Source organism: Pristiophorus japonicus, chromosome 2 (genome assembly GCF_044704955.1).
Source record: "Pristiophorus japonicus isolate sPriJap1 chromosome 2, sPriJap1.hap1, whole genome shotgun sequence".
In the NCBI taxonomy this organism is placed as follows: domain Eukaryota; kingdom Metazoa; phylum Chordata; class Chondrichthyes; family Pristiophoridae; genus Pristiophorus; species Pristiophorus japonicus.
In genome coordinates, this window is record NC_091978.1 from 259,804,151 (window position 1) to 259,948,329 (window position 144,179).

General features: G+C 46.4%; 2 protein-coding genes and 1 pseudogene across 3 annotated transcripts in view; 2 read left to right on the forward strand and 1 right to left on the reverse strand.

The window, feature by feature from the left end:
* The first annotated feature begins 5,893 nt into the window (after positions 1-5,893).
* On the forward strand, positions 5,894-85,563 carry LOC139230102 (tRNA methyltransferase 10 homolog A-like; annotated as a pseudogene).
* An 11,093-nt stretch (positions 85,564-96,656) lies between these two features.
* Positions 96,657-135,427, reverse strand: LOC139245784 (uncharacterized). Of its 2 annotated transcripts, XM_070871291.1 has the most exons (3): positions 135,251-135,427; positions 134,819-134,900; positions 96,657-100,383 (listed from the first exon to the last, which is right to left on the reverse strand). In XM_070871291.1, the coding sequence occupies exon 3, from the start codon at positions 99,019-99,021 to the stop codon at positions 98,083-98,085; it is 939 nt and encodes a 312-aa protein (XP_070727392.1). In that variant the 5' UTR covers positions 99,022-100,383; positions 134,819-134,900; positions 135,251-135,427; the 3' UTR covers positions 96,657-98,082. The 2 variants fall into 2 exon arrangements, with proteins under 2 accessions (XP_070727392.1, XP_070727400.1); XM_070871299.1 differs by lacking the exon at positions 134,819-134,900.
* The window catches only part of LOC139245775 (serine protease HTRA3-like), a 44,258-nt gene continuing 35,187 nt past the window's right edge, over positions 135,109-144,179 (forward strand). The window contains exons 1-3 of the mRNA XM_070871285.1: positions 135,109-135,746; positions 140,641-140,740; positions 142,699-142,924. Of these exons, the coding sequence (XP_070727386.1) occupies positions 135,305-135,746; positions 140,641-140,740; positions 142,699-142,924 (768 nt within the window). The 5' untranslated portion in view covers positions 135,109-135,304. The remainder of the gene's footprint in view (positions 135,747-140,640; positions 140,741-142,698; positions 142,925-144,179) is intronic.

Here is a 144,179-nt window from a genome sequence, read left to right on the forward strand (position 1 = left end):
ATTCTAAATTCACCTGAATCCGACTGCAAGGGATTTGCGTTTGCCTTCATTAATCTTTTACTCTTCACATATCTATAGAAGCTTTTGCAGTAAGTTTTTATGATCCCGGCAAACTTCTTCTCCTACTCTATTTTCCCCCTCTTAATTGAACCCTTTGTCCTCCTCTGCTGAATTCTAAATTTCTCCCAGTCCTCAGGTTTGTTGCTTTTTTTGGCCAATTTATATGCCTCTTCCTTGGATTTAACACGATCCTTAAATTCCCTTGTTAGCCATGGTTGAGCCACCTTTCCCGTTTTATTTTTACTCCAGACAGGGATGTACAATTGTTGAAGTTCATCTATGTGATCTTTAAATGTTTGCCATTGCCTATCCACCGTCAACCCTTTAAGTATAATTTGCCAGTCTATCTTAGCCAAATCACGTCCCATACTGTCAAAATTACCTTTCTTTAAGTTCAGGACTCTAGTCTCTGAATTAACTGTGTCTTTCTCCATCTTAATGAAGAATTCTACCATATTATGGTCACACTTCCCCAAGGGGCCTCGCACAACAAGATTGTTAATTAGTCCTTTCTCATTACACATCACCCAGTCTAGGATGGCCAACTACCTAGTTGGTTCCTCAATATATTGGTCTGGAAAACCATCCCTAATACACTCCAGGAAATCCTCCTCCACCGCATTGCTACCAGTTTGGTTTGCCCAATCAATATGTAGATTAAAGTCACCCATGATAACTGCTGTACCTTTATTGCATGCATCCCTAATTTCTTGTTTGATGCTGTCCCCAACCTTACTGCTACTGTTTGGTGGTCTGTACACAACTCCCACTATCGTTTTCTGCCCCTTAGTATTCCGTAGCTCCACCCATACCGATTCCACATCATCCAAGCTAATGGCCTTTCTTACTATTGCATTAATTTCCTCTTTAACCAGCAATGCCACCCCGCCTCCTTTTCCTTTCTGTCTATCCTTCCTAAATGTTGAGTTCCCAGCCTTGGTCACCCTGGAGCCATGTCTCTGTGATGCCAATTACATCATACCCGTTAACTGCTATCTGCGCAGTTAATTCATCCACCTTATTCCAATACTCCTCGCATTGAGGCACAGAGCCTTCAGGCTTGTCTTTCTAACACACTTTGCCCCTTTAGAATTTTGCTGTAATGTGGCCCTTTTTGCTTTTTACCTTGGGTTTCTCTGCCCTCCACTTTTACTTTTCTTCTTTCTATCTTTTGCTTCTACCCCCATTCTACTTCCCTCTGTCTCCCTCCATAGGTTCCCATCCCCCTGCCATATTAGTTTAACTCTTCCCCAACAGTACTAGCAAACACTCCCCCACGGACATTGGTTCCGGTCCTGCCTAGGTGCAGACTGTCCGGTTTGTGCTGGTCCCACCTCCCCCAGAACCAGTTCCAATGTCCCAGGAATATGAATCCCTCCCTTCTGCACCACTCCTCAAGCCACATATTCATCTGAGCTATCCTGTGATTCCTACTCTGACTAGCACATGGCACTGTTAGCAATCATGAGATTACTACTTTTGAGGTCCTACTTTTTAATTTAGCTCCTAGCTAAATTCGTCCTGTAGGAGCTCATCCCATTTTTTACCTATATCATTGGTACTGATATGCACCACGACAACTGGCTGTTCACCCTCCCTTTTCAGAATGCCCTGCACCCGCTCCGAGACATCCTTGACCCTTGCACCCGGGAGGCAACATACCATCCTGGAGTCTCGGTTGTGGCCACAGAAACGTCTATCTATTCCCCTTACAATTGAATCCCCTATCACTATAGTTCTCCCACTCTTTTTCCTGCCCTCCTGTGCAGCAGAGCCACCCATGGTGCCATGAATTTGGCTGCTGCTGCCCTCCCCTGATGAGTCATCCCCCTCAACAGTACCCAAAACGGTGTATCTGTTTTGCAGGGGGATGACCGCAGGGGACCCCTGCATTACTCTCCTTGCACTGTTCTTCCTGTTGGTCATCCATTCCCTTTCTGGCTGTGTACCCTTTACCTGCAGTAAGACCAACTCATTAAACGTGCTACTCACGTCATTCTCAGCATCGTGAATGCTCCAGAGTGAATCCACCCGCAGCTCCAGGGCCGTAATACAGTCCGTCAGGAGCTGCAGGCAGATGCACTTCCCGCACACGTAGTCGTCAGGGACACCGGAAGTGGCCCTGACTTCCCACATAGTACAGGAGGAGCATAACACGTTGTCCGAGCTCTCCTGCCATGACTTAACCCTTAGATATACTTAAATTGGCAACAACAATGCTAAAGGTTACTTACTGATATAGAAAAGAAAAAGAAAAACTACTTACCAATCACCAGCGAATCACTTACCCCCTTGGCTGTGATGTCACCTTTCGATTTCTTTCTACTTCTTTTTTGCCTTCTCACCAATGCTGCTCGATCTCCCACTACCTCTCCGAACGACGCTGGGCCTTTATAGGCCTCCCCACGCTCGCCTCACCAATGCTGCTCGATCTCCCACTACCTCTCCGAACGACGCTGGGCCTTTATAGGCCTCCCCACGCTCGACTCACCAATGCTGCTCGATCTCCCACTGCCTCTCCGAACGACGCTGGGCCTTTATAGGCCTCCCCACGCTCGCCTCACCGACGCTGCTCGATCTCCCGCCCAGTGAAAAGCTGATCAACCCACCCACACTCACATTTGTACTGAGACGATCGACAAGGGAGCGTGAAGCCAAGATCGTCTCACCTTGTAAATAAATGTACTGTTGACTTCACGGGGGCATGATGTTTTGTATTTAACCCTTTGTAACCTGCATGACACCTGACCACCAGAGGGCCCATATGTTGGAGTCCCAAGGGATCTCAGCATTCCCTTGGGAGCACAGTATATAAGCAGGTCACCCACGAGGTACTTACACTCTGGAATCTTATTAAAGAAGCTAATGTCACACTTGCTCATTACACACCGTAATCAGCCTCACCCTTCATTATGAGAATAACAATCTTATTGAAACATATAAGATAATGAGGGGGCTCAACAAGGTGGATGCAGAGAGGATATTTCCACTCATAAACTAAAACTAGGGAACATAATCTCAGAATAAGGGGCATCCCATTTAAAGCTAAGATGAGGAGGAATTTCTTCTCTCAGAGCTTTGTAAATCTATGGAATTATCTGCCCCAGAGAGCTGTGGAGGCTGGGTCATTGAATATATTTAAGGTGGAGATAGACAGATTTTTGAGCGATAATGAAATAAAGGGTTATGGGGAGCAGGCAGGGAAATGGAACAGAGTCCATGATCAGATCAGCCATGATCTTATTAAATAGCAGAGCAAGCTTGAAGGGCCAGGTGGCCTACTTCTGCTCCGATTTCACGTTCTTATGTTCTTTTATGTTCTCACACACCCACACCCACTCTCAAACATCCACACCCACTCTCAAACACCCACACCCACTCTCACACACCCACACCGACCCTCACACACCCACACCCACTCTCAATCTCACACACCCACACCCTCTCTCACACACCCACACAGACTCTCACACACCCACACCGACCCTCACACACCCACACCCACTCTCAATCTCACACACCCACACCCTCTCTCACACACCCACACAGACTCTCACACACCCACACCGACCCTCACACACCCACACCCACTCTCACACACCCACACCCACTCTCACACACCCACACCGACCCTCACACACCCACACCGACCCTCACACACCCACACCAACCCTCACACACCAACCCTCACACACCCACACCGACCCTCACGCACTCACTACCCACACACACCCACACACATCCACAGGGGTTCCTGAAACTGCTCCCCCTCCCCCAGGGCTCTTGAACCCCTGATGGTTTGACAGTTTAACAGTCACCCCACCATTTGAAAACGAACATTCCAAAGGGGTGGAGCAACGGAACTCATGGATTGTCCATGTCATCAGCGCTGTTGCTGTGGAAACAAAAGGGATAAACAGAACCTTCTCTCCCCCTCCCCACTCCTCTCACACTCTCTCCTCCCCTCCCCTTCCACCCCTTCCCTTCCGACCCTCCTCTTCCCTTCCTCCCCTCCCCTCCCTCCCTACTACCATCATCTACCCATCATCCACATCCCCTCCCTCCCTTCCACTCCCTCCCGTTCCCTCTTTCCTTCCCCTCCCTCCAGTCACCCTCCCCCTCCACATCCCCTCCCTCTGCAACCCCTTTCCTTCTGCTTCCCTCCCCTCCCTGCTCACCATTCTCCCCTCCCCTCCATCCTATCCCTTCAACTCCCCTTCCTTCCCTCCCCTCCCCTCACCTCCCTCCCCTCCCCAACCCCTCCCCTACATCTTACCCATTCCACTCCCCTTCCTCCCCTCCCCTCCCTCAACTCCCCTCCCTCCCCTCTCCTCCCTCTAACCCCTTCCCCTCCCCTTCCTCTCCCCTCCCCTTCCCCTCCCAGCCCTCCCCCTCTCCTATTTCCCCTTCCCTACCCCTCCCCTCCTTCCCTTCCCTCCCTCCCCTTCCCCTCCCCTTCCCTTTCCTTCCCTCCCTCCCCTTCCCCGCCCCTCCCAACTACACCTCCCCTTCCCTCCCTCCCCTCCCACCTACCATCCCCTCCCGCCCCGCCCTCACCTTTTCCTCCCCTTCCCCTCCCCTCCTCTCCCTTCCTACTCTCTTCCACTCCCTCCCCCTCCCTTCCTCTACCCCCTCCCCGTTCCTTCACTTCATCTCCCCTCCTTCCCCTCCATCCTCTCCCCTCCCCTCCCCTCCCTCATTTCCCTCCCCTCCCCTCTCCCTTCCCTCATTTCCCCCTCCATACACCTCCCCTTCCTTCCCCCTCTCTCTCTCCCCTCCCTCCCCTCCCCCTCCCCTCCACGTCCCACCTTTCCCACCCCTCTTGTCCCCTGCCCTCCTCCTCCCTTCCTCCTCCTCCCCCTCTGCTCCCCCCGCCTCTGCATCCCCACCCCTCACCGCCCTTTGCTCCCCTTCCCTCCCACTTCCCTCCTCCCCTCCGCTCCCCTCCCCTTTCTCTGCCCTCCTTCCCTCCCCTCCCACCTACCATCCCCTCACTCTCAGCCCTCACCTTCTCCTCCCTTCCCCTCCCTGCTCCTTCCCTCCCCTCCCCTCCTCTCCTCTTCCTCTCCCTCCCCTTCCCCTCCCCTCCTTCCGTCCTCTTCCCATCCCCTCCCCTGCCCCCTCCCTGTTCCTTCACTTCACCTCCCCTCCCCTTTCCCTTCCCCTTCCCTCCCTCCCCTCCCCTCCCCTTCCCTCATTACCCCCTCCCTCCCCCTCCCCTTCCCTCATTACCCCCTCCCTCCCCCTCCCCTTCTCCCTACCTCTCCCTTTCCCCTCCCTCCCCTTCTTTCCCACCCCTCCATCCCCTCCCTTACCCTCCCCTTCCTCCCCTCCCCTCCCTCTGCATCTCCACCCCTCACCTCCATTTCCTCCCCTTCCCTTCCGCTTCCCTCCTCCCCTCCTCTCCCTCCCCTCCCCTCCCTTCCCTTGTCTTTCTCATCTCTCTTCCCTCCCATACCCCCATTCCCCTCCCCTAATCCCTTCCCTTTCCTTCCTCTTTTCTTCCTCTTTCCTCCCTCTTTCTTTCCTTTTTCTCTCCTTCCCTCTTTCCTCCTCCCTTCCCCCGCCTGTTCTCCCATTCACTTACTCTATTAATGTTCCTTTGCAGCTTGTTTGCTGCCTTATTGATTAGGGGCTGTGTTAAAAATAACTATGGGGAAAGAGGGAATGATTATTTTTTGAAGATTATAGAAATTTACTGGCAAAACTACTGAATAATGTTTACCAATGTCGCAACATTGCAGTAAATGTGATTTTGTTTCATTTTAAATAAAAATTCCAAAATTTATATAACTTAATCCAGAAACAGATTTTCCCCCCAGATTTTGATGTCATGGTGTCGTGTATTGTTTCAAAAGCCCAGGTTACCATGGCATGTGAGGCATACGGAAAAGGGAAAGAACCTCCAGCAGCCTTTGCCAAAGATAGGGATCCAAGCGAGAAAGGACTGGAACAGCATGGAATCAGCGAGATCAAACCCGTGGATGAGAAAGATCAACTGAAGGAGAAGAATTGGAATATTGGGAGAACCGAGCCCATATCCTAAAGACAGATGAAGAGGTTAACGAGGGAGAAACAGTGGCAGGACCAAAGACAGCAATGCAAGTAAGTGTTGGGAGCAAGTTATGGTGCAAGTATCTCACCACTTTAATTTCTCACCACTTTAATTTCTCTAGTGCCCACAGATTTACGGGGAATCAATAAGTCCAAATCCATTGATTCTTCTGGGATTTTTATCGGTGTTTAGAAATAAAAAAAGATAAAATAAGACTTGCATTTGTATAGCGCTTTTCATGACTTTAAGATGACCCAATGAGCTTTACAACTGATGGGGTACTTTTTGAAGTGTCGTCACTGTTGTAATGTAGGAAATGCAACAGCCAATTTGTGCACAGCAAGCTCTCGCCAACAGTAATGTGATAATGACCAGATAATCCGTTTTAGTCATGTTGGTTGAGGGATAAATATTTGTCAGGACACTGGGGATAACTTGCCAACTCTTCTTTGAATGGTGCCGTAGATTCATTTAGATCCACGTGAGAGAGCAGACGGGGGCTTGGTTTTACATCCCATCCGAAAGACACACCTCTGACAGTGCAGCACTCCCTGCATTGCAGTGTCAGCCTAGATTTTTGTGCCCAAGTCTCTGGAATGGGACTCAGAGACAAGACTGCTACCAACTGAGCCACGGCTGCCACTTGTGGATCGAATTTTGCGATTTCCGCCCATTTTTCTGTGAAAACTCTAATCTATATCCTCAATTTTCTGTCTCTTTCTAATATTCTAAGGTAGACACCTCCCACTCCATGGGGGAACAATGGAGGCAACAGCCTCTATATCTACCACCAGTACACCTCTTTTCAGCCAAGGTGTGGAACCAAAAGTACACCACTGAATGTACTTGGACCACTAAAAATTACATACTAATGCCTCCTGCATAATGAAGTTATTCAAATGCTGGGAGAAGCTGTAACTGTTAGTCCTAAACTATAAAAACACGGAATATTTTTCAATTAGAACTCATTTTAAACAATGCCCCGGATTTTGGGATCAGCGGCGAACGAATGGAGCTCGGCGTTCATTACATGTTCACTTGCCCACAGACTTTCTATGGGCTTTTGCACTGGAACTTGCTGGGATTTGAAATCCAAAACAGTGTGGCACCCTCTACAGGATATCTGGGACCTGGCAAGCAACGGTGTGTCTCTTTAACTCATCAGATTGAAGAACTCTGACCGAGGCATGTAGAGTCTGAATCAGGAAGTGTAAGTTAGAACAGTTAATTCAATGCCAAATCATTTGCAGGAAAAATGAAGGGATTAAGAGGGAAAGAGACAAAGAAAATGTTTTAATCTCTAACATTAATTAAAAGCTGAAGAAATGAGACTCCACACTTGTAAAAGTTAATTTTCAGGATCAGAGAGGTTGTTTGGCAATAATTAAGACTGATCACGCCATTAAAAATTCACTTATACTTTAATAGACAAGCCCAAACTTTTTCTGTCGTCTTTAGTGGGTATCGATCATGCAAGGATTGATCAGTTTACCATTCCCATTCCCCAATCTTTCTGCTTTCCATTTTTAGTAGACCCTCATTATTGCACACGCACATAATAAACATTTTGGAGACTTCAATGCAGTGCTTTATGTAATATATTGACAGGAAAATGTAACAATTCATGACAAACCTCAAGGGCTTGAATTATCTGGAGATTCTACCACATTCCAGGAGATGCTTAATTAAAATTGAGGCCATTTATTAAAATATCTGCATGGATACATTGAATGATCAGAAGTAGTCATACCTTCTTTCACTCATTAACAGAACAATTAAAATTCCAAATGAATTACTTTCAGCTTAAAAGTAGACAAGAACAACAAACTCAGAGCAAGGATGGGAATAAAGAGTTTGCCAGGAAATGCTTGAAGAGAGATGTCGCTGAAAGTAATATTCACATAGTACAGGATTGCAGCTTTGATAGTTTAATTGTGTTGAAGGTGAGGAAGAGTGAAAGTTTCACGGTAGTTACATAGAACTACATAGAATTTACAGCACAAAACAGGCCATTCATTCCATCAGGTCTATGCTGGTGTTTATGCTCCAAACAAGCCTCCTCCCATCCTACTTCATTCACCCTATCTGCATATCCTTCTATTCCTTTCTCCCATATATACTTATCTAGCTTCCCCTTAAAGGCATCTATGCTATTCGCTTCAACTACTCCCTGGGTCTAGTGAGTTCCGCTTTCTGACCACTAATACAAAAGCAAAATACTGCGGATGCTGGAATCTGGATTAAAACCGAAAATGCTGGAAATCTCAGCAGGTCAGGCAGCATCTGTGAAGAGGAAGCAGAGTTAACGTTTCGAGTCGATGACCCTTCGTCAAAATTGGAGAGTGTATGAAGAGAACAGATTCTTAACAAGCACTGAAGGGGGGAGAGGAAAAAAGAACAAAAGGGAAGGTCTGTGATAGGTTGGAAGACAGGAGAGATTAGAGAGACAAAAGGGATGTTGGCCCAAATTTAAATGGTAATGCCAGGAGTTAGAAAAACATTTGTCAAGATAGGGTGTAAATGGTAGGATAATGACCAACTGCCATTAGAGACAAGGAGAAAAAAAAGAAAGAAATGGGCTCTGAGGAGAGCGGGGGGTTGGGAGTAGAAAGGGAGCCAAAGGTTGGCAGCAGTTATGCTCTGAAATTTTTGAACTTGATGTTGAGTCCAGAAGGCTGTAAAGTGCCTAAATGAAAGATGAGGTGCTATTCTTCGAGCTTGCATTGAGCTTCGCTGAAACAGTGTAGGAGAACGAGGTCAGAGTGGAAATAGAGTGAGCTCAGGGTCACACTTGCGGACTGAACGGAGGTGCTCCACAAAGCAGTCATCCAATCTATGCTTGGTCTCCCCAATATAGAGGAGACCACATCGTGAGCAGCGAATATAGTACACTAAATTGAAAGAAACATAGAAACATGGAAAATAGGTGCAAGAGTAGGTCATTCGGCCCTTCGAGCCTGCACCACCATTCAATAAGATCATGGCTGATCATTCCCTCAGTACCCCTTTCCTGCTTTCTCTCCATACCCCTTGATCCTTTTAGCTGTAAGGGCCATATCTAACACCCTTTTGAATATATCCATTGTGACTGGCATCAACAACTCGATGCGGCAGGAAATTCCACAGGTTAACAACTCTCTGAGTGAAGAAGTTTCTCCTCATCTCAGTCCTAAATGGCCTACCTCTTATCCTAAGACTATGTCCCCTGGTTCTGGACTTCCCCAACATCGGGAACATTCTTCCCGCATCTAACCTGTCCAGTCCCGTCAGAATCTTATATGTTTCTTTGGGATCCCCTCTCATCCTTTTAAACTCCAGTGAATAAAGGCCCAGTTGATCCAGTCTCTCCTCGTATGACAGCCCAGCCATCCCTGGAATCAGTCTGGTGAACCTTCGCTGCACTCCCTCAATAGCAAGAACGTCCTTCCTCAGACTTGGAGACCAAAACTGAACACAATATTCCAGGTGAGGCCTCACCAAGGCCCTGTACAACTGCATTAAGACCTCCCTGCTCCTATATTCAAATCCCCAAGTTATGAAGGCCAACATACCATTTGCCTTCTTTACCGCCTGCTGTACCTGCGTGCCAATTTCAGTGACTGATGAACCATGACACCCAGGTCTCATTGCACCTCCCCTTTTCCTAATCTGCCGCCATTCAAATAATATTCTGCCTTCGTGTTTTTGCCCCCAAAATGGATAACCTCACATTTATCCACATTATACTGCATCTGCCATGCATTTGCCCACTCACCGAACCTGTCCAAGTCACCCTGCAGCCTCTAGCGTCCTCTTCACAGCTCACACCGCCACCCAGTTTAGTGTCATCCGCAAACTTGGAGATATTACACTCTATTCCTTCATCCAAATTGTTAATGTATATTGTAAAGAGCTGGGGTCCCAGCACTGAGCCCTGCGGCACCCCACTAGTCACTGCCTGCCATTCTGAAAAGGACCCGTTTATCCTGACCCTCTGCTTCCTGTCTGCCAACCAGTTCTCTATCCACGCCAGTACATTACCCCCAATACCATCCGCTTTGATTTTGCACACCAATTTCTTGTACGGGATGAGCTGAGGCAAGGGCAGAGATGGGCGATGTTACGGAGATGGAAATAAGCGGTCTTAGTTATGCTGCGGATATGTGGTCGTAAGCTAATTTCAGGGTCAATTGTGACACCAAGGTTGCGAACAGCCTGGTTCAGCCTCAGACTGAAGTTGGGGACAGGGATGGAGTCAGTGACCTGGGAACGGAGTTTGTGGAGGGGCCCGAAAATAATATCTTCGATCTTCCCTAAATTCAACTGGAGAAAATGTCTGCTCATCCAGAACTGGATGTCGGACAAGCAGTCTGACAATTTAGAGACCATGGAGGGATTGAGAGAAGAGGTATTAAGGTAGAGCTGGGTGTCATCAGCATACATGTGGAAACTGACGCTGTGTTTTCATATGATATCGCCAAGGGGAAACATGTAAATGAGAAATAGGAGGGGGCCAAGGATAGCTCCTTGGAGGACACCAGAGGTAACGATGCGGGATCAGAAAGAGAAGCCGATGCAGATGATTGGCTACGGTTTGATAGTAAAGAATGGAACCAGGCAAGTGCAGCCCCACCGAGCTGGATGACGGTGGAGAGGCATTGGAGAAGGATAGATTGCTCAACTGTGTCAAATGCTGTCATCAAGTCAAGAAGGACGAGGAAGGATAGTTTGCCTTTGTCACAGTCAGAAAGGATGTCATTTGTGACTTTGATGAGAGCCGTTCCGGATTGGAGGGATTCAAACATGGAATTGTGGGAAAGATGGGCATGGATTTGGGAGGCGACAACACGTTCAAGTACTCATTATAGTTCTTACATAGTCAGTATCGGTGTTTACATTTCTACAAAAGGTTTCTTGCAGTCAGTATCGTTTCTATTGTGTTGGGGTTTCTCTTCTGATTACAGTTTGTGTGATTTTACATTTCCACAAAAGGTTTCTTACAGTCAGTATTGCTTCTATTGTATTGGGCTTTCTCTACAGATTAACATTAATTATTTTAAACAGAAGTCTCCAGGAGTTCTTACATATTACAGGAAGACAGTATTTACAGCTTTTGTGTTTTACATTAAGCATTGAACTCACGCATCAGCTGAGAATGTTCCTCAATAGCATGGGGACACATCATGGTGTCTCCGTATGTATTGCATCTTTCTAACCTTGTCCCCACCATAAAACCTCCTAAATTTACTGCGTATCGAGAGATTCCATGATACTTTACATAATTTTCACTTCGCAACACTCCTATATTTTCTATCCGATGGTCCCATGGGAAATTACTGGCAAATATAACACCAATTCCAGTATAGTCAGATTACTTCTGCTACAATCGGCTTGGACAGGATATATCTGAATTAGACCTCGGAGCTAACACACTGTGACGTTATTACAGTATTTCATTAATGCTTTGAGGTGTTCGTTAGTTACCCACGGAGGAATTTTACCATTTTGGATACGTTCGAGATTCTCTCCGGCGTGCTCTACCAACCAGGATCCATACATTATGCAAACGTCATTTCTGGCGGCTTCATTCAAAATAGCCCTATCCTCTTTGACCAATTCATTAATTGTCTTAGCGTGCCTTCCGAGACCTTCCACAATTTTCTGCAAATGGACGGTCATAATTTTATCTTCCCCTAACTGGGCATTCTAGTTGTCATTAGTGCCCTTGAGTATCTCCTTGAGTTTAGTATTTAAGTTCCCGATTCCTCCCACCAGGGCAGCCAAATCCAGACTATTCACCAATGATGTCCCAGTATTAAACACAGTGGCCACATCATTGATTAACCCCCTTTTTTGTCTACTTTTAAAACCACCCGTGTCAACGTTTTTTACTGTAAGTACTATCCTGGTGTTCACTTTCGTGGCTAAAGAACCCACGTGGCTGTCTGTCTACCAACGCTTGTTTCAACAGCCTAGTGTAGAACACCCTGGTCTTGAAGCTACACCACTCCAGTAATCCTAATTGTAAAGTTCAACCTCACGGGTATCACCTCATGATGTACGTCATGGTACAAAACTTTTTGTGTGGGGATGAGGACTAATCTGTTCTTAGACCCCGGAATGAGAGAAGGACATTTATCCTCTCGCCTAAGCTTGGGCGGTACGGTGGGTTTGATCTTCTTAACCTTGATTAATTGAAACCATTCCAACCTTAATTCCCCCGCAGTATTAATTATCCCACTAGCTGTTAGGGTTCTGTTTGTGATTGTGTACCAAGTATGGTTCCATTTCCCCGTGGCAGCCCAAACATATGATGACCATCCCCATTTAGAACAATTAGCTGTCATCTTTAACCAGTATTTTGCAAGGTCTTCCATTGAGTATCTCATATCCGCACCACAATCGGCTCTCGCTCCTGTGGTTTCCTGCGTGGGGTCTATGCAGGTAAAAATGGTTCTCTCCCCTTTTGACCACCAGCAATGGTTCCAGCATACCTTGGAATGTGTAAAGTTATGCATGACCGTAGGACTGATCCCTTTCTTGGGTATCCCCTCTAAAGTGCCATTACGTCACTGCATCCACTGAGCCCAAGGGTGCCCCTCCCCAGGCTCTTCACAGACCAAACATACTGGGTCTCCGTCCGAGACTTTATAGTTGGTCACTGATAACTGTCCTGGGCATGAATTTTGGCATCCATCCTTGATTCTCTCAAACTTTATTATTTTTTTTGTTCTCTCTTTCCAATGGAGGTTCAGTTCCTATCCCTTTTGTCCTGTTATGCGGGAACCTTCTAAAGAAGTGTAATGTATAGAATGATTCAAAAGACTCGTTACTGTAAACTCACTCAGGTGCAAACCTGGTTCAACTTTATTCGCGCCCAAAGTGCGCACATGACTGGTACTCGCTCTTATATACCAGGACCCGTGCACACGCGCATATAGCCCGATGACCTCCAACAGTGGCGCCCCCTGGTGTCTAGTGACCCCACGCATCAATACATAACAACAAGATCTTAGTATCAGTCTCTTTACAAATTGAGACGGTCTGGGGCTTTTCGCTCACGAGTTGATTGTCTCAGTTCAACTCCAGTTCTGGGCGAGCGTTCTGAGTCAGTTATGACTGGAGGCTGAGTAACCAATCTGATGGGAATGGTAATGACCCTATCAGAGACTGAAAGTCCAGATTCAGTAATGATAGCATGGTTGGTTGGTCACTGACTCTATCTTCCTCAACTGGTTCCGGTTCATCCGTGTGCCACAGTTTTATCTGATCAACATGTTTCCTGCATGTTTGCCCATTCTTGAGCATGACAATAAACACTCTGTTACCCTCCTTGGCTGTAACAGTACCAGCGATCCACTTTGGACCTTGACCATAATTCAGCACATGAACTGGATCATTGACAAAGATGTCACATGACACAACAGCACGATCATGATACCATTGCTGATTTTGACGTCAGTTTTCAACATGATCATTCAAATCAGGATGGACAAGAGAAAGCTTGGTCTTGAGACTTCTCTTCATCAGTAGTTCAGCAGGGAAGGCCCCGGTAAGCGTGTGAGGTCTTGTCCTGTAACGAAGCAAAATACATGACAAACAAGTCTGCAGTGAAGCTTGAGTCACACATTTCATGCTTTGCTTGATCATTTGAACCACACGCTCTGCTTGACCATTAGATGCAGGTTTCACTGGAGCAGACCTTACATGTCTGATACCATTGAGTTTCATAAACTCCTGAAACTCAAGACTTGTGAAGCAAGATCCGTTATCGCTCACAACAATGTCAGGCAAACCATGAGTAGCAAACATGATACGAAGGCTCTCAATAGTAGGTGTGGACATACTGGATGACATAATAATACTCTATCCACTTTAAATATGCATCCACCACAACAAAAAACATCTTTCCCAGGAAAGGGCCCGCAAACTCGAATTGTATCCGCGACCATGGTTTAGATAGCCGTGACCAAAGACTCAGCGGATGCAAGTATTGCACTGATGCACACATGATTCCAGATCAGAGTCAATTCCAGGCCATCAAACATGAGCCCTGCAATGGCTTTCATCATGACGATACCATGATGAGTGCAATGTAGTTCACGTACAAATTTTTCGCTGCCTTTCTTAGGCATAACAACACGATTGCCCAACAGTAGACAATTTGACTGAATGGATAGTTCATCTTTGCGACGGTTGTAAGGTTTGGTCTCATCACACAATTCCATAGGTATTGCAGGCCAATCACCACTGAGGACACAACATTTCACAACTGATAACATAGGATCATAGCTGGTCCAGATCCTCATTTGTTGAGCAGTGACAAGAGTTCCTTCACTCTAAAAAACATCCATTACTAACAGTAGATCTGCAGGTTGAGGCGTTTCCACTTCAGCTGTGGTCAGCGGCAGACGACTCAGTGCATTGGCACAATTCTCAGTGCCAGGTCTATTATGAATAACATAATCATAGGCAATGTCAACGCCCACCTCTGGATATGGGATGATGCATTGGTATTAATACCTTTGTTTTCATAAAACAATGAAATGAGTGGCTTGTGATCTGTTTCGAGTTCAAAACAAAGACCAAACAGGTACTGATGCACCTTTTTGACTCCATACACACAGGCCAAAGCCTCCTTTTCAACCATGCTGTAAGTTCTTTCCGACCTTGACAAACTTTTCGAAGCATATGCAACAGGTTGTAGCTTACCCGACTCATTTGCTTGTTGGAGTACACAGCCAACCTCAGATGATGAAGCATCACAAGCCAATACAAGACGCGTACACGGATCATAGCGAACAATCAGCTTGTTCGAACAAAACAGATTCTTGGCTTTCTCAAAAGCTCTATCTTGAGATAGACCCCAGACCCAGTTGTCGCCTTTTCTGAGCAGCATGTGCAGTGGCTGTAAAAAAAGTACTCAATCTGTCACGAAGGAAGACACAAATAACCTTTTGGAGGTACTAGAGGACCGAGGGTCTAGTTAGAAGGAGGAACTGAAGGATATCCTTATTAGGCGGTAAATTGTGTTGGGGAAATTAATAGGATTGAAGGCTGATAAATCCCCGCGGCCTGATTGTCTGCATCCTAGAGTACTTAGGGAAGTAGCCCTAGAAATAGTGGATGCATTGGTGATCATTTTCCAACAGTGCATCGACTGGAGCAGTTCCTATGGACTGGAGGGTAGCCAATTTAACACCACTTTTTAAAAAAGGAGGGAGAGAGAAAACAGGTAATTATAGACTGGTTAGCCTGACATCAGTAGTGGGGAAAATGTTGGAATCAATTATTAAGGATGAAATAGCAACGCATTTGCAGAGCAGTGACAGAATCGGTCCAAGTCAGCATGAATTTATGAAAGGGAAATAATGCTTGACAAATCTTCTGGAATTTTTTGAGGATGTAACTAGTAGAGTAGACAAGGGAGAACTAGTGGATGTGGTGTATTTGGACTTTCAAAAGGCCTTTGATAAGGTCCCACTAAAGAGATTGGTGTGCAAAATCAAAGCACATGGTATTGGGGGTAATGTACTAACATGAATAGAGAATTGGTTGTCAGACAAGAAGCAGAGAGTCGAGATAAACGGGTCCTTTTCGGAATGGGAGGCAGTGACTAGCGGAGCACCGCAGGGCTCAGTACTGGGACCCCAGCTCTTTACAATATATATTAATGATTTGGATGAAGGAATTGAGTGAAATATCTCCAAGTTTGCAGATGACACTAAACTGGGTGGCGGTGTGAGCTGCGAGGAGGATGCTAAGAGGCTGCAGGGTGATTTGGACAGGTTAGGTGAATGGGCAAATGCATGGCAGATGCAGTATAATGTGGATAAATGTGAGGTTATCCACTTTGGTGGCAAAAACACGAAGGCAGAATATTATCTGAATGGCGGAAGATTAGGAAAATGGGAGGTGCAACAAGACCTGGGTGTCATGGTACATCAGTCATTGAAAGTTGGCATGCAGGTACAGCAGACGGTGAAGGCGGCAAATGGCATGTTGGCTTTCATAGCTTGGGGATTTGAGTATAGGAGTAGGGAGGTCTTACTACAGTTATACAAGGCCTTGGTGAGGCCTCACCTGGAATATTGTGTTCAGTTTTGGTCTCCTAATCTGAGGAAGGACGTTCTTGCTACAGAGGGAGTGCAGCGAAGGTTCACCAGACTGATTCCAGGGATGGCTGGACTGATATATGAGGAGAGACTGGATCAACTAGGCCTTTATACACTGGAGTTTAGAAGAATGAGAGGGGATCTCATAGAAACGTATAAGATTCTGACGGGACGGGACAGGTTAGCGGGAAGAATGTTCCCGAGGTTGGGGAAGTCCAGAAACAGGAGACACAGTCTTAGGATAAGGGGTAGGCCATTTAGGACTGAGATGAGGAGAAACTTCTTCACGCAGAGAGTTGTTAACCTGTGGAATTCCCTGCCGCAGAGAGTTGTTGATGCCAGTTCATTGGATATATTCAAGAGGGAGTTAGATATGGCCATTACAGCTAAAGGGATCAAGAGGCATGGAGAGAAAGCAGGAAAGGGGTACTGAGGTGAATGATCAGCCATGATCTTATTGAATGGCGGTGCAGGCTCAAAGGGCCGAATGGCGTACCCCTGCACTTATTTTCTATGTTTCTATGTTTCTATGTAAGAAATTACCGAAGTAGACGAGTAGCCCAAGGAATGAATGCAGCTCCGTCACATTCTGAGGTCTGTGTGCATTTTTGATAGCCTTGGTTTTCGAATCAGTAGGCCTGATGCCATCAGCAGCAATCTTCCTCCCCAGGAATTCAACTTCAGGTGACATGAAGACACACTTCGAACATTTTAGCCTGAGTCCCACTTTGTCCAGATGATGTAGGACTTCTTCAAGATTGTTCAGATGTTCAGTAGTGTCGCAACTTGTGACCAGAATGTCATGAAACTTGACGGTTCTAGGAACAAACTTCAGTAGACTCTCCATGATCCTCTGAAATATGGCTGCAGCCGAACGGACACCTGTTGTAGACAAATAGTCCTTTATGGGTGTTGATGCAGGTGAGTTTCTTCAAAGTGTCGACAAGCTCCTGTGTTATATAGGCTAATGTCAGATCCAGTTTAGTGAACGACTTTCCACCAGCTAGCATGGCAAAAAGGTCATCAGTCTTCGGTAGCAGATACTGATCCTGTTTCGAAAATTGGTTAATTGCAACCTTGTCGTCTCCACAGATCCTGACAGTGCCATCACTCTTTAACACAGGAAGGAGAGGACTGGCCCATTCATTAAATTCAACCAGTGATATGACCCTTTCACGTTGGAGTCTGTCAGGTTCAATTTCGACCTTCTCGCTCATCAAGTATGGAACAGACTGAACTTTATGATAGGCAGGTCTTGCATCAGAATCCAGGTGAATCTGCACCTTGGCTCCAATAAAATTGCCAATGCCCGGTTCAAACAAAGAAGGAAACTTCTTCAGCACTTGAGCACACGGAGTGTCATCCACCGAGGACAATGCTTTGATATCATTCCAGTTCCACTTGATTTTCTCGAGCCAATTCCTGCCGAACAGCATTGGACCATTGCCTGGGATGATCCATAACGGTAGATCGTGAACCACACCATCATACAACACCTTGACTACTGCACTGCCAATCACCGGTATGGGTTCCTTCGTGTAAGCACGCAATTTGGCATTGACTGGACTCAGCTTAGGCTTCACAGCCTCAGTGTCCCACAGCTTGTCGAATGCCCTTTGGATCATTATCAACTGACTCGAACCCATGTCCAGCTCCATTGATACAGGCACACCATTCAGCTTCACATTAACCATTATCGGTTGGCTCTTTGTCAGGAACGAATAAAGGCTGTACACTTCCTCCTCGGGTATCTTGGGTTGCATATCCGGGCCAGCACTGGACTGGTCATCATCATCAATGTGATTAGCAGTAGCACGCTTGCTCAGTTGTGGGCACATTCGCTGAAGATGCCCCACTTTCGAACAGCCTTTACAGATATACTGTTTAAACTGACACTGATAAGGCCGATGATAGCCCCCACAACGTCAACAGGGTGAAATCGGATTCGTACCAGTTGCAGGACTTTGAGCAGCTACAGGTTTCACAAAAGCAGTCGAGTAGGCCCTGCCATAAGCAGCTCTGCCAGACAACGACACAATCTTGTTTACAGTACTTGCCGTGGAGCTCCGACTCTTCAATGATATCTGCCTTAAATTATCATTAGTTGCCATGCATGCCTGGGCAGTCGCGATGACATGGCTCAAATCCAGTGTTTCTGCAGCCAATAATTTCCGAAGGATCACATCATGGTTGATGCCTATCAGGAATAAATCTCACAGCACGTCTTCCAACATGTTTCCAAACTTACACAGCTCAGCCAGAGATATTACGTTGGCGACGAATCCCGACACATCCTGGCCCTCAGCATGAACATATGTGTAGAAGTGATAGCATGAGATGATGATCTCCTATGTTGGCTTGAGATGTTCACGCACCAGAGCATACATACTCCCATACTCTTTGTCCGTTGGACGTGCAGGCGAGAGAAGATTCTTTATGAGGCCAGAAACTTTTGGACCACAAACGGTGAGGAAAACCATCTTGCGCCGAACTGCGTGACCAGCTTCCTCCATTTTGTTGGCCACGAAATACTGATCCCGGCGGTCGATAAAATCTGCCCAATCCTCGCCATCCACGAATCTCTCCAGAATTCCAATGGTGCCCATTGTGCATGCGAAGGTTCTTAAGTTACCTCGTCGCCAAATGTAATGTATATAATGACTCGTGAGACTCGTTACAGTAAACTCACTCAGGTACAAACCTGGTTCAACTTTATTCACACCCAAAATACGCACATGACATGGTACTTGCTCTTATATACCAGGGCCCGCGCACAAGTGCGTACAGCCCGATGACCTCCAACAGTGGTGCCCCCTGCTGTCTAGTGACCCCACGCATCAATACATAACAAGAAGTAAGTTAGTATCTCTTATGTATGGAGAAAGAGTCAGACTGAACACTGGGAGCTCAAAGTAAAGTGTGACCTTAGTCTTTTATTGCAGGTCTCCAGAGTGCCTCTCCAACCTGTGAGGCCTCCTTAAATACAGCTACTCCGAAGGGATTGTGGAATCCTTTGGGACTCCAGGGGATGAGTCATCTGGTGACTGTACAGAGTAAATACAAGTTTACATATATAACAACACTCCCTGCCAAAGTCAATACTGTAACGATTTACAATGTGAGTCGATCTGGGGCCCTTCTTGCCCTGGTTGATTGTCTTGGTGTGAAAGCTGGTATTATCATTTGTTGGATCATTTGTTGGGCCCACGCTGTGCTGCTGTGCAGCTGGCCTTGTTGGGCAGCCTGGTGTGTTGGGTCCTGCTGGGCTGCGGTGGATGATGGATTCTGCTTCGTGGTCAACAGTGGTAGTGTCCAAGGTGGGTTGCTCAGGATAGTCCGTGAATCTGAGTTTGATTTGGTCCAAGTGCTTCCGGTGAATGAGTCCATTTGAAAGTTTGACCCGAAACACCCTGCTCCCCTCTTTGGCCACGACAGTGCTGGGAAGCCACTTGGGACCTTGTCCACAATTCAATACAAATATAGGATCATTGATTTCAATCTCGCGTGACACATTTGCACTATCATGGTCTGCACTTTGTTGAAGCCGCCTGCTCTCTACCTGTTCATGTAGATCAGGGTGAACTAACGAGAGTCTTGTCTTAAGTGCTCTTTTCATGAGCAGTTCAGCAGGTGGGATCCCAGTGAACGAGTGGGGTCTCGAGCGGTAGCTAAGCAGGACTCAGGATAGGCGAGTCTGCAGTGAGCCTTCAGTTACCTTCTTCAAGCCTTGCTTGATGATTTGCACTGCTCTCTCTGCCTAACCATTGAACGCTGGTTTAAACGGGGCAGATGTGACATGTTTGATCCCGTTGCGGGTCATGAATTCTTTGAACTCAGCACTGGTAAAACATGGCCCGTTGTCATTCGCCAGGACATCGGGTAAGCCTTGTGTGGCAAACATGGCCGCAGACTTTCAGTAGTGGCAGCGGACGTGCCAGCCGACATTATCTCACATTCAATCCACTTGGAGTACGTGTCTACAACCACAAGGAACATTTTACCCAAGAACGGGTCTGCATAGTCGACGTGTACCCTCGACCACGGTTTGGAGGGCCAAGACCATAAACTTAGCAGCGCCTCCCTGGGTCCATTGCTTAACTGCGAGCATGTATTACATCTGTGAATGCAGGACTCTAAGTCTGCATCGATACCGGGCCACCACACGTGGGATCTGGCTATCGCTTTCGTCATTACGATGCCTGGGTGGGTACTGTGGAGGTCATTGATGAAGGTGTCTCTACACTTCTTGGGAACCACTACTGGATTGCCCCACAGAAGGCAGTCTACCTGTATAGACATTTCATCTTTGCGCCGCTGGAACGGCTTTATCTCTTCCTGCATTTCCACTGGGACACTGGACCAGCTCCCGTAAAGCACACAGCTTTTGACAAGAGATAATAAGGGTCCTGGCTTGTCCAGGTTTTGATCTGCCGGGCAGTGACGGGTGACTGCTCACTCTCAAATGCTTCCATTACCACCCCCATGGTGGGCAATGGCAGCCTACTGAGAGCATCGGCGCAGTTTTCTGTGCCTGGCCTGTGACGGATGGCGTAGTTATATGCCGACAACGTGAGCACCCATCTCTGGATGCGGGCCGATGCGTTGGTATTTATCCCTTTACTCTTGGAAATCAGGGATATGAATGGCTTCTGGTCAGTTTCCAATACGAATTTTAGCCCAAACAGGTATTGATGCATTTTCTTTACCCCATAGACACACGCTAACGCTTCTTTCTCAATCATGCTGTAGGCTCTCCCAGCCTTAGACAGACTCCTGGATGCATAAGCAACCAGTTGCAGTTTCCCGAAATCATTAGCTTGTTGCAATACACACCCGACGCCATATGACGACGCATCACATACTAGTACCAAATGCTTACATGGATCATACAACACAGGCAATTTGTTTGAGCATAACAATTTTCTCGCTTTTACAAAGGCATTTTCTTGGCTTTTGCCCCAAACCCATTCATCCCCTTTTCGTAGTAAGACCTGCAGTGGTTCTAACAGTGTGCTGAGACCCGATAAGAAGTTACCAAAGTAGTTAAGGCGTCCCAGAAATGACCGCAGCTCCATCACGTTCTGTGACCTCGGTGCATTCTCGATTGCCTCTGTCTTGGTGTTAGTGGGCCTGATTGCCATCTGCTGCAATCTTCCTTGCCAAGAACTCCACTTCAGGCACCAGGAAAACGCACTTCGAGCGTTTTAACCTGAGCCCCACACGGTTGAGTCGATTAAATACCTTCTCCAGGTTCTGCAGATGCTTGACTGTGTTCCAACCTGTGACCAAGACGTCGTCCTGGAAGACCACGGTGTGCGGGACCGACTTCAATAAGCTTTCCATGTTTCTCTGGAATATCGCCGCCGCTGATTGAATTCTAAATGTACATCTGTTATAAATTAAAATACCTTTGTGCATGTTGATGCAGGTGAGGCCCTTCGATGATTCCTCGAGTTCCTGCGTCATGTAGGCTGAAGTCAGATCCAGCTTCATGAACGTCTTTTCTCCCACCAGCGTTGCAAAGAGGTTGTTGGTCTTTGGTAGTGGGTATTGGTCCTGCAGGGAGAAACGATTGATAGTTACTTTGTAATCGCCACAGAATATGATGGTGCCATCTCCCTTGAGGACAGGAACGATCGGGCTGGCCCACTCGTTGAACTCGATCAGTGAAATGATGCCCTCTCTTTGCAGCTAGTCTAGCTCGATCTCTACCCTTTATCTCATCATGTATGGAACTGCTCTCGCCTTGTGATGGATTGGTCTCGACCCCGAAATCAGGTGGATCTGCATTTTTGCTCCTTGGAATTTCCCGATGCCTGGTTCGGGAAAGAAATTTGTTTAAGACCTGGGCACACGAAGTGTCGTCAGCGGGCGATAGCGCTCGGATGTCGTCCCAGTTCCAGAGTATCTTTCTCAGCCAGCTCCTGCCGAGCAGCATGGGACCATCGCCCGTTACACCCAGAGCGGTAGCTTGTGCACCGCTCCATCGTAGGAGACTTTTACAGTAGCACTGCCGATTACAGGAATCAGTTCTTTCATGTAAGTTTCGTACGAATTGGTGTTAAGACTGGCCTTGAGGCCTTGTTGCACCACAATCTTTTGAAAGTCTTTTTGCCCATGATGGACTGGCTCGCGCCCGTGTCCAGTTCCACTGACACTGGAAGTCCATTTAGTTTAACATTCAGCATTATCGGGGGACAATTCGTGGTGAATGTGTGCACCCCATCTACCTCTGCCTCCTCGATCTGAGGCTCTGGTTCGTCATGATCCGCCGTGGATCTGTCCTCCTCTACAACATGGTGGTTTTCAGGTTTAACAGGATTAGCAGCTCGCCTGCACATACGCTGGAGGTGTCCCATTGTTCCATAGCCCTTGCAAACATACTCTTTGAATCGGCATGAATGGAAATGATGATCAACTCTGCAGCGCCAACAAGGTGTTAATGGCCTTGCATTCATCACCCTTGATGGTGGACTCTGAGAAAACAGCTACAGGCATGTGTGACCTGCGCTGTATGTTGCAATTCGAAAACAACAATACTTTTTTCACAGTACTTGTAGCAGCACTTGTGTGCTGAGAGATTTGATTCGTATTGTCACTGGTAGCAATGAACACCTGGGCTATCGCTATGGCCTTACTCAAGGTTGGGGTCTCTACAGTTAAATGTTTGTGAAGTATGGTTTCGTGGCCAATGCCAAGTACGAAAAAGTCTCTGAGCATGTGCTCCAAATCTCCTTCAAATTCGCAAGGTGTCTTAGCTCGGCAACATAACTCGCCACTTCCTGGCCTTCAGACCTTTTGTAGGTGTAGAACCGGTACCTTGCCATCAGAACGCTTTCCTTCGGGTTCAAATGCTCTTGGACCAGTGTGCACAAATCATCGTATGATTTCTCCATGGGTTTCAATGGAGTGAGCAGGTTTTTCATGAGGCCATACATTGGTGCCCCACAGACGGTGAGGAGGATTGTCCTTCGTTTGGCAGCATTCTCTTACCCATCTAGCTCGTTGGCCACGAAATACTGGTCGAATTGCTCCACAAAAGTTTTCCAATCATCTCCCTCTGAGAATTTCTCCAGGATGCCCACTGTTCTCTGCATCTTTGGGTTCACTATCTGTATCTCGTCGCCAGTTGTTATGCATGGAGAAAGAGTCAGACTGAACACTGTGAGCTCAAAGTAAAGTGTGACCGTAGTCTTTTATTGTAGGTCTCCAGAGTGCCTCTCCAACCTGTGAGGCCTCCTTAAATACCTGTGCTCCCAAGGGATTGTAGGATCCTTTGGACTCCAGGGGATGAGCCCTCTGCTGGCTGTACAGAGTAAATACAAGTTTACATATATAACAGTATGAGTCTCACAGGGAAGTGTGACGGCCGCCTGGATTTCTTCCCACCCTTAATGGCTCGCCACCCTCTGGCGATCTTTGACCCAAGTGAACTCTGCGTCCTGGTGCTCCTGGTGTCTATACAATGATTCCTCCCACATTCCTGAGGGGAGAGGACACACACGCAATCTGGTCTAAGTCCGGCTCCACAACCCAACAGGTCACATTACTCACTACTGTTTTCGTCGAGGCCCAGAGACCTCTCCTTTTGGCTCACAACCATTCTTTGCTTTGGATCTTCGGCCACGTCAATGCTGTCCCTGCCAGGTACAAGATTCCCCAAAACACCTTCCGTTCCATTGGTCAATCATCTGAAATTAAACAAAAATAAAACGTCTCTGTGACGGATTTCACATCCTACAGGCTGAACATACATTACTTATTTAAATTATGACGGACATTTTAGCTGTTGAGGTTTTAGTTTCCTCTTGCTTCTTCACGTTCCTGCTAGAAACAGATTAGGGAGCCTTTCCTTTGGATGTGGAGTCCTGCCCCTTTCCGCCATCACCCTGTCAGGTTATTGATTATCCAGGACTGGGTGATCTACCGGCTGGTCTCCCAGTTCCTCACAGTCCCAAACTATGGGTGGAACGCAGCCAATCATACTCATAATGGTGGCCTGTTGTCTTTTTGACCTTCCTTCTGGTCGATTCAGCTTCATCTGATTAATTTGGATCCAGTTTACCTGCTTCGGGAGCTGTACTGCATATACCATAGGGCTAACCTTGTCCACGATACTATACGGTCCTTTATACAGGGGTTCAAACACCCCCACCCTGGCATAGTTACGCACCATCACCTGGTCTCCTACATGTCATTCCTGTGATTAACTTGGGGCTAAATACAAAATGTTGGGATGATATGTTTTCCTGATGTTATGCACAGCATTAAGGTTGAGTTCCCTTAAGAGCTCCCACAATACCTTCACAAACTTGTCTCTGTTTACCTTTTTCAGCTGTTTGTGAGTAAGAGTAGGGACCGGTAAAAGGGTAGGCATGCGCATGGATTGCCCTGTTAGCAACTCGTGTGGGGAATACCCAGTCCCTTTGGATTTGTTACTCCGTATCCCCATGAGGACTAGAGGAAGCATTTCATCCCACCTCTTGAGCTGCTCTTCTAATTCTTTCGGAAGGGCTAGCTTGAGAGTCTGGTTCATTCACTCTACAATTCCGGATGACTGGGGCTTATGGGCCACATGCCATTTCCTCTCAATCCCCAACAGCTTCAGAGTAGCTTGCATCGCTTGTCCCATAAAATGGCTTCCCTGATCTGACTCCACTACTTTGGGAGCTCCCACCTGGAGCACACTTCCCTAACTAGAATCTTAGCAGTCCCTAACGTGGTTGTGGACTTGCAGGAGAATGCCTCCATCCACTAAGTGAAATTATCCACCAGGACCAGGCAAAACTTGTTACCTTTCCCGGACGTGGGCAGTGGTCCGATAAAATCTATCTGGATTCATTGACAAGGTCCTTTGGATCGGCGGGTGTGGCCTAAAGGTGCTTTCTTCCGATGAGGATCCGGATTATTAGCTGCGCAGTGCAGGCAGTTTTTATAATAATCTTCCACATCTTCCCTGAAATGGAGCCACAACGTTACCTCCCTGATCCTGTCACAAGTAAGTTCTGGTCCTGGGTAACTGCCCCAGGTCCCCTGTGCGCCAGTTGCATAATCTCCTCCTGATACATTTCCAGTACTATCCACAGGTCTCCCTTGAACTCTTTGATCTCAATATCATTAGCCACGTATGGTCCCTCGATTGGTTTGCCTTCCCTCTTGGCTTGCATGACTGCCCTTAACACCACATCTTCCTTTTGAACTGTTTTCAAATCTGGTACGAGAGGGACCCTGTTGGTTTCAGGGGCCATTGAAGCTACTAACCCTGACTGGTATGGATCCCACGGAATCCCCTGCTTTGCTCCTGTCCTAACCAGCTCATCGGCTCTCTTTCCCTTCCCACCTGGATTCAGCTTTGGAATGGGCTTTGACCTTTTGAATGTAAAATTGTTCCTTTCCCGATCCTACGATTCCCATTATAGTCGCTAACATGGGAGCGGTCACCAATGGTTTGCCATCGGCTGATGTGAACCCTTGCCTGCCCCAGATTGCCAGATATTCTGTACGGGAATTACAGGTGAACATCAAGTCCCAGCAAATCATGTAAGGAAGGGGATACTCCATTGGATGTGTGACTACATAAGTCACTGCTGCCAGCTCTGCCTGCTGGGCGCTGAGGGTGTCTGGCAATTTAATCGCCAGTTCTACCTTTATTTGTGGATCATATGTCCCGCATCCCATTTTTCGCTCCATAAAGCTAGACCTGTCTACATAAATGTCCCTTCCCTCAGGATGGATACCTGACTTGAGCCCCCCCTCAGTCTCCTATATCCCTTCCACTGTACAGGTGTGTGGTTCTCCCGGTTAATGGAGATTTGCGGCCAGTTTGGGTTCTGACATAGATCTTACCCTTAGTTCCATCCCTCCCAGTAGCAGCATCCAAGTTACTATCTGAGTACTAGATCCCATGCCTTCCTAGATTCTACCCTCTAGTAACAATCAAGTGAACAGCTATATGGGTTGGGTCCTTGTAAACACGCAAAATGTTTTACTGCCCAGAAGGTAGCAAGTAGGTGCCGTTCGCCAATCGAATAACCCTTTTCTACCTCTGGCGAAACCCTAGAAGCGTATGCTACCGGCCAAAGTTTCCCATTAGTCTCCTGCAGCAGTACCGCACTTAGCCTAGCTTCAGTTGCACCTGCTTCTAGTGAGAATTCTTTCACTGGGTCTATGGCCCCGCATGCCGGTGCCAGCTGCAGGTCTTGATTTAGCTGGGCAAAGGCTTCCTCGCATTGTTCATCCCATTCCCATTCCACCCCTTTCCTTAACAACCTTAACAAGGGTGCGGCCGTAGCCACATACCCTTCAATAAACTCTCTACAGTACCCGGTCAATCCCAAAAATGATCGAATAGCTGTGACTGATCCGGGACGTGGCAACTCTTGGACAGTTTTGCGTTTTGCCTCATCTATCCCCCGTGTCTAAGCATCATTCCCAGAAAATGGACTTCGTCACAGACTATCTGTGCCTTCTTTGAGTTTACTTTAAAACTTGCTTTAGACAATATTTCCAAGAGCTCTTTAAGCAACTCTTGATGCTCCTCCTGTGTCTCTGTGAACTGTAACAGGTCATCCACATACTGCATAAATCTAGGGGGTGTACTGAAGATAGACAAGCAATTTGCCATAAACTGATGGAATATTGAGGGCCTATTATGGAACCCTTCTGGCAAACAGGTCCACATATACTGCTGTCCCTTAAACGTAAAGGCAAACTTGTACTGGTCCTCCGGATGCACCAGTACTGACCAGAACCCATTGGAAATACCCAGAACTGTAAATACTTTGGCCGATGAGGGAATATTACTGATAAGGTTGGCCGCTGCCGATACCGTGGGTGCACAGGCTGGAATGTTCTTGTTTAAAACCCGGTAGTCGACGGTCATTCGCCACAAGTTGTCGGGCTTCTTTATTGGCCATACCGGAGAATTAACTTGGGTGGCCACTGTCCTCAATACCCTCTACTCCATAGAATCATATCAATTTACAGCACAAAAGGGGCCATTTCGGAACATCGTGTCTGTGCCGGCCGACCAAGAGCTATCCAGCCTGCTCCCACTTTCCAGCCTTTGATCCGTAGCCCTGTAGGTTACGGCACTTTAAGTGCACATCCAAATATTTTTTTTAAGTGGTGAGAGTTTCTCCCTCCACCACCCTTTCACGCAGTGAGTTTCAGAACCCCAGCACCCCCTGGGTGAAGAAATTTCCCCTCATATCTCCCCCCCAATTACTTTAAATCTATGCCCCCTGGTTGTTGACCTCTCTGCCAAGGGAAGCAGGTCCTTCTTATCCACTCTATCGAGGTCCCTCATAATTTTATACACCACAATAAGGTCTCCCCTCAGCCTCCTCTGTTCGAAATAAAAACAGATCCAGCATCTTCAATCTTTCCTCCCAGCCAAAATTCTCCAGTCCAGGCAACATTCGTGTAAATCTCCTCTGCACCCTTTCCAGTGCAATCACATCTTTCCTGTAATATGGTGACCAGAACTGCACACAGTACTCCAGCTGCAGCCTATACAGTTTTATACAGTTCAGGTATAACCTCCTTGCTCTTGTATTCTATGCCTCGACTAATACAGGCAAGTATTCCATATGCCTTCTTAACCACCTTATCTACCTGGCCTGCTACCTTTAGGAATCTGTGGTCCCTTTGTTCCTCTACACTTTTCAGTGTCATACCATTTAATATGTACTCCCTTGCCTTGTTAAACCTCCCCAAATGCATTACCTCACACTTATCCAGATTGAATTCCATTTGCCGCTGTTCCGCCCACTTGACCAGTATATTGATATCTTCCTGCAATCTGCAACTTTCTTCTTCATTATCAACCACTCAGTCTATTTTAGTGTCATCTGCAAACTTCTTAATCGTACATCCAACATTCAAGTCCAAGTCATTGATATATACCACAAAAAGCAAGGGACCCAGCACTGAGCCCTGCGGAACCCCACTGGATACAGCCTCCAAGTCACAAAAACACCCATCAACCATTACTCTTTGCTTCCTGCCTCTGAGCCAATTTTAGATCCAAGTTGCCACTTTGCCTGGATCCTATGGACTTTTACTTCCATGACCAGTCTGCCATGTGGGACCTTATCAAAAGCTTTGCTAAAATCCATATACACTACATCATATGCACTGCCCTCATTGACCCTCCTGGTTATCTCCTCGAAAAATTCAATCAAGTTAGTCAGACACCACCTTCCCTTAACAAATCCATGCTGACTGTCCTTGATTAATCCATGTCTTTCCAAATGAAGATTTATCCTGTCCCTCAGGATTTTTTCTAATCATTTTCCCACCACTGAGGTTAGGCTGACTGGCTTGTAATTACTCGGTCTATTTCTTTTTCCCTTTTTAAACAATGGTACAGCATTAGCAGTCCTCTAAGTCCACTGGTACCACACCTGTAGCCAGAGAGCACTGGAAAATGATGGTCAGCGCCTCTGCTATTTCCTCTTTTGCTTCTCTTAACAGCCTGGGATATATTTCATCCAGGCCTGGGGATTTATCCACTTTCAAAGCTGCTAAGCCCCTTAATACTTCCTCTCTCAATATGTTTATCTCGTTTAATATTTTACACTCATTCTCCCTCATTGCCCCTCTCAAAGTATTCATTAAGAATCATACCCACATCTTCTGCATCCACACACAGATTTCCTTTATGGTCTCTAATAGTTTTTTTCTCTAGTTATCCTCTTTCTCTTAATATATTCATAAAACTTCTTTGGGTTTTCCCTGATTTTACTTGCCAACATTTTTTCATGCTCTCTCTTTGCTTTTCTGATATCTTTTTTAATTGCCCCTATGTACTTCTTGCATTCCTCTAGAGTCTCTGCAGTCAGTATCTGTCATAAGCTTCCCTTTTTTCCTTTATCTTACCCTTTATGTCCCTTAACATCCAGTGGGCTCTAGATTTGTTAGCCCCACCCTTTTTTTTAAGGAAACATACTTGCTCTATACCTTCAGGATCTCCTCCTTGAATGCCTCCCACTGCTCTGACTGATTTATCATCAAGTAGCCGTTTCCAGTCCACTTTAGCCAAATCCCATCTCAGCTCAGCACAATTAGCTTTACCCCAAATGAGAACTTTTATTCCTGGTCCATCTTTGTCCTTTTCCATAACTACGCTAAATCTTATTGAATTATGATCACCAACACCAAAATGCTCTCCCATTGGTACCCTTTCCACCTTCCCCTCTTCATTCCCCAAAATCAAGTCCAGAACCGCCTCCTCCTTTGTTGGGCTTGTTACATTCTGGCTAAAGAAGTTCTCCTGAATGCATTTTAGGAATTCTGCACCCTCTATACCATTCATAGTGCTTTTTTCCCAGTTAATATTAGAGTAGTTTAAATCCCTCACTATTACAACTCTATAATTTTTGCACTTCACAGCAATTTGCCCACGTTTGTTATTCTATCTCCCTCTGACTGTTTGGGGGTCTATAGTACACTCCCCTTTTTTGTACTTCAGTTCAACCCATATGGCCTTGTTTTATGACCCCTCTAACATATCATCCCTTCTCATAGCTGTAATTGTTTCTTTAATCAATACTGTGATCCCCCCCTCCTTTTTTATCCCCCTCTTTATCCCGTATGAAAACCCTGTAACCAGGAATGTTGAGCTGCTATAACTATCCTTCTTTCAGCTATGTCTCAGTAATGGCTATAATATTGTACTCTCTCAAGTGTCTATCTGTGCTCTCAGCTCATCTGCCTTATTCCCTATACTCCTTGCATTGAAATATATACCATTTAGTGGTGCCAAACTCCCTTGCTGTCTATTTTCCAGCCCTTGTTTCCTCTTGTCTTCCAAATTCATTTTCTACTTTTCTGCTGCCCAATTCCAGCTTTGCTTCACTCCCCACTGAATCTATTCTCCGGTTCCCATCCCCCTGCCAAGCTAGTTTAAACCCTCCCCAAAAGCACTAGCAAACCCTCCCATGAGAATACTGGTCCCGGCTCTGTTGAGATGCAACCCGTCAGGCTTGTACAGGTGCCACCTCCACCAGAAACGGTCCCAATGCCTCAGGAATCTAAAGCCTTTCTGCCTGCACCATCTCTCCAGCCACACATTCATCTTTTCTATCCTCCTCTTTCTGTAATCACTAGCATGTGGCACTGGCAGTAACTCGGAGATTACTACCTTTGAAGTCCTGCTTTTTAATCTCTCTCCTAGCTCCCTAAACTCTGTCTACAGGACCTCATCCCTCTTTCTACCGATGTTATTGGTACCGATATGGACCACGACCTCTGGCTGTTCACCCTCTCCCCCCAGAGGAGGCAGACTGCGTGTTCCAAATCCTTCTTTGCCCCCTTAAGGAAAGAATACTGTTTCTGTGCACGGGACATGGGTTCACCCCTGATCTTTACTTCTACTGACCTAACTCTCCCACAATCATGTTTGTGCTTGGCAAAAACTTCCTGGGCCCTAGTAATAACTTTCTGATACTGTGCTGGAGTTTGGGCCACCAAGATCTCTAAATCGTAACTCCTAGCGGACGTGATCACCCATGCCTCTTGGTGGCACGGGGGTATGACTACTATCTTGTTGCCACCTTCTACCCCTCCCCACAGGCAATGGTTAGCCATGTCTACCGCTATCCCATAGGCCAATATCACATCTGCCCCGAGAATGCCTATGCCATCTGAATCCCATTTCTTTAACACACATTTCCATTTTGCTTGTCGAGGTCCTAGTTCAATGGTTAGAGGTTTGGATACCACCCCAATTACTGTGTTGCCCATAAATCCTCCTAAGATGTAAGGAGTCCTGCTGGACCAAGGGGATGTTATGGGAGAGGGAGAGTGTATTACCGTACTCAATGCCCCGTATTTACCAGATACCTCCCCCCCTCTTCCCCTCCACCATAATGTCCCCCAATCATCATACTTGAACAGACACCCATGCTGGGCGCAGTCATTTCATTTCTGATTTTCCTCCCCCAGGCCCTCTCCTTTCGCGGCATGGACTTTTCCATTAGAGGACTCTAATTGTTGGACCTACTGGGACAAGATCTCAATCATCTCTTGATAACTGGGGGCGCTGGGTTCCTGCCTTTCCCTTGAGTGCTCGCTCTCCCTTTAAGAAGCATACTACATTTTTTTTTAAATGTCCTGGCTTTCCGCAGTTGTAACAAGTTCCTAGGCTTTGATCCTTAAAACCTTCTTGTTCCCACCTCTTTTGAGCCCATCCCTTAACCTCATAGACCTTCCCCTTTGTCTTGGTCAGGTTTCCTACACTGGCTTTGTTTGCCTGTTGGGCTTCGAACCGCAGTGTTAACTTCCTTATCATCCCAGCTTCGGTGTTGTTGTTATTCTCGGGCTCAATGTCCGAAAGGGCTGCTTGCAAATATTGCAGTGAATGGTGTCATGTATGTAACCTCTATGTAACACCACTGCAATACTGTATATACTTAAGCAATGCATACCATGACCACAGGGGGTGAACTTGTGGGAGACACTCCTTACCTGGTCATTCAGGTATATAAAGGGAGGTCCCACATAGGGTCATCACTTCTTGGTCCTGTGAATAAAGGTTCAGGTCATAGAGTGACCTTGTCCATAGAATATGCCTCGTGTGGGTTTTGTGCCATTGCGCAAGGACATTACATTGGCAACAAGAAACGGGAATCAACGACCCACGAGAATGGCCACCGGTAGCGCAGAGGAATGGTACTGTGTTGGTGAGGACTGGGACGATTTCATTGAGAGGCTCCAGCAAAGCTTTGTCATGAAAGAATGGCTGGGAGATGCAGCGGTCGACAAGCGAAGGGCCCATCTGCCGACCAGTTGCGGACCTAAGACTTACGCGCTTATGAAGGACCTACTAGCACCCGAAAAGCCAGTGGACAAAACCTTTGAAGAGCTCAGCATACTAATCGGTGAGCACCTCAAACCAGCGAGCAGCATACACATGGCCCGACACAGATTCTATACCCACCGACGTCGTGAAGGACCGAGCATACCGGACTTCGTTGCGGACCTCTGGCGTTTGGCCAGCCTCTGTAAATTCACAGACGCCTGCAGGGGGGAGATGATAAGGGACTTCTTTATTGAGGGCATCGGTCATGCGGGGATTTTCCGAAAGTTAATTGAAACCAAGGACTTGACTTTGGAAGCGGCGGCGTTGATGGCTCAGACTTTCATGGCGGGGGAGGAAGAAACCAAAATAATATACGCGCACAATTCTGCCTCCAACGCGGCGGGGGATCAGGGAGTCAATATCATAAATGCGACTCAGAGCCCCGCAGGCAGGCAAGGGCAGTTCGACACACCCCAGGCAGCAATAGACCCCAGAGCCAATGGCAGGCTGAACGAACATTTACGCCATCACAGTGGACAATGCGGTCAAGGATGGGGCCATTGACACCTACTAACAGAGTACTCAAGAGCAGTCAAAGAGACAATCAGCGAGGAATGCCGGGTCATAGCTCCTTTGTTCACAACAATGGAAATCTCAGCTCATGCTGGAGCTGTGGGGGCAAACACTCTGCCAGGACTTGCAGGTTTCAACAATTTGTCTACAGGAATTGCAACCTCACTGGCCATTTAGCTCGAATGTGCAGGAAGCCTGTAACCAGGCTAATTTACGAGGCAGATGGACCAAAAGAGGGGATGACTCTTGGGGCAAATCAATGGAAGCTGAAGTTCAGTGGGTTCATGTGACAAACATTCACAGCTCATATACCAAAACACCACCAATGATGATGAAGGTTTTATTAAACGGCATCCCTGTACACATGGAGCTGGACATGGGGGCCAGCCAGTCACTCATGAGCGTTCAACCATTCGAAAAGCTATGGCCACTCAAAGCCAGTAGACCCAAACTAGAACGCATTGAGACACAACCACGGATGTATACCAAAGAAATCATTCCAGTACTAGGCAGTGCAATGTTGGCGGTCACACACAATGGATCAGTGAACCGGCTGCTGCTCTGGATTGTCCCGGTCAATGGTCCCGCACTGTTGGGGAGAAGCTGGTTAGCTGAGATGAACTGGAAATAGGGGGATGTGCACCCAATGTCATCTGCTGAGCGAAGTTCGTGCTCACAAGTTCTACAACAATTTGAGTCACTATTCCAACCTGGCGTTGGGACGTTCAAGGGTACCAAAGTAGTGATACACATCACCCCGGACGCCAGACGAGTGCACCACAAAGCTAGAGCGGTGCCATATGTGATGCGGGAGAAAATTGAGAGCGAATTGGACCCTTTGCTGAGAGAGGGCATCATCTCGCCCGTTGAATTCAGCGACTGGGCGAGCCCCATAGTTCCCGTCCTAAAAGAGGATGCTTCTGTCAGGATCTGTGGCGACTACAAGGCCACTATCAATTGGGTGTCTCTACAAGACCAATACCCGCTCCCAAGAGCGGAGGATCTTTTCGCCACGCTGGCAGGCGGCAAGCTGTTTACCAAGTTGGAGGGTTGCTGCAGATGGGATTTGGCCCACCGAATCCAAAACAGAGGCGATTCGATGAGCACCCAGGCCCGGCAACACATCAGAGTTGCGTTCATTTCTGGGACTGTTGAACTATTTCGGGAACTTTCTGCCAAACTTAAGCACGTTGTTGGAGCCGCTTCACGTGCTTCTGCATAGGATTGTGATTGGTTTTGGGGGTACTGTCAAGAACGGGCTTTCAATCGGGCGCGGAACCTACTTTGTTCAAATAAGTTATTGACCCTGTACGACCCCTGTAAGAAATTGGTTCTGACATGTGATGCATCGTCCTATGGGGTTGGGTGCGCGTTGCAGCAGAGTAAGGCTGAGGGCCAACTACAACCTGTGGCTTATGCTTCCAGGTCGCTCTCTCAAGCAGAACAGGGATATGGGATGGTTGAGAAGGAGGCACTCGCATGTGTCTATGGTATAAAAAAAATGCATCAGTATCTTTTTGGCAGGAGGTTCGAATTAGAAACAGACCGCAAACCGTTAACATCCCTGTTGTCAGACAGCAAGGCTGTCAATGCCAAAGTGCCAGCTCGCATACAGCGATGGGCTCTCACGCTGGCTGCTTATGACTACTCCATCTGGCACCGGCCTGGCACCGAAAATTGCGCTGCACGCTCAGCAGGCTTCCACTGGCCACCACCGAGGGGGCAGCGGAACAAAACGCTGAGATGGTCATGGCCGTTGATGCCTTTGACAGCACAGGCTCCCCCATCACAGCCCGCCAGATCAAAATCTGGACAGACAGAGATCCCCTCCTATCCTTGATTAAGAAATGTGTCCTGACTGGGGATTGGGCGCCCGCACACGGAGTATGCCCTGAGGAGGTCAGACTGTTTCACAGGATGATGGATGAGCTCTCCATCCAAGCCGACTGCCTACTATGGGACAGCCGGGTAGTCATGTCCCAGAGGGGCAGGGAAGCATTCATCAGGGAACTCCACAGCGAGCATCTAGGCATCGTGGTGATGAAGGCCATTGCCCGGTCACATGTTTGGTGGCCGGGAATTAATTCAGACCTGGAACACTGTGTTCGCAGGTGCACGACGTGTGCCCAGCTGGGTAATGCCCCCAGGGAGGCCCCGCTCAGCCCGTGGCCCTGGCCCACCAGGCCATGGTCACATATTCATGTAGACTATGCGGGCCCATTGATGGGAAAAATGATTCTCATTGTGATAGACGCGTACTCGAAATGGATTGAGTACATCATTTTGAATTTGTGCACGACATCCACCACTGTGGAGAGTCTACGTGCGGTCTTTGCAACCCACGGCTTGCCGAACATCCTTGTTAGCGATAATGGCCCATGTTTCACGAGCTACGAATTACGGGAGTTCAAGTCGGGCAATGGCATGAACCATGTCAGGACAGCACCATTCAAGCCGGCCTCCAATGGCCAGGTGGAACGTGTGGTCCAAATCATTAAACAAGGCATGCTCAGGATTCAAGGACCCTCCCTTCAATGCCGCCTAACGCGCCTCCTGCTGGCCTACAGGTCCCGACCGCACTTGCTCACGGGGGTCCCACCCGCTGAGCTACTTATGAAACGAACACTCAAAACTCGGCTGTCCCTCATTCATCCAGTCCTGTACGACATTGTTGAGGGCAAGCACCAGTCCCAAAACGAGCACCATGACCGAAATTCAAGGGGGAGATGTATGGAAATAAATTACCCCGTATTTGTCCTCAATCACGCCGTGGGGCCCAAATGGCTTGAGGGTATTGTAATAGACAAAGAGGGGAACAGGGTCATCGTGGTTAAACTTAACAATGGGCAGATATGCCGTAAGCATCTGGGCAAGTAAAAAAAAGGTTCAGCATGGACACTGAGGAACCCAAGGAAGATCATGAGATGGTGCTCACACCACCGCCAGTGAACGAGCAACAAGAACATTCAGCATCATACACAGTCCCGGCGGTCAGCCCGGATAGGCCGGAATCACCACAGGTGACAGACACTCACACCAAGACTCAACAACCAGAGCCCCAACTGCGGCGCTCCACGAGGAAAGACTTAATCTATGATCCCAATAAGACTTTGGGGGGAGGTGATGTCATGTATGTAACCTCTTTGTAACACTACTGCAATACTGTATATACTTAAGCAATGCACACCTTGACCACAGGGGGTGAACTTGTGGGAGACACTCCTTACCTGGTCATCCAGGTATATAAGGGAGGTCCCATGCAGGGTCATAAAGGTTCAGGTCATAGAGTGACCTTGTCCATAGAATGTGCCTCGTGTGGGTTTTGTGCCATTGAGCAAGGACATTACAAATGGGAGATGAGGATCCGTAGCCCATGGTTCCGCGGCTCTTCTTGCAAACCAGGCCAATCCAGTGCCCCTCCCATGGCCGCATTGTAAGTTGGCCATAACCTAGCCACGAAAGCAGCCGGATTTTCGTTAGGGTTTTGCTGGGTTACTGCCAAATCTTTAAAAGGATCTCCCCTTCCTTTCCCCATGGCCTGCATAACTCTGCTTCAGGTTATCCCAGGTTCCCCTTCCCATCTTGCTTTCTGCCAGGAGACTCGTATTATATAGAGGCTCCACAGGTGTGCAATAAGAACCTCTTCTTTTCATCATCATCCAGGTTGTTCAACCCAACCGTTTGGTCTATCTCCAGGAAATGGCCGATGGGGTCTTTGTCCCCTTCCAGCTTTGGCAAGTCGGATGCCATTTTGCTCAGATCATCGGTATTGTAGGGATGATACTTTCTCTGTATCATTGGATTCATTGGTGGAATCCGCCAATCCCGGGGATCCCCATCTTCTGCCCCGAGGGGTCGTATAATATCTCGCCTACTTCCTCTACATCTCACTGACTATGCAGTACCTTCTGCTTTTTGGGTCCCGGTCCCATGGCCAAATTATGCCCCGTTGGACACGTCATGTCATGACATGTCAGTGGACCACTGGGACGATAATGAGCATGCAGGGAACTGAGGAACTGTAACTATAATGTAGCTTAGCAGCTCAAGGGATAGACCGATAGGTGTAACATGTTGATCAGTACTCAATAAAGACTGCGACGCAAAGTGGGAACTATACTTATTGCTGTCTTGTCATTGTTTTCCAGAGTCCAACTCTGAGGAGTAGCCGGTACTGTTAACTAATTGTTCTTGCCCGCTACAAATTAATCCGGGATGAAACCATCATCCTACAAGGTCGAGGGTTAGTTTTTTGAGGAGAGAGATGATGACAGCAGATTTGAGGGAGAAGGCGACAATACCTGAGGAGAGAGAACCGTTAACAATGTCAGCTAACATGGGAGCCAGAAAAGGAAGTTGGGTGGTCAGCAGTTTGGTGGGAATAGGGTCAAGGGAGCAGGAAGTGGGCCTCACAGACAGGATGAGTTGGAAAGGTCATGAGGGGAGATCGGAGAGAAGCTGGAGAAAGATGTGAGGTCAGGGCTAGGGCAGGGGGGATCCTTAGAGGAAGTTTGGCCCGGTGTGCTAGGGGAAGGAAGGGAAGAGGCAGAGGCGGATGAACAGATGGGCTCAATCTTCGAGTTGCGGTGAGATGTAGTTTATGCACATGATTCCATGTGAGTTTTTACATTTCACTGTCCATGAGGTAGGGGAGAAGACACTGATTGGAGCTTTGATACTAAACTACTTCGATCCCCCTTTTCACAAGAGAGTAATAGCCGGTGGGTGAATCTGGGATGCGCGTATGCACTTTGTGGTGGCTGTTTACAGAATGGCACTAATGGGAGCCTGGGAACTGGTCACTTGCTTGCCCCAGTGGCCCAGGATTAGTGCGTGAGTTAGGTGGATTCTTTTTAAGTAGGTGGAGGAAGGAGGAAATGCAATGGGAATCAAAAAGTTTCACGTTTTATGACTGAAATCTGCAAAGTTGGACATTTGGGTGATGTTTCTTTAATGGGAAAGGAAAGGCTAGTGAAAGTATTTTTTTGTTTATATTACTCGCTTTTTTTGTGTAAAAGAAAATAAACACTCACCAAAAAAAGACTGACGTCTTCTTGTTGAAAAGGAGCACTTCTAAATAAAAGGTTGCCTCTGACTTTCCTTCTTCTCCTGCAGTGTTCATAATTGCAGCCCATAACCCTGTCCACACCATTTAAGGTACCACATTTTTCAAATAACCAAGTTCCTCACAGCAGTTTTAAGTGATCTTTTAAGATTGTACTCCTGGTATGGGTATAAAAAAATGAAAATCAGCCAGATAATTGACAGGAATGCACTATGCTTGCATTCTGAACGTGTTGTTTCGTCTCCTCATTCTCTTCCCTTCTTTTCCCATTATTAAATGTTTCTTGTGTGAGAATATTGTTAGAATTAACAGTAAGTGATGGGAGTTTTTAAGTGTAAAATGCAATGCGTTTTTTTCTATTTCACTGCTGAGGCCTTGATATATTTCACAATGTTAAGTGTACAAAACTAAAGTGTGTGAATAACAGTTAAAATTGCTTTTTAAAATTTGGGATGTCAAAAAGCTGTATAAACAGATTCAGAGATGTTATGCCAAAAATCGACAAGCGATACACCCTGTAAAGATGAGTCTTGACGTCCATTTTGATTTACGTATCTGGAGAACAAGAATAAATAGAACTGAAGATGGCACCATCCTCTTAAACATGACATTTCTGACCTGAAATACCAGCAGCCGTCTTTGTCAAGGACCAGTCTAGGTTCAGCTCTCTGATTCTTAAGAACTGCTGATAAAATGTATTCAATGTGGCTGATTTCCTGATCAGAGGTTCCATTTACCGCATTGCTCTTATTTTGCCTTTTAAATTGCTTAAGAGACTGAGACATTGAATTATGGTGGCCCTGTACTTAGCCGACGATTCCCTCGGTGACCCTCTGTAGGGAATTCGACTCCACTCCAATTGATAACAATCATACTTTAATTAAGAATTGTAAAACTTAACACATTAACACATTACAGTACATAAGCGATAATTTACAGAACCAAGCAGAAAGTAATCAGCCATGGAGAGAAGTTTGCCTCTTTATGTTACATGGTTGGTCTGTCCCCTTCCTCTTAAAACTGCTGTGAGAAACTTGGTTATTTGTAAAATGTAGCATCTTCAATGGTGTGGACAGGGTTATGGGCTGCAATTATGAACACTGTAGGAGAAGAAGGAAAGTCAGAGGCAACCTTTTATTTAGAAGTGTTCCTTTTCTACAAGAACAAGTGTGTTAAAAAGACAAGCCTGAAGGCCCTGTGCCTCAATGTGAGAAGTATTCGGAATAAGGTGGATGAATTAACTGCGCAGATATTAGTTAACGGATATGATGTAATTGGCATCACGGAGACATGGCTCCAGGGTGACCAAGGCTGGGAACTCAATATCCAGGGGTATTCATCATTTAGGAAGGATAGACAGAAATGAAAAGGAGGCGGGGTGGCGTTGTTGGTTAAAGAGGAAATTAATGCAATAGTAAGGAGGGACGTTAGCTTGGATGATGTGGAATCGGTATGGGTGGAGCTGCAGAATACCCAAGGGCAGAAAACGTTAGTGGGAGTTGTGTACAGACCACTAAACAGTAGTAGTGAGATTGGGGACAGCATCAAACAAGAAATAAGGGATGTGTGCAATAAAGGTACAGCAGTTATCATGGGCGACTTTAATCTACATGTTGATTGGGTGAACCAAACTGGTAGCAATGCGGTGGAGGAGGATTTCCTGGAGTGTATTAGGGATGGTTTTCCAGACCAATATGTTGAGGAACCAACTAGAGAACTGGCCATCCTCGACTGGGTGATGTGTAATGAGAAGGGACTAAGTAGCAATCTTGTTGTGCGAGGTCCCTTGGGGAAGAGTGACCATAATATGGCAGAATTCTTTATTAAGATGGAGAGTGACACAGTTAATTCAGAAACTAGGGTCTTGAACTTAAGGAAAGGTAACTTCGACAGTATGAGGCGTGAATTGGCTAAAATAGACTGGCAAATGATACTTAAAGGGTTGACGGTGGATAGGCAATGGCAGACATTTAAAGATCACATGAGTGAACTTCAACAATTGTACATCCCTGTCTGGAGTAAAATTAAAATGGGGAAGGTGGCTCAACTGTGGCTAACAAGGGAAATTAAGGATAATGTTAAATCCAAGGAAGAGGCATATAAATTGGCCAGAAAAAGCAGTAAACTTGAGGACTGGGAGAAATTTACAATTAAGCAGAGGAGGACTAAGGGTTTAATTAAGAGGGGGAAAATAGAGTACGAGAGGAAGCTTGCCGGGAACTTAAAAACTGACTGAAATGTGAAGAGAAAAAGATTAGTGAAGACAAACGTAGGGCCCTTGCAGTCGGATTCAGGTCAATTTATAATGGGGAACAAAGAAATGGCAGACCAATTGAACAAATACTTTGGTTCTGTCTTCGTGAAGGAAAACACAAATAACCTTCTGGATGTACTAGGGGACCGAGGGTCTAGTGCGAAGCAGGAACTGAAGGATATCCTTATTAGGCAGGAAATTGTGTTAGGGAAATTGATGGGATTGAAGGCCGATAAATCCCTGGGGCCTGATAGTCAGCATCCCAGAGTACTTAAGGAAGTGGCCCTAGAAATGTGGATGCATTGGTGATCATTTTCCAACAGTCTAGCGACTCTGGATCAGTTCCTAAAGACTGAAGGGGAGTTAATGTAACACCACTTTTAAAAAAAGGAGGGAGAGAGAAAACAGGTAATTATAGATCAGTTAGCCTGACATCAGTAGTGAGGAAAATGTTGGAATCAATCATTAAGGATGAAATAACAGCGCATTTGGAAAGCAGTGACAGGATCGGTCCAAGTCAGCATGGATTTATGAAAGGGAAATCATGCTTAACGAATCTTCTGGAATTTTTTGAGGATGTAACTAGCAGAGTGAACAAGGGAGAACCAGTGGATGTGGTGTATTTGGACTTTCAAAAGGCATTTGACAAGGTCCCACACAAGAGATTGGTGTGCAAAATCAAAGCACATGGTATTGGGGGTAATGTACTGACGTGGATAGAGAACTGGTTGGCAGATATGAAGCAGAGAGTGGGATAAACGGGTCCTTTTCAGAATGGCAGGCAGTGACTAGTGAGGTGCGGGAGGGCTCAGTGCTGGGACCCCAGCTCTTTACAATATACATGAATGATTTAGATGAAGGAATTGAGGGTAATATCTCCAAATTTGCAGATGACACTAAACTGGGTGGCGGTGTGAGCTGTAAGGAGGACGCTAAGAGGCTGCAGGGTAACTTGGACAGGTTAGGTGAGTGGCCAAATGCATGGCAGATGCAGTATAATGTGGATAAATCTGAGGTTATCCACTTTGGTGGCAAAAACACGAAGGCAGGATATTATCTGAATGGTGGCAGATTAGGAAAATGGGAGGTGCAACAAGACCTGGGTGTCATGGTTCATCAGTCATTGAAAGTTGGCATGCAGGTACAGCAGGCAGTGAAGAAGGCAAATGGTATGTTGGCCTTCATAGCTAGGGGATTTGAGTATAGAAGCAGGGAGGTCTTACTGCAGTTGTACAGGGCCTTGATGAGACCTCACCTGGAATATTGTGCTCAGTTTTGGTCCCCTAATCTGAGGAAGGACATTTTTGCTATTGAGGGAGTGCAGCGAAGGTTCACCAGACTGATTCCAGGGATGGCTGGACTGACATATGAGGAGAGACTGGATCAACTGGGCCTTTATACACTGGAGTTTAGAAGGATGAGAGTGGATCTCATAGAAACGTATAAAATTCTGACGGGACTGGACAGGTTAGATGCGGGAAGAATGTTCCCAATGTTGGGGAAGTTCCGAACCAGGGGACACAGTCTTAGGATAAGGGGTAGGCCATTCAGGACTGAGATGAGGAGAAACTTCTTCACTCAGAGAGTTGTTAATCTGTGGAATTCCCTGCCGCAGAGAGTTGTTGATGCCAGTTTATTGGATATATTCAAGAGGGAGTAAGATATGGCCCTTACGGCTAAAGGGATCAAGGTGTATGGAGAGAAAGCGGGAAAGGGGTACTGAGGGATTGATCAGCCATGATCTTATTGAATGGTGGTGCAGGCTTGAATGGCCGAATGGCCTACTCCTGCACCTATTTTCAATGTTTCTATGTTTCCTCTTGGATATTTGCCATCGCCTCTCACTGATGGATTCTTCTACACTAAAAAGCCTCGAGCGCTTATCCTTTGGGATGCAACGACAACTGCCGTTTCTTTGGATTTGGATCCAACATTTGCTTGATGCGGGCACGTTTTACAATTTATATTGTGTGCTCTGCTCACCATTTGAAGCATGGTGTTACAGTGGAATTTTGGTATGCTTCACATCATTTACTGCTCATGAATTGTGCAAATTCTTCTGAACAAAACTGCGGCCCATTATCAGATACAATTTCTTCATGGAGGCCATAGGAAGAAAACTAACTTCACAATTTGTCTAGTGTTTTACTTGTTATTTTCTGCAATGGAAACACCTCTATCCACTTCGAATGGCTATCAATCACAATGAACAATTGTTGTCTTTCTAGCTTAGCAATCTCTATATGTAAACTTTGCCACACCCTGGGAGACCATTTCCATGGCTGTAATGGTACTGATAGTGAGTTCTTGCTTACCGATTGACATGTTGTACACTGACTAACGATGTACTTTATGAGGCAGAAATTGATCAAAAGGCAAATTCTGCCCATTTACCGTTGAAAAGACAGCTGAGATCCTGATCATACTTTGGGTGGAAGTTTGGTCAAAAAAGAAGGAAAAAAGTGTTCGGCGTTAAAAATGGGCTTTACATGCCAATTCTGGCTGGTAGAGGGCGGTAGGTGGGATTCTGGGTGGCATAAGCAATCATGGAGAAAGTTATGGCGAGGCTGGAGTCGCGAGGGGGGAGCGCACAAAAAAAAATTTCAAAAATATTTGGACCTGATCTCGAGGATTGAGTGGCCATAATATGGTTGAATTTAAAATTCAGTTGGAGGGCAATAAAGTTGGTTCTCAAACCAATGTCCTCAGCTTAAATAAAGGAGACTACAAAGGTATGAGGGCAGAGTTGGCTAAAGTGGACTTGGAAAATAGATTAAAGTATGGGATGGTTGATGAGCAGTGGCAGACATTTAAAAAGATATTTCATAACTCGCAACAAAAATATATCCCAATGAGAAGGAAAGACTGTAGAGAAGGGACAATCATCCGTGGCTAACTAAGAAAATAAGGGTTGGTATCAAATTGAAAACGAGGGCATACAATGTAGCCAAGACTAGTGGGGGAGGCCAGAGGATTGGGAAGCTTTTAAAAGCCAGCAAAGAATGACTAAAAAAATAATAGAGAGGGAAGATAGATTATGAAAGTAAACTAGCATGAAATATAAAAACAGATAGTAAGAGTTTCTACAGGTACATAAAAAGGAAAAGAGTGGCTAAAGTAATTGTTGGTCCCGTAGAGAATGAGACTGGGGCATTAATAATGAAGAACAGGGAAATGGCAGAGACGTTGAACAATTATTTTGTATCGGTCTTCATGGTAGAAAACAATAAAAACATCCTAATAATGGATAATCAAGGGGCTACAGGGAGGGAGGAACTTAATACAATTACTATCACTAATGAAGTAGTACTCAATAAAATAATGGGACTAAAGGTGAACAAGTTCCCTGGACTTGATGGCTTACATCCTAGGGTCTTAAAAGAAGTGACTGCAGAGATAGTGGATGCATTGGTTGTAATCTACCAAAATTCCCTGGATTCTGGGGCGGTCTCAGCCGATTGGAAAACCGCAAATGTAACGCCCCTATTTAAAAAAGGAGGCAGACAAAAAGCAGGAATCTATAGACTAGTTAGCCTAACATCTGTCATTGGGAAAATGCCGGAGTCCATTATTAAGGACTCAGTAATGGAACATTTGGAAAAGCATAATTCAATCAAGCTGAGTCAGCATGGTTTTATGAAAGGGAAATCATGTTTGATAAATTTGCTGAGTTCTTTGAGAATGTAACGAGCAGGGTGGATAAGAGGGAACCAGTGGATGGAGAAACATAGAAACATAGGTGCAGGAGTAGGCCATTCGGCCCTTCGAGCCTGCACCGCCATTCAATGAGTTCATGGCTGAACATGCAACTTCAGTACCCCATTCCTGCCTTCTCGCCATACCCCTTGATCCCCCTAGTAGTAAGGACTACATCTAACTCCTTTTTGAATATATTTAGTGAATTAGCCTCAACAACTTTCTGTGGTAGAGAATTCCACAGGTTCACCACTCTCTGGGTGAAGAAGTTTCTCCTCATAAGAACATAAGAACATAAGAATTAGGAACAGGAGTAGGCCATCTAGCCCCTCGAACCTGCTCCGCCATTCAACAAGATCATGGCTGATCTGGCCGTGGACTCAGCTCCACTTACCCGCCCACTCCCCGTAACCCTTAATTCCCTTATTGGTTAAAAATCTATCTATCTGTGACATGAATACATTCAATGAGCTAGCCTCAACTGCTTCCTTGGGCAGAGAATTCCACAGATTCACAACCCTCTGGGAGAAGAAATTCCTTCTCAACTCAGTTTTAAATTGGCTCCCCCGTATTTTGAGGCTGTGCCCCCTAGTTCTAGTCTCCCCAACCAGTGGAAACAACCTCTCTGCCTCTATCTTGTCTATCCCTTTCATTATTTTAAATGTTTCTATAAGATCACCCCTCACCCTTCTGAACTCCAAGGAGTAAAGACCCAGTCTACTCAATCTATCATCATAAGGTAATCCCCTCATCTCCGGAATCAGCCTAGTGAATCGTCTCTGTACCCGCTCCAAAGCTAGTATATCCTTCCTTAAGTAAGGTGACCAAAACTGCACGCAGTACTCCAGGTGCGGCCTCACCAATACCCTGTACAGTTGCAGATGGACCTCCCTGCTTTTGTACTCCATCCCTCTCGCAATGAAGGCCAACATTCCATTCGCCTTCCTGATTACCTGCTGCACCTGCAAACTAACTTTTTGGGATTCATGCACAAGGACCAAAAAGAGTTTCATGCACAAGGACCCCCAGGTCCCACTGCACCTCAACATGTTGTAATTTCTCCCCATTCAAATAATATTCCCTTTTACTGTTTTTTTTCCCAAGGTGGATGACTTAACATTTTCCGACATTGTATTCCATCTGCCAAACCTTAGCCCATTCGCTTAACCTATCTGAATCTCTTTGCAGCCTCTCTGTGTCCTCTACACAACCCGCTTTCCCACTAACCTTTGTTTCATCTGCAAATTTTGTTACACTACACTCTGTCCCCTCTTCCACGTCATCTATGTATATTGTAAACAGTTATGGTCCCAGCACCGATCCCTGTGGCACACCACTAACCACCGATTTCCAATCCAAAAATGACCCATTTATCCCGACTCTCTGCTTTCTGTTAGCCAGTCCTATCTCAATCCTAAATGGCTTACCCCTTATCCTTCGACTGTGACCCCTGGTACTGGACTTCCCCAACACTGGGAACATTCTTGCTGCATCTAACCTGTCTAAACCCGTCAGAATTTTAAACGTTTCTATGAGATCCCCTCTCATTCTTCTGAACTCCAGTGAATACAAGCCCAGTTGATCCAGTCTTTCTTGATATGTCAGTCCCGCCATCCCGGGAATCAGTCTGGTGAACCTTCGCTGCACTCCCTCAATAGCAAGAATGTCCTTCCTCAAGTTAGGAGACCAAAACTGTACACAATACTTCAGGTGTGGCCTCACCAAGGCCCTGTACAACTGTAGTAACACCTCCCTGCCCCTGTACTCAAATCCCCTTGCTATGAAAGCCAACATGCCATTTGCTTTCTTTACCGCCTGCTGTACCTGCATGCCAACCTTCAATGACTGATGTATCATGACACCCAGGTCTCGCTGCACCTTCCCCCTTCCTAATCTGTCACCATTCAGATAATAGTCTGTCTCTCTGTTTTTACCACCAAAGTGGATAACCTCACATTTATCCACATTATACTTCATCTGCCATGCATTTGCCCACTCACCTAACCTATCCAAGTCACTCTGCAGCCTCATAGCATCCTCCTCGCAGCTCACACTGCCACCCAACTTAGTGTCATCCGCAAATTTGGAGATACTACATTTAATCCCCTCGTCTAAATCATTAATGTACAATGTAAACAGCTGGGGCCCCAGCACAAAACCTTGCGGTACCCTACTAGTCACTGCCTGCCATTCTGAAAAGTGCCTATTTACTCCTACTCTTTGCTTCCTGTCTGTCAATCAGTTCTCAATCCACGTCAGCACACTACCCCCAATCCCATGTGCTTTAACTTTGCACATTAATATCTTGTGTGGGACCTTGTCGAAAGCCTTCTGAAAGTCCAAATACACCACATCAACTGGTCCCCCCTTGTCCACTCTACTGGAAACATCCTCAAAAAATTCCAGAAGATTTGTCAAGCATGATTTCCCTTTCACAAATCCATGCTGACTTGGACCTATCATGTCACCTCTTTCCAAATGCGCTGCTATGACATCCTTAATGTGGTGTATTTCAATTTCCAGAAGGCAGTCAATAAAGTACCACATAAAAGGTTACTGCACAAGATAAAAGTTCACGGGGTTGGGGTAATATATCAGCATGGATAGAGGATTGGCTAACTAACAGAAAACAGAGAGTCGGGATAAATGGGTCATTTTCTGGTTGGCAAACAGAGAATAGAGGGGTGCCGCAGGGATCGGTGTTGAGGCCTCAACTATTTACAATCGATATTAATGACTTGGATGAAGGGATTGACTGTAATGTAGCCAAGTTTGCTGATGATACAAAGATGGGTGGGAAAGCAAATAGTGAGGAGAACACAAAAAAATCTGCAAAGGGATGTAGACAGGCTAAGTGAGTGGGCAAAAATTTGGCAGATGGAGTATAATGTGGGAAAATGTGAGGTTATCCACTTTGACAGAAAAAATAGAAAAGCAAATTATAATTTAAATGGAGAAAAATTGCAAAGTGCTGCAGTACAGAGGGACCTGGGGGTCCTTGTGCATGAAACACAGCAATAGTCAGGAAGGCAAATGGCCTTTATTGCAAGGGGGGATAGAGTATAAAAGTAGAGAAGTCCTGCTACAACTGTACAGGGTATTGGTGATGCCATAACTAGAGTACTGCGTACAATTCCAAAACTGTATCCGTATTTAAGGAAGGATATACTTGCATTGGAGGCTGTTCAGAGAAGGTTCACTAGGTTGATTCCGGAGATGAGGGGGTTGACTTATCAAGATAGGTTGAGTAGGTTGGGCCTATACACATTGTAGTTCAGAAGAATGAGAGGTGATCTTATCAAACCATATAAGAGAATGAGGGGGCTCAACCAGATGGATGCAGAGAGGATATTTTTGCTCATAGGGGAAACTAAAATTAGGGGACATAGTCTTAGAATAAGGGGCCGCCCAATTAAAACTGAGATGAGGAAGAACTTCTTCTCTCAGAGCGTTGTAAATCTATTGAATTCTCTGCCCCAGAGAGCTTTGGAGGCTGGGTCATTGAATATATTTAAGGTGTAGATAGACAGATTTTTGAGCAATAAGGGAATAAAGGGTTATGGGGAGCGGGCGGGGAAGTGGAGCTGAATCCATGATCAGATCAGCCATGATCTTATTAAATGGCGGAGCAGGCTCGAGGGGCCGGATGGCCTACTCTTGTTCCTATTTCTTCAGTTCTTATGTTCTTATGTTCTGAACTTATTTTGAATAACTACTCATGCACCCCACATGATACAATCTTTATTCAATGATAATTCATTCCTATGAAGGAAGTATGGATGAATATCTTCCTCGATACCTGGTTTGGCCAGCCATTTGCTATGTAATAATGCATCTTTGACATGTTTGGTTGCTCTACCAATCTCTTCAGCTGGCACTGGCAGTTCATCAATGTATGAAAAATAGAATACTTCTTCCCTTTTTGGTGTAACGTGATGGGGATGGCAACCTGAACATAGCATCAGTCTTACCATCTGACTTAGGTACAACAACAATTGGTGTAGCCCAATTACTTAGATCTACCTTAGAGATAATGGTCTCAATTTCCAGTCTTTTGAGTTCTTGGTCAACTTTCTCCTTGAGTGTGTATGGTACGGGAAGTGGCTTGCAGTAAAATGATCTCGCATCTTTCTGTACCCTGACACTTATCTTGAAACCTTGGATCAGATTGCCTGTTTTGCAGAACACCTTTGAATATTGTTTGATGACATCATCCTTCGATGCAATTCTCGTTTCAACACGAGAATCTCATTCCCATCTAGCTTCAGTGATTCCAACCAATTTCTACCTATTAAGGCAGGCTTCTCTTCTGCCACTACTAAGAGAGGCAAGCTCTGAAACTGATCCTTGATTTCACCGGTACGGTGATACGTCCTACCACAGGGATTTTCTCTCCTGAGTAGCCTCACAGCTTTACCTTCGATTTCTCCATTGGAAAATCACGCGACTTGTTGAGATAAAGCAATTCCGGTACTATGCTCACGGATGCACCAGTGTCGATTTTCATGGGTATCCTGGTTCACGCAATGTCTACTTGAATAATGATACTTCGCGAATTGCGAATTAGATACCCTCGTGCTCCTGATGACATGTATCTCCAGAACCTCCTCGTCCTGTTGCTTTTCTTCAATGCTATGTAGTCCCCAACGATTTCTAATTATAGCCTTCAAAGTTGGTGTACTCTTCAGTCGGCATGCCTTCGCAAGATGCCCAGTTTTCTTGCAGTAGAAAAACTCTGCCTTCACATATGGACAGTTTTGACCAATGTGTTGTCGAGGCACCGATAGCACGACTTCAACTCACTGTTAGCTTGGCCAGTTGCTGAGGCCTTGGGGCCCAACTGCCTTTTACTTTTAACCTGCAGGCGATTCACCTCGGTTGTCTGACGACTGGAAATGGCGCAAAATTCTCGGGAGTATTGGTCAGCTATGTCAATTGACATAGCTGTCTGACAAGCTAAATCAAAAGTCAAGTTAAGGGTTGTCAACAACTTTCTTCCGATTGCTTTATTTTTCATCTAACAAACAAAGCAGTCATGCAATGCTCGGTCCTGAAAGTTTCCGAAATGACAGTGAATGGATAGTTTTTTTAATGCTACAATGTACTCACTGATACCCTCGTCAGTTAACTGATTTCTTATTCCAAAACGATAACTTTCAGCAATTTCCAGGGACTCAGGACTATAGTGCTGTCTCGTTCAGTGGCGTGTCCTTTGGCTTGACGTAAACAGGTACATTTGGTTTCATACACCTCGGGGCCTGCTTCAGTCAAGAAAATAGCACGTTTTCTTTCTAAAACCACCCGGTTATGGCTTTCATCATCAGGGACTTTGACGATACTATTTGCAGTGAAAAACATTTCTAGCAGCACCACATATGCTCCAAAAGACTCTCGGTTGCAATGGAACTCACCCAAGCGCCCTAATATTCCCATAGGCACAGCCATTTGGACTCTGGCAATATCAACAGTGTGCTTCAAATTTATCTTGGATTTTTAGCTGTTCTGTAAACAAAGAACTTCTCAAAGTACCTCTGTTAATTGGCTGAATCATCCACCAACAAAAAGTTTAGCTAGGGGATCCGATTATCCTATCCTCATTCGCCAATGTGATATCTTCTTCACAACATCATAAACACACAGACTACAAATGGTTCTACAGAAAACTTGTCAGGTGACCTGGTCGCATGATCTTTTTATTATTACACTTCAGCATTTGCATAACCACAGTAGTCCACTAGGTGGAGCTCTATATTACACTTTACACACCAGAAAATGGAACTACACATCGCCAAATCCATTGAGTCGGTATTAATTCTAGTTTTCTTTTCTCACTAGATGTAATTGACCGGTCATGGTGGACAGTTGAAGAAGAATATAGATGAGAATGACAAAGGATGGGTCAAATGGAAGCTGCGAAGAAACATCACACAAAATAGTTGTCAATCTGGAAACAAGGAAATATTGTCTCAAGTTTTTAACATAGCAATGATTGACCACGTGATCAGGAGCTGTTGTTTCTGTAGAACTGTGTGTTAAGACATTGCGCTCTCTTGATACTCATGGAGCAACTATTCCAATGCTCTCCTGGGCGGCCTCCTATTTTTCCACCCTCCATAAACTTGAACTCATCCAAAACTCAGCTTCCCATATAGTTCCGTTCGCCCATCACCCCTGTGCTCGCTGATCTGATCTACATTTACCAGTCTGGTAATGCCGCGATTTTAAAATTCTCATCCTTATTTTCAAATTCCTCCATGGCCTCGCCTCTCCCTATCTCTGTAACCTCTTCCAGCCATAAAACCCTCAGAGATCACTGAGCTCCTTAAATTCTAGCCTTCTATGCATCCATGATTTTAATGGCTCACCATTGTCGACTGTGCCTTCAGCAGCCTAGACCCTCCGCACTGGAATTCCCTCCTTAAAGTTTTCCACCTCTCTACCTGTATCTCCTCCTTTTAAGATGCTCTTTAAAACCTACCTCTCATCTGTTCTAATATCTCCTTATTTGGCTCAATGTCAAAAGTTGTTTGATAATCGCTCCTGTGAAGTGCCTTGGGGCATTTTACTATATTAAAGGCACTGTATAAATGCAAGTTGTTGTTAAATTACGTATGGCAATGACATGCTTTATTGTAATTTGACTTTGTTAGGGAACAAGTGTGAGGAGCTCATGGACTTCTTTGTCTCAAATATTGAGACCATCCGATCAGCATGAATTTATGAGAGGGAAATCATGTTTGATAAATTTGCTGGTGTTCTTTGAGGATGTAACAAGCAGGATGGATAAAGGGGAACCAGTAGATGTCATGTATTTGGATTTCCAAAAAGTATTTGATAAGGTGCCACATAAAAGGTTCCTGCACAAGATATAAGCTCAAGGTGTTGGGGGTAATATATTAGCATGGATAGAGGATTGGCTAACTAACAGAAAACAGAGAGTTGGGATAAATGGGTCGTTTTCAGCTTGGCAAACTGCAACTTAGTGGGGTGCCACAGTGATCAGTGCTGTGACCTCAATTATTTTCAATTTATATCAATGACTTGGATGAAGGGATCGTGTGTAATGCAGCCAAATTTGCTGATGATACAAAGATAGGTGGGAAAGCAAGTTGTGAGGAGGATGCAAAGAATCTGCAAAGGGATATAGATAAACTAAGTGAGTGGACAAAAATTTGGCAGGTGGAGTTTAATGTGGGAAAATATGAGGTTATCCACTTTGGTAGGAAAAATAGAAAAGCAAACTATTATTTAAACGGGGAGAGATTACAAAATGCTGCAGTACAGAGGGATCTGGGGGTTCTTGTACATGAAACATAAAAAGTTAGCATGCAGGTACAGCAAGTAATTAGGAAGGCAAATGGAATGTTAGCTTTTATTGCACGGGGGATAGAGTATAAAAGTAGGGAAGTCCTGCTACAGCTGTACTGGATGTTGGTAAGGCCACACCTGGAGTACTGTGTACAGTTTTGGTCTCCTTATTTAAGGAGGAATATACTTGCATTGGAGGCAGTTCAGAAAAGGTTCACGAGGTTGATACCTGAGATGAAAGAGTTGTCAAGTGAAGAAAGGTTGAGCAGGTTGGGCCTATACTCATTGGAGTTTAGAAGAATGAGAGGTGATCTTATTGAAATGTATAAGATTCTGAGGGGGCTTGACATGGTAAATGCAGAGAGGATGTTTCCACTCGTGGGAGAATCTAGAACTAGGGAGCATAGTTTCAGAATAAGGGGTCGCCCATTTAAAATGGAGACGAGAAGGAATTTTTTCTCTCAGAGAATTGTGAATCTTTGGAATTCTCTGCCCCAGAAAGCTGCGGAGGCTGGGTCATTGAATGTATTTAAAGTGGAAATAGACAAATTTTTGAACGATAAGGGAGTCAAGGGCTATGGGGAGTGGGCGGGGAAGTGGAGTTGAGGCAAGGATCAGATCAGCCATGCTCTTATTGAATGGTGGAGCAGGCATGAGGGACCAAATAGCCTACTCCTGCTTCTGTTTCTTGTAGAATCGCAGAAGTTTACAGCATGGAAGGTCATTTCAGCCCATCGTGTCCGTGCCAGCCAACAAGAGGCTATCCAGCCTAATCCCACTTTCCAGCTCTAGGTCCGTGACCCTGCAGGTTACGGCAATTCAAGTGCCCATCCAAGTACTTTTTAAATGTGGTGAGGGTTTCTGCCTCTACTATCCTTTCAGGCAGTGAGTTCCAGACTCCCATAACCCTCTGTGTAAAGAGATTTCCCCTCAAACCCCCTCTAAACCTTCCACCAATTACTATAAATTTATACCCCCTGCTTGTTGACCCCACTGCTAAGGGAAATAGGCCCTTTCTATCCACTATGTCTAGGTCCCTCATAACTTTATACACCTCAATGTGGTCTCCCCTCAGCCTCCTCTGCTCCAAGGAAAACAAACCCAGTCTATTCAATCTGTCCTCAAAACTAACATTCTCCACTCCTGGCAACATCCTCGTAATTCTCCTCTGTACCCTCTTCAGTGCAATCACGTCCTTCCTGTAATGTGGTGACCAGAACTGCATGCCGTACTCCAGCTGTGGCCTAACCAGTGTTTTATACAGTTAAAGCATAACCCCCTGCTCTTGTAATCTATGCCTCAGCTAATAAAGGCAAGCATTCCGTCCCTGGTTTCCGCCCCTGCTACAGAACCAAAACAGCTCTCATCAAAGTCACAAATTACATCTTTTGTGACTGTGACAAAGGTAAACTATCTTTCCTCGACCTGTCTGCAACCTTTAACACAGATGGCCATTCCATCCTCCTCTAATGCCTCTCCACCATCGTCCAGCTGGGGTGGGACTGCACTCACCTGGTTCTATTCTTATCTATCTAATCATAGTCAGAAAATCACCTGCAACGGCTTCTCTTCCCACTCCCGCATCATTACCTCTGGTGTCCCCCAAGAAACTATCCTTGGCCCCTTCCTATTTCTCATCTATATGCTGCCCCTTGGTGATATAATTCGAAAACAGAGAGTTAGTTTCCACATGTCACATTCCCCAGCTCTACCCCTCCACCACTTCTTTCAACCTCTCCATGTCTCTAAATTGTCAGACTGCTTGTCCGACATCCAGTACTAGATGAGCAGAAATTTCTCCAATTAAATACTGGGAAGACCAAAGCCATTGTCTTTGGTCCCCGCCACAAACTCCGTTCCCGAGTCACTGACTCCATCCCTCTCCCTAGCAACTACCTGAGGCTAAACCAGACTGTTCGCAACCTAGACATCATATTTGACTCTGAAATGATCTTCTGGCTATATATCTGTGGCATAACTAAAACTGCCTATTTCCACCTTCATAACATTGCCCGCCTCCGCCTCTACCTCAGCTCATCTGCTGCTGAAACCCTCATCCATGCCTTTGTTACCACTAGACTTGACTACTGCAATGCACTCCTGGCTGGCCTACCACATTCTACCCTACGTAAAGTTGAGATCATCCAAAACTCGGCAGTCCGTGTCCTAACTTGCACGAAGTTCCGATCACCCATCACCCCTGTGTTCACTGACCTACATTGGCTCCTGGTTAAGCAACGTCTCGATTTCAAAATTCACATCCTGGTTTACAAATTCCTCCATGGCCTCGCCCCTCCCTATCTCTGTAATCTTCAGCCTCACAACCCCACAAGATATCTGCGCTCCTCAAATTCTGTCCTCTGATTATAACTGCTCAACCATTAGTGGCCATGCCTTCTGTTGCCTGGGCCCTAAGCTCTGAAACTCCCTCCCTAAACCTCTCAGGCTCTCTACCTCTCTTTCCTCTTCTAAGATGCTCCTTAAAACCTACCTCTTTGACCAAGCTTTTGGTCATCTGCTGTAATTTCTACTTATGTGGCTCGGTGTCAAATTTATTTGTTTTGTCTTCACACTGCTGTGAAGCGCCTTGAGACGTTTTACTATGTTAAAGGCATTATATAAATAAAATATGTTGTCGTTGTTGTTTTTGAATCAATATTACCTCCGTGAAGTAATGAAGAAGGAAGACCTGGTTTATTGTGTCTGTATGCACTCTAGTAATGACTCCACGAGGCAAGGTATTGTACTTGAACCTTAGTCCATTTATTACAGCTCCTGAGTGAGGGTACAGCATGGTGAGCTCCCTTTTATACCTGGTTACCTGTCGTGTACAGGTGACCCCTAGGTCTCCACCAGTTGCACCCTCTGGTGGTACAAGGATAGTGTATACAGTGTGATAGTACATCCAGTAATCTTATGTAACTGTACATTGAGTGTACAGGAAGTATATTTATATTATACATACACAACATCACTCTCCCCTAAGTCTTGTACCACTGGCCTTTGCATTGTGTGCTCTTGCCCTAGCCCAAAGCCCTTGCAACTTGTCTATGCTTTGGCTTGGCTCTCTCCCTGTTGACCCCCCAAGTCCTTATTGCCACAACATTGGGAAATGGTCAGCAGTGGACGGTTCAAGGTTGCAGTGGGGGTTGAGTGGGTTCTGGGTGTGATCCATGTGCGTCCATGGCTACATACATCCATTTCACCGCCCCCCCCCCCTCACCCCCCATACATAGACCATGTGTGTGGCTCAACACCTGCATGTGCATACATGTACAGAAAGAAAGAACAAAAAAAACATAGGATTAATTACATCATGGTTTGGTTTCTGCAGTAGTGGAACAAGTACATTTTACAGGTAAAGTACATACGTGGTATCACAATCTTGCCCCTGGGTTGTGTAGGTGCAGGTGGGTGAGGATGCTAGTTCCAGAGTGACCCGACTGTGTCCAAGTTGTCTGATGGCGGCGCTGCACCCCCTGCCAGCTGGGTGGGCCCGGATCACTCACCTGGCTGAGTTTCAGGGCCTTTGCCATTGCCCAGTGGTGGGCAGAGCCATAGGAATGTGTGGCCTCCCTGTCCCCCTTTGAGGGCAGTGGTGTCTCCCTACTGCCCTTCAGTGATAGTGGGAGCCTGGTCATCCCAGATCCCATTGGGAGAGCTGGATGGTGCTAGCCTCTTGCTCCCAGTACTGGCCCTAGTGGCCAGAGAGGTGGAGCCGATCAGAGGCAGGGTACCGGTCATGGTGCCCTTTGCCGTCCGCTGATCGCTGGCCCTGCAGCTGGTATGCTCACTCTGTGTGTGGCCATGCTCCCTGGGGCATCACATTGGTCCCGGAGGCGCAGGCTATGTGATCAGGTAGCCCGCTGGACCTTGGTGCTTCCGACGGAAGGTTGCCCTTGGTTTTGTCGGCGTACATGTAGAACCCGGCATCACACATCATTACTTCATTTACTGTCATAATTCATTGGTTTCGACCGCAATCACCCGACTTAACATGGTTAGTTACATTTACATACTTGCATTTGTCAATTACATCGCTTACATGTGTATCACTGGCATCGCTGTATAAAGGGTGGAACTGTCCCTTTAATTGTGATGGGTTGCCGGTCTCCTTTAAGAGGGCCTTGCAATCTTTACCCCAATCCGGTTCGCTGCCCGGCATCACGTGTTGTTCTATCAATGCTGCTCCTCGTGGTCTGGCCATCGCCATCTTTACTTCAGGCACTTCACCTCGTGATGCAGGCGCCATCTTCTTTCTCTCCACGAGGTAAGCTGTGGTGATCCTTTTTCCCCAGGTTCTGCCACGGAAGCAGGGAAGTTGCCTTCCGTGCCAATTTTCTTCCTCCGGAGTCCTGCCACTGGAGCCTGGAAGGTAAGGTCGGGTTGTTTCTGCTGGATCATCTCGCTGTTGGGTTGAGCGGCCTGTGTCGTCTCCACACAGTCGAGTTGAGTGGCTGGTTTCTCAGGGGTTGTGCTGGATCCAAATTCGGGGCCGTGTAGGACATCGATCAACGGAGGCTGGAGATTTTCCCTGCTCCAATGGATCTTTTTCATTCATCTTCTTCCTAGCAGCGTTGGACCATCACCAGCAATGATCCACAAAGGTAACTTGTGCATCGTGCCGTCATGGGACACCTGGACATCCACGCTGCTGATGACTGGGATGATGTCGTTTGTGTAGGTGAGCAGCTTGGATAATTTTAGGTCATTCGATTGGATTGTCCCAAAGTTTCTCAAAGGCCGCCTGATTCATCAGTGATTGGCTCGCCCCTGTGTCTACCTCCAACGTGGCTGGAACATCGTTGATTTTGACTTCCATTTTCAACGGGGAACTCTCGGTGATGCAGGTAAACACTCCGTATACCTCATCGTGGGGCTGAGCTGCCTCATGGACTCTCTCTTCATCGTCACTGGAGTCCAGATGATCGGCCAACTCTTCATCGACTTGGTGAGTACGATTTCTCTTGCACATTCGCTGGAGGTGGCCCTTTGTGTTACAGTCTTTGCAAGTATAGTCTTTGTAGCGGCACTGATGGGCCCTGTGGTTTCCTCCACAGCGCCAGCATGGGGTTCGCCGGTTGGCCCAATGTGGCGGACTCAGGGTTGCGGGACTCGGGGTTCTGTTCTCTCTCCCCTGAGAGAGACTGCTTGCAGCAGCTTTGCTTCCAAACGGCGCCAGTCGGTTCACAGTACTTGCGGGTTAGAGTCCTGGGGTGAGTCATCTGCTTGGAATCTCAGGCCAAGACCATGAACGCCTGGCTCACGTTAACTGCCTTCTGCAGGGTGACCATGGTGTCCGCAGAGAGCAGCTTGTGGAGAAGGCCCTCGTGGCCGATTCCAATAACGAAGATGTCCCACAGCGCTTCGGTGAGGTGGTCACCAAAATCACACGATGCAGCCAATCGTCTGAGGTCTGCAGCATACTTTGCAATTTCTTGGCCTTCGGGCCGCTGATGGGTGTAGAACTGGTGTCTGGCTGTGAGGATGCTCTCTTTAGGTTTGAGCTGTTCCTGTATCATCATTACGAGCTCTGCATATGTTTTGGTTGTTGTCTTCTCTGGGGCTAGCAAGTCCCTGACGAGGCCATAGACAGTGGGCCCACAACTGCTGAGCAGGATAGCTCTGCGCTTATCAGCCAGAGAGGTCGGGTTGTCTTCCGCCAGGTTGTTCGCAATGAAAAAGTGTTCGAGCCTTTCCACAAAGGCCTCTCAATCTTCCCCATCGGCGAATTATTGAAACGTACCAAGGTTAGCCATTTTCGCGTGGAAATTCGTAATCTCGTCACCAGTTATTGTGTCTATAAGCACTCTAGTAATGACTCCACAAGGCAAGGTATTGTACTTGAACTGTGGTGACCTTAGTCCATTCATTACAACTCCTGAGTGAGGGTACAGCATGGTTTATACCTGGTTACCTGTCGTGTACAGGTGACTCCTAGGTCTCCACCAGTTGTACCCTCTGGTAGTACAAACATTGTGTATACAGTGTGAAGCTACATCCAATAGTCTTATGTAACTGTACATTGAGTGTACAGGGAGTATACTTGTATTATACATACACAACATGGTTTACCTCACCTCTGATTCTCCTATGGCACTGAATGAGCTGGATGCAACAAAAGCTTACATCATAGGTGGCTTGGTGGATCATAATCACCACAAAGTACTCTGCACGTCTTGTACACTATCATTCGGTGATTAGAGGTAACTGAGAGATTGCAGCCATGTACAATCCTTTAATGGTACAATATAAATTCAAGTTGTTGTTGAAGATTGCTCAATACAGCTGCAGTCCCGCAAAAACAAAATTTAAGCGCTTTGAAAAAATGGATTCAACATTATTTATCCTGACTTTTCCATGGCTGCTATTTCAGGGTCTAATGTACAATAACGCACTGGAGTTGGGAATCGCACACGCCCAGCTTCCTCTTGAAAACTATGTGAAAATGGATAGTCACAATGTATTGACTAAATTATGGTAAATACTATAATGAGGCGAGTTTTCTCCTGTGATAAGGACATGTTGTTTGACTGCAATTTTTAATATACAGCTCGTGTGCTTCGAGAAGTTGATCTGCAATAATTTGTTTGAATGACATGGTACAAATAAAGTGGCCTCTTTATAAATTAGTTTTATTTGCAAAATGAGACCGATGCAACATTTTAAGTGCTCTGGAAGCTGTTGTGCAGAAGACTCAAGTTCAACACAGTATGTTGCTCATCATTTCACATTTTTTAATCTAGTTAAGGGAGTAAAAAAATACTTGACATGAAAATATTGAAACAAATTTTCTTCCAAAAATACAAATAGAGACATAGGGGACAATTTTGATTAAGGCCTCCACCCGCCCAAGTGTCGCCTAAAGAACTGCCGATGGGCGCCGAGGTACCAGATGGTACTCTGGGTGGGATATTCATCGCCGAGGTCCCTCGTACGCCACCAATCTGGGCGGCATCGGGTGGGAGGTCTCATTCTCGGCGGCAGAGGCACTTGCCGCCCAACTGCCACCAAGGATGGAGTCAGGCCCACGGGGGGGGGGGGGTCAAAGACCTGAAAAAAAAATCAACAATAAAAAATAAAAAAACTATCGGAAGAGCTTCAGGGGACCCATCCAGGTATGTTGCTGTGGAAATTTTTCTTTCTAAATGTTCACTAACCTTTTTTTCAGGTTCTTCATACCATCGGGGACAGACCAGCATCCTTGCAGTGGTCCACCCCGGTTCAGGCGTCGACTCCTGCCGACTCCCGCCTGCATCAATATGGGAGCTCAGCAGGTGGAAGGTCAGTTGCGCCACTCAGCCATCCGCTGATGTCAGCGGGCAGTTTCCGGCGGCTCTCCCCTCCTGTCCGCTCCAGGCCACCTCAAAAGTGGCACTGGGCGGATCTGCAAGAGCAATATCGGCAGCAGTGGGCGGCTGTCGGTGGCAGCGGGCAGTGAGTTGATGAATTTCAGCTCCATAGAGTACAAAATCAAGAATGTTATGCTAAACCTTTAAAAATCACTGGTTAGGCCTCAGCTGGAGTATTGTGTCCAATTCTGGGCACCACATGTTCAGAAGGATCCTAAGGCCTTAGAGTGGGTGGAGAGGAGATTGACTAGAATGGTACCAGAGATGAGGGACTTGTTACGTGGAAAGACTAGAGAAGCTGGAATTGATCTTCTTGGAACAGGGACGGTTAATGGAGGTGTAGGGGTAAAAGGAAGGCTTCTCTCCCTCACGGCGGGATACCTGATATAGATAATCAACACCTCACCCTTCGCCCTCTGTATAACGACCACGGAAGTAAACAAACAAAACCTGAGTTTAACTGGCTTCATTTCGAGGCAATGCAAGGGAAGGTTCAGTCGTGGAACCTTCAAAATACATGAGGTTTTGAGTATAATTTATACAGGCTTTGGAGAGGAGCTACCCTCCTACAAAATCATCGATAGGTCTATTGCTGTCAGCGGAGTTACATTGATTTGTCAACTCTTATCAGACTGGCTCTGAGTGGTATATGCAACTGTCCATCTCCCATCATTGTGTTGTTCCATTATTTGCCCTCTGCCACAGTCTGCATGTTGCCTAAAGTAACTGTTCTCAAAATATTGGCTGTCTTATCTCTTCCTCAGAGACTTCTAATCAAAATTGTAACTGCTGACCTGTATGTGTTATTAAGGTTAAGGATACAGTTTTAATGCGTTATAAGTGTGCTATACCTACATAAGCAAATGTTACATGCATAGGCAATTCCTCAGACCTAATACTGATTTGTTCACCACCTTCAGCATTGTGTTCTGACCACCTATTTGTCTGCTCTTTAGCCTGCTACAATTTATATCCCTTGTAGGAGGATTTAACAGAGGCATTCAAAATCACGAAGGGTTTTGATAGAGTAAATAAGGAGAAACTTGCAGAAGGGTCAGTAACCAAAGGACACAGATTTAAGCTAATTAAAAAAAGATGAGAATTTTTTTATGCAGTGAGTTGTTATCTGGAATGCACTCCCCGAAAGGGCGGTGAAATCAGAATCAGAAATAACATTCAAAAGTGAATTGCATAAATACTTGAAGGGGAGAAAATTGTTATTATAATGTGGAAAGAGCCGAGGGAGACTGGTACTAATTGGGCAGCTCTTTCAAAGAGCCGGCACAAACACAATGGGCCGAATTGCATCCTTCTGTGCTGTAAAATTCTCTAACTAATTAAAGTCAGGTATCGCATTGTAGCACCAAGGTAAGGTGAAGGAGTGGTGAGATACAGGTCTGATTTGTTGAGTCAGTGATAAGAATATAAGAAATAGGAGCTGGAGTAGGCCATTTGGCTCTTTGAGTCTACTCCATCATTCATCAAGATCATGGCTGATCTTCTACCTCAATTCCACCTTCCGGCCACTATCCCCATATCCCTTAATTCTCTTTGGTCCCAAAAATGTATCAACCTCTGTCTTGAATATACTCAACGACTAAGCACCTCTGGGGTAGAGAATTCCAAAGATTCACAACCCTTTGAGTGAAGAAATTTCTCCCCATCTCAGTCCTAAATTATTCTGTGACTGTGATCTCGTGTTCTAGATTCCAGAGCTAGGGGAAACATTGGCCGGAATCTTCCCAGTCCTGCGAGTGTGGGTTTGGAGGCGGGCCCACTGTCAAAATGGCCCTGATTGACAGCTGGTCAGGATCCCACTCTGAACCCGCCTCCATGTGAGTTTCCCAGCTGTCAGATCTGCGTTCAGATAGCAGACCTGACAGCAAGCGGCAGGACAGGTAATTAACATCATTAAAAGGTACTTAAATGCTTGTTAAGAAGCTTAAAAGCAGGCACTTACAATTTTATCAATCATTTGACAGCTTTGCCGTCCCTCGGGTTTCACACCAGATAAGTGGAGTTAGTTTCTCAGTGACTCTCCATTGCTTTGCCTAGTTGACAGCTGCAGATGTGGTATAAAAGTGACCATTTCTCAGCTATTCACTTTCCAATGTCAAAAGCTCAAGCCTTCAGTATTTGGAAGAGACTTTTGAGCTGTATGCACTTTGGAAGTGTTTGCAGTGAACTCTCTATTCACTTTCACCTCCTTGGAGCAACCTCTCTCACTATTGACAGATCGCTTCTGTCATCTCAATCTCACCTGCCATCTATTCCAGCAGCATCAGTGCCCTTGAAAAAAATCTCACCTTTGTCCTTAGAATCCCACCACGATGAGCCCCAGCACCAACATCACTAAACACACCAGCATCACTACCAACAACACCAACCTTCCCCGTAATCACCTGATGCTGCACAGGACAAAGGGCATCAGCACCTGACCACATTGCTGCCCGGGTGGCCAGTGATGGCCTCACCATGGCCACTTTTCCTTCACTTCACGCTGTACTGCCACGTGATGCGCCAGGTTGGTGCCACCCCACACCAGCTCCATAAAGCATCCCTGCAATGCCCAAGCCATTCTTGTCACACTCATCATCCAAAACGGAAGCGATGCAGAGAGCACCCAGACCCCATAACACGATGGAGCTGCGTTCGTTCCTGGGGCTCCTGAACTATTTTGGTAACTTTCTTCCCAAATTGAGCACGCTGCTAGAGCCGCTACATGTGCTCCTACGCAAAGGTCGCGAATGGGTCTGGGGGGTCAGCCAGGAAAGGGCTTTTGATAGAGCACGCAATTTGTTGTGCTCCAACAATCTGTTAATGCTATATGACCCATGTAAGAAACTTGTTTTAATGTGCGATGCGTCGTTCTATGGGGTCGGGTGTGTGTTGCAGCATGTTAATGCCAAGGGTCAATTACAGCTGGTAGCTTATGCCTCCAGAAGTCTGTCCCAGGCAGAAAGGGGCTACGGGATGGTAGAAAAGGAAGCACCTGCATGTGTATATGCAGTAAAAAAAATGCACCAGTACCTGTTTGGCAGGAAATTTGAGCTGGAGACAGATCAAACCCCTAATGTCCCTTTTGGCCGACAACAAGGCCATAAATGCAAATGTGTCGACGCGCATACAGAGGTGGGCACTCACGTTAGCCGCCTATGACTATACAATTCGGCACAGATTGGGCACTGAAAGCTGCGCCGATGCACTCAGCAGGCTCCCACTATCCACCACCGAGTAGGCAACTGAGCATGCTGCTAAGATGGTCATTGCTATTGAAGCTTTCAAAATCGAAGGCTCACCCGTGACAGCCCGTCAGATCAAAGTCTGGACAAATAGAGACCCGCTACTGTCTTTAGTCATGCACTTGGCAGAAAAAATCAAAGAGCAAGTTATTATTTAAATGGAGAAAAATTGCAAAGTGCTGCAGTACAGCGGGATCTGGAGGTACTTGTGCATGAAACACAGAAGGTTAGTATGCAGGTACAGCAAGTGATCAGGAAGGCCAATGGAATCTTTATTGCAAAGGGATGAAATATAAAAGCAGGGAAGTCTTGCTACAGTTGCACAGGGCATTGGTGAGGCCACACCTGGAATATTGTGTGTAGTTTTGGTTTCCATATTTACGAAAGGATGTAATTGCTTTGGAGGCAGTTCAGAGAAGGTTCACAAGGTTGATTGTGGCTTGACTTACGAGGAAAAGTTGAGTAGGTTGTGCACTACTCATTGGAATTCAGAAGAATGAGAGATGATCTTATCAAGATGTATAAGATTATGAGGGGGCTTGACATGGTGGATGCAGAGAGGATGTTTCCACTGATAGGGGAGACTAGAACTAGAGGGCATAATCTTAGAATAAGGGGTCGCCCATTTAAAACAGAGATGTGGAGAAATGTCTTCTCAGAGGATTGTGGATCTGTGGAATTCGCTGCCTCAGAGAGCTATGGAAGCTGGGACACAGAATACATTTAAAACAGAAATAGACAGTTTTTTAAAAAAATTAGGGAATAAGGGGTTATGGAGAGCGGGCAGGGAAGTGAACCAGAGTCCATGATCGGATCAGCCATGATCGTATTAAATGACGGAGCAGGCTCGAGGGGCAGTATGGCCTACTCCTGCTCCTATTTCTTATGTTCTTATGTTCTTATGGAGTGGTGCAGATGTCCTTAAGCTCTGTGGGTGTAGCCAGGGTAACGATGGACACACTGAAGTGCTGAGGCACAAATAAAGCATTTCCCCTTTGTAAAATAGATCACTATAGTGAGACTTGGGACAACAGACTGAAATCTCAATATATGAAACAATCTGAAATTTTTATTCCTTTTTAGCATCTGTAGATTTTTTCCACTTCTACAATGCCGGTGCCGCTGCAATCCCGGGCCGAAAGGCCCGCCCCCCTCCGCACCTATCTCAGGCCAAAAGACCCCCACACCGGCCGCACCTATCCTGGGCCGAAAAGACCCCGCACCGGCCCGCTACCATCCTGGGCCGAAAGGACCCCGCACCAGCCCGCACCTCTCTTGAGCTGAAAGGCCCCTGCACTTATCCCGGGCCGAAAGGACCCTACACCAGTCTGCACCTATCCCGGGTTGAAAGGCCCCCGCACCTATCCCGGGCCAAAAGGACCCTGCACCGGCCCACTGCCATTCCGGGTCAAAAGGCCCCCTGGCACGCCCCCCCACTCCTCCCCACCCCCCGCCCCATGCCATGTCTTCAGCTCAGCTGAAACAATGGCGTCTTCTATCCGCCGATTTTCTCTTCTCTGCCTTTCCTTAAGTGTAGATAAGGTTTTTCAGAAGAGTGCAATGCGCCGTTTTAGAAAAAAACTGTACTTGGCCAAACTCGCTTAGATGGCCAGAAATGGCATACCCGGCAGGTTCCGCCCAGTGACGTAAAATAATCGGAACTAAAAAAATTGGATGTACCTACTTAGAATGGCGGTGAAACTTTGCACATTTTAGTCTGCTCCAAAAAAAACAGCTCTGAATGGTGGCGAAAATTCAGCCCTGGGTCTGTGCCAATTAACCCTTTCACTCAAGTTCTGAGAGATTTGACTTGAGCCTTACTAGTGACAGTGATTATATTTTATTCAGTGTAAGCAAGACTTGATACATTACAGTGTTTGAGAAGTAGCTAACAAGGCATAATCAAGTGTTAGAAACATAGAAACATAGAAAATAGGTGCAGGAGTAGGCCATTCGGCCCTTCTAGCCTGCACCGCCATTCAATGAGTTCATGGCTGAACATTCAACTTCAGTACCCCATTCCTGCTTTCTCACCATACCCCTTGATCCCCCTAGCAGTAAGGACTTCATCTAACTCCTTTTTGAATATATTTAGTGAATTGACCTCAACAACTTTCTGTGGTAGAGAATTCCACAGGTTCACCACTCTCTGGGTGAAGAAGTTCCTCCGCATCTCGGTCCTAAATGGCTTACCCCTTATCCTTAGACTGTGACCCCTGGTTCTGGACTTCCCCAACATTGGGAACATTCTTCCTGCATCTAACCTGTCTAACCCCGTCAGAATTTTATATGTTTCTATGAGGTCCCCTCTCATTCTTCTGAACTCCAGTGAATACAAGCCCAGTTGATCCAGTCTTTCTTGATAGGTCAGTCCCGCCATCCCGGGAATCAGTCTGGTGAACCTTCGCTGCACTCCCTCAATAGCAAGAATGTCCTTCCTCAGGTTAGGAGACCAAAACTGTACACAATACTCCAGGTGTGGCCTCACCAATGCCCTGTACAACTGTAGCAACACCTCCCTGCCCCTGTACTCAAATCCCCTTGCTATGAAGGCCAACATGCCATTTGCTTTAATAACCGCCTGCTGCACCTGCATGCCAACCTTCAATGACTGATGTACCATGACACCCAGGTCTCTTTGCACCTCCCCTTTTCCTAATCTGTCACCATTCAGATAATAGTCTGTCTCTCTGTTTTTACCACCAAAGTGGATAACCTCACATTTATCCACATTATACTTCATCTGCCATGCATTTGCCCACTCACCTAACCTATCCAAGTCGCTCTGCAGCCTCACAGCATCCTCCTCGCAGCTCACACTGCCACCCAACTTAGTGTCATCCGCAAATTTGGAGATACTACATTTAATCCCCTCATCTAAATCATTAATGTACAGTGTAAACAGCTGGGGCCCCAGCACAGAACCTTGCGGTACCCCACTAGTCACTGCCTGCCATTCTGAAAAGTACCCATTTACTCCTACTCTTTGCTTCCTGTCTGACAACCAGTTCTCAATCCATGTCAGTACACTACCCCCAATCCCATGTGCTCTAACTTTGCACATCAATCTCTTGTGTGGGACCTTGTCGAACGCCTTCTGAAAGTCCAAATATACCACATCAACTGGTTCTCCCTTATCCACTCTACTGGAAACATCCTCAAAAAATTCCAGAAGATTTGTCAAGCATGATTTCCCTTTCACAAATCCATGCTGACTTGGACCTATCATGTCACCTCTTTCCAAATGCACTGCTATGACATCCTTAATAATTGATTCCATCATTTTACCCACTACCGATGTCAGGCTGACCGGTCTATAATTCCCTGTTTTCTCTCTCCCTCCTTTTTTAAAAAGTGGGGTTACATTGGCTACCCTCCACTCCATAGGAACTGATCCAGAGTCAATGGAATGTTGGAAAATGACTGTCAACGCATCCACTATTTCCAAGGCCACCTCCTTAAGTACTCTGGGATGCAGTCCATCAGGCCCTGGGGATTTATCGGCCTTCAATCCCATCAATTTCCCCAACACAATTTCCCGGCTAATAAGGATTTCCCTCAGTTCCTCCTCCTTACTAGACCCCCCGACCCCTTTTATAACCGGAAGGTTGTTCGTGTCCTCCTTCGTGAATACCGAACCAAAGTACTTGTTCAATTGGTCCGCCATTTCTTTGTTCCCCGTTATGACTTCCCCTGATTCTGACTGCAGGGGACCTACGTTTGTCTTTACTAACCTTTTTCTCTTTACATATCTATAGAAACTTTTGCAATCCGTCTTAATGTTCCCTGCAAGCTTCTTCTCATACTCCATTTTCCCTGCCCTAATCAAACCCTTTGTCCTCCTCTGCGTTATCCCATGGGCAGAAATGTTGCGAACTCCACGAGCAAACCCGTGTAATCCCTGCACCAGTCCGTCCCTCCTGGCCCATCTGTGGATAGTCCCAAGCTTTTCAGTCAAATACCTGTATGACCCTTATGTCGAAGAGACCTTATACCCCTTCTTCACAGTAAAGTCCATGTGGACCTGTTAACCCAATCATGGACTTGCACCTGAATTTCACTTCCCAATTACAGCAATGCCACATATTCACTGATCCCACCTACCCCTGTCAGGTCATCACCCTCATCACCCCCTTCCTCTCTTGACACCATCTGTGTTGCACTCCCTAACAGTGTCTAATTCAAATGAGACATGAGTGGTCTAATTTGATTAACTTCTATTCTCAGCTGTTTTAAAACCAGCAATGTGAGGTATTATTCTTTCATAACGAGAGTAAATACATTCACAGTGTTTATGTGTATTGTCATGTGGAGCATCTTCAAAATCAAAACAAATTCAAATTTGGTGTTGTTGAAATTGGGCTATAACGGAAAACAGGCTGTGTGATAATTATTTTACTCTATTCTCTAGCTAATGAGCACTGCATATCCTAAGAGCTAGCTAGCTAGGTGCTGCTCTTCAATTCAAAATGAACATGTTTGTCCTGACTTGCTTCTTAAATTCAGATTACTTTTGTTTTGGCTCTTTACACATCATACTTATACAGAATGCTTGCCTTTATTGGCCGAGGCATAGAATATAAGAGCAGGGTGGTTGTGCTTAAATTGTATAATACTTTGGTTAGGCCACAGCTGGAGTACTGCGTGCAGTTCTGGTCGCCATATTATAGGAAGGACGTGATTGCACTAGAGAGGGTACAGAGGAGATTTACTAGGATGCTGCCTGGAATGGAGAATCTTAGTTATGAAGACAGATTGGATAGGCTGGAACAGAGGAGGTTGAGAGCTCATTGAGGTGTACAAAATATTGAGGGGCCTGGACATAGTGGATAGTAAGGGTCTATTTCCAGTGGTGGAGGGGTCTATAATGAGGGGGCATAGTTTTAAGGTGGTTGGTGGAAGATTTAGAGGGGATTTGAGGGCGGGCTTCTTTACGCAGAGGGTTGTGGGGATCTGGAACTCGTGGCCTGGAAGAGTGGTGGATGCAGAAATCCTGACCACTTTTAAGAAATGGTTGGATGGGCACTTAAAGTGTAGTAACCTGCAGGGTTACGGACCTAATTTGTATTCGACTGGATGACCTTTTGTTGGATGGCACAGATATAATAGTAAGTACTGCAGGGAATAGAATACGGCCAGCGTGATCTCCTGGGCTAGTTTCGATTGCCTGGCTGGGTCAGAGAGGAATTTTCCCAGATTTTTTCTCCCTAAAGTGGCCTGGGTTTTTATTTGGATTTTGCCTCTCCCAGGAGATCAAGTGGCTCCGGTTGGGGTGGTGTGTAGAATGTTTCAGTATAAGGCATGTCACAGTTGTGTGAGGCAGACTGGTTGGGCTGGGTGCTCTTTGCCTTTCCGTCATAGGTTTATATGTCACCTTTAGGGCTGCTGACAACGGCCCGTGCGGCTCTTTGTCGGCTGGCGTGGACACGATGGACCGAAATGGCCTTCTTTTGTGCTGTAAATTTCTATGTTTCTATGAGTGCTTCTTCTGTCAAAGCATATAAAGTCTGAGTATTGGGGATTTATCTCAAATATACTTTGAAAAAATATATAATTGTGGGTGAGTAAAATAATTTAAAATTACATCAACATATTCTACCAATACTTTCATATATACTTTGACAGGAGGGAAATTATTTTAGTGTGTTGGCATTTCCTAAAGGGAGCAGTGTGTTAATTGTACCAATATTATCAATACAATCCTTTACATACATCAACAGACAAAGATGACTCTACAGCAAAACTGCAACATTTTATTAATTCCATCCAGGTCTTGCTGCATGCAGGCATGGACTGCTTCATTATTTGAGGAGTTGCGAATGTAACTGAACACTGTGCATTCATTAGCGAACATCCCCACTTTTGAACTTATGACGGAGGGAAGGGCGGGATAATGAAGCAGCTGAAGGTAGTTGGGCCTAGGACGCTGCCCTGAGGAACTCCTGTAACGATGTCCTGGGGTTGAGCTGATTGGCTTCCAACAGCCATAATCATCTTCCTTTGTGCTAGGTATGACTCCAGCCAGTTGAGAGTTTTCCCCCGGATTCGCATTGACTTCAGTGTTACTAGGGCTCCTTGATGCCATATTCTGTTAAATGCTGCCTTGATATCAAGGGCAGTTACCCTAACCTCACCTCTGTAATTCAGCTCTTTTGTCCATGTTTGACCCAAGGTTGTAATGAGTCTGAAGCCGAATGGTTTTGGTAGAACTCAAACTGAGCATTGGTGAGCAAGTTATTGGTGAGTCAGTGCTGCTTGATAGCACTGTCGACAACACCTTCCATCTCTTTGCTCATGATTGAGGGTAGATTGATGGGGCTGTAATTGACAGGATTGGATTTATCTTGCTTTTTATGGACAGGACATACATGGGCAGTTTTCCACATTGTCACTTTGATGCCAGTGTTCCAGCTGTACTGGAACAGCTTGGCTAGGGGCGTAGCTAATTCTGGAGCACAAGTCTTCAGCACGACAGCCAGGATATTATCGGGGCCAACAGCCTTTACTGTATCTACTGTGCTCAGCCATTTTTTGATACCACATGGAGTGAATCAAATTAGCTGAAGACTGGCTTCACTGATGGTGAGGACCTCAGGAGGAGGCTGAGATGGATTGTCCACTCGGCACTTCTGGCTGAAGATTGTGCAAATGCTTCAGCCTTGTCGTTTACACTCACATGCTGGGCTCTGCCATCATTAAGGATGGAGATATTCATAGAGCCTCCTCCTCCCATTAGTTGTTTAATTATCCACTACCATTCATGACATGATGTGACAGGACTGCAGAGCTTTGATCTGATCAATTGGTTGTGGGATTTCGTGTCTCTGTCTATAACATGCTACTTTCGCTGTTTAGCATGCATGTATTGTAGCTTCCCTAGGTTGGCACCTCATTTCTAGGCCTTCATTCACTAATGAGAAAAGCAGAATCATCAACAGCTGCCATCTGAAAAAAAATGGGGACCGAGGTTATGATCTATTTTTCAGATGGCAGCTGTTTATGATTCTGCTGTTCCCATTTACACCTCTTCTAGACCCATCTTTTTTTTCTTTTCTTGTCCCATTAACATTTCTTTTTGCTTTGTACAATCATACCTTGCTATTTCAACTCTCCTGCCTTCCACTCCATCACAGACCTTCCCTTTTGTTCTTTCCTTCCATTCACTCATTCCCTGCCTCTGCACTTACTTAAATCCTGTAATATCTCTAACTTTTTCCAGTTCTGATGAAAGGTCATCGGCCAGAAACGTTAACTCTGTTTCTCTGTTTCATAGATGCTGCCTGGCCTGCTGAGTATTTCCAGCATTTTCTGTATTTATTTCTGTCATGTATGTACTTTTGGGATCACTAGTCACGAGATGGCGTCACTGTTGGAGGCCATTGGGCTGCACGTACGTGTGTGCAGCCCAAGTATAAAAGGCCAGCCATTTTGTATAGGAGTCACTTTGGGCCTCAATAAAGCAGAGCCAAGGTCATACCTCTTGGAGTTAAACAGTACTCAGTCTAACAGTTATTGCAAACACAACATTTGGCGACGAGGCAACAAGAACCTTTGCATGCAAAAATTAGCACAATTGGATTGTTGGAGCGATTTGTGGAAGGAGAAGATTGGGCAGACTTTGTGAGCCATTTGAGCCAGTTCTTCGTGGCCAACAAAATGGAGGAGGTCGGCGACGCAGATCGGCACCGGGCGATGTTCCTCACAGTTTGCGGTCCAAAAATTTATGGTCTGATAAAGAATCTACTCCTGCCTGTGAGTCCAACAGAGACGATGTATGAAGAATTGTGTACACTGGTACAGGACCACCTTAAGCCAGACGAAGGCATCATCATCTCGAGATACAGATTTTACACGCCTGTCCGCTCAGAGGGCCAGAATGCGGCAGAATTCATTGCCCACCTGAGACGTCTAGTGGGACCGTGTAAGTTTGGGCTGTGTTGGCAGACATGCTGCGGGACTTCTTTGTAATTGGCACCAAACACGAGGTGATCCTGCGTAAACTACTGGCGGTGGAGACGTTGGACTTGAACAGGGCCATCACGATCGCTCAGTCATGCATGACGACGGATAGAAGTCTAAAGCAGATATCAGTGAAAAATCAAAACTCGGCAAGTACTGTAAATATGATTGATTCGGATTTCGGCAGAGTGGCACATGGCAGGGCCTATCCGACTGCGTACGTGAAACCTGTGGCTGCCCAAAGTCCACCAGCGGGAATGCATCCGATTTCTCCGTGTTGGCATTGTGGGGGAAATCACCAGCAGCAGCAGTGCCAATTTAAGCAATATAGTTGCAAAGGCTGTCTGAGAGTGGGGCATCTCCAGTGCAAGTGTCCGTAGATGAGCAAGTGTGCTGCGACACACCACATGGAGGATGATGGTCAGACTAGCGCAGATCCGGATATGCAATCCGAGTTACCAGAGGAGGAAGTGTATGGACTGTACTCGTTCCTAACTAGGAGCAAACCGATAATGATCAACGTGAAATTTAATGGGGTGCCGGAATCGATGGATACTAAGGCTGTGAGGCCCAGGCTGAGTACAGTCAATGTCAAGTTGTACACGTACACCAAAGATCTCTCAATGGTGTTTGGCAGTGCCACAATTAAAGTGTCGTATGACGGTGCGGTTCACGAGTTACCACTATAGATTGTCCCAGGCAATGGCCCAACGCTGTTCGGCAGGAATTGGCTTGATAAAATCAGGTGCGATTGGAACGACATCAAGGCGTTGTCATCGGAGAAAGATACATGTGCCCAAGTACTGAGCAAGTTCCCCTCGTTGTTTGAACCAGGCATCGGCAACTTCACAGGAGTCAAGGTGCAGATCCACCTGCACTCGGATGAAAGCTCGGGCAGTTTCATAAAGCTCGGGCAGTTTGCAACTATATTGCTTAAATTGGCACTGCTGCTGCTGGTGATTTCCCCCACAATGCCAACACGGAGAAATCGGATGCATTCCCGCTGGTGGACTTTGGGCAGCCACAGGTTTCACGTACGCAGTTTCATAAAGCTCGGGCAGTTCCATATATGATAAGAGAGAAGTTCGAAATCGAACTGGACAGACTCCAGTGTGAAGGGATCATATCACAGGTTGAATTTAATAAATGGGCCAGCTCCATTGTTCCTGTGCTGAAAAGTGATGGCACAGTCAGAATCTGTGGAGACTACAAGGCTACGATCAACAGGGTTTCGAAACAGGATCAGTACCCATTATCGAAGGCTAATGATTTGTTTGCAACGCTAGCCGGGGGGGAAGTCGTTCACCAAACTGGACTTGACGTCAGCCTACATGACACAGGAGCTGGTCGAGACGTCGAAGAGAGGCGACAACTGGGTGTAGGGTGCGTCTCAAAACAGAGCTTTTGAGAAAGCCACTAATCTGCTTTGCTCTAACAAGCTGCTGGTACATTATGACCCATGTAAACGTTTAGTATTGGTCTGTGATGCTTCATCATATGGATTGATTGCGTACTCCAACAAGCTAATAAGTCGGGTAAACTTCAACCAGTCGTGTATGCTTCAAAAAGTTTGTCTAAAGTGGAAAGAGCCTACAGCGTGGTAGAGAAAGAAGCACTAGCCTGTGTGTATGGGGTTAAAAAGATGCATCAGTACCTGTTTAGTCTTCGATTTGAACTGGAGACAGATCACAAGTTGCTCATTTCACTGTTCTCTGAAAACAAAGGTAACAATACCAATGCTTCATCCGACATCCAGAGGTGGGCGCTGACATTATCTGCTTATGATTGGTTATGTCATTCACCATAGACCTGGCACCGAGAATTGTGCCGATGCTTTGCATCGTCTGCCGTTGCCCACACCGGAGGTGGAAACGCCACAACCGGCGGACCTATTGTTAGTTATGAATGCTTTTGAGAGTGAAGGAAGCCCTGTCATGGCTCAACAAGTTAAGATCTGGATCAGCCAGGACCCGATTTTATCGGTGGTGAAGAGTTGCATCCTCAAAGGTGATTGGTCTCCATATCCAAGCAAATGTGTGAGGAGACCAAACCTTACATTCGTCGCAAAGACGAACTGTCTATTCAGTCGGATTGTATACTGTGGGGCAATCATGTTGTTATGCCCAAGAAAGGGAGAGAGAAATTTGTACGTGAGCTACATAGCACACATCCCGACATTGTAATGATGAAAGCCATCGCCAGATCTCATGTATGGTGGCCGGGAGTTGACTCTGAGCTGGAATCATGTGTACATCAGTGCAACACTTGCATGCAGCTCAGCAAAGCACCAGTGGAATTGACGCTGAGTCTGTGGTCGTGGCCGTCCAAACCATGATCCAGGGGATCCACATAGACTTTGCAGGTCCCTTCCTGGGGAAGATGTTTTTAGTTGTGGTGGATGCATATTCGAAGTGGATAGAGTGTATAATCATGTCATCCAGCACATCCACAGCTACCATTGAGAATCTCAGTGTCATGTTCACGACACATGGTCTGCCTGACATTGTTGTTAGCGACAACGGATCGTGCTTCACCAGTCAGGAGTTTCAAGAGTTCATGAAACTCAATGGTAGCAAACATGCAGGGTCAGCACCGTTCAAACCTGCATCCAACGGACAAGCAGAACGTGCTGTCCAAGTCATAAAGCAGAGTATGAAGCGAGTAACCCAAGGGTCACTGCAGACCGCCTGTCATGCATACTGCTTAGTTACAGGACAAGACCACACATGCTTACCGGGGTCTCGCCTGCTGAACTAATGATGAAGAGAGGTCTTAAGACCAAGCTATCTCTTGTAGACCTTGACTTGAATAATCATGTTGAATATAAAAGACAAAGTCAGCAAGGGTATCACGATCGCGCAGCCATGTCACGCGATATTTCTGTAAATGATCCTGTATATGTTCTGAATTATGGTCAGGGTCCCAAGTGGATCACTGGTACTGTCATGGCCAAGGAGGGCAACAGAATATTTATTGTCAAGCTCAAAAATGGACAAACATGCAGGAAACATATGGTTCAGACAAAGCTGTGGCACATAGACGAACCGGAACAGTTGGAGGAAGAGACAATCGATGACCAACCAACCTACCCCCAGTCATCAGAGGACTCAGTGGTCATCGGTGAATCGGGACTTTCAATCACTGACATGTTCAATGAAAATGGACTTTCAATCCCTGACATGGCCATTGCCACTCCCACCAGGTCAGCCACCCAGCCACCAGTCACAACAGACTCTGAACACTCACCCAAGGCTGGAGTTGAACTGAGACAGTCAACTCGGGAGCATAAAACACCAGACCGTCTCAATTTGTAAAAGACTGTAAATATCTCAGGAGCGGGGTATTGTCATGTATGTACTTTTGGTATCACTAGCCACTAGATGGCGGCACTGTTGGAGGCCATGTGCAGCCCAAGTATAAAAGGCCAGCCATCTTGTATACTAGTCACTTTGGACCTCAATAAAGCAGAGCCAAGGTCATAACTCTTGGAGTTAAACAGTGCCCAGTCTAACAGTTATTGCATACACAACAATTTCAGATTTACAGCATCTGCAATATTTTGCTTTTGGAGAAGAAAACTCAGTCCTTTCTCCTGATGTAGAGACCACCTGTGACCTCCCAGATGCAGCAATGAACGACAAACTGGGAGATGTTAGTTATGTCTCCTGCTGCAGACTGGAAGGATCCACTGGCAGAGAAATTGAGGGCCACGGTGACCTTGACTGCCACTTGGAGATCCGTGATTGACCTACTCTCAGTCTGCAGGCCTGGTTGCAGTAGGTGGCAGAGTTCCGCGACCACCACTTTGGTGAAGCAAAGCCTCCAAATACACTGTTCCCGCTTAAGTGGATATAAGAGAAGTGCGTTCGGAAGGCCCTAGGCCAGGTTAAGGCCTCCTGTTGAGAGCTCCCCTGGCCCTCCTCCTCCCTCTGTGCGCATCTTCTCAGCTTCTTCGCTGTCTCCACTCCCTCTCCCTGAGATACTCGTGTGTGAGAGAAACTGCCACTAGAGCTGCAGAACTGTGAGTAAGTGTTGTGAGCAGAAGCTTTTAAATAAGAATGAAGGTGTAGTCCACTTACAACAACACTCCGTGTTACCTGAGAACCTTGAAAGAAGTTTATAAAGCTGCTGGAGTTGCAGAAAGTTGCACAGAGCCAATCAAACTGGACAAACATGCCAGTTGCAAGTTGTTGCTGATGATCCCTTTAAATACTGTTGCTGGAACCTCCTTCCTGGTTCTCAACACTTGCTCAGCTCATCGCACTTAAGTCCTGCTGGTAAGTGGAGCGGTGAAGTCAAAACCCGCAGACCGGGCATCAGTAAAGTGTTGCACACTCACTGATGTCACAATCTGTCTAATGTATATACTCCCACCGAGTGCAGACATTGGCAGCGCTGCCGGCTATCTGAAAATGGTGGCCACCACAGGACTTGTGGAAGAGTGGTGGCCGCCATTCTTTTGCCCAAATATGGCGGTAACGGGTGGCACTAAACCCCTGAATCTCTAGGCCTGAGAGTTTGCACCATTTGGCTTGAATTAAATGAGCAGGTGGGAAGGGGTGAAATTAGAGACAAGGGTATGGAGTTTTTGGCAGCAGACAGATAAAATTGCTTAGGTCATTCCAATGTTCAGTGGAGGAAGTTTTGGGTCATCCATAACTTAATGTCGGACAAATACAGAGATAGAATCATAGAATGTTACAGCACATAATTAGTTCACTTGGTAAGTCTATGCCGTTTTTTTTCTCCATATGAGCCACCTCGGCTAATGCTACTCTTCTGCTTGCTTCCTCTACCCATTGATACTCATTTTTTTTAAGTAGAATTCCCTTTTAAAAGAATTTGTGGACTGAACAACAGTTTGTGACAGAGAATTCCAAATTATTTCCATTTGTGATTATCTTACAACTGTCTCGTTGACAAGTGGAAATAAGCTAAGGCTATTTATATTATCATCACTCTTTTCATAATCTTGAAGATCTTTATCAGGTCACCCTAATCTTTTCAACTCCAGGGAAAAACTCCAATTTCACATATCTTTCTTTATAAGTGCACTCCTTCATCCCTGGCCTAGTTAGTCTAAGCTGTACCTTTCGAGTGCTTTTTTATTATCCTTTCTATAATTCGGCGCCCAAAACTGCACAGAATATTCCAACTGTAGCCTTGTATAAGTTCAACATTACCTTCTCGATTTTGTATTCTATGCCTCTAACTATAAAACCAAGGATTTTTATCCCATTTTTATGGCTTTATTTCTTTGTGTTGCTGTGTTTAGCGACCTGTGTATTTGCACGCCAAGGTCCTTATGTTCTTTTACTCCATATAAATCTTACAATTTCAGATGCATTTCCGTTCCGCATTCTTGCATCTAAATTATTCTGGAGTACCAGAAGGTTTTGCCGCAGAATGGGTACAGTATTGCCTGAGATGGTCACTCCAGATCTGGCTTTGGATGACCAAGTGCATTTGAGCCTGTGGCCTCAGACCTGAAGGAGTGCAGGTGGGAACGGGAAGAACAATGAGAATGGGAGGTTGTGAGTAACTGGGTGTAGATGACGGCATTAAATACAGAGCTAAGGGAACTGTTGAGTAAGGCAGTGTCGGGTCAGGGCAAGAAGGTGCTGCCAAGTTTCAGGTCACAACTGACCAATACTGTCCCTGCACATGTACAAACTCGATGCTTCATGTAGCTGCAGGTGTCCTTACAACAGATGGCACAGCCAGGCTGCTGCCCCTCTGCTGATCCTGAGAAGGCAAGTTCCCACAGGTGCATGAAGAAATGGTTGATGGCATTTTGTCAGCCACATGGTTCTTCATCATCCTGGTGTGCTTTGCAGGGTATAGCATACAGTTTCACATGATGTTATTATGATCTTCTGAAGAATCTTCCAGAATAACGGTTAATCAGGCATCCACATCTTATAGTGATTCAACTGATAGCACAGCCATCTTTAGGACAAGCATCCCCCACCAGCACAACCAGGTATGTTACCGCTCTTTGCAGATACAGAGTTGTGTATGCCGGTGGGAAGTCACAGAGCACCTCGGGCAGTCTGAACTGCCTGGCATCCCTCTGCTTCTCATCTTCACCCTCCAAACAGGTCAGTTCAGAGGATCTCTGTTAGCACACCCTCCGGTGCCAATAAATGGAGTTTGTGGCAAAAAGTAAATAAATAATAACAACTGGCACAAAGGCTCATGAAAGCTTAAATGCTATGTGGGGGAAAAAATAACAATGTAAGATGGGTCTTGCCTGTAAAATACGTAGATAGTTCAAAGGCTCTCCCACCTACAGGTCTGTACAAGGCCTGCTCACCAGGTTTCCTTTGGCAATCTGGGACTCAGTATCCAGCATATCAACAGGCTAGAAAATGGCTGCAGTGCCCTTCCATCCCACTGTTTACATATGTTAATGAAGCTCTCACCTGCTTCAGATGGAAACTTCAGACCGAACCAGAAGATTCACAATGCCCAAAATCAGTGGCAATCTGGCAGCACTGATTTCCGCTGTATTTCCCAGCCTGTACTGCCCCTATAATGATCCATACGGCATTAAGATAAAAATTGGCCCCTTTTAGTCAGATGGGTAATTTAGTCCTAAATTATAAATCTTCTGAGGCAGTCTCTTGGGAGTCGAGGATAACTTATGGATTATAAATTATGGATCTTTGAGTTGAATTGCACTAGAGAGTGATCTAGTGCATTGTGGCACTCTGGACCCAATATTGACAAGGGCGGGTTGCTTGTCGGGAGGTGGGGGGAAGCGGTGCAGAGTTGCGGAGGGGAGTTTTAGCTCCACAGCATGCAAACTTCTTCTTTGCCACGATTCATGTTTGGAAGTCACTCTGATTGACAGACTTGGCTTCCCGTCGGATGGGGAACACTCCAGAGCAGGCCGCAGACACAGATAGGGAGCCTGCAGCTGCTCCTGGGAGTGTGGAGGGAGGTCCGATCCCCGACCCCGAGGGAGGAGATTTACCCCCTTGTTCCACCTCCGTTAAATTTGAGATTTTAAAGTTTTAACATCTCGCCTGACACCAACCCACCCGTTTTTGGGGTTAAAATTCACCCTTCTGTCTCTAATCAGAAATCTTTTAGGAGCTGATCACTATTGTTAAAAAAAGTACCACAAATGAACATTAGTTGATCAGGATTGAACAATAAAGTGCCACTTATAAGTATCCAATGTCCCAATTGTTTTTATTTCTAGGGTTGCCTGCTGTTTTCTTAATCTATCTGCAAAATGAACTGGTCCAGCATTGTCCTGATTGTAGAAAAAAATGTCACATACATTTTCCAATAAAATTTTGTTTCACATTTAATACTTTGAATACATTTTGTAGTGTCCTTACACACTACTATAAATTCACACGAGGCACATTCTGCAGACAAGGTCACTCTGTGACCCAAACCTTTATTCACAGTACCAAGAAGTGATGACCCTGCGTGGGACCTCCCTTTATATACCTGGATGACCAGGTGAGGAGTGTCTCCCACAAGTTCACCCCCTGTGGTCAAGGTGTGCATTTCTTAGGTGTATACAGTATGCAGTGTTGTTACATGAAGGTTACAGTTACATGAAGGTTACATACATGACATCACCTCCCCCCCAACGTCTTATGGGGTCAGAAATTAAGTCATTCAGGCAGTCGACACTCTCGCGTGGAGCGCCGCAGTTGGGGCTCTGGTTGTTGAGCCTTGGCATGCGTCTGTCACCTGTGGTGATTCCGGCTTGTCCGGGCTGGCTGCAGGGAATGTGCATGCTGCTGAAAGTTCTTGTTGTTCGTTCACTGGCGGTGGTGTGGGCAACATCTCATGATCTTCCTCAGGTTCCTCAGTGTCCATGCTGAACCTTTTTTTTACTTGGTCCAGATGCTTGCGGCATATCTGTCCTTTGTTAAGTCTGACCACTATGACCCTATTCCCCTCTTTGCCAATTACAGTACCCTCGAGCCACTTGGGCCCCAAAGCGTGATTAAGAACAAATACAGGGTCATCGATTTCTATACATCTCCCCTTTGAGTTACGGTCATGGCACTCATTTTAGAACTGGCGCTTGCCCTCAACAATGTCTGACAGGACTGGATGAATGAGGGACAGCCGAGTTTTAAGTGTACGTTTCATGAGTAGTTCCGCGGGTGGGACTCCCGTGAGCGAATGCGGTCGGGACCTATAGGCCAGCATGAGGCACGATAGGTGGCATTGAAGGGAGGATACTTGAATCCGGAGCATGCCCTGTTTTATGATTTGGACCGCACATTCCGCCTAGCCATTGGAAGCCGGCTTGAACGGTGCTATCCTGACATGTTTAATGCCATTACCCGACGTGAACTCCCGGAATTGATAGCTAGTGAAACACGGGCCGTTGTCGCTAACCAGGATGTCCGGCAAGCCGTGGATCGCAAAGACCGCACGCAGACTCTCCACAGTGGTGGATGTCGTGCACGAATTCAATATGATGCACTCAATCCATTTTGAGTACGCACCAACAACAATGAGGAACATTTTTCCCATGAACGGGCCCGCATAGTCTATGTGAATACGTGACCATGGCCTGGTGGGCCAGGGCCACAGGCTGAGTGAGGTCTCCCTGGGGGCATTGCCCAGCTGGGCACATGTCGTACACCTGTGAACACAGTGTTCCAGGTCTGAGTCAATTCCCGGCCATCATACATGTGACCGGGCAATGGTCTTCATTAGCACGATGCCTGGGTGCTCGCTGTGGAGTTCCCTGATGAATGCTTCCCTTCTCTTCTGGGGCATGACTATCCGGCTGCCCCATAGTAGGCAATCGGCTTGGATGGAGAGCTCATCCATCCATCTGTGAAACGGTCTGACCTCCTCAGGGCATGCTCCGTGTGCGGGTGCCCAATCCCCAGTCAGGACACATTTCTTAATCAAGTATAGGAGGGGATCTCTGTTGGTCCAGATTTTGATCTGGCGGGCTGTGATGGGGGAGCCTGCGCTGTCAAAGGCATCAACAGCCATGACCATCTCATCACTTTGCTCCGCTGCCCCCTCAGTGGTGGCCAGTCAGCGCAATTTCCGGTGCCTGGCTGGTGTCGTATGGTGTAGTCATACGCAGCCAGCATGAGAGCACATCACTGTATGTGAGCTGACGCATTGACATTGACAGCTTTGCTGTCTGACAACAGGGATGTTAATGGCTTGTGGTCCGTTTCTAACTCGAACCTTCTGCCAAAAAGGTACATTTTGTCACCCCATAGACACATGCGAGTGCTTCCTTTTCAACCATCCCATATCCCCTTTCTGCTTGGGAGAGCGACCTGGAGGCATAAGCCACAGGTTGGAGTTAGCCCTCATCATTACTCTGCTGCAACATGCACCCAACCCCATAGGATGATGCATCACATGTCAAAATCAATTTCTTACATGGGTTGTACAGGGTCAACAGCTTATTAAAACAAAGCAGGTTCTGCGCCCGATTGAAAGCCCGTTCCTGACAGTCCTCCCAAAACCAATCGCAACCCTTATGCAGGAGCACATGTAGCAGCTCCAACAATGTGCTTAAGTTCGGCAAAAAGTTCCCGAAATAGTTCAAATGTCCCAGAAATGAACGCAACTCTGATGTGTTGCCAGGCCTGGGTGCACGATGAATTGCCTCAGTTTTTGATTCGGTAGGCCCAAAAACCCGACCTCTGGGGCCAAAAATACACATATGGACTTCTTTAGTCGCAGGCCTACCTGGTCCAGTCGGCGTAGCACCTCCTCCAGGTTGTGGAGGTGTTCCTCGGTGTCTCGACCCGTGATAAGGATGTTGCTCTGAAACACGATTGTTCCGGGGATGGATTTGAGCAGGCTTTCCATGTTCCTTTGAAAGATAACGGCCGCTGATTGAATGCCAAATGGACATCTGTTGTAGACAAACCGCCCCTTGTGCGTGGTGATGATGGTCAGTAGCTTGGATTCTTCGGCCAATTCCTGGGTCATGTAGGCTGAAGTGAGGTCCAACTTGGTGAACAGCTTGCCGCCTGCCAGCGTGGCAAAAAGATCCCCCGCTGTCGGAAGCAGGTATTGGTCTTGTAGTGACACTCGGTTGATAGTAGCCTTGTAGTCGCCACAGATCCTGACCGAGCCATCCGTTTTTAGGACAGGGACGATGGGGCTTGCCCAGTCGCTGAATTCAACAGGCGAAATTATATCCTCTCTTAGCAACCTGTCCAACTCACTCTCAATTTTCTCCCGGATCACATACGGCACAGCTCTGGCTTTGTGGTGCACTGGTCTGGCATCCGGGGTGATGCGTATCACTACATTGGTACCTTTGAAAGTCCCGACACCTGGTTGAAATAGTGACTCAAAATTCTGTAGGACCTGTGAGCATGAACTTCGCTCCACAGATGAAATGGCGTGCACATCCCCCCATTTCCAGTTCATCTCGGCTAGCCAGCTCCTTCCCAAAAGCGCGGGACCATTTCCCGGGACAATCCAGAGTGGCAGCCGGTTCTCTGATCCATTATGTGTGACCACCAACATTGCACTGCCGAGCACTGGGATGATCTCTTTGGTGTACGTCCGTAATTGCGTCTCAATGCGTTCTAGTTTGGGTCTGCTAGCCACAGTTTCTCGAATTGTTGGACACTCATAAGTGACTGACTGGCCCCTGTGTCCAGCTCCATGCATACCGGGATGCCGTTTAATAGGACTTTCATCATCATAGGTGGCGTTTTGGTATATGAGCTGTGGATGTTTGCCACATGAACCTGCTGAACTTCAACGTCCATTGCTTTGTCCCAAGCATCAACCTCTTCTGGTTCATCTGCTCGTAAATTAGCCTTGCTGTGGGCTTCCTGCACATTCTGGCTAAATGTGCACTGAAGTTACAATTTCTACAGATAAATTGTTGAAACCTACAGGTTTTTGCAGCATGTCTGCCCCCGCACCTCCAGCATTCCTCTCTGATTGTTTCTTTGATTACTCTTGAGCACTCTGTTAGTGGGTATCAATGGCCCCATCCCGGGATGCATTGTCCACTGTGATGGTGTAAATGTCCGTTCAACCTGCCATTGTCTCTGTTGAGGACCCACTCTAGAGTCTGTTGCTGCCTGGGTGGTGTCGAATTGCCCTTGCCTGCCTGCGGGGTTCTGAGTCGTGTTTACAATGTTAACTCCCTGATCTATCGCCACGTTGAAGCAGAGTTGCACGCGTATATTATCTTGGTTTCCTCCTCCCCCACCATGAAGGTCTGAGCCATCAACGCCGCCGCTTCCAAGGTCAAGTCCTTGGTCTCAATTTGCTTTCTGAAAATCCCGGCATGACCAATGCTCTCAATGAAGAAATCCCTTAACATCTCCCCCCTGCAGGCGTCTGTGAACTTACAGAGGCTGGCTAAGCGCCGAAGGTCTGCAACAAAGTACGGTATGCTCTGTCCTTCCCGAAGTCAGTGTATATAGAATCGGTGTCGGGCCATGTGTATACTGCTCGCTGGTTTGAGGTGCTCACCGATCAGGTTGCTGAACTCTTCAAAGGTTTTGTCCGCCGGCTTCTCGGGTGCGAGCAGGTCTTTCATTAGCGCGTACGTCTTAGGTCCACAGCTGGTCAGTAGATGCGCCCTTCGCTTGTCAGCCGCTGCATCTCCCAGCCAGTCCTTCGTGACAAAGCTCTGCTGGAGCCTCTCAACGAAATCGTCCCAGTCCTCACCAACACAGTACCGTTCCTCTGTGCTACGGGTGGCCATTCTCGTGAGTCGTCGATTCCCGTTTTTCGCCGCCAAATGTAGTGTCCTTACACACTACTATAAATTCACACGAGGCACATTCTGCAGACAAGGTCACTCTGTGACCCGAACCTTTATTCACAGGACCAAGAAGTGATGACCCTGTGTGGGACTTTCCTTTATATACCTGGATGACCAGATGACGAGTGTCTCCCACAAGTTCACCCCCTGTGGTCAAGGTGTGCATTTCTTAGGTGTATACAGTATGCAGTGTTGTTACATGAAGGTTACAGTTACATGAAGGTTACATACATGACACATTTCATGGGTGGAGCATTTTGGACAGCAGTGTAGAAGTAATGATAGCTCCAGTAGTATGTCCCTGAAATGTGGGTTAAAAGTTGGAATGCCTAAAGTACACGCTTCTTACTTCTGTAACTTAGTTCACCAGATCTCTATTGGCACATCCAGCTTTCTACTTCTATAGATTACATTCCACTTCCTAAGTACATTAAAAGGAAGCTATAAAACTGTCCAACAAAACCATATAGCCGTATTTGCTGTAACGTGATGGCTCGGCAATTTGTAGTTCCAACGCACTGTACCCAGAACTGATAGGACGTAGCTGTAACTAAGTTCAATGTTGTTCCTGCAATCAGGGGAAGGTGTTGAATGAACCTAAGAACATAAGAAGCAGGAGAAGGCCATTTGGCCCCTCGAGCCTGCTCCGCCATTCAATAAGATCATGGCTGATCTGATCATGGACTCAGCTCCACTTCCCTGCCCACTTCCCATAACCCTTTATTCCCTTATTGCTCAAAAATCTGTCTATCTCCGCCTTAAATATATTCAATGACCCAGCCTCCACAGCTCTCTGGGGCAAAGAATTCCATAGATTTACAACCCTCCGAGAGAAGAAACTTCTCCTCATTTCAGTTTTAAATGGGCGGCCCCTTATTCTGAAACTATATCCCCTAGTTTTAGTTTCCCGATTAGTGGAAATATCCTTTCTACATCCACCTTGTCGAGCCCCCTCATTATCTTATATGTTTCAATAAGATCACCTTTCATTCTTCTGAATTCCAATGTTTAGAGGCCCAACCTACTCAACCTATCTTCATAAGTCAACCCCCTCATCTCCGGAATCAACCTAGTGAACCTTCTCTGAACAGCCTCCAATGCAAGTATAGCCTTCCTTAAATACGGAGACCAAAACTGTATGCAGTACACTAGGTGTGGCCTCACCAATACCCTGTACAGTTGTAGCAGGACTTCTCTACTTTTATACTCTATCCCCCTTGCAATAAAGGCCAACATTCCATTTGCCCTCCTGATTACTTGCTGTATCTGCATACTAACTTTTTGTGTTTCATGCACAAGGACCCCCAGGTCCCTCTGCACTGCAGCACTTTGCAATTTTTCTCCATTTACATTATAATTTGCTTTTCTATTATTTCTGCCAAAGTGGATAACCTCACATTTTCCCACATTATACTCTATCTGCCAAATTTTTGGGCACTCACTTAGCCTGTCTCTATCCCTTTGCAGATGTTTTGTGTCCTCCTCACAATTTGCTTTCCCATCCATCTTTGTATCATCAGCAAACTTGGCTATATTACACTCGGTCCCTTCATCTATGTCATTAATATAGATTGTAAATAGTTGAGGACCCATCACTGATCCCTGCGGCACCCCACTAGTCACTGTTTGCCAATTGGAAAATGACCTATTTATCCCGGCTCTCTGTTTTCTGTTAGTTAGCCAATCCTCTAACCATGCTAATATATTACCCCCAACCCAGTGAGATTTTATCTTGTGTATCTCTTTTCCACAGGGATGGAGAGAACAGTGCTAACTTTTGTTCATTCTTATGCACTACTTATTAGCTAGCTGTAGTGTCAGTGGTAGAAGTCTGTGAGAAATTCACTTGTTTACCCCATGATTTGGAAGAGGGATTGCAGCACAAAGGCGACTAAAAAGGAACAGGGGGAGGAATAAAAATGAGCATGTAAAATAAAAACCATTACATCTTGTATTATGCCCATCTTTTGTCTTACTAATTTCCCTGTAAAACATCTTGGGAGAAATTTCCCATGAATTAAGCACAGCAAAATCGTAAACACTTATAATGAATGTGTTTATGGCTTAGCTGCATAAAGCACAGACAGGATTTTTTCCTCCCTTAGAAGCAACTTTAAAAAAAAATTATTTTCTTTTTATAGCACTAACAACCATGAGAAACAGGTTTAAATGTTTAAATGTACTATCCACAAAAATATGGTAAAAATGCCCAAAATAAACTAAAAGTAATCCTCAACTGGAGGCGGCAATGAATGCCCTTCATTCACTGAAACCACTTTTTTCTAATACTGGTATATTGCGTGGTCCACCAATAACTGTCAATATTGGTGCAAACCATAACATTCTGACCTGACACTAACTGGAAGTTACAGAGCTGAATTTCACATTCCCTGCATTATAAACAAGGGAAAATTCCACATACATAACTAGTCCTCTCTCAGCACTGTGTAGAACTTACCTTTGCAATAATAGAAATGGGAGTGAAGTGAAGGGCAAAGACATTTCTGATTAGTTTTACCGAACTGATCAGATGCTGAATTTATGGTTAATAACTATTGTTAATATTAGACTTTATACAAATTGTACTATGTGTGACTTATAATGAGATGTTCAACAAATTACAGTAATCAGTATTGATAAAATCAATTGCAGTAATCCTTCATTTCTAAAGATGCTTCCAAGAAGCTCAACTTTCTCTTTCATTTTAAACACTTCTTTACCCCCTCTTGCCTTTAAGTCTATAGAAAATAAAAGTTAAATCAAGCCTTTCACATAACTCCTATAACTGGGAGCCACTTCTAGTACTTTTCTTGCTCTCATGTACAGGATACAAATAGATGTTTATTTTCAGAAAGGCGATCCCTCCCTCAACCACCAACTTTTCTCTCTTTTGCAACTTTTCCTTTACCAATATGCCTCTAGTCAATGCTCTTCTGAGCTTTTCTCTCATTCAAATATGCCTATTTGCATACTCTTCTCCTCCCTACATCCCCACTTTTTAAAAATCAAGGTAATTTTCTAAGTACACGAACATGACTTATCAGTTGCCAATGCATATAGGCCTAGAAATCCCAGTCGGCTGCTTCCCGCGGGCGATTGACTGAAATAGGGAAAAAAGATGCGCACTTACCTGAACCTGCTGCGCCCATGAGAGATCCCAGTCCTGAGGCCTCCACTGACTACGCATCGGAGCGTGTGCATGTTGGGGCGTCCGTAGAGCTGGAGCTGCAGTCACATGGCTCTGGGCAGCCAATCCAGATAAAGTATTTTCTCATTCATAATAATGGGAACTCCGTAAGTTAGAGTTGCCATTATTATGATTGAGAAACCCCCCAAACACCCAAAACACTAGTAAAAAATAGAAAAAATACACCACATATTAAACATTACATTTAAATTTAAGTTATTTATGTCTTATGAAAAAAAAATATTTTTCCTATTTTTTTTTAAAGTTTTTAAAATTATGGTTTAAAATAAACTTAGCATAGTGGGGAGGGTTTTTAACACTAACATGTGTTTTTTTTAATTTAATTTAATTTGTTTTTGTGTGCTTTAAAACACTTACATCGGTAAAAGTAGGCTATGCGTCTGCTTTTATCAGGCGCAAGTGTTTTCAGGACATTTGCTGGGCAAGATATGGGTAAATACCGCAATCTTGCCCATGCAAATGTCCTCGCTCCCGAGATTTGGAGGATCTGCCAAGTTGGAGCTTGACAGATCGGAAAAGCCCGTTTACAGCACACGCGCATTGTGCGCTGAAAACCGGTTTTGCGACGCCTTCCCGGGTCTGTACACACTCCGTATGGAACCGAGGAGGCCGCGATTTCTGGGCCATTATAAAATTGTGGGCACATTGCCTACTGTTTTCAGTTCATTTATTTCAGTGATTTCAATGTACTGAAAAGCACGAGCAGTGATTTTTCAGTATGCATTGGTGGGGGGCTGTTGCAGCCTATGCAGATTGAGCATCCGAATTCCGAAATTCCAAAATTTGAAATGTTCCAGAATCTGGAAACCGGGCTGATCCATGGCGGGGTCATCCAGAATCCAGAAAATGTTCTGAAATCTGGACATTTTTTTAAACCGATTATCGCTGCGAGTTAGGCCTAGGGAGGGGAAAAAAAATCCCCCCCAAAATTCCCAGAAACAAAAAATCTAAATTCACAAATCATTCACTACTAAACCGCTGAAAAAGAATTAAAAAAATAAAAACTTTAACATACCTTTTTTGCAGGTCTTCAACGCAGGTTTTTCCCGGCCGCTGACCCTGGCCCACAGCCGACGCTACCGAATCCGGAACCGCCGACCCCTGACCCTCCGCCGACGCTGCCGAACCCTCTGATGCTGACCTTCCGCCGACCCTCTGCCCCCCCCCTCCGCCGACCCCCCTCTCTGCCGCTGCCCCCTCCGCCACCACCACCCCCCCATTCACTGTCGCTCACCCCCTTACTTTGGCCCAGGCATTTCCGGATTCGAGACGTCGTAAAGAAGTTCCAAAGTCCGGAAATACCCGAACTTCGGCCCGGGCATTTCCGGATTCGGGACGTTGGAAAGACGTTCCGAAATCCGGAAATACCTGAAATCCAGAATGGCTTCGATCCCGAGGTTTCCGGATTCGGACGCCCTACCTGTACTTGGAAAATTTAGTCCAAGACTCATCTTAGAGTTTCTTACTCCAACTCATTATTTCCTAGAATCTGAAAACCATGGAAATTCTTGCCTCCCTCAATCTTTCCCATCCCTTACAATCGTCAGCCGAGTTTGGCATTTTCTGATCAATATTTCTTGATTTCCCTTGTTTTCTCTTTTACATTTTCTAAACTTGGTGGTATCCTTCTGTTTAGCTTGGTTTCACAGTGATTAAAAAACTTTCAGAAGGTCAAACCATTCTGCAATGTTATTCAGCAACCAATGATTTTCTTTTGAAATAGGCATACAATTACCGCAACATCATCTCTTCTCAGCTTCAGAGGCAGCTTATGAAACTTAATGAATGACAAAAGCTGGTTTATCAATTTTGCATTTATCCATGGAAAAGTAGGTTCATAGAAACCATTCCAATCACATTTTATAGTATAAGAGACATCAGGATTTGAAAAAAAAAAATTTTCTTGTTCAAAAGTAAAAGATTGCGGATGCTGGAAATCTGAAATAAAAACAGAAAATGCTGGAAATATTCTGCAGGTCAGGCAGCATCTGTAGACAGAGAAACTAATATGTCCTTACTATACAGTACAAATGCACATGAGGACCATACTGGAGAGAAGGTCACTCTGTGACCAGTAACCTTTATTAGCCAGCACTGAAGTGGAGAAGATGGGTGGATCTTCCCATTTTATACCTGAAAGTCCAGGTTAGGAGTGTCTCCCACAAGTTCACCACCCAGTGGTCAGTGTTCTCACGGTGTACAACTTAGGTCACTTTATACATGGGTTACAATGACAGTTGAATACATGACATCACCTCCCCACCAAAGTCTTATTGGGATCACAGGTTGAGTCTCTCTGGTGGTTTACACTCCCTTGTAGAGCTCCTGAGTTGCGGCTCCGGTTGTTGGGCACTGGCCTGAGTGTCTGCTGTTTGCGGTGCCTCAGGCCTGTCCAGACTGCCCACAGTGACTGGGCACTCCTCCACTTGGTTCCGGTGTTCAGTCACCTGCGGTGGAATGAACTCTACATCATGTTCTTCCTCTGCTTCTTCTATGGGGTTGCTGAACCTCCTTTTTGTTTGATCCACGTGTTTGCGGCAGATTTGTCCAATGGTAAGTTTAACTACCAGAATCCTATTCCCCTCTTTGGCAATCACAGTGCCTGCGAGCTATTTGGGCCCTGCAGCGTAGTTGAGGACAAAGACAGGGTCATTGACATCAATACATCGCGCCCTCGCATTCCCGTCATGGTAGTCACATTGTGACTGGCGCCTGCTCTCAACAATTTATTTCATGGTGGGATGTATAAGGGATAACCTGGTTTTAAGCGTCCTTTTCATTAGCAGCTTTGCGGGTGGAACCCCTGTGAGCGAGTGTGGTTGGGATCTATTGGCCAACAGGAGGCATGATAAACGGCTTTGTAGGGAATCCCCTTGTATTCTGAGCATCCCCTGTTTGATTATCTGCACTGCTCATTCTGCCTGGCTGTTTGAGGCCGGCTTGAATGGTGCCATTCTGACATGGTTGATACCATTTCCTGCCATGAAGTCCTGGAATTCAATGCTTGTAAAGCATGGGCTATTGTCGCTGACCAAGACGTCCGGTAGACCATGGGTGGTGAACATTATCCATAGAATTGAGAATGTCACACTCCATCCATTTGGAGTAGGCGTCTACTACAACCAAAAACATTTTTCCCATGAAAGGACCTGCGTAGTCCACATGGATGCGTGACCATGTCTTGTCGGGCCAGAACCAGGGGCTAAGGGGGGCTTCCCTGGGCGCATTGCCCAGCTGGGCACATGTGTTGCACCTGCGAACACAAAGTTCCGGGTCTGCATCTATCCGTGGCCACCAAACGTGTGACCTGGCAATTTCCTTCATCATGACAATGCCCGGGTGCTCATTGTGGAGTTCTTGGATGAACGCCTCTCTGCCCATCTGGGGCATGACTACTCGGTTTCCCCATAGTAGGCAATCGGCCTGAATCGAGAGTTCATCCTTGTGTCTGTGAAATGGTTTAAATTCCTCAGGGCAAGCCCCGTGCGTGGCTGCCCTGTCCCCATTCAGGACATATTTCTTGACTAAAGACAGTAGCGGGTCTCTATTTGTCCAGACTTTGACCTGACGGGCTGTCACAGGTGAGCCTTCGCTTTCGAAAGCTTCAACAGCCATGACCATCTCAGCAGCATGCTCGGTTGCCGCCTCGGTGGTGGCTAGTGGGAGCCTGCTGAGTGCATCGGCGCAATTTTCAGTGCCTAGTCTGTGCCGAATTGTATAGTCATAGGTGGCTAACGTGAATGCCCACCTCTGTATGCGGGCCAACGCATTTGCATTTATGGCCTTGTTGTTGGCCAAAAGGGACGTTAGGGGTTTGTGATCTGTTTCCAGCTCAAATTTCCTGCCAAACAGGTACTGGTGCATTTTTTTTACTGCATATACACATGCAAATGCTTCCTTTTCTACCATCCCGTAGCCCCTTTCTGCCTGGGACAGACTTCTGGAGGCATAAGCTACCGGCTATAACTGACGCTTGGCATTAACATGCTGCAACACACACTCGACCCCATAGGACGACGCATCGCACGTTAAAACAAGTTTCTTACATGGGTCATATAGCGTTAACAGATTGTTGGAGCATAACAAATTGCGTGCTCTATCAAAAGCCCTTTCCTGGCTGTCCCCCCAGACCCATTCGCGACCTTTCCGTAGGAGCACGTGTAGCGGTTCTAACAGCGTGTTCAATTTGTGAAGAAAGTTACCAAAATAGTTCAGTAGCCCCAGGAATGAACGCAGCTCCGTCGTGTTACGGGGTCTGGGTGCTCTCTGGATCGTTTCCGTTTTGGACGCAGTAGGTCTGATCCCGTCTGCAGCTACCCTCATCCCTAGGAATTCTACTTCTGGAGCTAGGAAGATGCACTTCACACCTTTTTCAGTCACAGATCTACCCGGTCCAGTCTGCGTAGCACCTCCTCCAGGTTGTGGAGGTGTTTTTCAGTATCGCATCCCGTGATGAGGATGTCGTCTTGAAAAACCACCGTCCTTGGAATCGATTTGAGGAGACTTTCCATGTTTCATTGAAAGATCGCGGCGGCCGAGCGAATCCCGAACGAACATCTGTTGTACTCAAACAACACCTTGTGTGTCGTGATGGTGGTCAGCTTCTTCGACTCACTCACCAGCTCCTGGGTCATGTAAGCTGAGGTCAGGTCCAATTTTGAAAACATTTTGCCACCGGATAGCGTCGCAAAGATGTCCTCCGCTCTCAGTAGTGGGTACTGGTCTTGGAGCGAGACCTGATTGATGGTGGTTTTGTAATCACCACATATCCTGACCGACCCATCCGCCTTGAGCACCGGCACAATCGGGCTCGCCCAGTCACTGAATTCGACTGGCGAAATGATGCCTTCCCTCAGCAGGTGATCCAATTCGCTTTCTATCTTTTCCCGCATCACATACGGCACCGCTCTGGCTTTGTGGTTACCGGCCTGGCATCCAGGTTTATGTGAATCACTACCTTGGTCCCCATGAAAGTGCCAATGCCGGGTTGAAATAGTGAGTCAAATTTGACCAGGACCTGTGAGCATGATATTCGCTCCACAGAAGAAATTGCATTGACATCGCCCCATTTCCAGTTCATGACAGCAAGCCAACTCCTCCCCAGCAGTGCGGGACCGTCCCCCGGGACAATCCAGAGTGGCAACCGAATCTTTGTGGGTCATGACTACCGTGGTGCTGCCTAGCACTGGAATGACCTCCTTTGTATATGTCTGTAGCTGTGTGTCAATCGGCAATAATTTTGGCCTCCTGGCCTTGGACGACCACAATTTGTCGAACTGTTTGATACTCATCAGGGACTGGCTGTGTCTAGCTCCATTGATACTGGGATGCCATTGAGGAGCACTTTCATCATTATCGGTGGCATCCTGGTGTATGAACTGTATATGTACTTCACATGAACTCGCTGAACTTCAGCTTCCAGCAATTTCCCCCAGTGACCATTTGGCCTCGTAGGGCTTACATCGAGCCCGTCCTCCTCGTACATCAACCTGGCTGCAGGCTTCCTGCACATACGCGTCAACTGACCACTGACGTTGTAGTTCCTGCAGGTATATTGCTGATACCTGCAAGCTCTGGCTGTGTGTTTACCTCCACACCTCCAACATGAGCCATTGTTGGAAACAAAAGGTCCATTACCAGTCGATCGTCTCTGACTGTCTCTGTAACTGTCCTTAAGCGCACCATTACTGGCCTCATTGTCCCTTGCGATGGCATGAATCGCCGTTCAGCTGGACATTGTCTCTGTTGAGTTCCCCCTTTGGGTTCGACTACATGCTCGGGCATATCCGATTGCCCCTGTCTGCCTGGAGAACTGTGTGCCGCGTTAACAGTGTAGACTCACTGTCCATTTGCTGCATTTAAACCAAGATTTTTGTCAAACATCATTCTGGTCTCTTCCTCCCGAGATAAATGTCTGGGCCATCAAAGCCGCTGTTTCCAGAGTCAAGTCTTTGGTCTCAATCAATTTCCTGAAAACCCCAGTGTGCCCGATGCCCTCAATAAAAATGTCATGCAGCATCTCCGCTCTGCATGCATCTGGGAACTTACATAGGCTCGCCAGTCGCCGGAGGTCTGCCACAAAGTCTGGAATGCTTTGCCCTTCTCGTTGCCGGTGTGTGTAAAACCGGTGTCTCGCCATGTGCATGCTGCTCGCCGGTTTAAAGTGTTCCCCGATCAACTTACTGAGCTATTCAAAAGTCTTGTCTGCCGGCTTATCTGCTGCTAGAAGGTCCTTCATCAGGGAGTACGTCCAGGATCCACAAACCGTCAGGAGATGAGCCCTGCGTTTGTCGGCCGAATCCTGTCCCAGCCATTCCTTAGTGACGAAACTTTGCTGTAGTCTCTCAATAAAATCGTCCCAATCATCACCAACACAGTACCTCTCATCTGTGCTGCTAGTGGCCATGCTCACATGGTTTAAATCCCAGTTTCTCGTCGCCAATAATATGTCCTTCCTATACAGTACAAATGCACACGAGGCCCATACCTGAGAGAAGGTTACTCTGTGACCAGTAACCTCTATTAGCCAGCACTGAAGTGGAGAAGATGGGTGGAGCTTCCCCTTTTATACCTGAAAGTCCAGGTTCGGAGTGTTTCCCACAAGTTTAAAAAAGGAGGGAGAGAGAAAGCAGGGAATTATAGACCAGTCAGCCTGACCTCAGTAGTGGGTAAAATGATGGAATCAATTATTAAGGATGTCATAGCAGCGCATTTGGAAAATGGTGACATGATAGGTCCAAGTCAGCATGGATTTGTGAAAGGGAGATCATGCTTGACAAATCTTCTGGAATTTTTTGAGGATGTTTCCAGTAAAGTGGACAAAGGAGAACCAGTTGATGTGGTATAATTGGACTTTCAGAAGGCTTTCGACAAGGTCCCACACAGGAGATTAATGTGCAAAGTTAAAGCACATGGGATTGGGGGTAGTGTGCTGACGTGGATTGAGAACTGGTTGTCAGACAGGAAGCAAAGAGTAGGAGTAAATGGGTACTTTTCAGAATGGCAGGCAGTGACTAGTGGGGTACCGCAAGGTTCTGTGCTAGGGCCCCAGCTGTTTACATTGTACATTAATGATTTAGACGAGGGGATTAAATGTAGTATCTCCAAATTTGCGGATGACACGAAGTTGGGTGGCAGTGTGAGCTGCGAGGAGGATGCTATGAGGCTGCAGAGTGACTTGGATAGGTTAGTGGGCAAATGCGTGGCAGATGAAGTATAATGTGGATAAATGTGAGGTTATCCACTTTGGTGGTAAAAACAGAGAGACAGACTATTATCTGAATGGTGACAGATTAGGAAGGGGGAAGGTGCAGCGAGACCTGGGTGTCATGATACATCAGTCATTGAAGGTTGGCATGCAGGTACAGCAGGCGGTTAAGAAAGCAAATGGCATGTTGGCCTTCATAGCGAGGGGATTTGAGTACAGGGGCATGGAGGTGTTGCTACAGTTGTACAGGGCCTTGGTGAGGCCACACCTGGAGTATTGTGTACAGTTTTGGTCTCCTAACTTGAGGAAGGACGTTCTTGCTATTGAGGCAGTGCAGCGAAGATTCACCAGACTGATTCCCGAGATGGTGGGACTGACCTATCAAGAAAGACTGGATCAACTGGGCTTGTATTCACTGGAGTTCAGAAGAGTGAGAGGGGACCTCATAGAAACGTTTAAAATTCTGACGGGTTTGGACAGGTTGGATGCAGGAAGAATGTTCCCAATGTTGGGGAAGTCCAGAACCAGGGGTCACAGTCTAAGGATAAGGGGTAAGCCATCTAGGACCGAGATGAGGAGAAACTTCTTCACCCAGAGAGTGGTGAACCTGTGGAATTCAGAAAGTAGTTGAGGCCAATTCACTAAATATATTCAAAAGGGAGTTAGATGAAGTCCTTACTACTCGGGGGATCAAGGGGTATAGCGAGAAAGCAGGAAGGGGGTACTGAAGTTTCATGTTCAGCCATGAACTCATTGAATGGCGGTGCAGGCTAGAAGGGCTGAATGGCCTGCTCCTGCACCTATTTTCTATGTTTCTATGTTTCTAAGTTTACCACCTAGTGGTCAGTGTTCTCATGGTGTACAACTTAGGTCAGTTTATACATGGATTACAATAACAGTTGAATACATGACAGAAACAGAGTGAAGGGTCGGAATCTTCCTGCTGTCATGCCTGCGGGATTGGAGGCGGGCCAGGAGTGAAAGTGGAAATAATTCAGTGCGGGTCGGGAATCCGTCATCCTCCTGCCTCCACGCACCTTTAACTGAGGCACATTTGCCAGCATGGCAGCGACCCGAAAGGCAGAGGCAGGTGACCCAATTTAGATCATTATTAACTTGTTATTATTTACAGCTTTAAATGTCTTTAACCAGAACTTTGCAATTTCACTGCATGACCATGGCTATCACGTAGCTCGGGAAGCACGTCTGTCAAGCTGAGGCGGAAGTTCAGTGGCCATTGATCGAAATCATTACTGCAGAGAATGGAAAGTACAATAAATACTCCCACCTGACACCTGGTCACTTTTCTAAGGGAAATGCTGTTGCTGAGTTCATTTCAGTACAGATTTAGGTTTCTAGAGGTTGCAAATGTTTTCAGCAAATTAGGGAATATTGCTACAACCTATCACACCATTGACAGATTGCTTCGTGACTTACTTGACCTTCCACTTATTACATCAGCATGGGTATATATTATACTGTCTCACCTTGGTACTCAGAATCGGATCACGATGAGCCCCAGCACCAACAACAGCAGGCACACCAGCAGCAGCAACAGCAATGCCAACCTTCTCCTCAATGACCTGATGCACCACACAACAGAGGGCATCAGCGCAGGGCTACATCGCACCAGAGGCGATACCCCCATCATAAGGTATACAGGCAGAGGATGAGCTTCCTCAACATGACTGAGCAGCAATGCCAAAGGAAGCCCAGGATATTGCACCAGGTCGTCACAGAAATTTGCAACTTGCTGGAGCAAGAGCTGCAGCCCAGAGGCATCTGGTGGACATGCCTTACCAGTGGCTGTCAAAGTCACCAGCGCCCTCAATTTATTTGCCTCAGGCTCCTTCCAGGAATCTGCAGCATACATTTGAGGCATCTCACAGTCGGCCACCCACAGATGCACACAGGTCATCGATGCCTTGTTTCAGCCAATTATATCAACTTTGCCACTGATGAAGCCAGTGTTACTAAACAGGCACTAGGCTTTGCCACTCTGACTGGCTTCCCACAGATGCTGGGCATCATCGACTGCACACATGTGGCCATCAGGTATGTTTGTCAACCGCAAGGGCTTCCATTCCTCAATGTGCAGCTGGTCTGCAACCATAAGATCAACATGCATGTGGGTGCCAAATTCCCTGGCAGCTGTCATAACTCTTTCGTCCTGCGCCAGTCCACACCCCCTCAGCTCTTCGCTCCTGCAAAAAGACTTTCCGGCTGGCTGTTTAGAGACAAGGGCTATCCACCAAAGACGTGGCTCATGACACTCTTGAGGAGGTCAATTACTGAGGCTGAGGAGAGATAGAATGAAAGCCACATATCCACCAGATGTGTCATAGAGCAGACAATAGGCATAATGAAAATGTGCTTCAGATGCCTTGATTTATCTGGAGGAACACTTCAGTACGCACCAGCCAGGGTCTCCAGAACTATTATCGTCTGCTGTGCATTGCACAACATAGTGCAGCAGTGAGGATTAGCACTGCACGAGGAGCAAGGCTCTGAGCGCACAGCTTCGTCAGAGGAGCAGGAGGAGCATCAGCTGAAAGATGAAGAGAAGGAGCATGAGGAACCTGCGGTCCAAATCCCACCAGCGCACTGTTGCCTGGGAGGACGTGGATGGCTTCATCATGGCCAGATTTACTTAACCTCCCACATTATACCCATATGGCTGCCACATGCTGCGCCAGGTTCCGCCCCTCCCAGCCCCCGCCACCACCACCCAACAACACCATAAACGGTCCAGACAATGACCAAGCCATTTCGTTCACACTGACTCCCATTGCTGGAGATAACATTGGCCCAGAAATTGCGGTCAGAGGCTTCCCACGGACAGATGTCTCCGACCACAAAAAAAATTACGAAAATACCTGGTGTTCCTGGAGGAATTAACACTTCCGCTCGAGGCCTAGATGCACAGCCCAGCACAGAAGCCAACGCATCCCAGGAGCATACACGCATTCCGGGATCACGTGGACCTGGACTACCAATGAAAATGTAATATTCCCATTAATAGTAATGATGAGTTCCATTTGTACAGAGCTCCCATTACTATGAATAGGAATAACCTCAAAAATACAGAAACACAAGAAATAAATTTTAAAAAAACACCTCACTTATTCAAAATTAATAGAAATTGAATTAAATTTTATGTTTTAGAAAACAAATTCTTTTTTTGAAATTTTTAAAAATATGTTTTAATAGTATTAAAAATAAACTTACTTTAATGGACAGGGATTTTAATATAAAAATTAGTCCTAATTTTTTTTTGATCTTTTAAAACACTTACGCTGATAAAAGCAGGCAAGTTTTAAGGATATTTGCTGGGCAGGAGTTGGGCGTCTGCGGACTCCCTTATCCCGGGGATGCATGCGACGCAAGTGCCGGGTTTAGGCGCATGTACAGTGCGCGCCTAAACTCGGAACTTGCGGGGCATCTTTGGGCGCGTGCACACATCATACGCACCCATTCGCTCCAACTCACTAAGCCACTTCCAAAGTAGCAAACAAAATTGACCGGAAAGTGGTGATAATAAATGGTTTTATATGTGACATAGGAGTATCAGAACCTTAACAGAAACACTTCTTTAAACACCCATTTGCTTACCCTTGTTCATCTGCATCGGTGTCATCTTGCACTTACGCGTGCTTCTATGAGGTGCAACCTCTGTGGCTTCAGCAGAGGTAGAAGCAGCCTGCTCTTTTCTCTGCTGCGACTGCGTAGACACTTTTGGCGGATATCCTCTGGCTTTGGATCCTCTGATGGCCCTGCCAACGTCTGCTCCTCCTGCGACTGTGCAGGGTGAGACTCAGCTGTCACAATTCCAGGAGGCATTGGGGGCTCTGACTGAGGAGGAGGCAGCGAGGGAGAGGTTTGAGTGCTTTGAGAGGTGCTCCCACTTCCACGCCCCTCTTAGCATCATCCCTCTCATGGGCCACCTACACTTCACAAGGAGCTGGCAAACACCTTGCTGCACAGCAGTGGGACATGTGGACCCAAATATACTTTGACATCCCTCCTAGACAGGAGGTCTCTGAACCTCTGCTATCTATTCTCCATAAACAGCATGTCATCATGTGAATGGCGCATTACCTGCTCCATGCCGGTGGCCATCCTTTCCGTGGAGGAGTTTACAGTCGCCATTGCCTGCGACACAGTGGTGCTCATGTTGGAGATGAGTTCCTTCATTCTTTGAACATTTTCAGACATTGCAGTTGAAAAACCTGTCAGAGCCTCCTGCACTTCTAGGATCACCCTATTTCTCAATGGCCCCCAAGGCACAGTGTCTGCATGCAGCTGGGCAGAGCTTGAAGCATCCTATGCCCTGTGGCGAGGAGTCACCACTGCTGTCCCTGTCTCTTGCTCACTTGTGACTTGTGACACATCAGGTGACAACACTACTCTATTTCGTGTAGGACCCACGAAGGTGTGCGTATCTGTGCTGGTGCTGGGTGCGCTTATTTCTGGTTACGGTGAACCCTCAGAAGCTGGAAGCTCCTCTAAGGAGTTGTTTTACTTTTCCTACTGGATAGTGGGGGGAGCGGGGGGGGGGGGCGGCTGCTGGCGGGGGCTTTTGATTGACCTGTGGGAGAGTAAAGAGATGATTTAGAAATGCCATGTCATGAATGGGGCTCGATACGATTATGCACATGATGAACATGCACTGGCAGCTGACATGTCCCCATATGAGTGACTGCTGTATGCCATGTGACTGTATGAGATGTAATTCTGTCACCAGGTTGCTGAAATGTCACCCTGTCTCTGTCTCCCACTACAAGTTGCTTGGCAACTCCTAAGATGTCCTCTGCTGGAGTTAACGTGGCCAATGATAGAGGGCCATTTCCAGTTCTGTTCCTCTCCCTTTAAGTGGTTTTGCCCATGGTGGTTTTGAATCACCACTGCCACCCCCCACTCTCAAATCCGCCGCCCCCCCACCAGCCCCTTACAACAGTTCTAGTCCTGACAATTATAGTAGTGAACAGAATACTCAGTTATAGACAGATCTTTCGGTCTCAACTGTCACAATGCTTTTATTCAAGTTAAAGCACACATCTACTTCCAGTAAAACACACCCTGCTGGTGTAAAACAAACACAGTACAACACACAACACTGGCCCGTCTGAACAGGTCCCTATTGCAAAGTACCCAAGACTAAAACACCCCTGCTTGGATCAATAATCCACCATCGGATCTGTTCAACAGACTGTACGTATGCCTATGATCCGCGCAGGACCTCCCCACTAAACCCCTAAGGCTTGGTTGGGACACATGACACCCCTTCAGTGGTCTAAAGGATGTGTGGGCTGGGATAATGCTCACCAGTTACCGCTTTGGCTTATTCGCTGCTTCTCCTGATGAGGTGAATCTTCTAGTTCCGTACCAATCTGTGGTTTCCAAGTCCCAGTCTTAAGGTCAGCTTCCCAGTCGAAATAGCGAGGCTCTCTTTGCTCATAGATGATGGTTTCTTCTCTCCATCCCAGACGGAGTGCTTGGTCCTTGAATGCGTTGAACGAAGCAAGCAAGCGTAGAAGAGGAGCGAGAGAGAGAAATAGCAGCAAACTGCCTTTTCTTATACCTGAAAAATGCTTGCTGAATCCTCGCGCCAAAAACCAGTCCTTTTCCTGAGGCAGTCCAACTAAAGAACATGAATCACATCTCCGGCCTGTGCCATTGTTACTGGGCTCTTGCTGGGGATAAAGGCTCCAACGAGTCTGGGTGCCCAATAGCTTCCTTTGTCCTGAGGTTCCCACGCTTTGGAGCTATCTCATCCAGGATGATGGCTTGAGCACTGACCAGTTTACCTGATCTCTCACTGATGGGTTCCTATTATATGACAAAGGGGTCCCCTATCAGCCATCTTTCTGCGATGAGGTTCCTGCTTTCAGCCATTGACCCATCCCAGACTATCCCCACCCACCTAAAGTGTATTCCTGTGAAACATGCCTGTCATGCTGTCAGCTCTTCTGCAGTAAATGAAATATGGAAAAGCAATGTCCAAAACTTAAAGTCCAAAATCCTGAAGTCTGTGTCAATGTTTACGCCGATGCTTACAGACCCCTCTTTGATATTTCAAGAATCTCTCTGGAATATCAAACATCCGCTGGTGAAAAAACATCATGGCCTCCAACCAACCCTATATACTGTATTTTTAAACACCCCGAATACATCCCTTAAAATACAACACAAAACATATTCGTACAACATATTTACAGAGAAAAACATTCAGGTTCAACCTTTAACCAAGGCCCCCCGTCGACTTTGGAGCGCCTTGCTTCACCTTTTGCAAGACAGCTGCAACAAATACATTACAATGAGAAACTGTATAATTACAAAAGTGTGCAAGCAAATCCGGATCCACGGAGGAACTTTTACATTCAAACCAATGTCCCACCAAGGCGGGGAATTTATCCATTTAATTTCCCCACTGTGTTCCGGTTTGTCTATTTCAATGTAAAATAATGTTTCTGCGAGAGCTCGATGGCTTTTATTAACGTTGTGAGGTGTTCGGGCAGAAAAAGAATCTGATATCTGAACTGTATGATGTACTGCTGCAGATTCTGGATTGTGTCGTTCACCGTGACGTGTACCGTGGATGGCTCTGGGATTGGAAGGATGCGCTCTTGGGCCACTTGAACTTCGTTGTAGGATTTGAAGCAGAAAGTCGTGTCGGTGACCGGACACCAAGTGTCGCAGTGCACGGGGTAATAGTCCACACTCATCGTGATGCAGTACGTCCCGTTGCCTGCATATGCTACCTGAGGTGGGACATGGCTCTGGGCCATCACCTCCATGGTGCAATTAATAGGCTCTGAACTCTCTGATTCAAACCCACACTCTGGCCGATCAAACGCGTTCAAGTGCTGGGGACACAATATGGCGTGCGCGCCCCTGCTCTGGCACCCCTTGAGGTCAGTGCCGGTCGTGGCGTGCTCCCACTTTATTACAAACGGTGGGGTCCCATGGTACCGCACGTGCACCCCCTCCTGTAAGACGCCAATGTTTTCCACTCTGTATACCGGTGCTGGCTGTGGTGTCCCACCCATTACCGGCATACGCAACACAATTCCCATAACTGTGTGGTTGGACCGACTGCAATCTACTGGGACTGGGTAGGCCGCGGAAGCTAAATGGAGCTGACATCGAATTATGATACGGGCTGAGTGCTGTGAGCTGCCGGTTGCTGACCCACGATGGGACATGACCTTGCTGGTGGTCCTCCAAATTACTGCTCCTTCGCCTAACAACCAGGCACCGTACAACATGCACACTTCATTCATGGCTGCCTGTGCCGAGGCATTCCTGTCCTCCCGTAATAATTCATTAACCGTTTTAGCATGTGTCTCCAGCTCCGCGATGACCTCTTTTAAGTGAATAGTCATCGCCTGGTCCTCCTGTAGCTCCGACCGTAACACTTCGTTCCCTTCCCCCAGGATCTTCCACAGCTGGTCCTTTAAAACATTTTTTTAACCTTCCCTCACTGCAGCACAGCTCCAAATGATTAGGCCACGCCTCCAACAGCTCGACAACTCTTTTGGGGGGTGGGGAGGGGGGGGGGGGGGAGAACAAAATAAACATTAGATCAAGTGCCCCCCCCCGATCTGGGGGACACTCCAAACACTTAACTGCCCTCTTTTTTCATTTCTTTTGTTTTTTTTTGTTGGTTGGTCCTTTAAACTGCTAACCTGCAGCTGTACATCGTCCATACTATTGACGAGAGATGTACCCGCACTAAACGCCGTAGCGACATCATTGAGCACCCCTCGCATCTGCCTCCCCGGACTAACGTTATCGTACACTCCCATGACGTACAACTTTTAGCGACTCACATTCCCATAACTGAGTTCAAAGAACTGGCGGAACATTTCTTTAATGAGAGCCTCATGCAGCTGCTCAGTTGCTTTTGGAATCCGCTCGGGCAGATGTACCCCGGTTAAGTTTAAAATGACCGACTCGACCGCGTAACGCACCCCCTGGAATAAAACCTTCCCGGTCGGGACTAAAACTAAACCATTCCCTGGCCTGGTGTGGTGGCAGGACACCTAACTTCTGTCGTCTGTACCGGTGGGGCTGTTGGCAGGGGCTTCATCTTATTTGCGACAAGCTCCATTGAATTTATTGTGTTGGGAGGGTCTGGGATCACACAGAAGTCCATACTCTGATTCCATTTCCGGAATCCTGCCATTGTAGCAAAAAGGCAAGCGACACACCTGCTGGGCAGATACGTTTCGACCCCCACATACACACATAAATTCCCTGTTCCTCCTTCCACCACTTGTCCCAGTACACTTCCACTCCCCCCTGTTGATCTGTTAGTCTCTCGCAGTCCACTGTCTAGATCTCTGTGTCCTGACTCAGTTTCCTGAGCCACCACCAGCGTCCCAGGGGGATGTGTCCCTTGCACTTCAAACATACCGCTTTCCCTCGGTCACCCCAACCTATGTGGCTGTGACCTTCAGTCTGGGACATGGTATGGAAGCCTCCCCGTATGTGAACCCGGCGTGGCTGGAGTATTCAGTCGCATTCGACCCCAGCCACCCTCCTTCATGGAAGTAGGCTGCCATCCCATCCGTGTCCCCTGTCTTACCCCCCTGTGTCACAGTGGGTCCGCTCCCCCCAGTACAGCCGTAGAGGAAGGACAACTCTGTGTCTCCTCTCCTGCTGGGCCCTGTTCTGGTCAACATCCAAATCATGCTCAGTCTCAGGGCTGTCTCCTTTCGTCCTCGGCTTCCTGCAAAACAAAACTAACAAGCACCTTGCTGTGAGAGGGTCTATTTCCACAGGCCTGGCTTCATTCACAACTAACCAAAACACTTTGTACAATACCACCCGTGCTGCTGGGTGGCCCCACTAGGGCCCCTTGCCTGAGCCTTTTACGGCTCCTGGTTGGCGTGTAAGGAGGCGTCCACGACACCCTTGGCCGTGGGATCCTGCTGCTCCTTCTTATAGCCCCCATCACGGGGTCCTCGCTGTCCCAAACTATGGGAGGAAGACCCGTGTCCACCATGCTGTTTACAGAGCCTTGGTGTTTCTTTCCTTTCCTCACCCGGGTTAAACAACTTACACTGGTTCACATGGAACCACTTTGTGCGCCTTGGACGTTTAACCGTGTAAACCATGGGGCTTGCCTTATCCACTATACTGTAAAGTCCCATATACAATGGCTCAAACGTCCCTATGCAAGCGTAGTTTCGGACCATCACCTGGTCCCCTATCTTCCACTCATGCGTTCTCTGGGGCTCGAGCAGCAACTGATTACTCTGGTGCTGCTTCCCCATGTTACTGGCTGCCTGCTATTGAATCTGCTTCAACCTCTCGTACAGATTCTTGACAAACTTATCCCAGGTTTACTTCTCTCACTTGACCCTCGGTGAGAACAGATGCCAGAATATGGGTGGGCGTGTGCATGACTCTCCTGGTCATGAGCTCATGCGGGGAATTACCCTGTGCTTCTGGAGAGGCTGGCTCAGACCCCATCACAACTAACGGCAGGACCTCATCCCACTTTTTTGGGGACGTCCCTGTTTCCTTCCGCAGACTTTCTTTGATGGTCCGATTGAGTCGCTCCACACCCCTGATGAATGTGGGTTGTGAGCCACATGCCATTTACCCTCTATCCCCAGAACCTTCAAGGTGGCCTGCATGATTTGCCCCGTGAAGTGGCTCCTTTGGTCAGACTCCACGATCTGTGGCAGTCCCCACCTGGAGAACACTTCCCTTACTAAAATCCTTGCCATCACCAATGCCATCGCCAATGCAATCGGCAAGGGAAGGCTTCCACCCACTTGGCGAACATGTCTACTAGGACCAAACAGCACTTGTAGCCCCCCCCCCCCATTTGTGGTGGGCAATGGTCCGATGTAATCGACCTGTACCGACTTGTGTGCCCCATGGGAACCTCCCTACGTTGCGGTTTGGGGTTGTTCGCCGCGCACACCAGTCTGCGCATTTGCGGCCACCACCCTGCCTGTTCTACCCTTTGCCAGGTAGTCTCTGGCCCTGGGTGTCCCATCCTGCGCCCCCGTGGGCCAACTGGAGGAATTCCCTGCATCTCAGAAACTATCCACCGATCCCCATTAAAGAGCATCCCCTCCTTCACTGTGATACCTGCTACCCCGAACGGACCTTCTACCTTCTTGCCCTTAGCTAGCTGCTCCATGTCGACCTTGAGGACGGGATCCTGTGCCTGGACTTGCCAATGCTGCCCCTGCACTCCCTGATGTCCCCCCTTTGTCCCAGATCGCTGCTACTGGGCTGGACCCATATGGATCCCAAAAAACTCCTTCCCTGGCTCCCTCCTTTGCTAACTCATCTGCCCTTTGGTTGCCTTCCCCTCTGGGCTCTGTCTTACAGTGAGCCCTTACTTTGTGAATGTAATGACTTCCCGGGGTCCCTGTGGCCTCTAAGACCTTTCTCAGCAACCATGCTGTTGCTAAGGGCTTCCCCTCTGCGGATGTGAAACTACGACGAGCCCAGATGGCCAAGTATTCAGTACACGAATTGCACATAAACATGGAATCTGAGCAGATGGTGTATGGGGCCGGGAACTCGTCGGCGTGGGTAACAACATACACCACGGCTGACAGTTCGGTGTGCTGAGCCCTCAGGAGTTTAATGGCCCTTGCTATCTCAGCCGTAGGGTCATAAATCCCGCACCCAGTGAAACGCTCCTCATTCATTACCGAACTAGACCCATCGACATAGATCTCGCGGCCGGTTGGGTGTAACCCAGCTCTGAATCCTACGTCCACGTCGCATACCCCTTCCACCGTACACTTGTGGGCCATTCCTGGTGAGATCATGTTGGCGGCCAACTTGGGCTCACTCAGGCCTTGCACTCTCAGATGCATTTGTGAGAGCAATAAAGTCCAGTGGGCTTTCTTTTATCCTCCCATCTAATAACACCTGAGTGGGGGTATGGTGGGTTAATAGAACGAGCAGGGACAATCCCGTAAAGAGCTGTGAGTGCTTTACAGCCCAATGCGTGGCTAGGAGATGCCTCTCGCAATTGGAATATCTCCGTTCTACATCTGTGAGGACTCTTGATGAGTACACCACAGACCTCAGTTTGCCATGCCGCTCTTGGAGCAGCACCACGCTCAAACTGTCCCCGCTGGCTGCTACTTCCAAAAAGAAGTCCTCCCCACCATTAATCACCCCTAATGCGGGTGCCGTCTGCAGGTCTCCCTTGAGGCGATTAAACGCTGCCGTGCAGTCCTCATCCCACTCCCATCCAACTCCCTTGCGGAGGAGCCGAAGCAGAGGGGCTGCCGTGGTGACGTAATCTTCAATAAAATCCCTGCAGTACCCCATGAGCCCCAGGAAGGATCTCACCCCTGTCACTGTCGTGGGAGCTGCTAACTCCTGTACTGCCTTCCCTTTGGCCTCGTCTATAGCCCTCTCGGAATTTTACTTCCCTCTGACCAATCTGAGCTTTCTTAGGATTGACCTTGAACCCTGTCTCTCTCAGCAGCTCGGCCACCAGTGGACCATGCTCCTCCCCCTCATCAGAGAACAAAAGCAAATCGTCCACATATTACACCAACTGCTGAGGTCTGCTGAATCCATTTAAGGCGTCTGCCATGCACTGGTGGAACACGGGGGGGCTGTTATGAAATCCCTGGGAAGGCATGTCCATGTGTACCGCTGTCCCTTAAAAGTGAAGGCAAGCTTGTACTGGTCTTCCCGTTTCAGGGGAATCAACCAAAACCCATTTGAAATGTCCAGCACGGTAAATGTGGTTGTGGTTGCTGGAAAACTCCCTATCAGATCAACTACGGCTGCGACTGTGGGCACGCAGGCTGGGATGTTTTTGTTGAGCACCCGATAGTCCATGGTGGCTCTCCACAGCTGGTCCAGTTTCCTAACTGGCCAAAGTGACTGTCATGTATGTATGCTTGGTTTTACTAGCCACCAGGTGGCACCACTGTCGGAGGTCATTGGGTTGTGCGCATGTGTATGCGGCCCAGATATAAAAGGTCAGCCACCTTGTAATGTAATCACTTTGGGTCCTAATAAAGTATAGCCAGGTTTGTACCTGTGCGGAGTTTACAGTATTTAGTCTATTGAGTTATTGCATACACAACATTTGCCGATGAGGTAACAAGAAATTTTGCATGCAAAAATGAGCGCAATTGGAATTCTGGAGCGATTTGTGGAGGGAGAAGATTGGGCAGACTTTGTAGCCCGCTTGAACCAGTACTTTGTGGCCCACAAAATGGAGAAAGAGGCAGACGCAGTTAGGCGCCAGGCGGTCCTTCTCACGGTTTGTGGTCCGAAAACCTATGGACTCATAAAGAATCTCCTCTCACCCTTAAGTTCAATGGACAAGGACTATGAAACATTGTGTGCTTTGGTACGTGACCATCTCAAACCAGATGAAGACATCATCATTTCAAGATATCGATTCTATACGCACGTTCGTTCTGAGGGTCAGGATGTATCGGAATTCGTTGTTGACCTAAGACGTCTAGCTGGACCGTGTAAGTTCGAAACTGCATTGGCAGACATGCTGCGGGACTTCTTTGTAATCGGCATCAACCATGAGGTGATTCTGCGTAAGCTACCGGTGGTGGAGACGCTGGATTTGAGCAAGGCCATCACGATTGCTCAATCATGCATGACGACGGACAAAAGCTTAAAGCAGATATCATTGAAAAATTAGAACACGGCAAGTACTGTAAACAAGATAGTATCGTCATTTGGCAGAGCTGCATATGGCAGGCCCTACCCGACTGCATACGCGAAACCTGTGGCTGCTCAAAGTCCGCCAACAGGAAATAATCCAATATCACACCGTGTTGGTGTTGTGGGGGAAATCATCGGCATCATCAGTATCGATTTAAACAGTATATTTGTAAAGGCTGTTCGAGAATGGGGCATCTCCAGCGCATGTGTCCGCAACTGAGCAAGCGTGCTGCGACACACCACGAGGAGGATGATGACCAGTCTAGCACGGATCCGGATATGCAATCCAAGATACCAGAGGAGGAATTGTATGGACTGTATTTGTTCCTAACAAAAAGCCATCCGATAATGATTAATGTAAAACTTAATGGCGTGCCGGTATCGATGGAATTGGACATGGGTGAAAGTCAATCAATAATGAGCCAGAGGACATTCGACAGGCTGTGGGATACTAAGGCTGTGAGGCCTCAGCTGAGTCCAGTCAATGCCAAGTTGCGTACGTGCACTAAAGAACTCATAACGGTGATTGGCAGTGCAGTAATCAAGGTGTCGTATGATGGTGCGGTTCACAATTTACTGTTATGGATTGTTCCAGGCAATAGCCAATGCTGTTCGGCAGGAACTGGTTAGAAAAAATCAAATGGAACTGGAACAAGATCAAAGCGTTGTCGTTGGAGGAGGATACTCCATGTGCTCAAGTGCTGAGCAAGTTCCCCTCACTGTTTGAACCAGGCATTGGCAATTTCACAGGAGCCAAGGTGCAGATCCACATGGACTCGGATGCAAGACCCGTCCATCATAAAGTTCGGGCAGTTCTGAACATGATGAGGGAGAAGGTCAAAATTGAACTGGACAGACTCCAGCGTGAAGGGATCATATCACCAGTCAAATTTAACAAATGGGCCAGTCCCGTTATTCCCGTGTTGAAAAGTGATGGCACTGTCAGGATATGTGGAGACTACAAGGTTACGATCAACCGAGTTTCGAAACAGGATCAATACCCATTACCGAAGGCTGATGACCTATTTGCAACGCTAGCTGGGAGGAAGTCATTCACAAAACTGGATCTGACGTCGGCCTACATGACACAGGAGCTGGTCGACACGTCGAAAAAACTTACGTGCATCAACACTCATAAAGGACTGTTTATTGGCAACAGGTGCCCTTTTGGAATTCGCTCGGCTGCAGCCATATTTCAGAGGATCATGGACAGTCTACTGAAGTCTGTCCCCAGAACCGTCCTGTTCCAAGATGACCATACTGGTCACAGGTCGTGACTCCGCCGAACAGCTGAACAACTTGGAAGAGATTCTACATCGTCTGGACAAAGTGGGACTCAGACTGAAATGCTCGAAGTGCGTCTTCATGGCACCGGAAGTTGAATTTCTGGGGAGGAAAATTGCTGCTGACGGTATCAGGCCTATAGACTCGAAAACCAAGGCCATCAAAAATGAACCCAAGCCTCAGAATGTGACGGAGCTGCGTTCGTTCCTTGGTCTACTCAACTACTTTGGTAATTTCTTACCTAGATTGAGCACCGTATTAGAGCCACTGCACATGCTGCTAAGAAAAGGCGACAACTGGGTTTGGGGTGCTTCTCAAGATAGAGCTTTTGAGAAAGCTACTAATCTGTTTCACTCTAACAGGCTGCTGGTACATTATGATCCGTGTAAGCATCTAGTATTGGCCTGTGATGCTTCATCATATGGAGTTGGTTGCGTGCTCCAACAAGCTAATGAGTCGGGCAAATTACAACCTGTTGCATATGCTTCAAAAAATTTGTCAAAGCGGAAAGAGCCTACAGCATGGTAGAGAAAGAAGCACTAGCCTGTGTGTATGGGGTTAAAAAGATGCATCAGTACCTGTTTAGTCTTCGGTTTGAAATGGAAACAGATCACAAGCCACTCATTTCATTGTTTTCGGAAAACAAAGGTATCAATACCAATGCATCGTCCCACATCCAGAGGTGGGCGCTGACATTATCTGCCTATGATTATGTCATTCGCCATAGACCTGGCACTAAGAATTATGCCGATGCATTGAGCCATCTGCCATTGCCCACACCAGAGGTGGAAACGCCACAACCAGAAGACCTACTGTTAGTCATGGATGCTTTTGAAAGTGAAGGAACCCCTGTCACGGCCCAACAAGTTAAGACCTGGATCAGCCAGGACCAGATATTATCGGTTGTGAAAAGTTGTATCCTTATTGGTGATTGGTCTGCCATACCCAAGAAAATGTGCGAGGAGACCAAACCTTACATCCGTCACAAAGACCAACTATCCATTCAATCAGATTATATACAGTAGGGTAGTTGTGTTGTTATACCCAAGAAAGGCGGAGAGAAATTTGTGCATGATCTACATAGCATGCATCCCGGTATTGTCATGATGAAAGCCATTGCCAGGTCTTATGTATGGTGGCCTGGAATTGACTGTGATCTGGAATCATGTGTGCATCAGTGCAAAACATGCATGCAGCTTAGTAAAGCACCAGCGGAATCGCCGCTGAGTCTGTGGTCGTGGCCATCTAAACCATGGCCACGACCACATGGATCCACATCGACTTTGCAGGTCCCTTCCTGGGAAAGATGATCTTAGTTGTGGTGGATGCTTATTCCAAGTGGATAGAGTGTACAATCATGTCATCCAGCACATCTACAGCTAACATTGAGAGCCTTCATGTCATGTTTGCTACGCATGGTCTGCCTGACATTGTTGTAAGAGACAACGGATCTTGCTTCACCAGTATGGAGTTTCAAAAGTTCATGAAACTCAATGGTACCATTCAAACCCGCATCCAATGGACAACAGAGCCTGCGGTCCAAACTGTTATGTATGAATAAAGAGTCTGACTAGATACTGTGAGCTCAAAGTAAAGTGTGAGAGTCTTTTATTGCACGTCTCCAGAGTGCCTCTCCTTAAGAGACCTCCTTAAGTACAGGTGCTCCCAAGGGATTGTGGGATCCCTTGGGACTTCAGAGAATGAGCCCTCTGGTGGCTACACAAGGTATTTACAGGTTTACATATATAACAACACTCCTCCCCCAAGTCAATAGTGTAACTATTTACAAGGCGAGTCGATCTGGGGCCTTTCTTTCCCTGGTTGATCGTCTCGGTGCAAATGCTGGTTTTGGTGAATCGCTTGTTGGGCCCTCGCTGGGCTGCTGTGCAGCTGGCCTTGCTGGGTTGCCTGGTGTGGTGAGTCCTGCTGGGCTGCTGTGGGTGATGGGTTCTGCTTCGTGGTCAACAGCGGTGTCGGTTGCCACTCATGTATATGTTGTGGGGGTCAAAGAAGATAGGATCCAACGTGGGTTTCTCTGGATAGTCTGTGAATCTGAGTTTGATTTGGCCTAAGTGTTTCCGGTAGATGAGTCCATTTGAAAGTTTGACCCGAAACACCCTACTCCCCTCTTTGGCCACAAGAGTGCCAGGAAGCCACTTGGGACCTTGTCCATAGTTCAACACAAATACAGAATCATTGATTTCAATTTCGCGTGACACATTTGCACTATCATGGGCCCCAAGTTTCCACATGATTTGCTCCTGATTTTTAGGAGCAACTGGTGTAGAACAGAGTATCTTAGAAATCGGAATTCTCGTCATTTAGTTTGCTCCAGTTCTAGTCAGTTAGAACAGTTTCACTTTGGAACAGAATTTTTTTTTCAAAAGGGGGCATGTCCGGCCACTTACGCCTGATTTCAAAGTTTCGTGAGTGAAAACTTACTCCAAACTAACTTAGAATGAAGTAAGTAAAGATTTTTGTACGCTCGAAAAAACCTTGTCTACACTTTAGAAAATCAGGCGTAGGTTACAAATCAGGCGTAGGGAATGGTGGGGGGGGTTGTTTAAAGGGAAGTTTACAAACATTAAACACTTCAGTTTTACAAATAAAGAGCCATCATCAATAATAAATGATAAATACATCAATAAATCAACCAATAAATCAATCAAAAAAAATTAATAAAAAATAATTTTAAAAAAAAATCAATAAATAAAACATTTTCTACTTACCAACTGCAGCACCGGGAGCCCTCCAACAGCGTGCTGGGATGCCCCCCTCAGTGTGTCTCTGTCGGTGTCTCTCTCTCTCTGTCTGTCTGTGTGTCTCTCATTCTCTGTCTGTCAGTGTCTTTGTTTCTGACAGCGAGGGGAGGGGAGGAGGGGGGTAGAGGAAGAGAGGGGGGAGCAGAGGGAGGGAAGGGGGAGAAGGGGGAGGGAAGGGGGAGAAGGGGGAGGGATGGGGGAGAAGGGGGAGGGATGGGGGGGGAGAAGGGGAGAGGGGGGGAAGGGGATAAAGGGGAGAAGGGGGATAAAGGAGATTGGGGGGGGAGAAGGAGATTGGGGGGGGGGGAGGAGATTGGGGGGGAGAAGGAGATTGGGGGGGGAAGGAGATTCGGGGGGGGAAGGAGATTGGGGGGGGGGAAGGAGATTGGGGGGGGGGAAGGAGATTGGGGGGGGGGAAGGAGATTGGGGGGGGAAGGAGATTGGGGGGGGGGAAGGAGATTGGGGGGGGGGAAGGAGATTGGGGGGGGGGAAGGAGATTGGGGGGGTGGGGGGGGAAGGAGAAGGGGGAGGGAGGCTGAACGGGCCGGGCCCGAGACTTCGGGCAGGGCCCATCCCCAGCACCAGATTTACAGGTAGGTGGCGTTGGGTCGGGTCGGGGGCGTGGTAGGAGGGAGGTCGGTTCGGTTCGGGGGGAGGGAGAGGGAGGTCAGGTCGGGGGGAGGGAGGTCAGATCGGATCCAGTCCGGGGGGCGGGGGGAGCGGGTGTCGGGTCCGGTCCGGTCCGGTGGCGGGGGCGGGAGGCAGGAAGCGGGAGTCGAGTTGGGTCGGGAGGAAGTAGGAGCTGGCCGTGGGAGGAGCCTTATTCATGCAGCCCCAGTGAGGCCATTTGGCCAGGGCTTGGGGCTGCGTGCTTCGGGCCCCTCCCACACAGTTTTGGGCGCCTGGAGCTACTGCACTTGCGTGCCCACTGTAGCGCGCATGTGCAGAGGTCCCGGCACTGTTTTCAGCGCAGGGACCTGGCTCCGCCCCCTACAGCTCCTGCTGCGCTGCGCTGCGCCGAGGGCCAGAGAGCCTGCAGGGAGGTGGAGAATACGGAGGGTTTTTTTAGGCGCACTTTGTGGCGCGAAAAACGGACGTCCAGGTCGGGACTGCGCCGTTCTAGGCGTGGCTCGAAACTTGGGCCCATGATATGTACTTTGTTGAAGCCGCCTGCTTGATGGTTTGCACTGCTCTCTTTGCCTGGCCAATGAATGCTGGTTTGAATGGGGCAGATGTAACATGTTTGATCCCATTACGGGTCATGAACTCTTTGAACCGGCACTGGTGAAACATGGCCCGTTGTCGCTCACAAGGACATCAGGCAGGCCGTGCGTGCCAAACATGGCCCGCAGGCTTTCAGTGGTGGCAGCGGACGTGCTTGCCGACATTATCTCACATTCAATCCATTTGGAGTACGCATCTACAACCACTAGGAACATTTTACCCAAAAACGGGCCTGCATAGTCGACATGGATCCTGGACCACGGTTTGGAAGGCCAAGACCATAAACTTAGTGGCGCCTCCCTGGCTACATTGCTTAACAGCGAGCACGTGTTACATTTGTGCATGCAGGACTCTTAAGTCCGCATCGATACTAGGCCACCACACGTGGGATCTGGCTATCGCTTTCATCATTACAATGACTGGGTGAGTGCTGTGGAGATCACTGATGAAGGTGTCCTTGCCCTTCTTGGGGACCAGTACCCGATTCCCCCACAGAAGGCAATCTGCCTGTATAGATATTTCATCTTTGCGCCGCTGGTACGCCTTTATCTCTTCCTGCATTTCCAATGGGACACTGGACCAACTCCCATGAAGCACACAGCTTTTTACTAGGGACAGTAAGGGGTCCTGGCTCATCCAGGTTCTAATCTGTCGGGCTGTGACGGGTGATTGCTCACTCTCGAATGCTTCCATTACCATGACTAAATCTGCGGGCTGTGCCATTTCCACCCCCGTGATGGGCAATGGCACCCTACTGAGAGCATCTGCAGAGTTTTCTGTGCCTGGCCTGTGGTGGATGGCTTAGTTGTACGCGGACGTGAGTGCCCATCTCTAGATGTGGGCCAATGCATTCATATTTATCCCCTTACTTTCGGAAAAAAGCTATCATCAGTTTATGGTCAGTTTCCAATTCAAATTTGAGCCCAAGCAGATATTGATGCATTTTCTTTACCCCATAAACACATGCTAATGCTTCTTTTTCAATCATGCTGTAGGCTCGCTCAGCCTTAGACAGACTTCTGGATGCATAAGGAACCGGTTGCAATTTCCCAGATTCATTAGCTTGTTGCAATACATACCCGACCCCGTCCGACAACGCATCACATGCTAGTACTAAACACTTACATGGATCATACAACACAAGCAATTTGTTTGAGCATAACAATTTTCTAGCTATTAAAAAGGCATTTTCTTGGCTTTTACCCCATACCCATTTGTCTCCTTTACGCAGTAAGGCGTGCAGTGGTCCTAACAGTTTGTTGAGACCCGGTAAGAAGTTCCCAAAGTAGTTCAGGAGTCCTAGAAACAACCGCAGCTCCGTCACGTTCTGTGGCCTCGGTGCGTTCTCGATTGCCTCAGTCTTCGAATCGGTGGGCCTGATGGCGTCCGCTGCGATTCTTCTCCCCAGGAACTCCACTTCAGGCACCAGGAAAACGCACTTTGAGCGTTTTAATCTGAGCTCCATGCGGTTGAGTCGACTAAGAACCTCCTCCAGGTTCTGCAGGTGCTCGACGATGTCTTGACCTGTAACCAAGATGTCGTCCTGGAAGACCACTATTCGCGGGACTGACTTCAGTAAACTTTCCATGTTTCTCTGGAATATTGCCGCGGCTGATCGAATCCCAAACGGGCATCTGTTGTAGACGAAGAGACCTTAGTGCGTGTTGATGCAGGTGAGGCCCTTCGATGATTCCTCCAGCTCCTGCGTCATGTAGGCCGAGGTCAAGGCCAGTTTCGTGAACGTTTTTCCTCCCGCCAGCGTCGCAAAAAGGTCATCTGCCTTTGCTAGTGGGTATTGATCCTGCAGGGAGGAACGATTGATAGTTACTTTGTAATCAGCACAGATTCTGACGGTGCCGTCTCCCTTGAGGAATGGAACAATTGGACTGGCCCACTCGTTGAATTCGATTGGCAAAATGATGCCCTCTCGTTGCTGCCGGTCCAGTTCGATCTCCACCCTCTCTCTCTCATCATGTACGGTACTGCTCTCGCCTCGTGATGGATGGGTCGCGCCCCTGGAATTAGGTGGATCTGCACTTTTGCTCCTTAGAACTTCCCGATGCCTGGTTCGAACAGCGAGGGGAACTTGTTTAAGACCTGGGCACATGAAGTGTCATCAACGGACGAGAGCGCCCAGTTCCAGCGTATCTTTCCCTGCCAGCTCCAGCCGAGCAGCATGGGACCATCGCCCGGTAGCTTGTGCACCACTCCATTGTAGGAGACCTTTACAGTAGCACTGCTGATTACGGGAATCAGTTCCTTTGTGTAAGTTCTCAGCTTTGCGCGAATGAGAGTCAGGACTGGACTTGAGGCCTTGCTGCACCACAATTTATCGAAAGTCTTTTTACTCATAATGGACTGGCTCGCGCCAGTGTCCAGCTCCATTGACACCGGGAGTCCATTTAATTCAACCTTCAGCATTATCGAGGGATACTTTGTGGTAAATGTGTGCACCCCATATACCTCTGCCTCCTCGGTCTGAGGCTCTGGTTCGTCGTGATCTGCCATGGATCTGTCCTCCTCTGCAACATGGTGGTTTGCAGGATTAGCAGGGTTTGCAGCTCACCTGCACATACATTGGAGATGTCCCATTATTCCACAGCCCTTGCAAACGTACCTTTTAAAGTGGCATGAATGGAAACGATGATCACCCCCGCGGCGCCATCAAGGTTTTAATGGCCTTGCATTCATCATCCTTGATGGTGGACACTGAGACATCTGCGGACATGCAGCTGCAGGCATGTGGGGCCTGCCCTGTATGTTGCGATTTGAAAACAACATCACTTTGTTCACAGTACTTGTAGCAGCACTCGTGTGCTGAGAGATTTGCTTCGTATTGTCACTGGTGGCAATGAATAACTGGGCTATCGCTGTGGCTTTACTCAAGGTTTGGGTCTCTACAATCAAAAGTTTGCGAAGTATCACTTCATGGCCAATGCCAAGTACGAAGAAGTCCCTGCGCATGTGCTCTAAATGTACTTCAAATTCGCAATGTCCTGCAAGGCGTCTCAGCTCGGCGACATAGCTCGCCACTTCCTGGCCTTCAGACCTTTTGTAGGTGTAGAACCGGTACCTCGCCATCAGAACGCTTTTCTTCGGGTTCAGATGCTCCCGCACCAGTGTGCACAAATCATTGTATGATTTCTCTGGGAGTTTCACTGGAGCAAGCAGATTTTTCATGAGGCCATACGTTGGTGCCCCGCAGACGGTGCGGAGAATCGCCTTTCATTTGACAGCGTTCGCTTCTCCTTCCAGCTCGTTAGCCACAAAGTAGTGGTCGAGTTGCTCCATGAAGATTTCCCAATCATCTCCCTCCTAAAATTTCTCCAGGATACCCACTGTTCTCTGCATCATTGGGTTCATCATCTATTTCTCGTCGCCAGTTGTTATGTATGAATAAAGAGTCTGACTAGATACTGTGAGCTCAAAGTACAAGTGCTCCCAAGGGATTGTGGGATCCATTGGGACTCCAGGGGATGAGCCCTCTGGTGGCTACATAATGTATTTACAGGTTTACATATATAACACAAACCATCAAGCAGATTATGAAACGTGTAACTCAAGGTTCACTGCAAACTCGCTAGTCACGCATATTGCTTAGTTACTGGACAAGACCCCATACGCTTACCGGGGTCTCCTCTGCTGAACTATTGATGGAGAGGTCTCAAGACCAGGCTCTCTCGTGTCCACCCTGACTTGAATAATCATGTCGAATACAGATGTCAAAGTCAGCAAGGGTATCATGATCGCGATACTGTATCATGCAACATTTGTATCAATAATCCTGTGTATGTACTGAATTATGGTCAAGATCCCAAATGGTACTGTTACGGCCAAGGAGGGTAACAGAGTGTTTATCGTTAAGCTCAAGAATGGGCAGACATGCAGGAAACACGTTGATCAGATAAAGCTGCGGCACATGGATGAACTGCAACAGTCTGAGGAAGACACAATCAGTGACCAACCAACCTACCCTCAGTCATCAGAGGACTCCGCTGTCATCAATGAATCTGGACTTTCAAATTACTGACATGGTCAATGAATCTGGACTTTCAATCCCTGATGTGGTCATTGCCACTCCCATCAGATCGGCTACCCAGCCCCCAGTCATAACAGACTCAGAATGCTCGCCCAAGGCCGGAGTTGAATTGAGACGATCAACTTGGGAGCGGAAAGCTCTGAACCGTCTCAATTTGTAAAAAGACTGTTACTAATATCTTAAAGGGGGATATTGTCATGTATGTATGCTTGGGTTTACTATCCACCAGGTGGCACCACTGTTGGAGGTCATTGGACTGTGTGCACGTGTGTGCGGCCCAGGTATAAAAAGCCATCTTGTAATGTAATCACTTTGGGCCCGAATAAAGTAGAGCCAGGTTTGTACCTGTTCGGAGCTAACAGTATTCAGTCTATTGAGTTATTGCATACACAACAGTGGCGAGTTCATGTGTGTGGCTATGGGTCTCAACACTTCCTGTGCTACCAGGGATCCCAGTGCTGTCCCCAAGTCAGCCTCTGCCTCTCTGGGGAAACTGTACTGCTTCTGTAGCTGTGACACGGGGTCCCCCTGTCCTTGGACTTCCATCCCCGTCACCCTACCAAAGTTGTGCTTGTGTGTGGCGAACAATGCGATGTTGTCCCGCACGTATGCCTGGTACTCGGCCGGGGTAGCATTGACCAATTACTCTAGGTCGTAACTCCCCTTCGGCTTCATGTTGCCTTTTCCTTCCCCTTTCCTTGGGATCACTACAGCTTCTTTCTCCTTATCGGAACCCACTGCTCCCCAAAGGCAGTGATTCCTCAAATCCACTATAATCCTGTGGGCTAACATAAAGTCGGCCCCATGGATTCCTGACCCTGGCTGTTCCCACTTTATTAGGACGCATTCCCACCTGGTGTGAAGGGATCCTAAATCTATGGCTAACAGCCTGGACATCGCCCCAGCCTGCTCATTCCTGGTGAACCCCACGAGACTGAATGGAACTTTGCTGGACATGGGAGAATCGGTTGGTTCCTCGCATGGATCACCATGCTCGAAGGCCTGGTGTCCACCAAGTACTTCTCCTCAACCTTCCCCACCCCCATCCTCACACATCGTCTACTCTAGTCATCGTACGTGAGCGAACACAGGTACTCAGGCTGGGTGCTTGCTAGTCAGGGTGGTGGGATTACCGCAGCGGTCGGGATTTCCCTGCTCACAGCAGCGTCTACCCTTCCCTGTTCTAGCACAAAAACTGTCCGATGGGGCTGCCAACAGAACATCAAGTTGTTCCGTGGTCAGTCCCTTTGCCTCGACAGGTTTCGTCTTAGCCACTGGATGATCCCTTTTGCCTTGCCCCCTCCTTGGGGCCGGGCAGTCTTTCCTCCAGTGCCCCGTCTTCCCACACCCGAAACACGTCCTAGATTTCCCTGCGCTAACCCCTTCCTGACACCATTCCTTTTTACTAGCCTCACTGGCCTTCATTTCATGTACCTTGCACTTACTTGGTTTCACCTCCTCTGAGCCGGTTTTAAAGGCCAGGTGACTGAGCACTCCGGCCTCTGTATTCACAAGGTCCTCGGAGTCAAACCAGGCCTCCGCTTTTACCCTTATTCATGGCAAACTGTTTGCCACAAAGGTCCTGAGCCAATGGTTTCTTGGACCCCCTTCAACTGTGCTCTGTCGAGCACCCCACCCATGGCCTTTTCGTAGACAGGCCAGAGCCTATCCACGAATGACTGAGGTGCTTCCCCTGCTAGTTGCAGTGTCCCCTCTACTCTAGAGAACCCTGGGTGTGACCCATGGCTCTCAGGATTTCCTCCTTTAAGCCGGCCGAGATCCCCTGTCCCTGTTTGGTTTCGGCGGATAGGGCCTGATACAGTTTCCCATCCAGGGAAAACAGCAACAGTTTGTGTGCCTCGGCCTCACTACACCCGTTAATCCCCTCAATCTGGTCCACCTCGGTGAAGTGAACTGAGAGGTCCCCTTCTTTCTTTAACTTGGGCACCCCCGAGATCATATTCTGCAGCTGCGGGGTGGTGAATGGAACCACAAAATCGCTTTGAGCGTGCCCTGACTCCCGCCGTCTACGGGCGGACCGTACTTCTGCTGCCGTATGGGACACATCGGTCCCTGTGGCGCTTCAGGCAGTGGTCGGACGTCCCTACCCTGCCCCCAATCCTCGCTATCTTCTCCTTCCTCTTCCCAGTCTACCCGAGCTTCCCCCAGGGCTATCAAGCAAACCATGCCTTTGGCTTTGGATAGAGCTTGAGTCAATCTTTGGATTTTTTCTTGTCAGGGCCCGTGATTCCCACTCTCAAACCCCCTACTGCTAGCTATCCTGTAAGCTGTCTTAATATCTCTCAGTTGCCCCTCCAGCCCATCAACTTTACCCGTTAAGCGGGCGTTCTCCTCCCGTACAGCCTGCTCGTTGAGCTTGGCCTCGGTGACCCTGCATTGCAGGTACTCCCCGGTGTTACAGGAGGTTTCCTCCTGAGTGCGCCTTTCCTTCCTCTCCTCGCGTAACCCATCCACTAATCTGTTCCCCACTGTGGCCCTTGCGGCTGACTGCTCCTCTGACTCTTGGAGCTCTGCCTTAAGCTTACCAACCTGCTCCCTGAGCAGCTGGACTTGTTTCTGAAACACAAGAGGCAAATGGCCTTTTCTTTTGCCTTTTTGTGCTCCTTACTCCCCATCCACTCAGAAGCTTTGTCCTCAGGACTCTCAGCCCGCAACAGGTCTAACACCCACTGCTGTGTTACATTAACTTTTCTGAGTACGTACGAGGAAATCCTATCCCCACTGTCGATCTCTTGACCTTGAGATCTTCCATAACTATCTGTCACTCTGTCTGCCCCAGTCGCCAGATTCTTTAAGTGGTTTTGCCCCTGGTGGTTTCGAATCACCCCTCCCCTCCTCCCCCACAACAGTTCTAGATCTGGGAATTATAGTAGTGAACAGAATACTCAGTTATAGACAGATCTTTCGGTCTCAACCGTCACAATGCTTTTATTCAAGTTAAAGCACACATCTACTTCCAGTAAAACACACCCTGGTGGTGTAAAACAAACACAGTACAACACACAACACTGGCCCGTCTGAACAGGCCCCTATTGCAAAGTACCCACGACTAAAACACCCGTTTGGATCAATAGCGCACCACCGAATCTGTCCAACAGACTGTGCGTATGCCTATGATCTGCGCAGGACCTCCCCACTAAACCCCTAAAGCTTGGTTGGGCACACAACACCCCTTTACATGTTGTGGTGGTCCAAAGGATGTGTGGGCTGGGATAATGCTCACCAGTTACCCCTTTGGCTTACGTGCTGCTTCTCCCGAGGAGGTGAATCTTCTAGTACTGTACCAATCTGTGGTTTCCAAGTCCCAGTCTTAAGGTCAGCTTCCCAGTCAAAATAGCGAGGCTCTCTTTGCTCATAGATGATGGTTTATTTTCTTCATCCCAGACGGAGTGCTTGGTCCTTGAATGCGTTGAACGAAGCAAGCAAGCATAGAAGAGGAGCGAGAGAGAGAAATGGCAGCAAACTGCCTTTTCTTATACCTGAAAAATGCTTGCTGAATCCTCGCGCCAAAAACCAGTCCTTTGCCTGAAGCAGTCCAACTAAAGAACATGAATCACATCTCCGGCCTGTGCCATTGTTACTGGGCTCTTCCTGGGGATACAGACTCCAACGAGTCTGGGTGCCCAATAGCTTCCTTTGTCCTGAGGTTCCCGCACTCCGGGGCTATCTCATCCAGGATGATGGCTTGAGCACTGACCAGTTTACCTGATCTCTCACTGATGGGTTCCCAGTACATGACAAAAGGATTCTCCATCAGCCATCTACCTGCGATGAGGTTCCTGCTTTCAGCCATTGACCCATCCCAAACTATCCCCGCCCACCTGATGTGTATTCCTGTGAAACATGCCTGGAACTGTCCCAGTTATGCTGTCAGCTCTTCTGCAGTAAATTAAATAGGAAAAGCAATGTCCAAAACTTAAAAGTCCAAAATCCTGAAGTCTGCGTCAATGTTTACGCCGATGCTTACACCCTCTTATTGTGGGCTCTCTTCTCCTACATGGACAGAAGGAAGAAAAGTTTGAGTGAGAATGATGGAATGAGTGTACGGAATGGATGGGTTACATCTGCAGAGGGTGACTATGAGGGAGTGTGGTGGCCTTGCCAAATGGCCTCCTTGTGTGATGTTACTTGGTATGATTGCATTAGGATTAGGGCGAGTGTGGGGGCTGGTTAGTCATATGGAGATGTGAGTATGTAGATAGAGAGGGATGGGTCGATGTGCAAGATATGTTGGTGTGAGTAATGATGTGCAGGAGTAGGTGTGGGAAGGCAGAGTGATGGGGATGTGATGAAAGGTACAGCAGAATGAAGTTGACTTTGGCTTCGCACTCACCTTTCCTGATCTAATAAGATCACTGAAGTGCTTGCGGCACTGCACAGGTCCTCCTCACAATATCCCTGCTGTTCACCTCCCCTGCTATCTCCAGTCAGGCTCTTTTGGTTTGCTGCGGAGGTCTGTTGCACCCATCAGAAGGGAAGAGGATCTCTCTGCATGCTCACTCCCTCCACAAGTATATGGAGGGTGTCATTTGAGAACTTGGGTGCAGCCCTCTGTCTCTGTGGAGTCATGTGTTCAATGCTTAGCAAGACCTAATTTAAAATTATAGTGCCCGCACACTCCCAGATGAACCTTCAAATGCAATGTGGACAAGCGTCCTTTAAATATCCCAGCTGGAAATGAATCATCAATGACGTTTAATAGGGCCGGGTAACATGCAGGCCTGTCTTAAGAGGCACCATTAAAGGAACGTTGTTCTGAGGAGCGGGATGAAATGAGGAACGGCTTGCAACACCGACCGCTGCACCTGACTCGCCCAGGTAAAAAAAATTCTGGCCAAGGTTTCAGGATCTGAAACATTAACTCTGTTTCTCTCTCTACAGACGCTGTCTGACCTGCTGAGTATTTCCCAGCATTTTCTGTTTTTATTTTATATGTTTTCTTGTTGGCAGCTTTCTAAGTCTGGTTCTCCATTGAGCTCAAGGGAATGGAGTAAAAGACATTTGGTAATAAGCATAAGTAGAATACACATAAAATAATAATATAACATGTAACTAATATATTTTCAGTGTGTTGTGTGAAAACAGTAAAATTACTGTAGACTTTCAATGGCGCTGTTAGCCAGCAGTAGTCCAACTTCACATTCAAATATTTTCAATGCTCTTTCCCCCACATCCCTGTAATCTCCTCCAGCTCTACAACCTTCCAATAACTCTGCGTTCTTCCAATTTTGGATCTTGTCCATCCCCCACTCCCTTTGCCTCACCATTGGCGGCTGTGCCTTTGGCCATTTAGGCCGTAAGCTCTGGAATTCCCTCCTTAAACCTCTCCACTTCTCAACTTCCTGCTCCTCATTTAAGACCCTCCTTAAAATCTAAATCTCTCCCTTCTTAATATCGTCTTCTTCTGTAAAGTGCCTTGTGACGTTTCTATGTTAAATGCACTATATAAATGCAAAGTGTTGTTGCTGTTGAGTTCAAGCTTAATACTGACCAATGCTTCAATCTACCATCAATGCTACAGGTTTCATTTGTGCTCAATAGATTGCAATGTAGATATGCTATAAAGATGGAACCACTTTACTTTAAGGAAGACAGGAGAATATCAGTCTTTACTTTGCAGCAAATACACTTCCTCTTTTTCAAGATTCCTGGATATATGCAGCAGTGATTGGAGAGTAGAAGAGATGAGATTAACTGGAAGAGCAGTATCTAACATACAGCTGAATTCTACTAAAATGACGGCTGTTGCTAAGATACGATTAGGGTTATTCTAAAGGGTGCTTACAAAAAAAACACCATGTAAAATTTGTATCCTTGCTCATTTAATCACTCGTATTGCTGTAAACTGAAAAATGTCATTGTACAAAATATGATATATGAAAAATTCCTTTCTGCACGTGCTAGATTGAGAGTATTCAGTGTGTTGAAAAACAAAAAGTGTGAATAATTGGAGAACATATTGTGTTTAAAACAAAGATTCTACAGAACAATAAATACAAAATGATTTGATAAATTAAAATTCTATGCTTAAATTAAAATTGTGCTTGGAACAATCATGTATTTATAAGGAACTAACTGTGTAAATAATAATTTAAAAATTACAGGCGGTAGGCAGTTATTATACGGTGGACTCATATGATTATGCACTAATAAATTTTGAAGATTCACAGTGCACTGTATGTGGGTTTATATTCTGTGCAGGCTTAAGGCACCTGGCCAAACTGCCTACTGCAGTCTGCTTGTATCTTTCTGAGCTCCCCAAATAAATTGATAAATCTTTACAATCACTCAACTAAAAAGCATAAAATTCAATATTTTTAAGTACACCAATTTGGTGCACTCCTGAATAACTTAATGAGGCCAAGTTTCATTTGCTCCCTGTGCCCCGGCGGATTGACTTTGAGATCCTTACCTTGAAATCTCTCATATCCTTTCCGTACCTTACATCAGCAATCTATTGTTGCCCTATGTTCCCGCCAACACTGTCCACTTTCCTGACTCTATTCCTTATTCCCCTTTTATCCTTATGTCCGCTTAATATTCATTGGTCTATAAAGCTCTTTCAAGCATCTGTCTGCATCTGAGGAGGGCTATCAAAACGCAAGAGACTGTGGCTGATTCCACATCTGGGGTGTCAGGATAGTCTCACACAGCACCTTCAAAATCGAAAGCTGAATTCTTCCTGAGAAGGGTAGTTTTCATTTTTGTCTTAAATAAAAATGGGTGAAATCATGCTATGCTATATTAACATACAAATGCTTCAGTAATAAATTCCTCTGCCTGCAATTTAATGAGATGTTACCCTATTTATAATTTATGGATTGCTAAAAAGTGGGCAAAGGCATTTCATAAAAACACTTTAGTGTTATTGGAATGCTAATATTATATAGGACAATTTCACACTTTAAGATGGTTTTGTGGTGCATTAACACAATGTGTCATGTATGTAAACTTTACTAGTGTGTAAGACTTGCCACCAGGGGGCGCACCTGTTGGAGACCCAAGAGTCACCTGCACACCCCGGGCAAGCAGGTATAAAAGGCAGACTACCATGCTGCTTCCTCACTCTGGAGGTACATTAAAGAGACCAAGGTCACAACAGTTTGAGCTTAAAGTATACAGTCTTGTGGAGTTATTCTGAACATAACAATTGGCGACGAGTAACAGATCACAAACTTTCACGCGGTTATGGCTGCCGTTGGTATTCTTGAGAGATATGTTGAGGGTGATGATTGAGAAGCCTTCATTGAGTGTCTTGACCAGTACTTCTTGGCCAACGAGCTGGATGCGGAAGATACTGCGGTCAAGCGCACGGCGATTCTCCTCACCGTTTGTGGGTCCACGATATATGGCCTCGTCAAAAATCTGCTAGCACCGACGAAACCAACGGACAAGACATATGCAGAGTTGTGCACACTGGTTCGGGAACACCTCAAGCGAAGGAAAGCATCTTAATGGCCACGTATCGCTTTTATACGCACCACTGCTCCGAGGGCCAGGACGTGGCGAGCTATGTCGCCAACCTAAGACGCCTTGCGGGACCGTGCGAATTTGCTGGATTTTTGGGGAAATGTTGCGGGACTTTTTCATGCTTGGAATCGGCCACAAGGTCATTCTTTACAAACTGCTGTCTGCCGAATCCCCAGCTCTGAGCAAGGCCATCACGATAGCCCAGGCTGTCATGTCCACGAACGATAACACTAAACAGATATCTTTGCAGCATCGGAACTCGCCGGCAAGTACTGTGCATAAAATAACGCCTTCAGCAGGCAGAACTATACATGGCGGGGCCTACACGCCTGCAGAGGCCAGACCTAGGATGACTCAGAGTGTGAATGCAATCCATTAACACCATGTTGGCGCTGCAGGAGCAATCATAGAGCCCATCAATGTCGACTCAAGCACTATGTGTGCAAAGGCTGTGGAACAATGGGGCACCTCCAGCGAATAGGCAAACAATCTGTGACTCACCATGTGGCAGAATCAGTAGAAGATGATCGATCCAGCGCAGATCACGCTGAACGAGTAAGAGAGGCAACTCAACCAGAGGCTGAAGAGGATGTGTATGGGGTACACACCTTCATCACCAAAAGCCCTCTGATAACGTTGAAAGTCAAATTAAACGGCATTCCAGTTTCCATAGAATTGGACTCGGGGACGAATTAGTCAATTATGAGCCAGAAGGCTTTTGAGAAACTGTGGGGCAACAAGGCACAAAGGCCAAAACTAAGCCAGATTCACATAAAGCTGCGCACTTACACCAAAGAGATCATACCAGTCATTGGCAGTGCGGCAGTGAACGTATCGTACGATGGAACTGTGCATGATTTATCACTATGGATTGTACCAGGCGATGGCCCAACGCTGTTCAGCAGAAGCTGGCTAGGAAAGATCCGATGGAACTGGGACGACATCAAAGCACTGTCTTCGGTGGATGACACCTCATGCGCACAAGTGCTAAACAAATTCCCGTCACTATTTGAGCCAGGCATCGGCAACTTCACAGGTGCCAAAGTGCAGATCCATCTAGTCCCTGATGCACGGCCCGTTCATCACAAGGCCCGGGCGGTTCCATAAACGATGCAAGAGAAAGTCGAGATCGAGCTGGACAGACTTCAACGAGAAGGAATCATATCGCCAGTCGAGTTCAACGAGTGGGCCAGTCCAATTATTCCGGTGTTGAAAAGTGATGGGACGGTCAGAATCTGCGGGGACTACAAGGTAACGATCAACCGAGTCTCGTTACAGGACCAGTACCCACTACCAAAAGCGGATGACCTGTTCGCAACGCTAGCAGGGGAAGTTGTTCACCTCTGCTTACATGATACAGGAGCTGGCTGAACCTTCAAAAAAATTGACCTGCATCAACATGCACAAAGGACTGTTCATATACCACAGATGCCCTTTTGGGATTCGCTCGGCTGCGGCCATTTTCCAGAGGAACATGGAGAGTCTGCTGAAATCGGTTCCGCGCACCGTGGTGTTTCAAGACGACATCCTGATCACTGGTCACAACACCACCGAACACTTGCACAACCTGGAAGAGGTTTTAAAGTGACTGGACAGAGTGGGACTCAGGCTGAAACGCTCCAAGTGTGTTTTCCTGGTGCCAGATGTCAAATTTCTGAGGAGAGATTGCAGCGGACGGCATCAGACCCACAGACTCCAAGACGGAAGCCACCAAGAATGCACCCAGACCACAGAATGTGACGGAGCTACGTTCATTCCTGGGACTCCTCAACTATTTTGGGAACTTTCTAGCGGGGTTGAGCATTTTGCTGGAACCTTTGCATTTATTGCTACGCAAGGGTGACGACTGGGTTTGGGGTAAATCTCAAGAGACAGCCTTGAATAAGGCCAGAAACCTGCTGTGTTCTAACAAATTACTTGTATTGTATGACCCATGTAAACATTTAGTACTAGCTTGTGATGCATCTCCGTATGGGGTCAGGTGTGTGTTACAGCAAGCCAATGTGTCAGGCAAACTGCAACCGGTTGCATATGCATCCAGGAATTTATCTAAGGCTGAAAGAGCCAACAGTATGGTTGAGAAAGAAGCATTTGCAGGCGTATACGGGGTTAAGAAAATGCACCAATACCTATTTGGACTCCAGTTCGCGATTGAAACAGACCAAAAACCGCTCATTTTGCTGTTCTCAGAAAGCAAAGGTATTAACACCAATGCTTCGTCCCGCATCCAATGATGGGCACTAACATTGTCCGCCTATGACTATGTAATCCGCCACAGACCAGGCACTGAGAACTGTGCTGATGCCCTCAGTCGACTACCATTGCCCACCACCGGGGTGGAAATGGCGCAACCCACAGACTTGCTTCTTGTAATGGATGTTTTTGAGAGCGAGGGGTCACCCATCATAGTTCACCAGATCAGGACCTGGACTAGCCAGGACCCTGTGCTATCACTAGTAAAAAGCTGCGTCCTTAATGGGAGCTGGTCGGCTGTTCCCAGGGAAATGCAAGACGAAATTAAGCCGTTTTACTGACGCAAGGATGAAATGTCCATCCATTCGGGTTGTCTCCTATGGGGGAATCACGTGGTTTTGCCAAAAAAAGGCAAGGAAACGTTTATACGCGACCTACACAGTACCCACCCAGGCAAAGTCATGATGAAGGCTATCGCCAGGTCGCACGTTTGGTGGCCCGGCATTGACTCGGAATTGGAGTCATAAGTACACCAATCTAACACTTGCTCACAGTTGGGCAATGCACCAAGGAAGGCCCCACTGAGTTTGTGGTCATGGCCCTCCAAACCGTGGTCCAGGGTCCACGTAGATTTCACTGGCCCCTTTCTCAGAAAGATGTTTCGTAGCAGTGGACACTTACTCTAAATGGATTGAATGTATAATAATGTCATCATGTACGTCCACTGCCACCATTGAAAGCCTCAGGGCCATGTTCGCCACCCATGGTTTGCCCGGCGTCCTTATTAGTGACAATGAACCATGTTTCACCAGCTCGGAATTCAACGAGTTCATGACCCGCAATGACATCAAGCATGTCAGGTCTGCCCCGTTTAAGCCTGCATCCAATGGTCAAGCGGAACAAACAGTCCAAACTATCAAGCAGAGCTTGAAACACATGACGGACGGTTCCCTGCAGACCCGGTTATCTCGGGCTCTGCTCAGCTACCGCACATGACCCCACTCGCTTACCGGGGTTCTCCCGGCAGAATTGTTAATGAAGAGAGCACTCAAAACCAGGCTCTCCTTAGTCCACCCAGATCTTAATGATCATGTAGAAACTCGGCGTCACCGGCATATGTACCACGATCACGCGGCTGTATCGCGTGACATTGAGGTTAATGACCCTGTGTTTGTTCTTGATTACGGTCATGGTCCCAAATGGGTTGCTGGCACTGTTTTAGCCAAGGAGGGGAATAGAGTGTTTGTTGTCAAACTTTTGAATGGACAAACGTGCAGAAAGCATTTGGATCAGACCAAATTGCGATTCACTGACAACCAAGAACAGTTTGAAGAGGACATTACCATCATTGATCCACCAACACACACCCAACCAGCAACCGACCTCGCTGTCAACCACGAGGATGAACCCACGATGCCCAACAGTCTGATCAGACCAGCCACACTGCAGTGCAGCAATGATCCGACCAACTCACCCAAGCCAGGACCTCAATTCAGGCAATCAACCCGGGAATGTAGAGCCCCGGATCATCATAACTTGTAAATAACTTGTATCTAAGACTTTGGCGGGGAGTGATGTCATGTATATAAACTTTACTAGTGTGTAAGACTTGCCACCAGGGGGCACACCTGTGGGAGACCCAAGGGTCACCTGCACACCCCAGACAAGCAGGTATAAAAGGCAGTCTACCATGCTGCTTCCTCACTCTGGAGTTACATTAAAGAGACCAAAGTCACAACAGTTTGAGCTTACAGTATATATCTTGTGGAGTTATTCTGAACATAACAAAATGTAAGTCAGTTTCATTTTTAAAAAGATACACGAGGAGTTTGTTCTCTCTTTGCTGCGTTCCTCACTTTATACTGACAATTACTTTTTGGCTAAAATTTGAGAACAGGAAGAATATAACCCATAAATGTCAAAAGTATTTCATTCCATTGTGGGGTATATTGCAGTACAGTAAATGAGATCCCCTAGAAGAATGAGAGGGGATCTCATAGAAACATATAAAATTCTGACGGGATTGGACAGGTTAGAGGCAGGAAGAATGCTCCCGTTGCTGGGGAGTTCCAGAACCAGGGGTCACAGTCTAAGGATAAGGGGTAAGCCATTTAGGACCGAAATGAGGAGAAACTTCTTCACTCAGAGAGTGGTTAACCTGTGGAATTCTCTACTGCAGAAAGTTGTTGAGGCCAGTTCGTTCGATATATTCAAAAGGGAGTTAGATATGGCCCTTACGGCCAAAGGGATCAAGGGGTATGGAGAGAAAGCAGGAAAGGGATAATGAGGTTGAATATTCAGCCATGATTTTATCGAATGGCGGTGCAGGCTCGAAAGGCTGAATGGCCTGCTCCTGCACCTATTTTCTATGCAGTAGGCACCATGTTAATTGAAATTCTACAGTAATATAGCCTCCAGCAGAATAAAAGCTGAAACTTTTGACATGATACGTTTGCATTATGAAACACAGAATAAACATTGTCTTGCAGGAATACAAATTAAAAAAATTTACCCCAGATTTGAAACATCTGCACTCATTCAAAACAAAGTTGAGGTGAAATTCTACCTGTCAATAATGTTAGAAAAAAATCAGTGATTGGCATTTTGTTGGGAGGAATTTCACCTTCAATATGTGTGGAATACATATATTGTTTAATGGGCTTCAATTATAATATTAAAATGTTTTAAATAGGGAGGTGCCATGCAAATATATAGCTCAGGAATGGCCTCTGAGAGGAGAAAATGGGGGGAAATAGAGTGATATTACAAAAAATTCTATTACTGAGTATGACATTTGAAGAAGAAAATTATTAAAAATATTACAGTATGTGGTGGAAATAGGAAAACGGAACCTGATGTGGAGCTAGCAGTGGTGTAAGCTCGCTCTGTGCTTAAATTTCTATGGTTCTCTTTTCACTATGCGTAAAACCATTCTAAGGAACTGTTTCTGACTGTGTTACATTAGTTATTGGAAGTGGATCTTCAAAATAGGTAAACAAAGCATGTGTACGCTATGTACTCTCACTGTGTATTCAATAGCAAAGTCTTAATATGTACTATTATGTTGCTGTAGCTATTTTACTCAACACCAGGCAATTTGTTTTCAGGAAGCACCAGCATGGACTATTTCCCTGTGGTTACATAAAATGTGTCAGTGTGAGTTAAACTGTAGCATCTTGTGTGTAGCTGAATCTTTGCATAATACTTGCATTTGCAACTCTCCTCCAGACTGTCAGCACCTGGAACCATGCCCCATGGAAACAAGAATTCAAGAACAGAATTTATATCCAGTCATAGCCAGAGAATCATCTGCAATGGCTTCTTTTCTCACTTCTACACCATCACCTCTGGGGTCCCTCAAGGATTTATCCTAGGCCCTCTATTTCTCATCTACGTGCTGCCATTTGGCGACATCAACTGAACACACATCAGGTTTCACATGTACGCTGACGACACCCAGCTCTACCTCACCACCACCTCACTCAGACCCTCCTCCACAGTCTCTAAACTGTCAGACTGCTTGTCCGATATCCAGTACGAGATGAGCAGACATCTCCTCCAGCTAAATATTGGGAAGCCCAAAGCCATTGTATTCAGTCCCTGACACAAACTCTATTCTCTAGCCACCAACTCCATCTCTCTCCCTGGCAACTGTCTGAGGTTGAACAAGACCGTTCGCAATCTTTGTGTTGTATTTGACCCTGAGAATAGCTTCCGACCACACATCCCCATAACCACCAAGACCGCCTGCTTCCACCTCCGTAACATTGCCCGTCTCCACCCCGCCTCAGCTTATTTGCTGCTGAAACCCCCATCCATGCCTTTGTTACCTCGAGACAATACTCCTGTAAAGTGCCTCGGGACATTTTACTACGTTAAATGCGCTATATAAATGCAAGTTTTTATTGTTGTAGACTTTACTATGCCAATGATCCCCTAGCCAGCCTCCCATTTTCTATACTCCATAAACTTGAGCTCATCCAAAACTCTGCTGTCCATATCCTAACTCGCACCAAATCCTGTTCATCCATCACCCTTGGGCTCACTGACCTACACTGGCTCCCGGTCCGACAATACCTCAATTTTAAAATTCTCATCCTTGTTTTCAAATCCCTCCGTGGCCTCATCCCTCCCTATCTCAAGAGTGGAGGGCAGAGAAATCAAGGGCAAAAATCAAAAAGGGCCACATTACAACATAATTCTAAAAGGACAAAGAGTATTAAAAAAACAAGCCTGAAGGCACTGAGTCTCAATGCGAGGAGCATTCTTAATGTGGATGAATTAACTGCACAGATAGCTGTTAACGGATATGCAGGCAGAATGTACCCGATGTTGGGGAAGTCCAGAACCAGAGGACACAGTCTAAAGATAAGGGGTAAGCCATTTAGGATTGAGATGAGGAGAAACTTCTTCACTCAGAGAGTTGCTAACCTGTGGAATTCCCTACCGCAGAGTTGTTGATGCCAGTTCATTGGATATATTCAAGAAGGAGTTAGATATGGCCCTTACGACTAAAGGGATCAAGGGATATGGAGAGAAAGCAGGAAAGGTGTACTGAGGTGAATGATCAACCATGATCTTACTGAATGGTGGTGCAGGCTCGAAGGGCCGAATGGCCTACTCCTGCACCTATTTTCTATGTTTTTATGTTTCTATGATGTAATTGGGATTATGGAGACACGGCTCCAGGGTAACCAAGGCTGGGAACTCAACATCCAGGGGTATTCAATATTCAGGAAGGATAGACAGGAAAGAAAAGAAGGTGGGGTAGCGTTACTGGTTAAAGAGGAGATTAACGCAATAGTAAGGATGGAATTGGCTTGGATGATGTAGAGCTGCAAAACACAAAAGGGCAGAAAACGTTAGTGGGAGTTGTGTACAGACCACCACACAGTAGTAGGGAGGTTGGGGATGCCATCAAACAGGAAATTAGGGACACATGCAATAAGGGTACAGCAGTTATCATGGGTGACTTTAATCTACATATAGATTGCGCTAACCAAACTGTAGCAGTACTGTGGAGGATTTCCTGGAGTGTATTAGTGATGCTTTTCTAGACCAATATGTCGAGGAACCAATTAGATAGCAGGCCATCCTAGACTGGGACTTGTGTAAGAGAGAGGATTAATTGTTGTGCGAGGTCCCTTGGGGAAGAGTGACCATAATATGGTACAATTCTTCATTAAGACGGAGAGTGACACAGTTAATTCAGAGACTAGGGTCCTGAACTTAAAGAAAGGAAATTTCGATAGTTTGGCTAGGATTGGCTAGGATAGACTGGCCAATGATACTTAAAGGGCTGACGGTGGATAGGCAATGGCAAACATTTAAAGATCACATGGATGAACTTCAACAATTGTACATCCCTGTCTGGAGTAAAAATAAAACGGGGAAGGTGCCTCAACCGTGACTAACAAGGGAAATTAAGGATAGTGTTAAATCCAAGGAAGAGGCATATAAATTAGCCAGAAAAAGCAGCAACCTGAGGACTGGGAGAATTTTGTAATACAGCAGAGGAGGACAAAGTGTTTAATTAGGAGGGGGAAAATAGAGTCGAAGAGAAAGCTTGCTGGGAACATAAAAACTTACTGCAAAAGCTTCTATAGATATGTGAAGAGAAAAAGATTAGTGAAAACAAATGTAGGTCCCTTGCAGTCAGATCCAGGTGAATTTATAATGGAGAACAAAGAAATGGCAGACCAGTTAAACAAATACTTTGGTTCTGTCTTCACGAAGGAAGACTCAAATAACCTTCCGGAAATACTAGGGGACAGAGGGTCTAGTGAGAAGGAGGAACGGAAGGATATCATTATAAAGCGAGAAATTGTGTTCGGGAAATTGATGGGATTGAAGGCCGATAAACCCCCGGGGCCTGATTGTCTGCATCCCAGAGTACTTAAGGAAGTGACCCTCGAAATAGTGGATGCATTGGTGATCACTTTCCAAAAGTCTATCAACTCTGGATCAGTTCCTATGGACTGGAGGGTAGCTAATGTAACACTACTGTTTAAAACGGGTAATTATAGACCGGTTAGCCTGACATCAGTAGTGGGGAAAATGTTGGAATCAGTTATTAAAGTTGCAACAGCAGCGCATTTGGAAAGCAGTGACAGGATTGGTCTAAGTCAGCATGGATTTATGAAAGGGAAATCATGCTTGACAAATCTTCTGGAATTTTTTGAGGATGTAACTAGTAGAGTGGACAAGGGAGAACCAGTGGATGTGGTGTATTTGGACTTTCAAAAGGCTTTTGGCAAGGTCCCACACAAGAGATTGGTGTGCAAAATTAAAGCACATTGTATTGGGGGTAATGTACTGACGTGGATAGAGAACTGGTTGGCAGACAGGAAGCAGAGAGTCGGGATAAACGAGTCCTTTTCACAATGGCAGGCAGTGACAAGTGGGGTGCCGCAGGGCTCAGTGCTGGGACCCCAGCTATTTACAATATACATTAATGATTTGGATGAAGGAATTGAGTGTAATATCTCCAAGTTTACAGATGACACTAAACTGGGTTGCGGTGTGAGCTATGAGGAGGACACTAAAAGGCTGCAGGGTGACTTGGACAGGTTAGGTGAGTGGACAAATGCATGGCAGATGCAGTATAATGTGGATAAATGTGAGGTTATCCACTTTGGGGGCAAAAACACAACGGCAGAATATTATCTGAATGGTGGCAGATCAGGAAAGGGGGAGGTGCAACGAGACCTGGGTGTCATGGTTCATCAGTCATTGAAAGTTGGCATGCAGGTACAGCAGGCGGTGAAGAAGGAAAATGGTATGTTGGCCTTCATAGCTAGGGGAATTTAGTATAGGAGCAGGGAGGTCTTACTGCAGTTGTACAAGGCCTTGGTGAAGCCTCACCTGGAATATTGTATTGAGTTTTGGTCTCCTAATCTAAGGAAGGACATTCTTGCTATTGAGCGAGTGCAGCGAAGGTCCACCAGACTGATTCCAGGGATGGCGGGACTGACATATGAGGAGAGATTGGATCAACTGGGCTTTTATACACTGGAGTTTAGAAGGATGAGAGGGGATCTCATAGAACTTACAAGATTCTGATGGGACTGGACAGGTTAGATGCAGGAAGAATGTTCCCGATGTTGGGGATGTCCAGAACCATGGGACATAGTCTTAGGATAAGGGGTAGGCCATTTAGGACTGAGATGAGGAGAAACTTCTTCACTCAGAGAGTTGTTAACCTGTGGAATTCCCTACCGCAGAGTTGTTGATGCCAGTTCATTGGATATATTCAAGAGGGAGTTAGATATGGTCCTTACAGTTAAAGGGATCAAGGGGTATGGAGAGAAAGCAGGAAAAGGGTACTGAGAGAATGATCAGCTATGATCTTATTGAATGGTGGTGCAGGCTCGAAGCACCGAATGACCTACTCCTGCACCTATTTTCTATGTTTCTATGTTAATTAGGAGGGGGAAAATAGAGTACGAGAGTAAGCTTGCAGGGAACATAAAAACTGACTGCAAAAGCTTCTATAAGTATGTGAAGAGAAAAAGATTAGTGAAGACTAATGTAGGTCCCTTGCAGTAAGAATCAGGTGAATTCATAATGGGGAACAAGGAAATGGCAGATCAATTGAACAAATACTTTGGTTCTGTCTTCACTAAGGAAGACACGAATAACCTCCTGAAAATAATAGGAACAGAAGGAAATCCTTATTCGTCAGGAAATTGTGTTAGGGAAATTGATGGCCTAACAGTCTGCATCCCAGAGTACTTAAGGAAATGGTCCTAGAAATAGTGGATGCATTGGTGATCATTTTCCAACAGTCTATAGATTCTGGATCAGTTCCTATGGATTGGAGGGTAGCTAATGTAACCCCACTTTTTAAAAAAGGAGTGAGAGAGAAATCAGGGAATTATAGACCGGTTAGCCTGACATCGGTAGTGGGGAAAATTTTGGAAACAATTATTAAAGCTGCAATAGCAGCGCATTTGGAAAGCAGTGACAGGATCAGTCCAAGTCAGCATGGATTTATGAAAGGGAAATCATGCTTGATAAATCTTCTCGAATTTTTTGAGGATGTAACTAGTAGAATGGACAAGGGAGAACCAGTGGATGTGGTGTATTTGGACTTTCAAAAGGCTTTTGACAAGGTCCCACACAAGAGATTAGTGTGCAAAATTAAAGCACATGGTATTGGGGGTAATGTATTGACGTGGATAGAGAACTGGTTGGCAGACAGGAAGCAAGGAATATGAATAAACGTGTCCTTTTCAGAATGGCAGGCAGTGACTAGTCGGGTACCGCAAGGTTCGGTGCTGGGACTCCAGCTATTTGCAATATACATTTATGATTTAGACAAAGGAATTGAATGTAATATCTCCAAGTTTGCAGATGACACTAAGCTGGGTAGCATTGTGAGCTGTGAGGAGGATGCAGAGAGGCCGCAGGGTTGGACAGGTTAGGTGAGTGGGCAAATGCATGGCATATGCAGTATAATGTAGATAATTGTGAGGTTATCCACTTTGGTGGCAAAAACAGGAAGGCAGAATATTATCTGAATGGTGACAGATTAGGAAAAGGGGAGGTGCAACGAGAGTCATGGTACATCAGTCATTGAAAGTTGGCATGCAGGTACAGCAGGCGGTGAAGAAGGCAAATGGCATGTTGGCCTTCATAGCGAGAGGATTTGAGTATAGGAGCAGGGAGGTCTTACTGCAGTTGTACAGGGCCTTGGTGAGGCCACACCTTGAATATTGTGTGCAGTTTTGATCTCCTAATCTGAGGAAGAACATTCTTGCTATTGGAGTGCAGCGAAGATTCACCAGACTGATTCCCGGGATGGCAGGGCTGACATATGATGAAAGACTGGATCGACGAGGCTTATATTCACTGGAATTTAGAAGAATGAGAGGGGATCTCATAGAAACATATAAAATTCTGACGGGATTGGACAGGTTAGATGCAGGAAGAATGTTCCCGATGTTGGGGGAAGTCACAGTCCAAGGATAAGGGGTAAGCCATTTACGACCGAGATGAGGAGAAACTTCTTCACTCAGAGAATTGTGAACCTGTGGAATTCTCTACCACGGAAAGTTATTGAGGCCAATTCATTAGATATATTCAAAAGGGCGTTAGATGTGACCCTTACGGTTAAAGGAATCAAAGGGTATGGAGGGAAAGCAGGAATAGGGTACTGAAGTTGCTTGATCAGCCAGGCTCGAAGGGCTGAATGAACTACTCCTGCACCTATTTTCTATGTTTTTATGCCTCCTCCAAGAACTCTGCGCACCTCCAAATCTGGCTTCCTGCACATCCCCAATTTCAATTGCTCCAGCATTGGTGGCTATGCCTTCAGCTGCCTCGGGCCTAAACTCTGGAATTCCCTCCCTAATCCTTTCCGCCTATCTTTCTCCTCCTTTAAGATGCTCCTTAAATCCTACCTTGTCACCTGTGCTAATATCTCATGTGGCTCGGTGTCAAATTGTGTTTGATAATGCTCCTGTGCAGCACCTTGGTATATTTTACTATCTTAAAGACACGATATTGTTGTTGTTAATTATCACATGCTGAACAACTGTTTACAATATACATAGATGACCTGGAGGAGGGGACAGAGTGCAGTGTAACAAAATTTGCAAATGGCACAAAGATTAGTGGGGAAGCGGGTTGTGTAGAGGACACAGAGAGGCTGCAAAGAGATTTAGATAGGTTAAGTGAATGGGCTAAGGTTTGGCAGATGGAATACAATGTCGGAAAATGTGAGGTCATCCACCTTGGGAAAAAAAAGCAGTAAAAGGGAATATTATTTGAATGGGAAGAAATTACAACATGCTGCGGTGCAGAGGGACCTGGGGGTCCTTGTGCATGAAACTCTTTTGAGTTTACCTGCGAAAACATAAAACATTAAACGGTGCCACCCGACCTGGGTGACACTCCAGACATTTACAAGGCCCTTTTTTTTTCCCCCCCTTTTTTTTTGTGTTTTTTTTTTGGGCACTAAAATCACAATTTTCCCCAGTGCCCCCTATAAAAGGGAAGGGGGACACTAAAAGCACCGGCAATTAAAACAAATTAAACTTAAAAACGTAAAATCAAATTAAAATTTGGTTGCCGGGCGTGATGATGCACTCCAGTCCCTCCGGTGCCCACCTCTCGCGGAAGGCCGCGAGCGTACCGGTGGACACCGCGTGCTCCATCTCCAAGGATCCTTGTGCATGAATCCCAAAAAGTTAGTTTGCAGGTACAGCAGGTAATCAGGAAGGCGAATGGAATGTTGACCTTCATTGCAAGAGGGATGGAATACAAAAGCAGGGAGGTCCTGCTGCAACTGTACAGGGTATTGGTGAGGCCGCACCTGGAGTACTGTGTGCAGTTTTGGTCACCTTACTTAAGGAAGGATATACTAGCTTTGGAGGGGGTACAGAGACGATTCACTAGGCTGATTCCGGAGATGAGGGGGTTACCTTATGATGATAGATTGAGTAGACTGGGTCTTTACTCTTTGGAGTTCAGAAGGATGAGGGGTGATCTTATAGAAACATTTAAAATAATGAAAGGGATAGACAAGATAAAGGCAGAGAGGTTGTTTCCACTGGTCGGGGAGACTAGAACTAGGGGGCACAGCCTCAAAATACGGGAGAGCCAATTTAAAACCGAGTTGAGAAGGAATTTCTTCTCCCAGAGGATTGTGAATCTGTGGAATTCTCTGCCCAGGGAAGCAGTTGAGGCTAGCTCATTGAATGTATTCAAATCACAGGTAGATAGATTTTTAACCAATAAGGGAATTAAGGGTTACGGGGAGCGGGCGGGTAAGTGGAGCTGAGTCCACGGCCAGATCAGCCATGATCTTATTGAATGGCGGAGCAGGCTCGAGGGGCTAGATGGCCTACTCCTGTTCCTAATTCTTATGTTCTTATGTTCTTATGAACCAGAATTTTTGTTGCATGCATTATACTTTGGGAAGTCTGTGATTTGTCTGTTGTTATTCCTCATTTATTCACCTCCATGAACGACACACGGGTCAAATTTTGTTAAGTAACTGCTTGTCACTACATGCTCCACTTAATATGAATAACATACATATATATTTATTCACTTGTATTGCATTCAATTAAATGTATAACAGACATGCTTACTTTGTGCCAAGTTTGGAGTTTGGAATCAACTTTCCTATTCTTTCTGCAAAACTCATCAATTTGTTTAATAAAATGTAATCAGTATACAACACTTTAAATTATTTAATCCTTTGTGTGTATATATAAACTCCCCCAGACACACAGTTTTTTTTTACAGCGCATTTGATGTTGACTTTTACAGTACGTGTATATTTAAGTTGGAAAATGATTTATACTCTTATCGAGATTGTGGTGCGTAAACAGAATACTGTGTTTTTATATTTGTGGAACCTCCTTAAATCTGGGTCAGTGTGGGTTGGGTCACTATAGCTGCGGGGATCTGGATCGACGCTGCAATTTCATAAACATTGGCTAAAGTTTGGTGAGTCAGAAGAAAAACTCATCAAGGCTTCTTTATTACCTTTTGCTTTCCAGGCTTGCACATCAGTCTCACCCAGCAGCGGCAGAGGTTGTTTTCATCTTCGGATTTTCTCGTTTTTTGGCTGAGCGAGATTAGCAATTTGTAATTAGAAAAGTCTATAGAGTCAGAATGCGTCGGCTTTTTAGTTCTCCGTTGTAATCCTTTTCGTGCTCAGTTTAGATGTTCGTTGTTTACCCGTTGTTTGAATACCTTTGAAACGCTCACGTTTTAAACAATCTTTTCAACTTTTGCATTGCAGTGTATGGATTGGTTTGTAAACTCCGTCATTTTCTGACTTTTAAAATCATATATATTTATACTCGGAATAATTACCCCCCAAAAATGTATTCTTGCAATTTCTAAGTTACAGAATTTACATTGTTTTAAAGTTAACTTTTGGTGTTTTCTTTGTTTGGAGTTGGCTAGTTGTACCTGTTAGTTACACGAATTGAGTTGTGTGTTCTGGTGACGTGTCTGCTGCAAGCAATGGCGAGTTTGAGGCGCTCTCTTCTCCTGGGCTTCTTGCTGTGGGTGACCAGCTGCGCTTTCGCCGCCGCCGCCGAGCCCTCCCCGGACTGGCTCGCCTGCCCGCAGCGCTGCGATGTGTCCAAGTGCCCGAGTCCCAGCTGTTTCCATGGTTACGTGCACGACGTCTGTCACTGCTGCCTAGTGTGCGCCGCTGGGGAGGGACAAGACTGCGGGCGCCCGAGCGATGTAACTTGCGGGGAAGGGATGGAATGCAAGCCTCTGTTCGCCAAGCATCTGGCAAAGGGACCAGGCGCCTGTCGCTGCAAATCCAAGTACAAGGTGTGCGGCAGCGACGGCAAGACCTATGACAACGTGTGCAGACTCAAGTTGGTCAGCAGAAGAGCCCTGCAGCTCAGACTGCCGGCGATCATTCAAGTTCACAAAGGCGGATGTGAAGCAGGTAAGCAAATACTTTAATAACGTGCAACAGTTGGTTTCTATAGCAATTTAAAAGTTATTTGCAAGTATTACTTACAGACCGTTATATCCCAGCAGTCAGATGGAGACTATTTGATCAATTTGCAACAAATACATTATGAGTACATAAGGACATAAGAAATAGGAGCAGGAGTGGGCCATTTGGCCCCTCGAGCCTGCTCCGCCATTTAATAAGATCATGGCCGATCTGATCATGGACTCAGCTCCACTTCCCTGCCCGCTCCCTATAACCCTTTTTTCCCTTATCGCTGAAAAATCTATCTCTGCCTTGAATATATTCAATGACCCAGCCTCCACAGCTCTCTGGGGCAGAGAATTCCATAGATTTACAACCCTCAGAGAAGAAATTCCCCTCCATCTCAGTTTTAAATGGGTAGCCCCATATTCTGAGACTATGCCCCCTAGTTTTAGTTTCCCCTATGAGTGGAAATATCCTCTCTGCATCCACCTTGTCGAGTTCCCTCATTATCTTATATGTTTTGATAAGATCACCTCTCATTCTTCTTCACTCCAATGAGTATAGTCCCAACCTATCTTCATAAGTCAACCCCCTCATATTTCAATAATATCATCACATATCAAAAAGATCTGGTGCAGAGACTTTGGGTGTCCACCATGACACCACCAAAATAAAACTTGCCCAAACTTCCTATGCAAATTTTGAAGTAATGGATACATGGGCTGCAAAGCTCTTGGGATCTCTCTCATCTAGTTCAAAAGCCAACATGAGTCTACAAGTAAACATCCTAGATATGCATCTTTTCCATGTTACCTGTGCTGAGATAATTAGGGCAAAACTCTTTAAGGTGAGTTGACACTAAGTGATAATGTGATACAATTGCCTATGTTTTAAAAATTATTTTAGCTTGAGAAAGTATCTTGAGTAGCAATGTATAATTTCCCTTTAATACAAGATCGATCTTGAATTGCTGTGTTTGGGCGAGAGTTGCTGCATTGTCCTACAGGTGAAAAATAGCACCTATACTTGAACAAATTATTATTTAGAATTTTGCACCCAATGCCACATTCAAAATCCTTTAAAATAAATAATAGATAGTGGTACTCAGTATAGTGGCAGTAATAAGTTTGCTATAATTTCTCAATAACCATGTATTTTCCAAAGTTATAGAATCATAAAAATGTATGGCACAGAAGGAGGCCATTCAACCCATCATGTCTGTGCCAGTCGAAAGAGTGATCCAGCCTAATCCCACTTTCCAACACTTGGTCCATAGCCTTGTAGGTTACAGCACTTCAAGTGCATAACCAAGTATTTTTTAAATGTGATGAGCATTTCTGCCTCTACCACCCTTTCAAGTAATGAGTTCCAGACCCCCACCACCCTTGGATGAAAAAAGTTCTCTTCAACTCCCCTCTAATTCTTCTACCAATTACTTTAAATCTATGCCCCCTGATTACTGATGTCTCTGCTGGGGGAAATAGGTCCTTCCTATCCACTCTATCTAGGTCCCTCTTAATTTTACACACCTCAATCAAGTCTTCCCTCAGCCTCCTCGGTTCCAAAGAAAACAACCCCAATCTATCCAATTTTTCCTCATAGCTAAAATTCTCCAGTCCTGGTAGCATTCTTGTAAATCTCCTCTGCACCCTCTAGTGCAGTCACATCTTTCTTGTAATGTGGTGACCCGAACTGTATGCAGTACTCCAGCTTTGGCCTAACTAGTGTTTTGTACAGATCAAGGATTTCCTCCCTGCTCTTGTATCCTATGCCTCGGCTAATAAAGGAAAGTATTCCGTATGCCTTCTTAACCACCTTATCTACCTGTCCTGCTACCTTTAAGGATCTGTGGACATGCATTCCAAGATATCTGTGTTCCTCTAAACTTCTCAGTATCCTACCATTTATTGTGTATTCCCTTGCCTTGTTAGCCCTTCCCAAATGCATTACCTTACACTTCTCCAGATTGAATTCCATTTGCCACTTTTCTGCCCACCTGACCAGTCCATTGATATCTTCCTGCAGCCTACAGTTTTCCTCCTCCCGATCAACCACACGGCCAATTTTTGTATCATCTGCAAACTTCTTAATCATGCCACCTATATTGAAGTCTAAATCATTTATGTATACCATAAAAAGCAAGGGACCTAGTACTGAGCCCTACGGAACCCCACTGGAAACAACTTTCTAGTCACAAAAACATCCATCGACCATTCCCCTTTGCTTCCTGCCACTGAGCTAATTTTGAATCCAATTTGCCACTTTCCCTTGGATCCCATACCCTATTGTTTTTGCACTTCTCAAAAAGTTGCCTATATATTTGCTCTTCTCTCTCCCTCTGACTATTTGGGGGTCTTTCATACACTCCCAGCAGTGTGATTACCTTTTTTGTTCTTCAGTTCAACCCATGTGGCTTCATTTGATGATCCTTCTAACATTTCATCCCTCCTTACAGCTGTAATTGTTTCTTTAACCAATATTGCAACCCGCCCCCCCCCCCCTCCTTTTTCATCCCCCTCTCTATTCCGTCTGAAAACTCGAACCAGAAATGTTGAGCTGCCATTCCTGCCCTTCTTTCAGCTATCTTTCAGTAATAGCTATATCATCATACTTCCACAAGTCCATCTGTGCCCTCAGCTCATCTGCCTTACTCGCTGGACTCCTTCTATTGAAGCATATACCATTAAGAACTGCCAAACTCCTTTGATGTCTATTTTCTAGCCTTTGTTTCCTCTGCAGTTTGATTTCACCCATTAGTTAACCTCTTAGAAGAGTGTACAAAGACACTTTATGTAAATATATTAAGCAGCACTACCTCGGCAAATTATACTTGAAAGATAACATTCTCTGGAACTGAGTGAAACTCAAGGACATTGGGCCCAAGTTTCGGGTGGAGTTGCTCCTAGTTTTTTGGAGCAACTAGTTTAGTTTGGAGTATGTTAGAAATTGCAATTCTCAGATATTAGTTTGCTCCAGTTCTAGTGAGTTAGTTTAGGTTGGCTTTAGGTAAGGTACTTTTTTTTCAACAGGGGGTGCGTCCAGCCACTCAGGCCTGTTTTGCAAGTTTCAGCAGTGAAAACTTACTACAAACTAACTTAGGATGGAGTAAGTGTCCACTTTTGTAAGTTCTGAAAAACCTTACCTAGAGTTAAGTTTAGTGCAGGCACAGCCAGAGACGGCAGGTGGGAAGCATTAAACACAAAGAACACATCAACATCACAACAGCAGGGGGTAAGGGAAGTTAGAGGATTTTCCAAACACCTTCACAACAACATTAAAGAAGCAAAGTACATTTAAAGCACTAAGCATTAAACAAAGCAGCACATTTAAAGCACCAAGCACTAAACGAAGCACAAAAAGTAATAAGCAATTAATTAATGAAAAATAGAAGGAACCCTGCACCTAAAGCACCAAGACCAAAGTAATAAGTAATCAATCAATAAAAAATAGAAGTCCTACCTTTATGTAAAGGGAAGGTGTCTCTGACAGTGTCTCTCTCTGTAGTGTCTCTCTCTCTCTGTATCTGACAGTGAGGGGTACAGGGGGGTGGGGTGTGTATGGTGTGTGTCTGTGTGTGTGTATGTGTGGGAGTGGGGGGGGCAGTGGTGTGGGAGGGGTGGGGTGTGTGTGTGTGTTTGGGGGGTGGGAGGGGGTGTGTTTGTGTGGGAGGGGGTGTGTATGTGGGTGGGTGTGTGTGTGTGGGGTGGGTGTGTGTGTGTGGGGGGGGGGGTGTGTGTAGGAGTTGTGGGGGAGAGGCTGGAAGGAGGCACCCCTGCTCTGTCCTCCGGCCCTTCAATCATAGAGTGCACCCAACCCACGCTCCTCCATCCCTGTTGCCACGCACCCCCCTCCATCCCTGTTGCCATGCTCCCCCCTCCATCTGTTGCCACGCTCCCCCCGCCCTCCCCACCCTGGTTGCCTCGCGCCCCCCCTGGTACCCACGCTCTTTCCCCCCCCCCCGGTATCCACGCTCTCTTCCACCCCCCCGGTATCCACACTCCCGAGCCATTGCACAACGCTGCCGGCTTTGGGAAGAAGGCATGATCCCTAGCCCCGCCCCCCTGCAGGCAGTCTCCTCCCCAGGGAGACAACGCTGCACCATGCCAAGCCACGCCACGCCATGGTCCAGGAGGACCGGAGAATTGCTGCAGAATATTCCGGCACACCTTCGAGCCCAGGCAGGTTACGTAAGTCTTGGAGGTGCGCCGTTTTCAACAGATGCCGAAACTTGGGCCCTTTAATCCAGCATTCCAATCTATAATCAACCTGACCACTTGTATTGCACGGACGACATTTTTACAGTATTGGAAACTTGATGCTCTGTACAGTGGCTATACTTAATCCTTTAAACCTCCAATTCCAATTCTGAACCAGATATGTATTGGGTTTTTTAAAAAGATAATTGACAAAACTTTTAACTGTTTTGCTAAGAGTATATTCCACACTCCCACTACTCTGTGGAAAGAAAGAATACGTTTCTAAATTTTTGATCATTCTTGAGGCTTAACAATGTACTTATGTCCTATAATTATGGTGGTCATCCCAGAATTGTGCATGTGTCACCGTAACTGTAGCTGTTTTATGCCCTAATTATGTATTTTCTTCATTGATGTATTATACCAGAATAGTTTCTTAGATGAACAAACAGTAACTTTGATGCTTCATTGCTCCATCACTAGTTGATGTTTGTGTTTTGCCACTACCATATTGAATTGTAATATTTTCTATACATTTGCAGTGCATATTTGATTGGATGCATTGCAATAAAATTATTGAATTCAGTTCAGTTCCATTTTCCTAAACTAGTTTACCGTTTATATGGATGTATCAGATTTTTAATGTTTGTAACTTTATGAATTTCATAAATAATGTACAGCATTTCTTCTGCGTAGTATAGGTCATTCACATCCAAACAGCCCAAGATATAAATTCAATTTTATAGCAGATGTGGTGGAGAAGATTGGACCAGCAGTTGTTCACATAGAGTTGTTTTTAAGGTACGTCTGTCGAGAGTAATGTGCATGGAGTATTACAAGTGTAAGATATTGTATAGTATAATTGAATTAATTTCATTTGTTAAAATTCTTTCTTGGGACATGGGCGTCGCAGGCAAGGTCGGCTTTTTTGCCATCTCTGGTTGCCCTGAGAAGGTGGTGGTGGGGCTTCATCTTGAACAGCTGGTAGCAGTTCTGATCCTACTGCATGGCTTGATAGGCCACTTCAAAGGGCAGTCAAAAGTTATCCATGTTGGGTGTGGGACTAGAGTCACATATTGACCAGTTGGGTTTTTACAACAAGCCGACAGCTTCGTCGTCACTTTTACTAATATCAACCTTTTATTTCCAGATTTAAAAAACTAAATTCAAATTCTCAAACTATCATTGTGGGATTTGAACTCAAGTTCTCGGGATTACTAGTCCAGTAACATAACCAGTATATTACTTTGGTTCAGTGTGTTTGGGTTTCCCCTTTATAATAAAGGGCTAGAAATGATGGACATCTAAACACTTATTTCAAGTTTCTTCAAGCTCAAAAAGGAAAAGAAACACATGCATTCATATATCACCTTTCACAACCACCAGACGTCCCAAAGTGTCTTACATTGAAACATAGAAACTAGGTGCAGGAGTAGGCCATTCGGCCTTTCGAGCCTGCACCAACATTCAATAAGGTCATGGCTGATCATTCACCTCAGTACCCCTTTGCTGCTTTCTCTCCATACCCCTTGATCCCTTTAGCCATCAGGGCCATATCTAACTCCCTCTTGAATATATCTAACGAACTGGCATCAACAACTCTCTGCGGTAAAGAATTCCAGAGGTTAACAACTCTGAGTGAAGAAGTTTCTCCTCATCTCGGTCCTAAATGGCTTACCCCTTATCCTTAGACTGTGACCCCTGGTTCTGGACTTCCCCAACATTCTTCCTGCATCGAACCTGTCCAGTCCCATCAGAATTTTATATGTTTTTATGAGATCCCCTCTCATTCTTCTAAACTCCAGTGAATACAGGCCCAGTTGATCCAGTCTCTCCTCATATGTCAGTCCCGCCATCCCGGGAATCAGTCTGGTGAATCTTCGCTACACTCCCTCAATAGCAAGAACGTCCTTCCTCAGATTAGGAGAACAAAACTGAACACAATATTCCAGGTGAGGCCTCACCAAGGCCCTGTACAACTGCATTAAGACCTCCCTGCTTGAACCCACAACCTTCTGATTCAGAGGCAAGGGTGCTACCAACTGAGCCACAGCTCACCAATTGTACTATTCTGCACCATATTTTACAAACTGATAGCACATTTTCTCGCAATGGCTGCATAAATGGCACAGTTATATATTTTGATAGAGCATGTTGACAGGCTGGGAATAAATGCTTGACAAAGTAATACCATTGGCTGTTTGAATGGTGCTGTAAACCATGCGAGCAATAGTTTCTGAATGTTATCTGAGCCCCTGCAGTGTGGTTTGCACTTTAATTCATGTCCAGCTAGTTTTTATTCTTCATGTTGTAAAGTCTTCTGACTCAGTGAGCTTTAGCAATCAGATTTATCAATTATAGTTTGTTTCTTCTGTTACCATTGCGAATTTTAATTTTACTTGCTAACAATTGTCATTATGATTTGACAGGAAGAGAGAGGTTATGCAAGTTTATAATAAATCAGAATTTAATAGAATAGAACTTAAAAAATAATACCTCCCTTTTGTGGGATTATAATACAGGGTACTTATAAATTATAATTATTTTTGTGATTGAGTAAAATGGTAAAATTGTGGAAAATTGATGCTTCCTTACCATATTCTTCTGCAATTATTTTCTTAATATGTTGTACATTAAAATGTTGGTAAGGATACAAATTTACTACAACTTAAGTATTGCCAACTAAAAAAATTAATCCGTGCTCTAAAAAGTGTGTAGAAAATTTGTCAGCCTTGTTTTAATTTTCTCTACACACACAGGCATCCTCTGTTGAGACGAAATGTCCCACTGTCAAGTGGCTCTGGCTTTATAATATCAGATAGTGGGCTAATTGTGACCAATGCCCACGTAGTTGTGGCTAGCAACAATATAATGTCAGGTCAGCAACAGCTAAAGGTGCAAGTACACAATGGAAAAAACTATGAAGCAACAATAAAAGATATTGACAAGAAATCAGACATAGCAACAATAAAGATTAATCCGAAGGTAAGTGAACCATATTTTGGTTAAACTTCAAGTGCCTGGAAATGAAGTTTTATCGTATTTAGCACATTTATTCATTCATCATTGGACATATTTTATCCTTATTAAAGTAAAGGATGTCAATACTGAAGAATGGAAACTTAAAAAAAAAAACTTTTGCCTCAAATGACAATATCAAGCACATACCAGGCCAGCTAAAGTTTAGTTCACTCTGTTCCCTGAAATATCTTAACCACCAAACTCGGAAGAGAACCCTCCACCCCTCCATCCCCCCACTCCCATTGCACCAGTGTGAATTTATCCATTTCCTATATCAGCCATCCTCATGTCCCTTTGAGTAAGATTGCAAATTCTCTGCTAACCAGTGCTGTAGAGAAAGCCTAATTTTATCTTGTATAGGAGCTATTGGGCTGCACTGGATCACAACCCAGAAGTGAAAAAGCAGTAGGGGATGAAATTGGTCTTCGGTGATGTTATGTAATGATGTGTGTATCGTCCCAGTACCTTAAATGTAATGTAAGTACTATGCCACACCACAGAGGGCGCTGTGGTGGGAAACCCTGGTAGTACCTGCAACAGGTGCTATATAAGGCTGACCAACACACCTGAGAGGCACTCTGGAGCTGAACAATAAAGGACGAAGGTCACAGCAGTTAGATTTACACCAGACCGTGTGGAGTCAGTGATTTGTGTGCTACATACACCACATTGGCAACGAGGAAGCGGACAAACTCCATGGCTACTCTGGGCTCGCTAAAGGATTTTACCGTGGGCAATGATTGCGAGGCCTTTACGGAAAGGCTCGAGTACTACTTCACAGCAAACGACCTGACAGAGAACACATACGCAATGAGAGATAAGTATAAGGCGATATTGCTCTCCAGTTGTGGAGATGAGGTTTACTGTCTCGTCAGGGATTTGCTGGCACCTGGGAGCGCCAGGAACAAGTCATACGAGGAGCTGACTGAACTCATTTGTGACCAGTTGAAACCGAAGGAGAGCATCCTCACGGCCAGATACAAATTTTACCATCACTGCAGACCTGAGGGCCAGGATATCACCAAATATGCTGCGGACCTCAGGAGATTTGCGGCGCTGTGTGATTTTGGGGCACACCTTGACGAGGCTTTGCGGGACGTTTTTGTTATGGGGATTGGCCATGAGGGCCTCCTTCTCAAGCTGCTGGCCACGGAACCCACAGTCACTCTGACAAAGGCCATCGCCATCAGCCGGGCATATATGACCTCGACTTGCAGCA

Excerpts from the sequence above, each read along its gene's own strand:
- LOC139245784 (XM_070871299.1), bottom strand. The coding sequence starts at position 99,021 with ATGACTATTCACTTAAAAGAGGTCATCGCGGAGCTGGAGACACATGCT.